This window comes from Synchiropus splendidus, chromosome 2, assembly GCF_027744825.2.
Source record: "Synchiropus splendidus isolate RoL2022-P1 chromosome 2, RoL_Sspl_1.0, whole genome shotgun sequence".
Lineage (NCBI taxonomy): Eukaryota > Metazoa > Chordata > Actinopteri > Syngnathiformes > Callionymidae > Synchiropus > Synchiropus splendidus.
Window position 1 is genome coordinate 28,042,870 of NC_071335.1, and position 117,310 is coordinate 28,160,179.

The window sequence follows — 117,310 nt, forward strand, 5'->3', positions numbered from 1 at the left end:
AACATCAACCTGTCTTTATGTGCACTATGTGCATAACCTCTGTTAAAAAAAGAGCATTTTGCATTTTATATTTTACATTTCATATTAAATGTTGGTTGTTTACTGAGCATGTTTAGTAACAAACAAAATTTATTTGTGGGATTTACAAAGTTTTTTCTGATTCTGATAGTAAGTTGTAACCTGAATACATGCTAATGTAACATATAATCTAACATGGCTGTCAAAATTATCTGATCTTATCATCATAATTTATTAGCAAAATCTTAGTTCTTCTGTATTAAAAGTACGAAGCAAAGAGTGGACAATGTCAGCAATAATATATATATATATATATATATATATATATATATATATATATATATATATATATATATATATATATATATATATATATATATATACCTGCTCCATGCCAAACTATCAGAGTCAAATCATTAAAATACACTTGACAATTCTGAAACTTGCTGCTGCCACAGACGCCGTTATTCTAAAACGATGATGAATCTCACTTCCAATGGAGAAATTTCCAGCCGTCTATCGCTGTCCAACACAAATACATCAACTGAGGCGGGCGCCGCTGTATAATTTCCAGCAAAGAATTCTTATCATGAGTGTTTCGGAGATTCGCACCAAGAATTTAAAATAAGGGGGAAACACACCCCTGAGGGAAATTAATCTGATGATGCATAAGGAACATTTCACTTAGCTCCAACATTTCCAGATTCCCTCCCTGGTCATTGAGAAGGCTACACTGAAACGGACAGGAACTCAGTGATTCCACATCCAGAAAATGTCCCTGGAAGCTCAGAAAAAAGTAACCTAGCACAGTTATAAAAGCTGGAATAGAAGTTGGTAGTTGGAAGTTATTGGTCATCACTGTGGAGAACCATGGCCTCAGAACTACATTTGCAGAGGCCTGTCACAGACACTTCACACTTTGGTTGGAATATAATCCCAAATGGTGAGTCTATCTGACCAAGAACTACTGTGCAGATTTATTGTATTATACTGCCATGAAAGTTAACAATACCCCAAGTACAGAATGTTTCAACATTTTCTTTGCAAACTTTGTGAAAATGTGCATAAATAAAATGTAACTTTATGACAGTTTCCATTTGTTATTTGCGATTATTGACGAGAGAGTGCGCCATAAGATGACGTCATCAGAAAGCATCTCTTTGCCACAGAACAAACGTCACGCTCGGCTGTTCGACCAGTCGACTGCAGAAAAGTTTTAGATTATTCATTCTCCACAAACATATCTCACTTTATCATCCACCACCATTTTTTGGACCACAATGTATATGTTCAACGTGGTATCCAGTCGAGTCGTCATTTATCCGCAAAACCTGTTTCTATAGCAAAACATCACAATGTTCTTTTATTGACAAACTGACAAATCCACCACTTTTTCAATTCCTATTGTTTCCATTCATTTATTTTCAATATTAATGAAAACTGGAATAAGAATAGGTGGATGGAACTTCATTGGCGTCCAGTTACATCCATTGGTAACGTCACCTGAAGGAGGATTTTTAAGTTGGAAAGTCAAAGAATCCAGACCAATCCAGAATAGCTTCCGCGAACGTAGATAGGAAGGAGAAGTTTTGAATCAATGACAAACACATTCTGCAAAATTGTGTTTCCTCTTCATCTGGCAGGGATTTTAGTTGCAAGCGAAGCACAAATGTATCAAGAAGCTGCTTACACCCACACAAGGGACGCGTGAAAATAGCTTTCATCTACCTCACTATCTTCTTCCCACTTCTGAGGTAACTGGAACGCAGCAATAATCTACCAGCCAACCCCAGAATGTGCTTCACAGTCAAGGGCCTGGTGACCTGCCGCTCATGCTAGCAAGAGCATTAGGACAACTACGGCATTCTGTTTTTGCTTCCGATGGAACCAGCGGTCATTTAGCATCTCATTTCTTTTCTTTTCTTAAGTTTGGCTATTGAAATTATAACCCTCCCAGCCACTTTTTGGTAAACTTGCAAACAAACATGCAGTTTGACATTGTATACCAGCGATAGGAAGCTTCGTCCCTTAGAGAGAAAAAGCAAAGAAAACAGGAGGAAATAAAGATAAATGACCCAGTTGAAGACAGGAAGTACGAAGGGTTGCCGCTGAAAAAGTGAAACTTATAATGAGAGGTGCCAGAGAAAGATTGGGAATGCGAAAATAACGATAGAGCGAAGGAACATAAGAGCGAAAGAAAGAGCAAGACACAGTGAGGTTTGATTCCCGAAGGGGTGGTGAATTCCTTTTTCTTTCGCTCTGTGTTTTTCATGCTTCTCTCACTCCCAGGTCTACACAGCTGTTTCAGAGCCGGGGGCTTCTCTCTCCAGAGCCCAGATGAAAGAGCCGCCCAGAGCGGCCCTGCAGGTACTTCTGGTAAAGCCATTTCTCTTGCTGTCCACTGCCCAGCGCATGAAATGAAAAAGGCAGAAAGGGAAAGAGCAGGGGAGAGGAGGGAGGGTAGAAGGGCGAGTAGGGAGAAGAGGAGGCTTCGACCAGACCATTTGGTAAAAGACAAAGTCAAAGAAGAGAAACATACCTGAACTCACCCTGCACTGACCCCGCTCGTACCCCCCAGCCTCCGTACCAGGAATGATGTCTGCTTTTATTGACTTTGTTAAAGCGTTTTCAATGCTACTTCCTATGTGTTTACAAGACAGTAAATCACAGTCCATTCTGGGTGGGGGGTTACAGGTTGCAATCCAGAGGCCAAGAAACTGCACAGTAAGGAAGAAAACATCAGTGGAGCCCAGGCACGACATCCTAGCAGGCATCCGTGAGGTAACGCGCACATGGAGCTGATGTCTTCATTTGATTCTGTCCGAACAAGATGAGATTAGCAAGTTACAACTCTGTTTCTCGAATTAAGAGGCGACCCCAAAAAAAGGACTAGCAAACCAGAACTACAGCTGGTGTCATCACACAAGAGTTTTATTAAACAACAGTAGTGAAAAAAACACTTTCACTTTACAGTTCATCAGCATTTTGGAGGTGTCACTCAAGGTTTGTCCTTTTGTCCAGTCAGAAGCTCGGGCCATTTAATGGACTTGAACGCCAAATGTGGCAATTTTCTCCGGCCACTGCACACACTTGTAAACCACCACACAAACACACACAGCGACCAAATTGCTGTGTGACTACGACATAGCCACACGACCGGCATTCCTCGCGGCTGGGGATTACCTCACTGCCATGGCACAGCACAGGACTGTTAAGCACTTTCCAGCTCTTCAGAGTGATGAGGTCAATGTTTGAGCCTTCTCAACACAACGTTAAGTGACGATAAAATGAATGCACAGCTATTTGTTTGCCCACCGTGGATTCATTATGGAGAAAGAATATGGCTGGTTGTGTCGCACAAGCCTTTTTGTTGACAGGATATCGCCGTCACTCTTGGGTTGACTGAGAGACGAGTAGGCAACCGGTCAAAACGCCCAAGTGGCTCCTCAGTATGGAGGAGCAGGAATCCTCACCTTATTTTCAAGGGAGAGCCCAAACACTGGCTGTCCTCACGCTTAAAACGTCACGTTGACGGATGTCAAGGTTTTAGGTCATGATGCTCCCCCGGACGCGAGGAGGGAGGAGGGGACGGAGTTGAAAAGCCTATTGCATCAATGTGCTAAACTGACTTCTGCATCAACACTGGCCGCCAAAGTCTGTCAATATGACACCAATGTGCTGCATTTTATATCTGGAGTTCTGTTCTTCCGGTCACCACTCAACGCTTCACTAAGTCGGCCTTCAGCATGCAATGCTAGTGTTTCACCACTAGGCAATGACCTTTGAAGTGTTCAGGCGTATTAATCCCAAAGTCCTAGCGTTGTGCTTGAGTGTGTTTGCTTTGTGTTGTGATTTCATACGGGACAACAGCTGAGCCCGACTTTTTTATTATGCAAACTAGGGTTCTGACTCAATCAATCTCAGGCAGAGACTTCTTCCAGTTTCAATTGCTATTCCTGTGCCTCATACACCGCGTAACTACAGGAATTAAGCAACTTTATTATAGTCATAGTGAAGCAAAACACACCAAGTGTCACCCAGAACACCAGAAGTATTACCCTGCATTATTCTGCTAGTGAGTCGAGAGAGTTGCAATGACATGGTGGATGTGCTGTTCATGCCCAGCACAGGAGTTCAGTGAGTAGAGTTCAAGTCAAGCTGTCGACACTCTCAATGTGTCTTTGTCAAAATGGTCACCCAACGACCTTGACCTTGACGTCATATCCAGTCACCACCGTTCATCATGTTTGGTTTAACTCATCCCTCCATTCATTGATAGGGAGAAACTGAGTACTTTCCTCAGGCCAAATGGACGATATTTTTGTAATGTTGAGCATACATTACCGACAACTTCTCTATAGGAATAATAGACACCGCTTGTATTGGTTTATATCCTTTTAATTTGGGCCCAAAGTGTTTTCCACTTTTCTTTGTCTGCTGATAATTCAAAACATACAGAGACATGGCGGAAAATGAAATTCAATTTCAATTGAGTGGTAAGATGTCACATCCATCTGCAGCTTAATATGAAATGGGACATTTCACCTTAAGCACCAAATGGCCAAACCTATCCGGATTGCTAATATATGGCCTGATATTTAAGGGAACCACCTGCCGTTGTTGAATCATGGATGTGTTTTGGCTTTTCTCTCCAATATCTCCATAACAGAGGCAGGCTCTCTCACTCCAGATCCAGGTGAGTTATGCTGGTGTGTTTTACAAAGTGCATAATTACAACAGGTGGTTGTAAACCATCAGGCTTTTAAAAAAGCCGCAGCGGTTTGGACGTTGGTGCAACCAGATGAGAATCTCAACATCCCACATTTCTTTCCACTCCAACACATTCTCTGTTTCTCTCCATCTTCCTCGGCAGCTGTTTTTTTTTTCTTCTCGTCCTCGGTGGTGTCTACCTTTCCACTCGCTCAACCTTATACTCCAGTGTGTATTTTTATGTCTCGTATTAGTTTGGAGAAACAATACCTTTCACTGAATAGTAGTCTGTTCAGGGGACTTCTCAGACATTCAGTCACCTCTTTTCTAAGAATAACTGATGTGCACCGGTGCCAAAAAGTTCCTCTCGCATTTTTTTCCTCACTGACACTCCCACATTTTGAGCTTTGTATTATTTAACAAACTCTCCACTAAATGGGAAAAGCAGTAGAAGAGGGATCAGTGGTAAATCTGGGTCTGTGTCAACTCAGCTCAAAGGCATTAAGAAGCCTGCGTAGCGGCTCTCAAGAGAATCTCGGGAGCAAAGCAGCAGACAGTTAGGTATGCAGAAAATATTGAATAAAAAATGATGCCTCTTCTATATGTTCGCTGCAGAACCTTTGATGTACAGTCTGGAGAACTTTAGCCGGACAGGTCGCCGTTGAAAAAACAGGTCTGATTTGTTTACACGTGTGTCCAGAGGGTAAAAGGTTGCAAGTGACAGTTGACTCAATTGTTTTGAATTAAAAGCTCAGATACATTTCACTCCTTAATGTGACTTAATGACAGGCTTATATTTGTGACAAACGATAATTGCTTTTTTATGTTTGTCATTACCGTTCACCCCAAGAATGGTCAGGGCAGAAGGCTTCAACTTCAGATTTGTGTAGAAGTCACTGCTTTTGTTGAACAGTGGGTCTACTCTGAGTCTGTCCTGGATGACGGAGCTTCTTGCCCAACCCCAAAGGTAGAGTCTTCTGCAGAGTGAGTTCATATTGTGGTTTCAAAAGGGGGGGAGGTGACCCCAAGTGGCTCCAAATTGTCCATAGGTGTCTGTCTGTAAATGGCTTGTGATGGACTGACATGAATGAATGATTAATTCTGTGAAATCACTAGATGTTGAAGGGTAAATAGATACAAAGTGAAGAAAATAAAAGGTCAGAGTGCCACAAAAATAAGGTCACTTTTACACAGCAACTGTGCCAGTCCGCCTAGTGAAACTCCAGCCACCTTCATGGCCTCGGTCTGATTTTGATGCAGTGACTATGGTCATTGAGTGGCAGCGTATTTTTTAGGAAAGTCACTAAAGAACATGCACCTCCAAAGCAGAAACTTCATTTATGTTCACAGCAACATAAACAATAGTGTCCTGTTTAGACTGACTTGGGATTGGGACATTTGCTGCAGGTTTAACTCGTGTAAAAGCTACTTCAGTCTAACATCCAGTTGAAAGTTTTCTAACCTTAAATATTTCCTATGCATTTCCAAGACTCCCAGAACTCAATTTCAGTGTCAACCTCAGCTTCAAGCGACCCTTGTGTGCGGCTGTAAAAACTAGCGTTCAACACCAACTTTAATTATCATGCATGTGGATTTTTTTTTACATGGGTGTGTCCATTGCTTTACAGGGGTCAAAATATAAGAGAACAAAGTGTTGAATTGTTCCAGGTGGCAATGTGACTTGTACAATGTCCCACTGGAACTAATAAGGCAGGTCCATTTTCACCCTCTAAATCCCCCGCATTGGTTAAAATGACTGATTTACAGCTAAGACAGACTCAACACACTTTATTATAGAAATATTATATTATATTTTACTTTTCTACAGCCATACAATGTGAAAAGTCTAATGGTTTCCCAGAGAAGAGCGGTCTGCGTTTATGAAGCCTCTGCGGTCCATGAAAAAAAAAGAGTCAGTCATGGCTTGTTAGCAGAGTAATCCTATTTGAGGCTTGGAATAAAGCAAACCTACACAGTAGATTAACACTTCCATGATGATTTAAAGCGGTTTTACAAAGGGTTCTGGGAATGTGTTCAGCAGGTGGTGTCAGTGGGGCTCAATATTTTAAAGGTGTGAAAAGAGTGACAAGCGAACTCACCACCACTGTGGAGGACCTGGAGAAGTACTGTGACATGCTCAGGCGCATCAGGAGATGCAATCAAATACGAGACTTTCTAGACAGTTTTGTGCCTCTTTTTCAAATGATCTACCACTACTGAGGGTTGTTTTCACACCGGGAGTCAAACAGGTTTGGTTAACAACAGGGGAACCAATGTTCCAAAAAGAAGAAGCATCTTTTACCTCATGGAACAAATTGAATGAAAGGAAAACTAACTTCAGAAATATGTGTTGCATGCATCTTCAAAATGATTGTATTTTGCGAGCATTTTAAGGTGGTGGTGATGAGAAAGGTAAGTTGGTGGGAACTCAATGAATCAGTCGCTGGTGACAAGAAGGATAATGTAGCTATGTTCGATGGGAGTAGATGTATGTGACGGGCAGCGACTTGGCTGTACATGATGATGATAGTTAATTGCAAGAGTTGGTGGTGACTAGATGGAAGAGTACAGAGTTGGTGGCTGTCAGATGAAGTGGTGCCCTGACGACTGAGCAATGGTGATGAGAACAAGTCGGTGGGTGGATGAATGAGTTGGTGGAGACTAGTTGAACTAGTGTTGTAGTACTCCAGATTGATCTCAGACCGGTCTCAAGACCACTTTTATGGTGTGGTCTAGGTCTCAACCGCCAAATGTCTCGGTCTTGTCTTGGTCTCAATACTCTCCAATACTCTGTGGTCTTGACTACTAACTTGAACAAGAGAGGTGATCAGACGGAAGACTTGATGTGACAAGAAGATATATGCAGTTAACAACAAATGAAGAGCTAACAGAAATAAACACTGCAAGAACGAAGCCAGGAGGAGTAAAAAAAAAGAAGTTGTGGATTCAAGACAAGTAATCTTTTAAAAATATTTAGTTTTTTTTTTCACATTTGTGTATTCATATTATGTATTCATTCTAAGATACGTAGCGCTATACTCATAACCCAATAATCCAGTTAAGTAAGTTCCTTTACTTGTGTGTGAGTCATGGTCTGAAAGTAGCTTTTACACAAAAATGAACCAGGAATGTAATGTTGAATATGTCGCGCCATCTCAAATGCAAGTCCCACAGTTCTTGACGGCTTCAGACTCCACAAATAGAAACCTTGATTTTAACTCTGCAAATTCTAACAAAGTCCATCTTCACCCTCAGATGCTTATCTTGATCTTCGGATGAATAAAACTTCTGCGTTCCAGGATCTGCAAACGCATGTGACACTTTTATATGTGTGTTAAAGTGCGTTGCGATGAGAGTTAACATACCAGAAGCAGCTGCAGATACGTTCAGGGTACCACACTCCACTTTTTAGGTAGTTCGGGCCACATCTCAATGTGGGTGCTTTTGGTGTGCATTTGTCGACTCCAGGCATCTGCAGCCTTCACCTGTGATAGAGACCATTCAGACTGATGACTGAGAAATGAGAACGAGATTTTCCCATGCTACGTTGAAAACATGTTTCATTTGAAAAACTATATAGTTTCATATATGTTTTCATACATACTATATGAAAAACTATATTTTGGTACAACACAAAGGAGAAAACACACGGTCACAGGAACTAAGTGGATAAGGGGACCAAATCAGAAGTTACAAATTGTGGTCACTGTAGCCACCGAGCAAGAAATGTAGGAGACTCAAAAGTATCTCATTTTAAGAGGAATTGTTGTTATTATTATGTGATGTGCTACAGCAAAAATATAAAAAATAAGAGTGATCCGAGACACGACTTGTGTTTAATAGCAAATTCAGAGTCGGACAGTACCTGTACCTAGAACGTCAGTACAGAATAGGGCTGGAAGAAAATACTGATACATGATACATGCTCAAATGTCATGATACTTGATTGCATGATATTTTGCAATACTTGATAATATGATACGGTCTTGATATTTTAAGTTGGCCATATCAATATTTAATACATAGATACTTGCATATGCTGCTACATTTGTGACATGTTTGAGAAACATTTTCTTTCTGTACACTGGAGTTATTTTGTTGATAAAGGGAGCTGTTCTTTCCTCAGTCTAACTGGGTTCATAACAATAAACTTGTTTAATATTGTCCTACATCGTCTGATTTTTCCCCTTTAAAATGACTTCTCTTGTTAACAAATATTAGAATGTATTGCTTATCTTACAGTATTGCCATATATTGCATCGGAGTACGTATTGTATCGTAAGATACCTGGCAATACACAGCCCTAGGTCATTGGCTTCCGCGTATCATTCTCCTTGTCCGTTCTCTGTGTTTTTTTCAGATCTCTTAGTTTTTAGAGTTATTGTAGCTTCAATTCTTTGTTTGCTTCTGATCTCCGCGTGTTTCCTGTTTCCTCCGATTTTAGTTTTGTCCCTCGGGAGTTCGTTTTTTTGTATTGTATTTTCAGACTCCTTGCTCGTGATCTCCCGGTTCGGTGACGCTTTTGGTTGGACTTATTTCCATTTTTGTGTACATCTCCGCTTTCTGTTTGGATTCTTTGACCTTTGTGTGATTATTGTGAATTCTTTGTCAAAATGAAATACTGTTCTTTGCTACTCTGATCTCCTGTGAGTCTTATTCATCACGACATTCGGGTCCCACTCCACTCGAAACATTACACATTAGGCTTTTTGAAGGCATACATTGTATTGTTGCCCAAATTATGATGCAAATATTAATATTATTGTACACCCGACAACACTGACTCCAGTTCACATTCTGCTGTCTTGGTAGATTTTGAATACTCCTCAGGCAAGTTGCTTATCATTTCAGCATATCAGACCACTTTGTATCCACGTGCCATCATTGTGCATGGTCTGGCTCCAAAGTGTTTTGTGTAGACGTATTACTCTGTATCAAGTTTGTCCTCTTGAGGACAGGGAAACTTTCCAACTTATCCTCACTCCCATGGTATAATATATAGAAGTTGGGAAAGTGGACTTTTGCTTCCTGCGCTGGCCACTAACGCATCAACGTGCAACACTGAAAGCTGCCTTTGATGTCAGCATAGGGAGCTTCTGTACGTCTCCTTGCACCTCGCACCTGCCCACCATGGCTATGTAGGATGCATAAGTCCAATTTCCCAGCATCAATATGTAACACCATGGGAGTGAAGATGTATGGCAACCGAAGGAAGCATTATACGAGGGTTATTGAAGTTGCTGGAAAGGCATAATAATGACAGAAAATGAAAGGCCATTCCTTGAAGGATGGAATAAAACAGTGACAATAAGAGCTATTAACTTATAAAAGAACTTTCAAACAATGTCTGGTGTTTGACAGGCATTCAGCACCCTTACCCCCGCCCTCCCCACCCGGGTCTCCACTGTTGTTTTATGGCAGCCAGAGTTCAAAGTATTGCATGTTACAACCATCATCTTTCTCCTCCTATCAAGCCAACGTGTAACAGTCATGTTCCCCTGAAAGCAACCCCACCGCTTTGTTGTCATAAAGAATAATTACAATATAATTGCATGATGTATGAAAGCTCGCAGCGAGCGTATAACACACCAGGCGCACTATGACACACTTTAGAAAAGTCAAGCCAACATTGTGAGAAGCTCGAGAAGAATGATTGTGAGCGAGAGAGCGTTTGTCTATGAGACCGAGGCTTAAGATGTGATGTGAAAACCATTCTGTGTCATGTGTTCACATGGAATTCATATTACTTACATGTGTAGAATGAAAAAAAAGCACATCAAGGTCGGTCCTCAGAGACCACCAAACAACTTAGAACCTGCATTCGGGGAATAGGTTAATGTAACTGTAGATTTTCTTAAGTACATGCCATTTTTCCATGTGCTGCTGATAGAAAACCAAGCGTGAGTTAAACGCAGGATTCTTTGACAATACAATTTGATCACTGCAAAAAAATAGAAGCGACTACTTCAAATAAACAATGTTTTAATCTTTGGGGTAGAAAAGCAGTTTTTTTGGTTCGCTTCATTATCATGTTCAGCCACCACCTTTTCTGTTTTCTGTTCAGTACAGTGAAGGATCTCACAGGTTTTCATACGTCAAGGGTTCTTATCCGAAGTACAGACATCAGTTGAGCCATTAACAGTTGTTCTGGTCATCACAATGCCATCTCCTAAACCAGGATACCCACCGCAACTGTGTGCCCAAGGCTCATGTCCATGCACACACTAACAGATAATGTGACATTGCACCGCCTCGATGCAAGTAAACTGGAACAGCCCGCCCATAAAAATGAACCTGATGGGTCCAGTTGTGCAGAGACAAATGTGACGTGGTGAATCGGAAACAAAATGTCCCTCATATTCCACTCACCAATAGTTACAGTTGAACCCAGAAATCAAATGGAGCCTCTCCAGTTAAGAATGCCTGAATTGCTTTCTTTAAAGATAGACGTTTGTATCTGGTAGTATTACCTTCAGCTGTCTGACCTAGTTCTAAAGGTCTACATATCCAGCCACAATCTTCACACAATAGGTAGCAGGAATTTTGTTCCACTCCTGCAGACAGAACTGGTGTAACTGAGCCAAGTTTGAAGACTGCCTTGTTCATACACACCTCATTCAGTTCTGCCCACTCATTTTCAATGGGGTTGTGTTTTTGTGACGGTCGCTCCAAAATACTGTAGCCAGATTGTTGGTATGCTTGGGTCATTGTCCATTTGGAAGACCCATTTGTGCCCGAGGTTTACCTCCCTGGCTGACGGATTGAGTTGTTGCTGCAAAAATTCCAGATTGTGTTCATTCCTCAAGAGGTCATTCACATGAAGAAATCAGAAAAAGAACATGATATGCCCCTTTGTAGCTTCTGCCCATTTGTCCTCCTCGTGTAACAAAGGTCGTAGCAGCCAAAGAGTCCAATTTTAGTTTCCTCAGACCACAGGAGACGTCTCCAACAACACAAAGGTCTTTGTCCCAGTGCACATTTCTGAACGTTTCTGGAGGAGTGACTTCTTCCTGGCAAAGTGGCCTTCCAACCCATGTTGGTACAGGACTTGTTTCACAGTGGACAATGACACTGTCTTCACAGCTTCAGCCAGCATCTTCATCAAGCCTTCTGCTTTTGTCAGTCAGTTGGACACTCACATCATCTCACAGACCCCCTCTGCCTCCTCAGCAGTATGATGGCTCCGCATTCCCATGGTGTTTGAACTGGTCTGCTATTGTCAGGACAGATGAATGAGGCAACTTTTGCAAGAACTCTCACCAAAGAATGAGCCAGACTGATTTACAGTAGGTCAACAATTATCCAATGACATCTTTGTGAAATAACTGCAATGTTACACCAAATAGCGGTGTGTTGCAGCTGTGCCTTAAATACACCGATGCGCTGAACGCACTGAACCCAAATGCTCTCACTGAACTTATCAGTTCCTACGCTATGATGATGTTAATGTCTGGGCTTACCCAAATTGTTATGTGTAAAGATTTGGAACGCAAATATTGGGCCGTTGTTAGTGTTGGCTTTGGCAGACATTTGCTGTAGGATTGTTTCAATGACCCTCTGCAACATCACAATATGTATTTCCATCTATTTATTTTTCACCTAGATCAATCCTAGCGTCTTGGAATATTGTTGTAACATAATGAAAGAATGTCCTGCCACTTAGCAAATAGCTATAAGACAAACTGACGTACAAAGATAGACGGCCGAATAGATAGATAGATAGACAGACAGACAGACAGATAGACAGATAGATAGATAGATAGATAGATAGATAGATAGATAGATAGATAGATAGATAGATAGATAGATAGATAGATAGATAGATAGATAGATAGATAGATAACTGGATGTTATTTTGTTTTGATAGTTTTTTAGTCTTTCACATTGCCAGCTGCAAGAAAATAAAAATAAAGATTATTTGTATGCTTTCTTTCCTTTCTTTTTTGCTGACTGCAGTCACTGAAATTTCTTCGGAATTTAATTTTTTCTTTGATGACTGTGCACCTTCGCCACTGGGTGTCACTAAGATATCGATACCTATCAATATAGAGCTTGCAATGATCACCAAATTCATCCGGGAAAACAACAGTTTCTGTTGAGTTCTTCATTTAAGGATATGGATCAAACTGACTGCAAAATTAAGCAAGCATAAATTCTTATAATTTTAAGGGAAATTAATTTCTATTGATTCAAAATCAAAACAAAATGCACACAGAATTCACTGTGATAAAACAACTTTTTTCGCACAGAAAATAGCTATCATTAAGAGTCAATTACATCCATATCTAGGTGGGTGGGCGTTACACGTCCAAAACCTATTTAAATATAATATTTAAATAGCAATAATTGGACTAAGTTCTGGAGCATGAAAACCCGACCAAAATGTACGTCCATTTGCTACATTTCACTCCTCAAAAGTCTTTAGGCAAAGTGCTTTAACAAATGTTGCATTTGAAACTAGCTCCGCCTGCTGAGGATGTTAACTTTCCCGCAAGTTCATTTAAATGTAGGAGTCAAATGCCGAATGCGACCGCAAGAAACACACGTGAGGGAGGAAGATGCGCCACTGAAAACTGCACCGCGGAGGGGATTCAGCAACTTGCAGGCGAAACGACATTGAATTTGGGACATTTTTTAAACTCCATGCAAACGGTGATCGCGAGCGTCCGCGTGTGTCATAAAGCAAACAGCTCTCGTTTAGAAGCGTCTTTGATGGAATTCTCCGGTCAGGGCTGCAGGACTTTCACTTTGGATCGCGCCTCCAAAACTTCTGGACTTGTCATCACTTTGAAGGATTCTTTTACCTGCAGCTCCACTTTTGGAACCTCTCGCTTGTCACAAGTGCGTTTGCGAGGACCAGGATACGTCAGAAGTGAAACCATCCAAAGGAATTTTTAATTTCGCGGAGATTCCAGCGCACACAGTGGAGTATTCATGCATCAATATTTGAATTATTACAAGATGAGGCTGAGAACATCGAGGTTTGGTTGTCTGTAAGTAAGACGGATTGACAAGAGAACGCCCGCTTCTGCTCGCTATTAATCTGATATTTCATTTCCCATCTAGGTTACTTCAGTTCACAGCGCTTTGCTTTTACGCAGAGGTAAATATCTTTGTTTCACAGTCAACTTCAAGAAACAATTAAAGCTTAACCCTTGCGTCTGGACATTTCAAATTGGCTGCGGTAACGGTGGGAACACTTTATTATAAACGCAATGGCATTTTGGCAACAATTCAAACATCTTGAAAAGGAGTACGTCTGAAAGGTGATGGTAAAAACATGTGTGCACAGGCACGGAGGGAGAAAGTCAAGAGGTGAAGCTTGGGGGCGGTGGTGTCTTTAACTGCGAAACAAAATTAATAAAAATTCATTGTATATATTTTATTTGACGGCCGAGGCCCCCTGTGACGTTAGCTTAGCCACCAGGACAATAGCTAGCTTCAATTTGCCTGAAAAAATATGGCGTCATTAACAGTACATTTTTTGCCCTACTGTTAACAGGGTTCCGTGCAGCCTCCACCTAACTTTAAACACCATGTTACCGAGCAGAGCCGGCTGTCGGACCGCATGAGCCGCCGCTTGACCAGGACCTACCAGTTGTACAGTAGAACCAGCGGCAAACACGTCCAGGTCCTGTCCAACAAGCGGGTCAACGCCAACGGCGAGGACGGAGCAATGCACGGTACTGTCACCACTGTCGTCATAGTCGTATGAATGTCATGACTTGGAAGTGTATAGCTATATCAAATTTTTAAAAAGAAATTACTAATTATGATCAACAAATCTGCTCTTAAAGATTTCCACTAAGTTGAGTAAATGTCTTCAGATTTTGTTATTATAAACTGTGCTTCTCTTTGTTCCTATTGTTAACTCTGACTGTCAAATACTTTCTGACATTACGTTTATTATTCATTTCATGTGTAAAAATGAATAGGATGAATAGTTATAAACAGGTGGTTATCAACCATGCACTCTTAAAAAGTATTGCTGTCATTACTAGAGGCAATATGGCATATTTAATAATGTTATTTAATTGAGACATTAAAGGCACTGTTCACATGACAATGTACATGTATTTATCTAGGGTTTGTACAGTACTTTTGTACCTATATAAATGAGATTTTAACACCAGTTGATGAAGACTAAAACAAAATTATTGCATAGTTGTCTTGAAGTGTGTTGATGAGTAAGGCAGAAAAGACATTTCTAACACACATATTCACTAAAAACTAACTATACATATCATGAACAACAATTGTAATTAATTTATATATATATTCATATTATTATATTTATATTTTTTATAAGCAGAAAAGGTTTTGCATTTATATGATAGTTTTTTAACAGTTTGAACGCACACAAATCTGGTTTTGTCATCTGTGTTTGTCTGACCTGTCCAGGGTGAGCTTGTATTCATGCCAGCTGGGTTCCAGCAAACCCTCCCACTCCCTGGGCTTGCTAACAATATGCAAAGCCCAACATAATGGTAAAACAGTTAGAGCTTTAAGAAACTTGAAGTCACTTCTCACATGCAATACATCAGTAGGAGGATGAGAGATGACGTGTTACTAATGCCATTGATGTTAAACTGAAGTGTCACTTCCTGACCTTTCTCTCAAAGTTTTGACTCACAACTTTTAGGTGACTTGTCAGTGGAATACCAAGACCTCCACACAAAAACTGTAAAATATGAAATGCATTATCCTCGAGAACATGGGATAGTGTTAGTGTAATGGTGCGTGGGCGTTGTAGAGCAGCGAGTGGAGGAATAATACCAGAGCCAGGATAAATGGTATTAATTATAAACACAGTCAATGACTTGTGTCACCGTATTTCATCAAATTTATTCCTTCCGCTTGGTGTCTAATCTGCAACGTTGTTCTGTTAGACTTGAAAAATATTGTCTTCAACCTGGAACCGTGACACAGAGGATTTGAGATCCATCTTTCCACTGCAGAATTCATTTGAGCTCCTTTGTGCTCTGTGTGCCGTGGCCGAAACATTGGCGATATTTACTAGTTGATTTTCAGTCTGTGGCGCCAACGGAACATAGATTTGCGTTCCTACTCTAGACAGTCTAAAAAGACATTAAACAATCAATAGTGTTTCATTTAAATTTTCTGTGCTGTCTATGTAAAATTCTACCCTTAAAAATCGATGGATTTCGGTAATTAATAAGTATAATTGAAGAGACTTGGAGAGGTTAGGAATTTCAGTATTACTTGACACGTGAAAGTTATTCCAGTAACAAAAGGAACGAAACCAAAGCACCCAAGTTAAGACACCAACTAGGATGTAGACAAACACTGCAATGATAAATCAGTCAAAAGACATTTAGCGCCTAGTAAAGCTGCGCTTTTACTTTGGAGGAATTTTAACATTTCTTTTTCTGTACTTTTATTGAAGTAAATGATCTGAATAGTTTTTCCATCACCGTCCGTGTGACTCAATTTACAAGGCGAGGTAAAGTAAGGCATCCTCACTTTATACCCTTTCCATTCCCAGCCTCGCCTTTGTGCTCTTTTGTCTTTCAAATTTCTCTCCACACACTCTGGCTACACTTACCTACTAAGTGGGTGTCAGTCTTGTCAGTGTCCCAAATCTGACCGCTGCGCCGCGCTTGTGGCTGCGGCGCTGACCGCAGTATTGTCGCTCTCCTTTATCATCCGTCTGCACCGCATCCCGGCACATTCACACAATTTCGCTAACAATCATGAGGCCAGAGATCCAAGCTCTTTTTGCACTTTCATGGTTGAAGGTTTCCTGATTGTAAAAATTAAAAATAAAATAAATGAATGTGAAGAAAGGCGATAGCTAAGACATTGGCTCTTGGATCAAACTAATTGTTTTGTTTGTGTTTTTGTGTGCAGCGAAACTGGAGGTGGAGACCGACTCTTTTGGGAGTCGGGTCAGGATCAGGGGGGTGAAGACGGGATATTACATATGTATGAACAAGAGAGGGAAGCTGATTGGAAAGGTAACGTTTCTGTCTAAATATCTTGAGTTACAGCAAGACGTCTCATATCGAATAGCCTTCAGAAACCAATAGAAACCAATAGATGAAATATTTCCCACTTTCAAAGATCATTTAAAACAGTCGATTAGTGTGTTACAACTTTCGACAAAAAGCTGTGTTTTTGCCGCACTTATCATGAGCTTCAGTGATTTAGCATGTAGCGCTATGTAAGCATTGTCTGATGGCATGTTGCGGAGCGATATATATGTCACGTCCACAGTGTGGGAATGCGTCTGAAAGTTTCAAAAGCTTCAATAATTCAACCCCTTTTTTGTGTTTAGAGGAAAGGACGAGGGAAAGACTGCATCTTCACAGAGATTGTTTTGGAAAACAACTATACGGCGCTCCAGAATGCTAAGTACGAAGGCTGGTACATGGCGTTCACACGGAAGGGCCGTCCAAGAAAGGCTTCCAAGACCAAGCAGCACCAGCGAGAGGCCCACTTCATGAAGCGGCTACCCAGGGGACACTTGCTCAGTGAGAGGAGGCCGTTTGACGTCCTCCCTCTGCCTGTGCACCCTGTAGGTAAGCGGACTAAACCTTCCCATCAGCAGCGCTCAGGGGGCCGCTGAGGCCTGCAGACACTCCTGAAGAACTGTGGACAGATCTGCTCAGAGGAACCACTACCAGAGACGTTGCAAAACTACACAGACTGTTTGCCACTTTCCTCTGATGAAATAGTGCATGTTAACGTTAATCTCCTTATTTCCAAGTCTGGCAGCAGACCTTAGGTGTTGTGTATTAAATCAGGGAAACAACTTATCGTCTGTATTCACGTGGACTTTTCCAACGTTTGCCGGCCCAATGGAGCAAAATGTTCAAAACTAGAGGTACAATGAAGATTGACATGGCAGCTACCTGTGGATTCCTTTTTTTGGGGGTAAAACTTTTTCTGAGGAACCTTTAACCCGTTGTTTTCTACATATATGAATATATTTTTATGTAAAAAATGTAAATGAGGTGAAATGATGGAAATATTTATTGTAGAGTGTATATTAAAACCACTAAAGACTCACTAGAGCTTGGCTTTTCTATTGTGGGGCTGTTTTGGGAACATTGATAGTTGCCCCCCAAAAGTTGGGAGACCCAGATAACTGAGAGGCAATATCTGTGACTGGCTTCTGAATTCAATGTGCTCAGCAAGTGAGACTTGGGCTTGAATGGCTGGAGCTATGCGTTAAAAGCGATGAGGTCAGCCCACCATTTTGGCCTAAACAAAGGTTACCACCATGTAGTTGCATTTCTCACGATCGCACACCGTAACCCTCTGATCAAATGGGCTCTTTGTGGAACCTCATATAAAAGGGCATGTTATACAATAGTGGGTTCGAATAATAACACGAGGAGGGGTCAGTTATCAAAAAGAAGCCAGTCACTCAGGGAGGGTTCGGGGTGCAGAGGGGGGGGGAGCAGAAAAAGCATAGACAAAATGTGGCATCGACTGAAAGAAGGGGAATGGCTGGGAAGAGGCATTCGGTAGTGAAAGAAAGGCAAAAAAGAAACTCTCTTCCCAGGAGCAGTTGAGCATGACCGTCAGAGGCCAAACGACAGGGGAGGAAGAAGACCCCTAACAAGAACCCGGCGGCTCTCTCTATGCATGGGCTGGATGTCCAATTTGTTAGTCCCTGTTTTCTCGGACTGAAGTCATTTTGACAGCGGTTGCAAAGCTGAAGACTGCAGTGAATATGTTGAATTTTATTTCCACTGTAAATGTTTTAATGCAGCGGGGTCGTCGTCAAAAACATTAGCCAAGTCAAAACATATAATGCTTGTCTTGCATGTTTATTTCGCAGTTGGAGTAGACTAGTACAACCACCACCTAGTCCATAGCTTAACAATAACTAAAGGCTTTTGATATTAGTTTTGAATCGTGAAGTTTCCCAGAGGATCAGAGGCCAAAACAATTTGCTGCAGCAGAGTACCAAATGGTGATGGAGGTGTTGAGAGTGTACTGCACCATCAACATCAGTAGCAGATGAAACCTTCTTAGATGCAAAGTAACATAACAACCACAGGAGCAGCCTCTTAAATAGCCACAAACACAAGCCAAGATAAAGGAAATTTGCAAAATATTTGGTCACAATTTGTTTAAAAATACACAAGGTGTTGATTTTACTTTGGACATTAATGGGTCAGTAGCAGGGGCGCCAACTTTGTTTCTGTCAGTGGGAGCTCAAAACATTGACATTGCGAGGGGCGGGGGGTTCACTTGGCTAAAAATGTGTGGGGAATGGGAAGTGTGACGTGACAAGCACACAGAAAGACACGGACACTTCAGCAGCGACCGGCATGAGTGCTCAGCAATCTGGATCCCCGAAGCACTCACCAATGGTCACTAGATCCTCAATGTAGCCTTGACCTGGACGCTACATTGATATAACATGTAGCATAAACGGAAATCTGGTTCTACAAGTAATTTCACACCTGATTTACGTGAAATGGCCGTCCATCCTTGAGTGATGTATAGACCCATTTACAGTCAAAGGCATCAAAAGATAGGCATGCACACGTGGTCTGGCAGTTGCCTGGTCGGGTTGTCAGAACCGGTATTCAAACAATCATTTATGCTCAACGGGCCTGGGATCCTTTTTTCATCTGTCAGTGCGACTTTTGCTGATAAAATTTTCTCCATGTTACGTAGCCTTTACGCATCTTGAGAAAACAACATCACTGTCCCATATTTCCACTGCAAAAACAAGCAGACATGTCTATTGAATTTTACTGAGCCATTCATAGCGTGACGTCACAAACAAGCCCATACATATTTTTTCGCGCCACATTAATTCACATGGTTCATCTTTTTGTGGAGCTAAACAGCTCATATAATTGCTAACCTTCAATGAAATAGGCCTTTAACCTTAATTTAAAAATGCTGCATGAAACTACATTATGACATTAGCAGAAGGCGGTGGCACTTACACTTACATTGTTTATATCTCAATTTATTTAAAAAAAACAAAACATAAAAACAAGTTTGAAAAACAATGGAAATTGATTGAAGAATGAAGAAGAATGAAGATATGGCGTTTTTAAAAGGTTTTGTATTTTAGAATTATGGTTATTTCAGACCTTGTGTCTTTCAGATAATCAGATAATGCGCATCTTGTTGTATTATTCACATGAATGCCAGAAAATATTAAAGTTTCAGCAGAATAAACTGAGGTCACATAATCTTCTAACCTATATGTACTTTTTTATTTTTTTATTTTTTAGACCTTTGTCCATTACATTGGAACAGAATGCCAGTTAGCAGCTTTCAGGGTGGCCCTGCTACATGCAAAGAACATGAAGGTATTCAGTTTAACACGAATAGGATGTTCTGGTAACTGTGACCCTGGAACGAACAGGGGCAGGCCATTGCGTGTTTTGAGTGTTTTACAAGGCCATCAGTGAAAGGAGGGTGGGCAGTTTATATGACCCCCGTCAAAACTGCAGCCTAGAGAGAGACACAACATGTGAGAGAAGAAAAATAGTCTTGTTAAATCAGTTACCGGCAAGCCTTTAATAAAGTTTCGAGGTAAAACAGAAGATTAGTAATAAATAAATGAAAGCATGGCTGACCATTTGATGCTTGTAAGACACTGAACTTACTGTTCAAACCTCCCTTTTTATGTATGAGAGTGAAGATTAGAAGAGTGGAGTATAAATGACTACTTTATAGATTCATTTGCAGATTCATTCGTTGTGATGATCTGTATTCCTCCCCGATGTTTGAATCTAAACCAAGACACTGAAGCGGTCAAAGAAGATCACTTAATCAGTGTCATTATGAATACACAATTACTTTATTTCAACATACACAGTCAAGCACATGGTCTCAGAATTATAATAAATTTCCCCATCGGACTCCATCAGGAAATAAGACGGTAATATATTGTCTAAGCAGAAGAGCTGCTGGTTCGAGTTTTCCATGGATCATGTGGCGAAATTTGAAATACTAGCTGTTGAAGTGTTTCTTTAGTTCCTGGCATGTTTCCTGGGGTCACGTGAACAACAAGCAACAAGCTCTATTTTTCATTCAGCTGATGGAAAAAAAAACTGTTGTTTTGTTTTATTGGTTTTCCTAGAACATCATTATTCGATTTCACTGAGTTTTGCAGTCGACATCCCCCTCACCGGTCCCCTTCAGTTTCTTGATCTCCCGCAGCAGCTCCTGCTCCAGACCCAAGATCTCTTTGGGCTTCTTGTACTGGACCAGAGATAAGTCGTATAATTACTTTAACATGCCAGATCCTGTTTTGCTAGCTTATTCTACTTGGCAATCACCAAGGCTTTTTGGAAGTAATATGAAAACAATCAAAAGTTTTGTTCAACTGTTCAAATCCCTATTATTATAACACACAGGTGAGACATAATATTATGACCACCTGATACATATGATGTGCAAGAAAAGAAGCAAACACCACTGGTAATGTAACAGGAATCACAATGGCAATAATACTTTGGTGCTCAAATTCCGATGTTTCAGACTTCATCAAACTGTTTCCACCATGTTGTTTTATGTTGCGCTGGGTTATTATACTTACACTGACAATCAACGTGTTGTTGGCGTGACTGAAGTTTAAGGACGAACTTTCCAATGGCAGCTGATTCCGATCCAAATCAGGAATGGAGAACTTTTTGTAATACCTGCCAAAGAATGGAAACATCAGATGCGGCGCTGGCGGTGTTGTACAGTGCCATCTATAGGAAAACTTGGGAACTACTCTGAGCAGACATTTTTTTAAATGAAATTAAAAAAAGGAAAATAATCACTTTTTATTTGAGGTTCTGATGATGATGCATCTCTCTGATGATGATGCTGTCACACTGAAAACATCCTTAGGGTATGGAAGGTTCCGGATTCTCCATTGAAAACTGTTCTTTGTGTCTTTACGGGTAAACACAGGCTGCAGGACGAGAATGCATTCAACTACAAATTCAGACTGGATAAGAAGTAGACGTTGTGAAGCATGATGTCAAGACTACATACGTTGGAAGAGTTCTCCTTTATGATCTCCTCTTCTGGAGAAGCCTGCAAGCTCGGACCAGGATCTCCAACTTCCACCTGCCATTGACCTTGCGACCCGAGCGCACTCTTATGTCTCCATTTCCGAACTGAAATGCATAACCCATTGTGTTAATACTCCATTTTCCTATTAGTTGGGGAGGAGAAATAAACAGCTGCTCACCAATAAGTTCATCTGTTTTCAAATCATATTCTTCTGCCATTTCTTTTCCATCAGAGAACAGATAGTGAATCTTCCTTTTGCCTTGAATACAGATTTACAGACAATGTAGGAGGGAATATATTACATTGGGAATCAAAAGTGCGATTGGACACTTTGGAAAACAATAGTCAAACAATAAACACGAAAAAACTAAATTCATATTATTTATGAAATTGACTTTTTTTTTTTTTTGCTTTAACAGTTTTCAAAGAACTAAAAGTTGAATTAATACATCACCTGCATTTGCTTAATAAACTCGTTTAACAGCGAATTACAGAGGCACATTTCAAAACACAACACAAAACGTGAGTAGTTTAATAAGAAGCACTGCATGTGTGCTTAAATGCTAAGGATTTTCAGTTGTAAAAAAAATCCTAAAAGGAAAACCTGTATTCGGTTTGGCTCACCTACACCAGTTGTTAACATGTGTCGCTAACATGTTACCACGTGTTTAGTTCACAGTGGAGACTCCTAGGCATTTATAAACACGAGATCCTATACATTACTATTATTCACATCCACACACGGCTGCACTACTCACCGTCGTGAACTAAAGCAGTTTTCTTTGACGACTTCAGGACATCGACCCAGCTTTCAACAGCCATGTTTGTTCTGCGGAACGAGGTGCTTCCGGCTACAAACCGTTACCATAGCAGCGGACGTCTACGCTCGTAAATGATTTTTTTTAAATCATTTTTATTCTATTTTATTTTTTCTAATAATATTATTGCCTTGTGTTATAAATAAATAAATAAATAAAAATGGTTTGACTAAAGAAAAAAACAATACCGGAAGTGCAACATTTGATTCGCAACGTTTGCACGTTTGGTTCCGCCTGTGTCGGGGTAAGGGTCCAAACTTTAAATATGAAAGGGGTGTATTATTTCGTGTTTGGATAGATTATGAATCTGTTATAGCGGGGTAGTCTTCGATATGGCATTTATGTATTTTGTCAAATACAAAAATAGCGACGCGAAATGTAAAGTAATCTAGTGTTAGCCGAAGCTAAGTAGTTAGCAACACCAAATGTAAACGTTTCCGATATAAAAATCGTGAATGTATTGCTGGCGAACATTGCATGACAATTTACAGTTATTCCTCATTCCTTTCCAGCGCAGCTTGGTGTTACTTGACATAAGGCTGTTAATCTATATTTAGTTTACAATCTTAAGAGAGAAATGGCGAATCTGTGGAACTGAAAGACAATATTGTCGAGAATTTGGATACATTGGGAATACAAATTCAGGCTGAACATGTTCAAAATCTCATAAATATATACGATTTAAATGTTAATTCTGATTCTGCTATTATTAGATTAGACTAGATTAGAGTACATTCAATGTGTTCTTAATATTTGGGTCCACTAAATGTGGACATGGTATTCTCTTTATAACATCATGGAGTAGGAAGTAGAAAGTGTTTCATTGATTTGGAGTGCCACCTTAATAGTGAGAATTTTATTTTATTCAGATTTTTTAACCACTTTTAACTATTAATGTGATTTAGGCCACTGGCTCCGTCGGGGAACACTAAGAATGGAACCTTGCCGTGGTATTATGAAAGCTTTCCCTAAAGTTAAAAGGGTCAAAGCTTTGCAGGGGAATGGTGCACCACCAGTGAAGAAGAAGCTTGGTGACTGTGATGCCACAGGCAGGTTATCTTTCCCTTTTCATGTTTAACATTTTAACTGTATTATTGAATTCTTACCTACCTTATTTTTAATCCTTGACAGGAGACATCTTCAATGATGTCAACATCTTCATCCTGCCTGCCGGAATCGGAAGTGCCCGATGTCAAATCTTCCAAAGGCAAATTCAGCAGAATGGTGGTCAAATCGAAAGTTCATTGTGTCCTGGCGTCACTCATGTTGTTGTTGATGACACCATGGACTGTGAAAGGGCTCTTCGCCTGCTGAAGGTGGATCGTATGCCCTCTGGAGTCCAACTGGTGAAATGCAGTTGGCTCAGTTCCTGCATCAGCGAGAAACATCTACTTGATGTTGACAGTCACAGTCTTCTAGTGAAGAGGTGGATGCATTTCCTTATTATTCTGTTTTATTGTCTCATATTTTATCATTAGTAACGTTTCATCGTGCTGACCAAATAGTTTTGTTATTCTATTATAGCTATTATAGCTATTATAGTAATAGCTTTCTGACTTCCCCATCAGAGATCTTGATACACCAAGTGAAAACATCAAGGAACCCCTGGAGAAGAAAACGGTCACTGAAAATAACCTAGTGAGCCATCAGAGCAAGCAGCAGGAGCTTCCAGAGGTTTCTGTGGTAGGTTCTGCAAAAGTTTATGACCAAGCTCTATCAAGAAACATCTTCCATTTCAGACTCTTCCAGAAAGCAAAGACGAAGCACATAGAGAAGATGATGGGGTCTCCAACAGTGACCTTGAAGCTCTTATCTCTGGTCTCCACCCCAAAGAAGAGACCCCCGGTCCAAGCCTAGATCCTGGTCTGGAATCTGGTGCTAGTCATCAGGGTCTGTCAGGAAAGTGGGTGTGTGCCCAGTCCTCTCACACCAAAGCAAATAACCACAATAAACACCTGACGGACAAACTGGAGCAACTGGCCAAGGCGTATACACACCAGGGCGACAGGTGGAGGGCACTGGGATACTCCAAAGCTGTTAATGCACTGAAGAGCTATCACAAACCTGTGACGTCCTATCAGGTTAGTCCATGGAATCACACGTTCCACCACCTCCACTTTTTATTGAGGTGACATTTATTTTCTTTTTTAAACAAAAATACTATAGTAGCCCACTTCAGCATCACTAGACCTTTTTCTCATATTGTGCCTGCTGAACCGGATTCAGGAGGCTTGCCAGATTCCTGGCATTGGAAAACGTATGGCGGACAAAATTGATGAGATCATGGAGAGTGGTCACCTGCGGAAGTTGGACAACATTGGAGAAGCTGTGCCTGTTTTGGAGCTCTTTACTAATATCTGGGGAGCGGGGGCTAAGACGGCACAAGCCTGGTACCAACAGGTGAGAGATGGTTTAGGGCCTCTTTAAGGTAACTGATGCTTCTAAAAGTAGTCTTCTGTCAATGTGTTTCTTTTGGCTGTTTCATATTTTAAATTGAGGAGCGGAAAACCTCAGACTTAATATGTTGTCTCCAAGGGATTTCGTACTCTGGAGGATATCCGCACCAAAGCCCACCTGACCAGCACCCAAAAAATTGGACTCAAGCACTACGATGACTTCCTGGACAGAATGCCAAGAGAAGAAGCTGCTGCCATTGAGAAAGTGGTAAAGCATCGCAAACTTATTCATCACTAGATTCCGCATGCTAATCCAAATGTCAGTTTCTGTCTGTCGGATTCAATTTCTCAACTTCCCGAAGATATCTTTAAACAAAGTTTCATGTCTCACCTTAAAAAATTTGGAAGACAACTGGATGGAAATGTGTTTTCCTTTTCCTTTTCTGCTTTGTGATGCAAAGACCAGACCTGGTCCGCTCTGGAGGAGCTTCCCACGGCAGAAAAAATATTTTGGGTTTGCATCTCCATGAGTGAGCCAGCGCTCTGTTCACTCCACAGCACTCAGGAGGACAATGTTTTCCATATAGCGTTACTTGAATTTTCATTTTTCTTTGCAAGTTCACTAGGGAGAGAGTCATTGTTGTGTTGATGACTAAAGCATGTGTGTTTCTTATGATATGATGCTGTAGCACAGGCTTCTGGTGTTTGGCTGATAGTTGGATGAAAGTCCCATCCATGTGGAGACTTGAGAATTTTCAGTCACTGGATCTGCAACTTTTTGAAGTGGTTAAAAAATGCTAACTATATGCTTGGTTGAACATTGGTAATGTGACCATTTACAAATGGAGCAATGTAAATGACCTGATTTAACATTTTATTTAGCATCTACCTCTTGTTTTATTTAAGGTCAAACATGTAGATATTCTGTGGTACATACTGCATGTCAAGTCTATTACCTGGAGAGGCACTTGCCATGCGCTGCTTATGTTTTAAGTACTTGTTAATGTGGCTATTGTTTATCGTTGTCATCACCAGGCTTATTTCTCAGCTGGAATGACAGTAAATCATCTCTCATACTTCTAGTTGTCTTTCGTACCGACGTCACAGGATGTTCACCTTGCCGAAAACCAACTTCCGAACGCTTGGTTTTATAGTGTGCGCGTGATTTTTAAAATAGTTAATCTAAGCATCGTTGTTTGATGTCATCATAAATGGTCGCCTACAAGTGGATCTGGTACTTACACTGGATCACAAAGTAAATTCATTTAAAAATGCCACTTCTTTTCCTGCAGCATTTTGAACACGATGATGTCAGTGCTGTCTCGCCTCTTTACAACAACATCAGGCGACAGAGTAGTAAGGCCAACACAAGTTCACTATTTTATTTTATTTTATTTTATTTATGACAACGCTTTATTCCAAGGCACTTTCCTAGTAGGTGGGATCCCCTCTGACCATGGCAATAAAGTTGATGCTGATTCTGATTTGTTGCTAGAGCATTACATTGCCATCTACTGGCCTGGCATGTATATTACATAGTACTTCATTTTTAGGTGGATTTGTCTGGGCACCTGAAACTGCTCTATTTTTGCATAGCAACTTTCTTTTAAAAACCAGCTGGGGAAACTGCATCCTGTTTTTGTGTCAGTCTCTAGCCATACATCACAGAAGCTCCCACTACTGCCTCATGTTCCTCAACTGAGTCAGAGATTAAAATGCATGACAATATTTGGATAACAAATTGAAGTCACACGTCCTTCCTTTGTTTATCCATGTGTTTGGGATAGTTGTGTTGAAACTAAGCTAGTCCTTATCTCACTAGATATCTGTTGTCTTGCAGGTGAGGGATGCTGCTCTGTGTGTGGACCCTGGCCTGGTGGCTATAGCCTGCGGCTCTTACCGTCGTGGGAAGGCAACATGTGGAGACGTTGATGTGCTGATCACCCACCCGGACAGAGTTTCACACAAAGGGGTTTTCGGCAAAGTGCTGCAGATTCTCCATGACAATGGTGTGCATTGCCATCAACTAAGCCGAGGATGGTCCCAACGTATGTATACTTAAATGTGGTTTTAATCCATTACCTAGGTTTCTTGACCGATGATCTGGTAAGCCACGAGGAGAACGGGGATCAGAAGAAGTACATGGGTGTGTGTCGACTCCCTGGCGTGGACCGCCGTCATCGCAGGCTGGACATCATCGTGGTGCCGTACAACGAATTCGCCTGTGCTCTCATGTACTTCACTGGATCAGCACACTTCAATAGATCCATGAGAGCGCTTGCAAAGACAAAAAGCATGAGCTTGTCTGAGCATTCGCTGAACCAGAGCGTGGTGAGGCAAGGAACCACCAAGGTCTATGCCGGGACTCCACTTCACACCGCGACAGAGAAGGATGTCTTTAACCTCTTAGGTATCCCTTTCAGGGAGCCGAGTGAACGCGATTGGTGACGCTTTGCTGCTTTTTTATTTTATATATGGTTGATACATCCAAATTTTCTATTTTTTTAGGAATGTGAGCCTCAATTCAACGTACGCTGCTACTTAGATTCAAGGACAAATGTCTATAGCAGAACAATTGTTTTTATCAAGAAGGCTTCATCGATCATGTTCTCAATAGATTCAAGGTCATTCGGGGTAGGATGATGCCATTTTAGTTTACTTTACAGAGTGAATGTAAACTCCTCATCACTTCACTACACAGCTTTTACCTCTTTTAAGCAGCACGCATGTTGATAGTTTATCAACACAACAATCCTGACAACGCATGTACTCAACTTAAAAATAATAATCAATAAATAATAAATATCTGGGCCTGTTGTGTGTTCTTGGTATTATCAGTCTTATGATACCATCAAATACAGTTGGTGTTGGAAAATTTAAAACATTTTATTTACGTTTTTGGAACTGGTGCCGTGGTTTGTGTTGTCGCCTCACTGTGAGAACGCTGTGGTTTCGAATCCAGGCTCCAGACACGATGAGAGCTTCAAATAAAATCCAAGTGAATTTGTTTTATTTTCTGTAGAGGCTTTTTTTAAATGTGTTATTGAAGTCTCACACGTGTTTTACACGTGTGTGCTGTTTAAAACTTGACCCTGAATACCATCAAAATAACACAAAAATATTGCAAACATTAGTGGACAATATAAAGCTTTATAATCTCTGTCACAAGAAATCAACGTCAGGATATAGAGGAAAGGGTGGCGTCCAATGTTGCGAGCAATTTACAGGACTGAAAATAGTTCACTTCAAGAGACCCTGGAAAGCTGGGCGTTGACACTGAGCTGAGGAATATCACTGACAGCATGAAACATGAATGAAAATGAGTTGTAAATGGATGAGATACGAGTGAGACGGCAGAATCTCCATCACCATTAGCCTGTTAAAGGAAACTATTTTGCAGAATAGTGTATGTAATATTGTCCTGAAAAATGTTTGTCGACTCTCGATGTATCACAAACATTTACTCACTTGTGCTGTTTGAAGATATAAAGAAACCGACGAATCGTGGGTCCGGACCTCGACAGCATGTGCTGCGAAGTAGCACGCGGGACAGACGCACTGATCGGTGATTGGTCCGCGTCCTCCCAGCTGCTGCCGGCTGCCCAATCGCAAGGCAGTCCGCGACACCAGTGACGAACCTCGCTGCTGTACGCTCTTCACGTTCCGCACATGGATCGAGTCGACATGTCCACGCCACACCCTGTTGACAGAGCGAAGGAGCGGCTTGTGTAACAGCTGTATGACCCGGTAGAAGCAGCAGCAGCAGCAGCATCGAGCCTCTTGACATGTCCAGCGCGCCGAGGAGGCGGCGCATGCGGCGGCCTCCCTGTGCCGAGGGGCTCGCTGAAGAAACACCCGGGCACAAGTTGTACCCACAGAGCTGTTGACTTCCTCGACTGCGTCAGTGACTGTTTAAGGAATGAGAAACGAGGCTTCGCTTCTCGTCATGGGGTTGTTTTTGCACGCCGTGGGTTCGACTCCCACTGCGACCACCGCGGACACGGTAAGAATGTTATCAACAAAGCTAACGAGTTTCCCGGCTAACTTAGCAGCAAACTCCGCGGCCGCGTATCTAGGAGGTATATTTGTGACTGAAATGCATTTGGGTCGCTTTAAAATGTCCATGTTTTGTTTGGCATTCGCTTTCAAAGTCGAGGTCCAGGGAGTAGAGACCTGACGGAGCTTGTTGTTGAAGCTACGTGACCTAGCTCCCGGGAAGTGGTTCCGTAGGCCCCTCGCGCTGCTCTGCTAAGCTCTTTCATGCACTTCTCACACAGTCATCCGACCGTGGTCCGTCACGTAAACACAACGTCTACATAAATAAACTAACCGAATATAACGGCTAGAATATTGACAGTTGTGAAAAAAAAGATTGTTTGCTTGAACATAGAATCCTCTAGTAGTGAAAAGAAATGGTTGGATTTCAGTGTATACACCGTGACTTGACTAGAAGAAATCATACAGATGCCTCTTCTCTCCCACTGACCGTTACTAAAGTACATAAATGAACTTTTCTCCCCAACAGGAGGCAATGCATGAAATAGTTTATTTATGCACAGAATTAATTGTAGTTTGTATTTTTCCCACTGTTGGTTTTATATTATTATTATTATTAAACCTCCATTTATGTGGACCAAGTTAAAATTTATTGAACTTATCCTTATTCCAGTTCATTTTGGGCAAATGAAATTCTATTCTAAACATCAACATAGTGATGTAGTGATTATTGCAGCCTTGCTGGGTTCTAATCCTGTCTGATCGGTTGTTGTGTTCTTTATGTACCATGGTACCCCATCACTAGGGGAGTCACTTTCACTTTGCAAAACATCCTCAAGTTTTTTTCCCCACCATCTTGTTTTAAACTTTTCCCACTGTACTGGCCACTTAAATTACAATTGGGGTGGACTTATTTACTCCATGGCCACACACCTGTTATGATTTGTCATGAGGTTACTCTTTGTGAGGATCAAACCCATGTCCTCTCTGTGTGACGTAACGAAAAGTGATGAGACTTGTTCACCCTTGTATCACAGTGGCCATATACCTGAACATCCTGCAAACATTAACTTATTAATATTATATTAGTCAAAGATTGTCTTGCCACTGCAGTGGGAAGTAAACTAATCATAAGAACACAAACTCTCCTGTCTAAAAACATACTGATACTTTAATACAATATGTATACATGCTATCTTTTTTTTAAGTCCACCTTCAAGTGAATAAAAATTTCTAAATTCGTCCTTTTAAAATCTGTGGAAACAAGATATTTTTGCCGCCTTAAAAAAACCCAAACTACAAAAGCGAACACATAATAAAAAATATAAATTCATATGAGTCTTTTGTTTGACCCTATGCAAACTATTTAAGGTGAAATTATTGATTTATTTGGAACGTTGGATTCTAAGATTGTTGCTTTCGGTGGCTGTTTTTGACTACAACAACAATAGCGTGCAGACCGCCTGTGAAACAACTCACTTTTCTGCACAATTTCCTTTCCCAGACTCACAGTGTGTAAATGCATTAATTACACTTTTATTTCTGTACTGCAGAGTTTATGTTTTCATTCTGCATGTTTGGGTTCTGCTTTCAGGATTGTTGCCATCTGTACTTAGGTGAAGCCCGGGCAAGAGCTTGGGTGGAGGTTTCATTGTGAGAGTTGCAATGCTGTTGCATTTGAGTGGGTGAAACACTTATCTGTGATGGGTCTTTTCTTCACTTTATTACTTGAACAATCAACAAGAACATCATCTAATCTTCATAGCCTCCCTCTGTGGACTAAAGCTGTGTCCATCTGAATGAACCTATGAATCTGATGACTGCTCATGGATGTTAAGCCACAGCTTCCGGGTTTGTGTTTTTGTTCTTAACTGTTGAAAGCTTGGTCAGCCATTTCTTATCAGAGTTGCATCATAAATCTGCAACACTTTGTTTTGTCACATGTCGTCTTCTGTACCACAGAGAGACTCGGTGGACTCAGAAACGTGCTTCTTCGACTTAACATTGTCCGAAAGTGCAGTCAGTCCTGGTGAAAGACGCTAAGTATGCAATGATTCTGGGTACTGCTGAAAAGGTTGAGTCAAATGAAATGAGATGAGGTTGAGATATGATGATATACACACATCAAGAGTGACTCCTGTGACCTTGGTCACTGTGAAGGAGCACCTTTGTTATTACCTTTAGAAGGATTAAAGAAAAGGGTCAACAAGGTTGTGGAAATCTCATGCGACCTCTCGATCATCATCATGAATCCACTCTGATCGTAAATGAAGAACCACTTACTTTCACACACAGTGCCCCATAGTCATCAGCACCTTCTGATGAGGTCGACTCTTTTCAACAGCTTCTCATTTTTTCTCCTGGTCTTTTTCTGCATGAGCGGTGGATTCTTGGGCGGAAACCCGACTGCCAGTAATGTATATTGGTTTTGCATGAGAGAGTGGAATTTCTCTGCTGCTGCCTCTCTGAATGGTGGATGGAGTTAATCCGGTCGTGGGCAGGTTATTTGCAAAGTCACTTCTGGCAACTTTCCTGGCTAGAATAAGTGTTTGGGGGATTTTATTAGCCAAATTTCTCCACAGAGCAAGTTGCTTCATAGCGCTGGCATTATTCCAGCATACTTTTGTGTTCGTGAAAATGGTAGTGTAAAAGTTGGTGTGTATTGTGTTGCGAAAGCATGCTTGTCTTAGGTCAGCAGCTGAATTCGTAATTTAGTAGGAAACAAAACGGAACATCTCATGTCAGACTTGGATGTCAGCTGCAGGATGTTTAACCCACTTTAAAAGATAAGCGTGGAGGAATTTGATAGTGTTTGCAGCTTGTTATATTTGGATTTGTTCATTCAGCTGTGGCTGACAGTCACACAATGTCTCCATCGATGAAATTACATTCAAATCTGAAATGTCAGGCAGTGACTGACAGACAAGGCAAAGGAGAAATCTCTGTGAACATTGATGTTTGTTGATGATGTAGTGATTTGTAGTGAGAGTAAGGAACATGTGGAGGTAATACTGGAGAGACCGAGAGAGGAGTGATGTCAGAGTTGGAGTGATAGTGACAGGGAGGCTTTTTTAGACAATAAGGGTCTCCGCCAGGCTGTCTTGAAACTCCGCGATCAGTCTCTTCATATGTCCAACCAAACGCACAATCATGAGTTCCATGAGCAACAGACTCCCTATTCTTGAGGGATTTTTCTGTTAAAAACGCGCAGATAACCACCACATTCATGTCCCCCACCATGATGTCTTATACGTTTTCTGCTTGCTTCGATGCTTCCACCTCATTTTAATACATTTGATCACGTGATGTCACTTTATTCTGAGGGCATGGCGGCTTTCTTTTGTCGCGGAAACCCTCGGTAGTGAGACCTGACATGCCATTGGGAGTGAGGAGATCACAGGTGCAGCTCATGTGGAGAAGTTTGGACGCAAAGGAGGACGGACATGTGCTGAGGAGAGTCAGTGGGCATAATGAACAAGGAATTTTGTATGTGGATGACACCTGGCAAAAGGAGAAGAGGAAGACAACCAGTGAAGTGAGGAGAGTTGTCACCATGGAAGATGATAAATATAGGTGGAGGAGGAGGACTACAACCATGATGGGAAATGCTGAAAAGTTAATGTGAACAATAAATCCTTTTTGTATCTATATTGGGATAAGAACATTCAAGATATAGATATATTAACAATATCCAGGGCTCACACTCAGATTTTTTTTCCTGCCGTAAGGGGTGTCCATCCCTTACCATCCTCCATTACAGTCTACCTCCAAAGGCAGGGTCCTCCTGAAGAGTCCTACTCAAGTGGTGTTAAGGGAGGGCTGGGCGAGTGACACTTCACGACATGTTGACATTAACAGCTGGAAAAAAAATCCGTGTTGGGGGCGCCCTACGCTGCTAAAATGCTGGGGAGTACCCTGCTATCTATTACCTTGCTTGTAAAGCTACATCAGTGGCAAACGTTATCCCTTCAATGTGTAGGTATAACCTGCTTGCCGTGGACTGACAGCTCCAGCCATCCAATGGCAAACAACTATAACAGCCCACTGCATGGATGAGTTCAGAAACATGCCCAACAGAGCAGCCAGTCAAAAACACAGGTTTTACATTTGAGGCAAACCTTCCTATCGAACCCAAATCAAAGGAGAAGTTAGGTCAAATGTAAACAACTCCTTCTTGCTGGATCCACGTCACAGATGCTGGCACGATAATATTGTGAATTCATGTTGTTTGTTTCAAGTCTTATTTTTAACACCAGTACAGGCAATGCAAAATATTTGTTTTTAATACATTGTTTGCACTTAAATCATCTTAACCTGGCTTTTACGGTCTGGTTTGAAACCAATGCTGACTTTAAATCTTGACAAAAGAGCTGTTGAGGTTCAATTCCCTGCCGTGCAGTTCCATTGCCCCCCTATCTGAGTTACACTTGATGTCAGAATTGTGTTGTTTTGCTTTGTTACGTGCCTCTTACACACCTTGTTCTTCCTGCCTGGAGCTCGCCGGCTGGAATTTTCCGTAAAGCAATCCATGTTCACAGTTTGGGTCATGGTGGGTGCTGGTGGGAGGGTCCAGTAGGCAAAGAGGGAGTGAGAACATTTGAGAGCGCTTTGACTCTTTGCTGTCTGAAGTTATTACACATGGAGTGGAGGTACTAATCTCGGATTGTGTGGAGCCCGGATCATCATGCCTTTCATTCTCGGACCTTCTCTGGTAATTTACTGAGAGAAATCTGACAAATCCATGCGTGCAGTTCTGCTGGCTAATCTCATCTGCGGGGAAGTAATTGACATCATCCTAGCCAGACGATTACAGCTCTCTTATCTTGATCATTACGTGCTGTCCCGACACAGCTCAACCTAATAATAGAATAACATGCAGAACACATGCTGGTAGAAGGGCTCAACATGCCTGTGTCAGGGCAATTGTTGAGGACAAGAGTTGATTCTTTTCCACCACGTTTGCAGCTGACAGTTGGAGATGGATTAGATATTGTGCAAAAAGTGCCCAGTTGTTCTGATCTGGCAGACATTTGCGTCTGATATGATCCTCGCAGACTGATGAAATTCAAGCAGCTTACAAGCATGGCTGGTTAGCACTTGTTTACTCCACATTCATTACTAAATATAAGTGCCTGCAACTGGGTGCTTGAGATTGGGTTATTATTTTTAAAGTTCAAGAGCACGTGAATATGTCCAGACCTGATTATGTCGTGCCGTGTGTGTGAAAATCCTGTCAGAGCAGCACATTTTTGGGTAAACATGTCAGCGTTGTGTAACAAGAGTCTTAAATCAGAGGTCATTTTTTTGAGATTTTAAAAGTTATTGAAGCCAAAACTGCCTTGTCAACGATGAGCCATAACTTTATTATCCTCTGGTAAGTTGATCGCTAAATCTTTGGGATGTCTGGTGGCTGCAATATGTCATTTGTGGTTGACCAAGAATAAGTGGCAAACCAGCGGCAGGCGGATGAGAGCCTTAAAGAAGCAGATGCTGGTTGTGGTCCGAACTTACAAGTGGCAGATAATGTTCCTGGTGTAGAGTTTTCTTGGCAGATTTGTTGTTGTAGCATCACTTCAGAGTCTGAACTGGACCAAGGAGCTGGTGCTGTGGCAATTCGGGCCCATCTAACCTCCATTTGAAACGTCTGGACAAACACCAATTGGTGACCAGTTTGAGTCAACCACGCTGTGAGACCTCAGAGGTCAGACCTCATGCTGGTAGCTGTCCACTTTTCTTCTTTTAATCGCTACTGGCTGATGCATTTTTGGTGGTGGAATGATGAAAAGCTTGTTTATTTTTGGTCGGTGATGTACTGATGTTTTCACTGCTGGAGGACCATGAGTATCTTGAAATTCTTCTTCAAAATGTAGCAAACATCTGCGTGCATCACGTGTCTAAACCCCAATTTGGGCCTGGGTTAACATTTTGCTTGGCAGTTGAAATACCAGTTGGAAGTCTCGACTATGGCTCTGTTTTATTCAAAGGGGCCACAGTGTCCGGTGCACAGGCCTCAATAAGAACATCTGTAAAGTGTCCAAAAGTCAAGGAACTCCTTGACTTGCTTCAAATTACTCATGACTGATAATGCATTGTGCTAAAGTGCCCTTACCACAACATTCAGATATTCTTGGACAAGTTGTCTCTGTCTATCATCTGTGGTTCTCTGTTTACACATCGCAATCTCCTCGTTTCTAATGAAATGACCTGAAAAAGCCGTACTGTTAAACAGCAGAAAATCCACTTCAAGTTTCGGTGATGAAAAGGTGTTTGAGTGTAACAGCGTTCAAATGTTTGTCTTGCAGAATCTGAAACAGTGCGAAGGAGTCAACAACCAGAGTTACATCTGTGAGTCTGGACACTGCTGCGGGGAGTCTCAGTGCTGCAGCTACTACTATGAACTGTGGTGTAAGTTCTGCCTCCTCCTTCCTGCTTTTGTTGGAACCACCAGCCTCACGACAGAGAGCACACATCCGCTATTGGCTTCATTTAACTCAGTCAATTGTGTTATTGAAATAACACAAACGGTGCAAGTGTGTAGCCTCTGCTATTTAAGATTTGAGCGAACCTGCACGGTGAGATGATCGCTAATCATTTCATCTGCATGTGTGTACAGAGAAGACCTGCCACTCACCTCCAAATGACTCCGGTTGCACGACAAGGAAACACACCTGTTTTGCTTCTCTTGTTATTGTTGCTATTTACTTATGTTTACTGTGACTACCCTTGCTTCCTTTAATGGATATGTTTTTGTTTTTAATTCATCGCTGTCTTGTTATCAGAATCACACCCCACTTAGAGGTTGCTTTGACTTGTAAAGCCATTCATAATGAACTCCACTTCTGACCCGCATACAGAGACGACCCAGTTGGAGAATTCAGTGCGAAGCCAAACAATGTGACCCAGAAAGCTCAGTTTACTTAAGTTGATTGCCTAGTAGTCTCCATTTTCTAACCACAGAATCGCAGCGCTATCATCTCCCACCTCTGACAGGCCAGCGGTGTGTGTGTGTGGGATTTTACTGTGATATCAGGCTGCTTGCATTTGAGTGTGCCGTGCTGAAATGTGTCTCACTTATAAGTAATGCTGGGACCAAAATGTGCCTTTCAATATCCCATATGACTTGGTATTTGTCATATAAAAGTTCATAGTTGTTTACAGCAGAACCAGTAGAATGTTTATTTAACAATATAAATGTCATAAAGAAAGTAGTAACTTTTCCAGGCAGGTATTTCAATAAACTCAACGTCATTTCAAATTTGTGCAAATAACTTTTTGTGGTGTGCTCTATTATATTCACCAAAATTGAAAATACAGTTATAGAATCAGGATTAAAATAAAATACACATTGTGAGTAAACCTTGCTGTAGGAGTTGTACACTAGTTCCAAGTTGAACATGATGAATGAAATGATATGATTGATGCCTCTTGCTCATGCTGTGACCCTCTTGCATTTGTGTGACCAGAGGCAGCACAGATTCCAACTCACTCATATCTCCCTTCTCCATCATACAGCCGCGACTGGCATGGTGTCTAGAGATCAACAGATGTGTTGTTTTATTAGCCCATACCAATGCAGATTATTAGTACTCAAGTAGGCTGATGAGCGACATTTGGAGTCGTGAAGAAGTGAAGATATTGGTTCCAAAATTGTAATTATTGCTTGTAGCTTGTTGGGGAAAAAAAAGTTAGATTTTACTGTGAAGAGTCCAAGGCTCAGCAGCATCTCGTACTGTATAAAGTAAAAGTAAACTTAAAATGGCTCCATGAAAATGTAAAATGTAAAACTTAGCATAAAACTTTTAGCATAGCTGAAATGACTTATCTTCGTAACAAGTTTTTTTTAAAAAGTGCTGGAATTTTTTAGACTCAGACTTGTTGGAAGTGTTATACTCTCTGTCCATATGTAAACACTAAGGACAGACAGGTGTCCTGACTGAGGTAATGATGCTAATGGCTAACGTGACGTTTCTCTTCAAAGCTTTATTTACAAGCTCTGTTTTTCCTCTCCCTCACTCTAGGGTTTTGGCTGGTGTGGGCGATCATCTTCATTCTGAGTTGCTGCTGCGTGTGTCATCATCGCCGAACCAAACACCGCCTGCAGCAACAACAACGTCAGCATGAGATCAACCTCATTGCTTACCGCGAAGCTCACAACTACCCATCCCTGCCCTTCTATTTCAGTAAGACTTCCAAGTCGTCATTCAAAAGCTCATGCTTGTATCCTTGATCATCAAAGCCATCATCAAAATGAATGGATCAAACGTTAGATTTCTGAATGCAAATTAAGTGGCAGGATAAGAACCCCTGACTTAGATGCCATGATGCGGTTCATTTGACACAACCATAGCCTTGAAATCCAAATAAACCAAGCAGCCAGTGCATATCTGGCTTTTAATTCTCTCTTTTCTCACTAGGATTTTTGCCAAACTACCTCCTGCCTGACTATGAAGAAGTTGTCAACAGACCACCCACTCCTCCCCCTCCATACAGTGCCTTACACAGTGGCCCGACCACTGTGGTCACAGGTCCACTTGCTCCCGAGCAGTCGGAGCGACCCTGTACGGTCATCCAACCCACCGCAATGCCGCCAAGTGCTGATGTCTGTTTGTACGGCAGACACAGTCCAGTAGATTCACAGCCACCACCTGGGGACTTCATATCTGCCAACAAGCCCCTGCATGCAACACAAGACGCCGCTGTGATCCTCAGCTCAGAGGGACTGAATAGTGAAGGGCTCGCCAACCGCCAGAAAGAGTGTGATGGTCCAGAAGACCCTGGCAAGGATGCTCTTCTTGGGAACCTGTCAGATGGAAGTGCTGACGACAAAGAGCGGCAGCACAGCGGAAGGATGCGGCGATTTACCGGGGACTCTGGGATCGAGGTGTGTGTTTGCGGCTCGCAAGGAAGCAGCGGGTGTAGCAGCGCCACCAGCAGTGGCCAGGAAGGGAAGCCGTCGCGGGAGGCGGACACCCTGCTGGGACGGGAGGATGAGAAGGGAGACTTCTGCGACAGTTGCGGTCACCGTTCGTCCTACTGTGTGGAAGAGGAGCCCCGAACAGGCTGCCCGGAGAGGCGGGCTGCACATGGACCCTCCCAAGCATCTCACCGGAGCAGCACTCCAGTCTGCCTCCTCCTCCATACTATCAGCGAGCAGGAGGCGCCACAACACGGCACCAGCACTGAGCCACAGGGTTGAAGCACCCTCTGTGGAAAAGCTACTCCACACAGAGCAGGGAAACCCAAGAGTTTTAAATTACAATCCTTTGTGTAGACGTCAAATGTGAACTTTATGTCAGCAAAGGGGAGAGAAATCAGGCTTTCTCTCTGAAACTGTTGCCTTAATCTGTGTATTCTAGGTGATATGTGGACAGCAGGAGCGCTTCATCAGCCTTAGTAAAGCTCTGACACACTGCGAGGCAGCGCAGAATTCCCGACGTCTCATGCCACGCATCTTCAAGATCAACCATTTGATCGCTGTGATGGCGGGAGGGGAAGTTTACCTTGGATTATCTCAACCGTTGTGTGTTCAGTGGAGAAAGGACACCAAGTTCTGAACATTTTGGAGCATGAACAGTGCGAGGGTGTGAGTGAGTGGCTGTGTTTATCAACACTCTTGGTCCCTGCTAAAGCAAGTCAGTCCATGAGTGCACAATGTTTAACTTTAAAATTAAGAAAACCAAGTTTTTTGTTACGGTTTCTTATGCAGCACTTCACTTTTGTCTTAATGTATTCTCATGCCCAGCAGAAAACCTGAGGCAGGTGAAACGCACTACCGAGCCTGAAGCTATAGAGAGATTAAAATCATTCTGGACAACCTCAGACCTCACCATGGGAGATGATCTTCATCATCATCGACAGCCATTGTCAGTATGAAACATGCTGCCTTTACACTCTTTGTAAGATTTTCATGTTAGAAGCCAAAGGTTGTTTAACAAGCTCTTTTAAGTTTCATTGTTACTAACACTGACTGACCCTGTAGCAAAAACCTGGCATGCAAACCTTTTGGAGCATGAAGACTGGTTCCAAAAGACGAGACAAAATGCTCAAAGGTTAATGTTTCATCAAGTTGAGCTACAGTAGCGTGTCTTTTGGACCGAAGGACAACTCTTGCACAACACAATGAACCACTACATACCAAAAAAGCTGCAGAGGGAGATGCAATATTAGGCAGGTGGTCATCATGTTAAGCCTAAGTAGCCACTCGCACCTTAATCGTAACTTAGTCAAAAGTCATTGTTGCTTAACTTGTGAAAGTTAAAGTCAAAAGCACTGATATTTGATTCGATGAAGTCGATGCTTATCATGAAGGGCATGACAACATTAGCTTCAGGGTACAGTTTGCCAAAGCACAAATGTGACACTAGTCAACAGTGACTCGTCCCTGAATATTCTTTAATATTTCTTCAAGCCCACAAATCGACTTGTAAAATGTAATCTTGCAACAAGCCTGAAGATTGACAAGTGCTTTATATGTGTGTGTGTGTGTGTGTGCTGCTACTTTCTGAGGGAGATGATTAGATTGGTACATTCATATCAAACAAACCACTTTATATTTTCATAGCGTGTCTTAAAGCCAAATAGTTGCCTATATCATTTCAGGAAATCAGTAGCTTTACCAGGTTTTCTCTGATTGTGGGTATTGTTTTGGTCATCGTAAAGAAATGATGTCCAGTGATGGTCTTATTCTTGATTTATATGAAGGTACATTTGACTTACTAACTCTGTATATCGGATGTTAACCAGATCAGGGGCATTCTGCCAAAGATTCTTTTACTTACATGCGTTTGTGGTGTTTTTTTTTTTTTTTTTTTCCGAACTGGGAATGTTATAACTGTAATATCAAACTACCAAAATAGCTGAACATCAATAAAGAAATTCAATTTCATTTGTGTGATGGTGATGTTTGTGTGTCTATCAGTAAATAAATTGAAGATTACGCTCCTGTTTCATAAGACTGACAGTACGAGAGATCTAATTTAATGATGGAAATAACAGATTTATTGCGTATAAACTTATTTCATAGGGGACTTTTTTCAGTGCAACAATTCTACTTTCTTAGCCAAATATTCCATCATTCAAGTGTAGGAAGGGCGTGGCTTTATGTCATTTCATCAGTTCCGTCAGGAACATGTAGACAGCAATTCGAAGGAAAAAAATCTCAAGACTGTAAATTCTCTCTAAATGAGAAGTAATGGAACGTGAATTGCTCTATTGATGCTCGTGCCGTCGCTAACAATGGACGCTAAATGCCAGTACCTACCGTTCTGATGTATGTAATGCACTGTGTAAGCAGCAGAGGGCGCTGTAAGCGGACACCACTGTCAGTCAGTCGTGTTGTGACCAGAACCGCTGCACAGTCACTTCCTCAGTCCAGCCCGGAGGACTTTGCTTCTCTCTAGAACCATGTCTGCTGCACGCAGGTAGGAAATGCTCTTACATGTTCCTTAAATAACGCTTAATTTTGTGTATAAACCATGTTCGACGCGTGTCGGTTCGCTGACACATCGATACCGTAACTTGTAAACTAATGTAAATTCAACCCTAATAAAGTATTTCGTTGATCTCACTCAATATCAGAACCGAACAGGTTGTTGTCGCTGTCTAAGCAAGCTAACTGTTAGCTAACTGTAGCTTAGCATTTGCTTCATAATTTGATTAACAACGTTTTTTCCCCGCTTAAGATTCGAGGATACTGCGATCCATGTGGACGTCAAGGCAAGTAAACACGGTGTTTTCATCCTTGGCGACCTATACTTACTTCCACTTGTCATCTCGCTGACCAATGTGCAGGACTATTATGGGAAGAAGCTGCAGAAGCAGACAGACTTGAAGAGCAACGCGTGTTTGGCTCCATCTCAGCCCACTCCCACCCACGTCCTGAAGGCCCTGAAGAAGGTGCATGCTGACGTCACAGACAGGTGCGGAGGTGACTTCCTATCTCTTCTTAGTTACAAGTTAACCCCAGTGTTGGACAGCAGTCATAGGTCAGCGGAGATTCTCCTGCTTGATGGAGACACGTGAAGAGATAAATAGTTACATGTAACACAGTCCATTCCCCTATCTCAGGTACTATGGCTGCGGCCTGGTGGTCCCCGAGTGTTTGGAGGGCTGCAGCATTCTGGACCTTGGCAGTGGAAGTGGAAGGGACTGCTACATGCTGAGTCAGCTCGTGGGCCAGTCCGGTCACGTGACTGGCATCGATATGACTGAAGAGCAGGTATTATTGCACTGACTAGTCCGGGTGTTTTGAAATTCGGGACCAAGTCTTTCCTTCCTAGTTTTCCTTATACTTCTTATAGAGCTATTTGAAAAGTACAGTGTAACTAGGGCTGCAATTCACTATTATTTTGATAGTCGACTAGTCACTGACTAACTCCTCCATTAGTCGTGTCGTCATCAAATAAACCGACTTGAAGGGTCCAAATGAATCCAGTTTATTTAAAGTATTCAGTGCCTCACAGGCACACATGCAAGTAAAAAACAGACCTGTCCTTCTTGCTCTTCAACAGGTACCAAAGATAAAGGTTTTGTAAAAACCCAGTTTAACATAAGAATAATAACATTGTTGTAACTTAATTCCACTTGTTGAGGATACTGGACTACACACTTTTACCATACAAGTAGGGGACTAAAGCAAACTGACACCATAACATAGACATTTTGATTTATTTTTGAGTTATTGGCGTGAGATCTTGTTTGTTGGTGATAACATGATCACAGCTTGCATCACTCTGACAAATCTTTTAAGCCTTGTAAGTCATCTTCTTACCCAGATCCGTCAGATACTTTTCTTCATAAATCTTAAGATCCTAACAAACATATATGTATCGTGTCTTGTTTCTTAATGCTCTGTTGCCTTAAGAAAAACTGATTTCTGTTGCAGCTGGCCGTGGCCCGGGCACATATTGACCACCACATGAAGGAGTTTGGATTCAAGAACCCCAACGTCTCCTTTGTCCAGGGCTACATCGAGGCCCTGTCTGAGGCTGGACTGCAAAAGAACTCCTTTGATATCATCATGTAAGATCTTGATCTCAGATTTTTTATGCCTGTCGAGTCGACATTCTTTAAGTGTACTGTGTTTCTGGTGCCGCTCAGCTCCAACTGTGTGGTGAATCTCTCTCCTGACAAAAAGCGAGTCTTGGCTGAAGCCTACAATGTCCTCAAGGTACCTATGAAGTGCGCTTCATCACGTCTGGTGCAAACAGTAACGCTCAGTGTTTGTTTAGGATGGAGGGGAGTTCTATTTCAGTGACGTCTACAGCAGCGACAGGCTGACTGAGGTCATCAAGCAGCACAAAGTCCTCTGGGGTGCGTTAGGATAATATCCTGTGGCAATAAAAGTCCAGACAGTAAACGCAAACGACAAAAGTCGCTTAGCAGGCGGGTCATGTCTCCAGGTGAGTGTCTTGGTGGCGCCCTGTGGTGGCAGGATCTGGTGCGGCTCGCAGAGGAAGTGGGCTTCGCTCCCCCCAGGATGGTCACCGCCAGCGTCATCACGGTTGACAACAAGGAGCTGCAAGACGTTCTTGGTGAAACACACTTAAATATGTGGTGACACTGATCAAAGGGCGCGTAGGTCTTAAATATTTTGAGTGTTCTGAAGTGGATGAAAAAGTGTTGGCAGAAAATATGGCTGTAAGATTTTAATGTAATGTCAAACTACAAGCAGAAGAGGAATCATGTACTTCCACGGTGGAGGTCCTTGCAGCAACAGTTTGAAAATGATGTCAGTGTAGCTATTAAAAATATGACATGTAATGCATTCACCATGTATTTTGAAGTGAAAGAAAATATGTTGTAATTGATTAAGTCAAGACCTCGTCATCAAAAAAGTGTTAAAAGCACAGATATATTTGAGTTATTCCGTACACTAGTTCATTTAATTATTTCCCAAGTGAAGAACATCTTAAACGACAGGAAAATACATGAAGCCATTACCTGTGTTTATGCTGCCCTCATGAGGTCTGCGCGGAACTACAAAAGCAATTGATGGTAAAAAGATAGTCAACTAGGCCCTTTCTGTCTTGTATCATGTTTCTTTTCCACATTCATGCAACTAAGAAATTCACCATTTCTAATTGTTATGATATATTGACAATAGTTAAAAAGTATATAAAATGCAGTAATGTATAATCATATAACATGTTAACCATATTAGCATTTTCCTGTTTTATCCATATTTTATATTATTAAGCTAAAAATCAGGTTAAATAAAAGACTAATTTTCCTCTCTCCCGTCTTTGATGGCCCCTTGCAGCCGACATAGCTGATAGCTCCTGAAGAAGAAATGTGTTAATACTGTCCAGTTTTTATTTTAAAGTAGAGCTTGCTCACTAAATTAAGAAAAAAAAACAATAGACATTTTAAATAGTACTTGGCCACACTGAGCGTGCTTAAACCAGTGCTTTACTATTCTGGGTGTGAGATTTCTGTCGATTTGTCCTGTGTCCTGTGTTGGACAGCACAACCAAAAGTCCTGTGCAGTTTATATAGGCATATTTGTGTGATTTCATTTGTAGCGTTGAGGAGACTTAAAATTACCTGTGGTTGAACTAGAAGTTGCTGCGTCAACTTACTTGAACTACTTTTGGGTTGTATAGGAATCAAAAAGACCTACTGTGACAACATGAGGACGACTTAGTTTGTTGTGGTTCTCCCAACTACGATGGCTACTGTGGAAGCAGCAGACGCGTCATGCTGTCTGTCCTTCTGTTTCAGGTGACTACAAGTTTGTGTCCGTTACTTACCGTCTTTTCAAGACCCCAAAAGGAAGTCCTGAGCCACGGCAGGTCATGTACAACGGCAACATCACCGGGGTGGAGGGCGCGTTCCATTTTGACTCCCAGTACACCTTCAAGGTCTGAAGCAAGATCAGCACATGGGCATCCCCTGCAGTTCTTCTACAGTGGGGTTTATGTTTCAGATGAATGAAGTCGTGGAGGTGGACGGTGAGGTGGCTTCCATCCTGAGCCATTCCAGATTCGCTGGGGAGTTCACTTTCCAGCCACAGGGAGGGACCAGCGGTCCGTGCGTGGTCAGACCCCAGGTCAGTGTCAAGATTGGTTTGTGCACGAGAGGTCAGCGTGTTTGTGGTATCTGAGGCGACACACCCAGAGAGGCCCACTGTTTCTCTGATCACACACACATATGCACACATCCGCGAGCGGAGAGGTCAAGCAGCTGTCTCAGAGTCATAACCAGACTGTGGACCCACGCTGGGGAACCTTGAACAGGAAGGAATGTTCTCTGCTGTCAGAGGAATGCCACCTTATCAACTTGCAATGAAGAGTTTTACATCTCCTCTGAGATCTTGTTCTCACTTCCCCATCCTTGAATCACAAATCACGCCTCCTTCACTGACAAGACTGCTGAATATATTCATCTTAAGAATGCTGATAAAATTTGAGGTAGAAAGCAGAGCTATCTACCTGATGGTTCAACCTTTGGACTGCGGCGCTGACTGACAGCAGATACATCAGAAGGAGATACCCCTGTAATCTGCGTAGCTGGACGTGATAATGAAAATATTAAGCCTTTGGTTCAGTATTTTTATGGCACTGCTACTGTCGAACAAAGGAGATAACACAGAAAAACCTGGGGTTGTAAAGTAGTTAAAGAGCTCCAGAATGTCTCTGATTCAGCTAATTGTCGTTTTTGACTTTTTTTTTTTTTACAATGGTTTTAAAGAAATAAAACCATTACTTTTATTACAGCCCGCCGTTGTGGATCCCTTCCAATTGGTCCTGCAGCGGGGCGAGAAAGGTTCAGCCGCTGGGGGGTGCTGCAGCGCCAAGTCTGCGACCTGCTGCAAGTAACAGGACAGAACTCTCAGAAAACATGAGTCATGCTACCTAAGTTGTGCTTGGTTTCTGACAAATCAGTCACAACAAAAACAATAAATACATAAATCTCTCTGTTCTTTTGCTGTAATCTGTGTAAGGTTGCTTCTCAAATTACCTAAAAATGAAATGTTTGATGACTAGATGGAGTCTTCAAAAGATGCTTTACAAAATTCAGCTTTTGTTTTATTCAGCAATGCTGTGTAAAAAAAAGTTACTTCTTGATCAATTATTTTGTAGATGTATTTCTACTTTTAAATAAACTCATTTAAAGTTGTCATTTGTCAAACTTTAACCAGTGTTTGTCCAAGTTAGTCCACAGTGGCTCTTTAGTGAAACAAATGAGAGAATATTATACAATGATACAACAGCACCTTCATTTGATATGAGCCCCTTCCTGCATAAGTATCTAGCCACTATAGAGTCTGAGAGATGAGATGAGATAGAGACTGAGATGTCCATGTATTGTGGTTCAGTGGGCATAAAGTTTACGCCAACAGTCCTTTGAACCAACCATCTTGCAATAGATGTTTCATCATTCACGATCGAAATGAAAAATGAAATCATTTCAAGGTTGACAAATACTCATATAGGCATAGCTGGACTAGCTTTGACATCATTTTGGGATTGTAAAGGAGGAAATCTACATATCATGATCACTAAGCTTGGTGTCATGAAATAAGACCGCAAACAGCATTTCCAGAGGTTAACTAGTAGAAAAGGTCAGCATGGTGGTTAGATTCATCCAGCCTTAGTTTTACCACTCCTTTGAAGCTATTCGATCTATTATTTGAATTATGTGACATTGCCCGTGCCTTTATTTGTCTTTTGTATCTTTCTGAGTGACTGTGTCTTTGGTTGTTTTGTTTACCTACATGACTTATATTTGTTATCGAAGAATCATTCACGCGAGTGAGGCACTGCAGTGTGTCTCGTCCAAGTGGAGGTGAGTTCGGTGCTCAAATGATTCTATAACATCCTTTTTCTGAGCCAAACAACGTTTAACAAGTTTGACATCATGTCGCTAACAGTAACAAATATATATCTATATATATTTTTGTTTTCCTAATGTCTTAGATGAGATGGCAAGACAAATGTGACTCAGGGAAGCTATGAATATATGTTAAAATGCTCAACAATAAACAATGCATCGTGACACCAATAGTACAAATAGTTCACTATTTTGTAAAAACATTTAAAAACATTTTGATGCAACTGAAAAAAATAGACTGTGAACAGAAGAACACAAGAGGAGAACCACTAATGTTGCCCAGAGGAAGCCAAATTAACTGTTGTGTTGCTACATTACTGTTATTCTTCATCAGTTAATGTGTTGAGGAATGTGGACCGCATTTGTGACCAATCTTCTAGTTGTCAGTAATTCGTCAAAAACACGTTCCAGTCATCATAAAAAAAATCATAAAAAATTAAAAAAGTTTATCCTCGCCTTAAAATGATATTTGCCATTATAACTTGTTGCATTTGATGGGGGAAAATTATTGTTTTTTTTACGATTTTTAATTATATTAAAAACACAGTTTAATGCTTTGTTAAATGTTACTTAAGCAATGGGTGTCCAGCTGTTATCGCCTGCAGTTTGATATACGTTTCCAAAAGTCACGAGTAAAGTCCTGTCTCTCTTAACATGAGGTGCACTTGTTTTGGATTGTGATAGGCTAAGGAGCTTGAGCGATCCCCGCCCTCCGAGCACTGGAGACTTGTAATTGGCCAGCGCCCTCGTCAGTCTCCCGAACATCAGAGAAGGCACGAGTTGGCCCTTAAGCCTGCGCTCGCGAGTCATCAGTGTCGGACACGTAGTGGGGGAGAGAGAGCAGGTCCCGATGCACAAGTCGCGGCAACCGTCGGCGGAGATGAAGCCGGACTCCGACTGGCTCTGATTCTTACAAGCGCTTCTCTCACAGGAGGTCGGTTGCCAGCGGTTATCAATATGGCAGAGCCCTTATCCCGAGCACCCACCGCTGCAAAAATGGCGTCACTGGACCGGGTCCGAGCTCTGGCGATGCTTTTCTTAACTGTCACTTGCTGCTGCGTGGCCCCGGCAAGTGGCAAGGAGAGCTCCGAGGAGACCGTCATCATTGGACTGCGACTGGAGGACACGGACGACGTGTCCTACATGGATAGGGGCTACCTGCGGGTGAGCGAGCGCTCTCGGGTTAAATTAAGGGTGTACGGGCAGAACATCAACAACGAGACGTGGTCCAAGATCGCCTTCACCGAGCACGAGCGGAGTCGGGCGCTGGGGAGCCTTGACAGCTCCTCGGGGGACAACCAGAGCCAGGAGGAGTCGCCTGGCTTGCATCCCTGTGGTATTCGGACTTCGGATATTATCATATTCCCCAACATCAGCTTGAACCGAAAGACGTCTGGAATAGTGGAAATCGAGGTCAAGCCCCTGCGGAAGACGGAGCGGAGCAAAGCGTATTACCTCTGCATCGCCACCTCTGCACCGGCTGCGGCCGGGCTGCACGACCCCTGGACGGAGAACACCTGGATCTACCACGACGGGGAGGACACCCAGGTGATCGTGGTGGAGGAGAAGAAGTTTCTGCTGCCTTTCTGGCTGCAGGTCATATTCATTTCCATGCTGCTGTGCTTGTCAGGCATGTTCAGTGGTTTGAACCTGGGGCTGATGGCTCTGGACCCCATGGAGCTTCAGATAGTCCAGAACTGCGGCACCGAGAGGGAGAAAAACTATGCCAAGAAGATTGAACCCGTCAGGAGTCAAGGGAATTACTTACTTTGTTCGCTCTTACTGGGAAATGTTTTGGTGAATACCACGCTGACCATCCTGCTGGATGACATTGCAGGTTCTGGCCTGATCGCTGTGGTCATGTCCACCATTGGAATAGTGATTTTTGGGGAAATTGTTCCTCAGGCCATCTGCTCCAGACATGGCCTGGCTGTAGGTGCCAACACTATATTCCTGACAAAGTTCTTCATGCTGCTCACCTTCCCGGCCTCCTACCCGGTGAGCAAGCTGCTGGACTACCTGCTGGGCCAAGAGATCGGAACCGTCTATAACAGGGAAAAGCTGCTGGAGATGCTGCGGGTCACGGATCCTTACAACGACCTGGTGAAGGAAGAGCTGAATATCATCCAGGGAGCGCTGGAGCTCAGGACTAAGACAGTGGAGGACGTGATGACCCCCCTGAGGGATTGCTTCATGATACCCGGGGATGCCACGTTGGACTTCAACACCATGTCAGAGATCATGAAGAGCGGCTACACCCGCATCCCAGTCTTCCAGGGGGAGAGGTCCAACATCGTCGACCTGCTTTTTGTCAAGGACCTGGCTTTTGTGGACCCGGACGATTGTACGCCACTCAAAACCATCACTAAGTTTTACAGCCACCCTCTTCACTTTGTCTTCAATGACACCAAGCTGGATGCCATGCTGGAGGAGTTTAAGAAAGGTGAGTACATCTCAGAGAAGCGCTTGAAAGAGGAAGTCATTGTCATTTAGCTATGTCTATTCTGAGTTTGCACACAACTCCCTCTTAACTGTTTTGATCAGTAGTTAAGTAGTATCAGTAGTTTTGTAAATATCTCAGATCTACAGTACATAGCACCTTAATGTAGACCTAAATGGGAATTTCATACTTTTTAATATGTATTTTTTGCTTGTAAAACTGTCAGTTAAATATCATAAAGTACCTACCTTATTCATAGAGTAGTGTATGGATCTTGTAATACTATAAATAGCATTTCCTGAATTGTAAAATGTCATCAACTAGAGTAAAACTGTTAATATTTAATTTCATATTTGATAGGAATAAATGCTATTTGTACCCCAAGCAAAGTGGATGAAAGTGAGCTATATTAATAGCTCAAATGAATAGAAACAATTCTAAATAATCAGAAAGGGAAGTGAAAAGCTAGAGCTGTATGAATGATGTCATATTTATACAAACTTTTATTGATGAAGATCATCACAACTACAGTTGAGAAGCAGAGTAAAAATATATCACCGCTTGTTTGTCCTGATTTTTTTTTTCTTGTTTAAATGTGTCAGATCATCAAAGAGATTAAAATCGAATTCAAAGGTCACACCACTATAATCTTTAAGATCTTTTTTGCTATCAATGGGGAAATTATAGTCAAAACCTTCATGGCTCTGAGCGAAAAAAAGGGTTTTCCCCATGTTAAAACTGTAGTGTATCACACTTCTGTGATACCCTCACAACCCCACCTGGTCCCGATTCACTGTCACCACTGTTCTCAATTGAGAAATCACTGAATTAAGACCAACCTGACAGAATGAAGTTGATCAGAAGAGCCTTAAAAGCTTGACATAACGCAGAGATCCGAAGAAATTCAGGAGCAAATGACAAAGAAAGTTGATAAGATCTAGCAGTTCGATAAGGTTACCAGCCATTTCTAAATCTTTGGGAGTGCTGTGAGCTCCAGTGGAAGCCTCAAATAGAGAAAGTGTGGAACAGTGGTTAACCTTACCAAGAGTGGCTGGATGACTCCTTCAGGTGGTCATAAAAGCAACGTAAAATGAACTGCAACCCTCACCGAAAAGAATAGTATGGGAAACAAGAATTTCAGAAACAAGAACGTCTGGCCATCTGTTGGTTGACCTCAAAATGAAGTGAACTTGGGTTCTGCTAACTGGACAAAGAAACAAAACACACCAAAGATTCCTCCTCCTGTAAACCACCCATTACTAGCCATCACAAGCGTTTGACTGCAGTTGCAATGGGTGGCCCAACCAGTTATCAGGTCCAGGGGCCAATCTCTTTATTCACACAGGCCCATGTTGGTTTGGATTTAGCTTCCTTTCAAAGTTGAATACCATTGCATTTTATGTTTATTTGTGTCCTATTTTTCAATTGGTTTGGTGATCTGAAACATTGAAGTGTGACAAACATCCGAAGAAATAGGAAACTGGCAGACAGAAATGTGGTATCTTGCACCATGAACATGGAGAGAAATTAGAGAACAGCATCTACTTGTTGAGATCAGTTCAAATAAGTTCAAAATAGGCTCCTCCTTTCACAGTTTCCATTGTAAACAAGTCCACGTATAACAAACAAAAAACCATGAAAACATGGTAATGTTCCATTCCAGGGCCATGTTTATTGTGACGCCGGAGCAGACACAACTTCTCAATGGCAGTTAAACGCTATTCACGCTGTGTGTGATACATGGTACTATTCACTGATTCATACACTGTTTTGCATTGAGATACATGTGCAGTATTTACATCCTCCTACTTTAGCCAGCCGTCTATAACGCCATATTAAGGTAGCACAGGCTCTGCATGCATCCTCTTCCACTACTTCCTGAGCACCTGTTGCTCACGAATATATCGAGCCTGTTGAAGTTTCAGGCAGAGACGATGTTTTGATTGGCCTCTTCAACACCTGCCTCACTTCCTTAGTAGAGGAAGAAGTGTTATCTCTCTCCATCGCTTCCATTGCTTGTTAATGTTCACACCGTTTCTCTCTTTCTTCCTGCTTTCCTCCCCCTTTTTCTTACCTTGTCTTTCTTTCATTCAGCCCTTTCTCCCCCCCCACCCACTCTCTGATTTATGAATGCATAGGACATGTGGGAATGGTGCTACGGCAGTGCTGAGGTTATCAGGTGGGGGCATCTTGTTCGAAAACCTGCTTAAATCCCTCTCTACTTTTAATGTTCTCTCCTCTAAGTGATGGTGGTGATAACTCCTTTTGTCCAGCGCTGGAATGCAGTCATGTGGATAATGAATAACACTCTCTAACACCCTCATGTGTTGTGTGTGTATGCGCATGATGTTTACCTCACTGCCCAGTTTACCTGCAGTTTTGCATAACCCTCCACCCCTTCACCGTCGCTTCTGAGTGAGCCGTTCCTGTGGTTGTTTGCTCGTGGAAATCACTCCACGTCCAAATCATGTCAATATGACTGGTCAAATACGTGATTGATCTGTGGCACGCTGATCGTAATATTCAAATCACTATAAGGAGATTAGCTGGTGGGAAAACAGAACAAATGATTGAGCTCCATTACCAGGAATAAGGGGTAGCACTCCATGCCAAATTGACATTGCATAATCGACTAGATGGGAGGGAATGGGACGGGGGGTGTTGTTAGTACATGCGCTAGCAGCAGGACGCCATTCAACGCTCATTTTCCGACTTGTTTTGCTGCATTACAGTCTAGATAGTGTGATACAATGACTGCTTCAACTTCCCTGTTTGGACAACATGTTGATTCTTCACACAAAAACTAAGCATCATCTGTCGACTGGCATCTTGATATTGCTTGACTTGCTTCTTTAATTGAGCAACAGGTATCCGTTACGTTGTCGCTTCCAAAATAGGCACAGCCATCAATATCTATTGCAGTTTGAAGACCTGTTTTTTAGGCGCCTCTGAATGCTATTGTAGCCAATCACTGCACAGGATTGTGCTTTTTGTTGTGTGTCACACATAGTGTCGGGAGTTTCAGTTAAATGTAAGCGATTGTGGCACCCCCTCACATCTGAGAGCCGCCATGCTAGAACAATGATCTCTCTTAAATCTCACACGGTCAAATGTATTAAGTGAAAATGAAAGTGAAAAACAAGCGCACAGCGCATCAGGGAAGCGGTCATGATCATGGTGGTTTCTCTGTACATTTTTAACCGAAAAATCTCAGAAGAAACTCCATAATAACTAAGTGACAGGAACATGTTCACCACTCACGGAACTGAGGAGACAGACTGGGTGAGGACAACTATAGATCGAACAGAGATTTACTTCTCATGATGAAAAACTCGTGTTTTTGTTTTTTTGCTGGGGCCAGGAGGGGGTAAAAATCCTGGCGGAAATGCTGGTGTGTCACATCAACAAATTATTAAATCGAAGTTTCAAGATTTATTTTTCGGATTTCGAACGGAAATCCAGAACTTGCACGCCCCTGAAAAAACCCGGAAAAAACATAACGTGCACGGACCGATCAGCTGACCGACGACGCGCTTTGTTATTGACTGGACCGTGGTAGAGTGTCACAGGGGAAGTGCTCGCTCTCGACACCTCCGAGGCTGGAGCGCACACTCCAGGATTTGATGTCCTGTTGTGGGCTGGAGCTGGGGCAGGGATGAGGCGAGTCTGGGACAGAGCGTGACTTGGTTTATGACTTTATCACAGCCAAACTGCACAGAAGCGCACATTTAGAGCTGGACACGCACTGGGCACCTCTTCACTTCTGGAGAGACGTCACTCACTCGGCAACCACTCCCACATGCAGCGGCCACACACATAGAGGAACAGTGCACCTGCAGCAGACACTCTACATTCACTCCTGCAAAAGCCTATTTTAAGGCTTGGAAGGCATTATTTCTTTTCACATTAATTGTAATGAGAAAAATTGATTCAGATTTCGAACAAATCTCTTCTCGAACGGCCGTCTGGAACGACTTGTGGTCGAGAACCGAGGTACCACTGCATATACATAGTTGGTGTAATCGTGCGGTCCCAAAAACTGTCCCTCAAATTTTTTGGTGTTTTTTACAGCTTAGCTTAACCTGCTGTTGTTCTAGTCAAAAACAAAAGTGCTCAACTAGCATATAGCTATTTATACTCCCTCTGTCAAGATCACACAACTCAACCGGACACATTGATCTTCGACCCTTGCATATAGCAAAAAAGCAAAGCAGCTCCCTGATTCATAGCCGCTGCATCAGAGGTCACCTTTTCCTGTGTCGTGGCTGAATCAGAAATCAGAGTCTGCGTCTGGCTGTGAGCCAGAGGGAATTCGCCCTCAGCTTCTCTTTGGAAGTCATAAGCGACTGTTGTAGAAAAGGCTGAAGGGTCAAAGTTTCCTGTTAATCTGGCTCTGTTCACAGCACACACTCAGTTCAAAGTGCTTTGTATTGTAAGTCAGTGTTAATTAATTTGATGCCGCTTGTGGAGCTGCACAGTCGCCTGAGGTTGGCTCCAATAAAAGAAAGACTATTTCATGTTCTAATTCAGCAGCTTGGGGTCCTTGTGTTGGACCTGCACTTCCTTTAAATATTGGCCTTTGCATCGCTTATGATGTTGTTTAGTATATTCATTTTAAGTTTAAAACTGAATCTGAAAAACCGGAAAAGAAAGGTGATCTCTGCATTTATGTGTAATAAGGATTTTATAAGGCAACAAGGCATACTTCAAGTGTATAGTGTATTTTAAACTCATCCAGAATATTAAAGAATCTGAGCTGGAAATACCTCAGTTTTGGACTTGTTGGGTGGAAGACAGTTTTCTTTCAATTCTCTCTCTGGAGGAATTAAGTTACATTTCTCATGCTAACTCTGTCATGTGCGTCTTACGATTAATTCATGTCATTATAGTTTTATGAATTCTTTTTCAATTTGGTTTCCGTCACCGTCCCAATTTGGCGTGAATTTAGAGGATATTCACTGAGAACTATTGCTGTACATAATAGATGAACCTCATGGCTATAATGAACAATGCTAATGTTTAAAAAAAAAATCAGGCCCCTTTTCTAAAATGTATGGAAACGTATGTAAATGGAATGAAAACACTAGTTTGGACACACTTTTTGCCTCAATGTTTTGTTACTTTGTACTTCTGTGTATTTAGTAGATGCATACTGAAGACACTGCACACTCTGTTATCAGGATACTTGCTCAGTGAGCCTCATGATGCGGTCGATGAAAGTGCTATTATTGAAGCGGCAGTCCTTGTGTGTGATGGTTTTTCAGGGACACTGTCAAATTCTCTGGACTGACTGGTCTTTACTGTGTAAAGTTGTGATGGTTTGACAAACTTGTTTGATCAAAGTTAGTGTCCGATCATGTCCCTGTGTGTTGCACTTCATACGTCTCACTATAGGAGCTGGTTTCAGAAAGCATCCTGTACCTGTTGTTTAATGTTACAATAGCCCCTGGTCGGACAGATTCAGACTTTCCAACCTTTCTTTCTGGAAATGTTTGACCTCTTGCCTAATTGCTGTGTGCCTCTGATTGCACAGATTATCCAGTGGGTGCTTGTCAAACTCCAGTTGTACCAGCTAATGAGTTTGTGCTATTTGGGAACAACTCAAGTCGCTGAGTCAGACCCAGGAATCCAGCCGCCCCTCTGACCTTATGTGTGATATTCCAGAAAGTGAAGGCAACACAACCAGTAATGGTGCATGGGGCTCAGATCCGGTTATGCACTGGAATTCTCAGCCAACACGCGTAGATCTTGGCCTCAGGGGAGGGCAGGTTACTCGCTTAACTCGAACCCTGGATGGTACATGGAGACTGGTCACAGCAGGAGGAAGGAAATCCCAACACAAAAATCTCTTTCTTGATGCTTGTATGTTGATTTTTGTTACTTGGCTCCATGTTAGTTTGATAAATCCTGTTTGTTTCTGGAATCAGAACACACGTGTATGCTGGGCAACCTGGGAACCTAATTTGGGAAATAAAAAAAGCAAGGTTTTTCCAATTGTGTTCAGGCGCAATAGTGCAAAACAGAGTCTCAGAGTTTTTTGCTGTGCCTTTCTAAGTGTAATGTTATAATAATGTAATGTTATTCTTTAGTCTAAGTTCATTTGTATTACTTCATTTTTTCTTCTCTTTAATGTTAACAGGGATACAATGCAGAGGTTACTTATTATTATTTTATAGACAAATACTAGTATTTACAGAGGAGGCGGAGAGTTGATGGGCGCGAAATGTTTACTTCTTCCTGGGGGGGCAATAGAAATTGATTGAAAAGCCCTGGTTTAGCGAGTGGAGTAAGTAAACAAATCTTTGGTCTAGAACCATCACATTTAACCTTTTCTCATATGTGTTATTCAACTGGCGGTAATGTGTCATTGTTTGAAGAGTAATGGAAGAGTTAGACAGGAAGGGTCTGTAATGCAATATATTTATTTATTGTTACATTTAACTTAGCTTGACTTCACTTCATTCACAATGGTTCATAGAAACAGTTTGGGCCTTCCAACTCCAGTTGAAATGTTCCTGTCGGCACTCCTGCAGAAGCAAAGAAACAAAAGCTCATCTTTAATAAATCGACGTTGATATCCACAAACAACAATCTTCATAAAAATAGATATGATGAAATCAGCCTGGAGTGTTTCCAGGTTGTTGAAGAAAACAAGTGCCAATGTGGAGGCGGCTCCTCTTCTCAAGCTGAATGTGTTTGGTCAGATTGTTGGGAGAAGGCTCCTGGTATTTGCTAAGTAGATTTTTGTTAATAATATCAATGGATGTGTGTCATTCTTATCTGCAATGATAATAATATATCCCTGTGTATATACAAATCCAGTCAGTCCCACGACTCCTCTGTGAAGCACCTGATTGCATGTGTTGTTATTTGTAAATTTGATGTGGGCTCAGTGTGTATGGTGAAGGTTGTATAAGGCCCTGGAGATGTTTTCTATACGACCAGTGGGGGTGGACGTTTCTGTTCTCGGAAGTAATTCAGGCGATCCCTTTAGCCTTCACTCTGCTGTCCATGTAGGCTAAGAGTGCTTTTGTTTAGTATAGAATTTGCTCTGTCTAAGGGTCTTAAAGGCCAAGTTAAAGTTGCAAATCAGGTGTTGAATCAAAAGCTTTGTCTGTATTCCTAACTATGTTCATTCCTTATCTGTGGCCAGCAAGTCTGGGTTAACTAGAGCAAGATCAATATTACAAACTGCAGTATCAATTTTCCTGACTCTGTGGGTGTATATTGTGCTTCAGTTGAACTTTTCTAGCTGTAGGAACAAGTTAAATTCCTATTTAAAGTTCCTGTCACTGACCATGACTCTTAAACTACATAAGTCCCCAGTGAGTAGACATTCATGTTGTGTCGATTGCCATACGTTTGAATCAAATGGCATCACACAGTGCTACAGAGCTGATCTCCTCTGCGCTTGCCGTAAAGACGCCTGAACCAGTTCCCTGATTCGAACAATATAGGCCAATCTATGCTTAATTCAGATTCAACGCTCTCACGCTCCTTGCAACTTTGTTGTTCGGTTCTATATCACTTCAATTTCTCTGCCTCTGCTTTTCCATGTCTGAACAAGAATGAAGCCTGCCGGAGGTTCAATGACTCCTCATTCATTGGAGCATTGAATTTATGTTTGCACATGGTACATTGTACAGTGAGAAGAGTTCACAAAAGCTCAGGGCAACTTGGGAGGCTTGGATGCTCATATTTTATCATTTGAAAACTCAAGTGCACAAGGTGACGCATCATCTGCACTGTAAAATAATAACCATTAATTGTGTTTTTTTAGCCTACCTTGGTCAATAATAGAGAACTGAATATTATGGTTAGTTTGTGGAATACACATTCAATAATAATAAATAATTTACTAATGACTTGCTTATTTATGGTTATTACTTGGTAATTATGGTGTGAACTTTCAGCGACTATTCTGGGGTAAACTCTTGTCAGTCTTTACAAGACATTAATCAACACTTTGTAATTATTAATTATTGGCTAATATGCTGCAAATATACTTATGAATAAGTAGTTTATTTAGGGTAATAAATGTTTCCTAATTTAAAGTGTGACCCATGTTATTGATCTGTAATATTGTGATGCAACTGCTGGTGTATACCAAAAATCTGACACTTGTTGTTAATCATAACACTTGAATCTATAAGCTTGTGTTATTGAATAGAGATCAATTAACAATTAATCTTCAATTGTTTCGGCTAAATTACAACTGTGTTATACACAATATAAAACAGCCAATAAAGTGTGTATAGTTAGTATAAAGACAAGTTTGTTTTGTTCTGGTTTATGTTGCTGTAGTCTATGAGTCTAACGGTGATTTCACCCATTGGTTCTGCCTCTTGTGAACCACTCGAATATGCTGACTACAGCAATATAAAAAAATGGATGAAACGAAAACAAAAAAAAAACAACTTTTCATTGGGTCTGGTTCATTGCGTACTAATTGTCATCCATTGAAAATGAGTCATCCTATGAAAAAGCTTAGCTTTTCAAGATGAGAAAAATATGTTTTTACAACGTAAAAAAAAATTAAGAACATATATTTCTACCAAAGGGTGTTAGTGTGACAGCCTGCTGACTCAGCAGTAGATTGGCGGCGGGCCATAAAGACACTTACCAGGGTGAGTGATGGAACAAATGTAATGCTTGCTGCCTCTGTATCAGTCCTATGCACAGTTTATTACAGATTCAATTTTACTGTGAAATGCCCCTATGATCCTGAGAACAAAAGCAATGAAAATGGATTTTCTTCATTTTCCTGCTCACCTCTCTCCACTCTATTGAGTGGACCCGAGGTGAAAACAAAACCCCTCCATGGTTGTGGGGTCAATGGAAGTAGTGTGATGAACAGAGCTTGTGAAATGACTTGAAGATCCACCTTTTCTGGAGCGAATGTCAAAACTTGCCAAAGTGCACTTCAAGCTTCGAATCAATGTTCCTATATATCCATGGGAGCCAGAAATTGATTTCCCAAGCTTGTCAGCTATCACTCCTCTGGGACGGCGTATAGATGCGTGTGCCTGTGCAGGCCAGCAGCTCAGTGGCATATGGACAGAGGAGAGGTCAATAACACCGTTCTGAAGCGTCGAGCGGATGTGTGAGGCTGGTGTGTTGTCGATATGGTTCCAAAAATGTCCCACATTTCTAGTTATTCAATTTATACTGAGACAAGTTTAATTTTCATTGATTTTAGTAGTTTACATGTTAAAAATGGCATAACATTTTCTCTTTACTTTAGAGGAAGGGTTTCAGCACTGTAAGTTTAGCAGTAAGATCAATACAAATTGAGGCATCAGCGAAGTGACTTATGAGCCATTGATAAGTATGTCAGCTTATTCTGTTTGACGTACAAAAACTTAAAAATTGGTTAAGTCTAGGGCTGCAACTAACGATTATTTTCGTTGTCAACTTATCTATTTTTAATTTCTGTTTCACTTAAAGTTGCTTAAATCATCTCACTGTGATACTCAGACACCATACATTGTTAAAGAAGTATATTAAAATAATGACACACAATCCTGGAACATGTATTAACCCTGTGAAGCATGAAGCATAAAACAGTTGACAGACAGCTCCAGTCTTTATTGGTCCTTGAGAAGAATTTAATCATCACTATACGCATATGTATCCCATATAAAATATCTGATCAACACCCACATAAAAAGGTCTTATTTGAATAATAATCTAAAACGATGTGTTCAGTGGAGCTCCCTAGTTCAGTGCTGGTTATTATTAGGAGGAGAGACACTGAGGACACTTCACTACATCCTCGGAACACTCTTTCACCATTCTACCATGGTGTCGAAGGGGTTTGCTCATCCTTGAGACGGTTTATCTTCGCAAACAAAACGAAGCCACACTTCTGAACACTGCGACCCGCTCGAACTCCTGTGGCTGAGGCGGTCAGTCGGAGGTGGTGACGCGGAGCCTGGGGCTATGACAGTGAGTTGGAGTCGGACCTCAGTCAGGAAGGAACAGAAATGAACGTATCTGAATGATTCCAGAGAATGTGATATTTTCTCACTGATTCTGAATATCAGCCAGTCATCGATGCCCATCCTGCGGCCTGTGTGTGTTTACAGCAACACGGCGCATCGACGCACAGATTTTGACGTTATCGATGACATCAACTAATCATTCCAGCCCTAGTTAAGTCTACGTTTATGCTCTGAAGTAACTTCCTCCTCATTTAAATATGAATTATGACCTTCAGAAAATAAAACATACATTGTTTTTAGCGACATTTGGCTTGATTCATCCGAACCAGGTCCAACTGAAGTGTAATGCGAGGCAAACAGAGTAACATGAGGGCCTCTGGTCAAATCAGATGTTTGGACCCGCGATTGTTGTGTGAAGCTGTTTGCCATTCATTTGGCCTACATTCTTCAGATTCTGGTACAACTAGGAGTAGAACTTAAGACCTGATTAGTCCAATGGTGGAGGAGTAAGAATCAAGGTGCAGAGCCCCCTCAAAGCCAGTCTGATCTGGCTTTATGACATTTCTCCATGACACATTTCCCAAACCACCCGTCGTCCCCGGAAGACGAACATTGCAGAAGTGACAGGGAGACAGTCTTCCGTCCAAACAAGCGTTTAACTTGCTACTTTCTATATTTGGAAGAGTTGCAACATGCTTCCCTCTCCTAATTCGCCCCACTTGGCAGGCTAGTGAGAACCCAATAACCACAACACAGAATGTGTTTATGTCTAAAAGGCTCTTGTTGTGAAGAGAATTATATAACTTTCACAGGAAGACTTTCCACCAAAACCTCTTTATCTCTGATTTCCTCCTGCGCAGCGCGAACAAAACATTTTTGTGGGTTAAGGGATATGTCTGTTGCGATAGGTGTGACAACAGGTCTTGTATGATGCATGTGAGTTGGAGGAAAGTTGACTGCTGTGGTCTTTTATCTAAATCCTGGCATGAACTCTCAGTGGCATTACCTCACACCACCTCATAACAATCCTTGTGATGAATGGAGTCGCATAAAAACATGTTTTGTTGCGTCGTCAGAGTTGCTAGATAATCATGAAAATAGATGTCGACTAGCATACGACTGAGAAATAACTAGGGATGTGTGATATGGATATATATCTGGATATAGTTTATATTTCACGATATTCTGACTACATTCTTAGTTACTTTTTTTATTACGTTTTTGTCATGAAGTGACTTTTCCTTTTTACAATATTTTATTATAATAATAATATTTTTTTTACAAAAGCTGAACTCATGTCCTCATGCATACATAAATGTACACATTTAAGATCATTAATATATGAACTACGGTTCAGGTATGTTTGGCATGTGTCCAAAAATAATTTGAATAATATCATTTTTGAGACATTTTCAAGAAGTTTGTTGTTGAAGTGATTTGCTTCATGTTACCAACGTTGACCCACGTCTTGGCACAGAATCATAGAGTGACTCATGAAGCCCGAAGCCATGTTTCTTGCACATAGTTTGGTCTTGTTGTTATTGTGTGAGGTCACGCTTCATCATGTGAGTATGTTGTGCAGGCTGTTTGGTTTCTTTTACTCTCTGTTTGTCCATATTAGCAGCTACTCTTTTACTGTATATGCAGATAAATATGAATTGTGAAATTCCAATATTGTCAAAAGCATGTTGATAATATCATTTTAGATGCTAGAAATTGTTCGCTGGTGTGATTGAAAAGAAATATAAGATAGTGATCGGCTGTGACATTTATACAAAGTAACCTCAACCTCTTACTGTGTTAATGACAACGAGATTGATTCTCGAACAACATTTCTTGAATATTTAAGGCAGTTATGTGTTCATGTGCATTTTTTTTGGCTGATATTGATTGTGGATTGTTTTTGCTTTTTGTTCACAACTGAGTCTACTTACATCCATTAACTTTACAAACCGTTTAAATAACAAAAATACTGAACAAAACTTTATTAATAACATTCAATACAATTGTTTAATGTAAAGTAAATAACTTTTTTTCACGTTTCAATGAACAATGAATAGGTCGAACCTACAATGCAAACTTTAAACGGTTAAATAGCGGAATGTTGCCTTTTAATCTGACAGACCGCTCCTCTTGTCATCGACGGAATGAGTATCGGGGTCCAGGTGCGCTGTATGCTGCTGAAAGTTCCGGTCTTCCACAACAGAACCCGACCACTCATCCACAACAATAAAACTCCATTCGCTTTGGTTTTGTCTGTAGCCCGCTCAGGTTAGCTTTTGCTTGGCTAGCTTCCTGCTAGCTCTCGAATTTGGTGCAGATTGCAATTTGGTCTTGTCATGTCAACAATACATTTGACCAACCTGACATGAATATTGTGGATGAGTGTCATCAATCATATGGCCAACACTAATGGTGCATTCAGAGTGATAAACACCGTAACAAAGCTGGGTTTGGTGCCAGCACATGTTGCCAGGATCTGTTGCCATGCGCAGCCAAGGACATCTGTTATTACACAATCACAACCTGTTTCCCAAAACAGAGGCCACTCTGAGTTGTTCTCATCCTCAGCATTTATTTAATCTTCCTCACGGCACTCCTCATGTCATGAATCGGTCGGAATTTTGACGAATTTTGTCGAAATGTTTCCAGTATCCCGACCACCCCAGAGTCTAGTGTGTAAATGTGCTGTCAGACCACTGTGTGAGGTGAAGATGGATATTTAAAATTACTCACTTACCGAAGCTTATATTTCATGTAATCATCAGTCATATTTATGGAGACTAAAAAGGGCATCACAACTTGAAATCTAACACAACCGCTCCTAGTTGTAGAGTGACTTGGCTGTATTGTAACTTTTAACTCCACTCCTGCCCTGAAGAAGTCCAGTAACTTTGGTACAGGTCTGTGAGCCACTTGCTTGTGCAGCAAGTCCCATCCCCCCCTCCTCCCACATTCCCTCTCTCCCTCTTCTCTCCATATTGTCCTCTTGCCCGTTTCTCTCAGTGTTATAAATTACAAACGACACAAACCTCCAGGCCTAGTGCCATGCTGTGGATTCCTTCCAAGCTGGACTGCAGAGTGCCAAGAGGCTTGCTTCATTGATAACACCAGGCACACTGTCCGTCCCTCTATTCACGGGGAAGAGGAAAAGGCTCAGACGGGCCCTTCACAGGCCCGAGAGACACCAGCACTCTTTGCAATCAGCTGATGGAGCCTTCATTTTCTTGAAAATCCGACAGAAGTCTGGGAGCGATTGTAGTTCAGTTGCACAAAAGACCACACAAAGGTCAGTTAATGTCTTATCCAGAAACTATTGTCTGAATATGTTCTAATTGATCAAGGTTGAAAAAGAAATGGCTCCACAAATCTGCTGAATGTCTAAAAATGATTTGGCTGGACTTAACTTACAACTAAAAAATATTTTATTTAATTGAACAGTTTGCTCTCCAGACAACAGGGAACCTTTGTAAGTGCAGGAGTTCCTGGTCCACTGATCCCACTGATGCACAAGACACGTGGCAGCTAGGATGATAACAACAACAACAAACATGGAGGAATCCCTGAACAAAAGCAAACAAAAGCATCTGTTTGCTTTTGTTCAGGGATGTTTTTCACTACACAATGGCCAGGGTTTCCACTACTCTGAATGGACTTGAAATTCTTATAACATTGAAATTCTTATACAAATATTTTCAAGACATTAAAAGAACTTTAGTTTAAATAAGGTGATATAAAAACTTGAATATAGCCACCATCGTGATTTATTGTGCCTCTGTCAAACTGATACAAAATAAACACTATTTTGTTGTCTAAATGTATGTGTGGGTCCATCATTTGATTCAGTAATATACCAAATTCATTCAAATTGAAAAATGTGGCTTCTTGTGGCAAATATTCCATTTATTTTATTTAGTCGAATCCCGATCCGAAGTTTTTTTTCTACATCTATCGTTGGCCCAGTCAACAGCTCCTTATAGCTATTTCTTACGAGCCTAAGTCAGGATTTTAAATGAATATACATCACCTTTATTGATTTTGTGGGTCTTGAAGTGGGCATTCAAGTATCTCCTCAATGATCCAATGACAAACACTGACCCACAGTTGTACAATCAAAGCTGCACTGTCCCTATTATTGTTGTGGCCCGTCCGACTATCCCACTAGTTTTCATATGTATTTCCACTTAAATCTATTTTCTTATTGGAAATATTTGTAGACTTTTTGAAGTGGCTGATTCAATGCACCAACCATAACTGTCAATCACACTGTGGCCTTCAAGGTGAGAACCCATTTTTTGGTAGCATAAAATGTCTCCGCTGTAAGTGAGATTTTTAAAAATATTCATTTCTTCCATTCCTTGACTTACAAGTGTCTATCATTTGTGGTTTGAACATGAAGGACTTGAAGTGTCCATTCAAGGGTTTGCAGTCACATTTCATAGGAATCTCCTTCCAGGTTTTCATTGTGTTGTTTGTTCTAGAGTAAAATGCTCTCATTTAGTTTTGGTCCAGTCTGTTGTCATCTGCTAGTGAAGGATGGGATTGCTCCAAATTTAGCTTTATCTGTGTCTGTATTGCTTGGTAATTAGGGTGCACTAGTAAATAACTTAAGTTTCATTGGTGCTGATTTAAACAGTTTTTCTTTAGCTGTCACTTTGCCTCAGAAAAATTCAAAAATCTCTTGACACCTCTGACTTTTGTCTTCACACTGCTCACATTCCTTTGCCGCCTTTCAAAGCAGCAACATTGTCATCTGATTTCCTGAGTTTGGCTTCCAGGTTGCTAGAGGCTGTCCTGGATTTGGTTTGTCAGTTTTTCATGGGTTGTCTATATTTTGGACTTTTTGGACATAGACAGACACAAAATTACACATGCAGCCGTTTAGTTTTGCCTGTCTAGACTGAACATGTTTTTTTGGACAGTGTGCGCAAACCCTGTGTTGCCTTACACTGAGGATCGTGTTGCTGCGAGGCTTTCATACTAACCTCCCCAGCACCATGCTGCCCACTTAGTTATTCATGAACGCTTGAAGATGAATATGCTTCACACTGTTAAAGGAGAGAGCACATAGTGTTTTTGATCATACTTACACATGGAGTCACACATGATAGGAGGACACTGAAAACACTAGGTTAAAAGTAGCTACACAGTTGAAATGGGTTAAAGATAGCCGTGAAACCACTTATTCTTTGGTTGGGGTCGTAGGTTATCCCAGCTACATAGGGTGAGGAAGTGGACACTCTGCTGGGTCTCTGAAATGGGGGATGATTAGTAAGAGTTGGAGTGGGTTGAGGGTGCAGACGGAGGGCATCTCCTTAACAGTCTACCTTAAAAAGCGGAGTCCACCTTGACACCTTGCGAGTCACACTTCAATTCATATTGGCAAGATTTGATCTGGTGTTTCACCTCCTATGGTAGGAAAATCCCAATGTATGGAGCCCATCTGCTGCTAAAAAACTGGGGAGAACCCTGTCCTGGACAGGCCACCAGTGCATCATGGGCCACATCTAGACAGACGACCCCACACTCTCACCAGTGGATATATATAATAGTATCTCTCTGAGTCACTTGACTTGTGAAATTGGTTTGTTCAGTACATATATGGTCATGCAAGGATCAGTAATGTTTTTTTTTACCAAAACTTTTTGATGCGATTCCTGTGACATCGTAGACTTCACATACAAGTGATGCGTCTAATGCTAAATTCGTCTCACTCATGTTTTAACGTCTAAATCCACAAATATCTTTTTTTGGCTCCAGACTCTGACATTTATTTGGAGACAATCTAATATGAGAGTATCAGGTGAGAGTTGTCATGTCTTTTACAGTGGTACATTTATTGACATATTGGAGCCATTAAAAATAACAAATAGTGTTCAGACTCCTTGTGAGCGATTTAGGGAGCCCTGTTAAAGAAGCGTGTATTTGTCCTGGAGATGTTTCACTAGATGAATGCTGGGGATGTATTTCAGGCTTAGCTGGACGGGTCTGCCTTTTCCCCACTTACGTGTCACCCAGCAGCAGGGGGGGCACTGCTAGTAGAGTTCCACAAGGGGCTGCTGCAGCTGACCCCAGTGATCCAAACACTTGGCCACAGCTGACCCTACAGTTGGAATTACTATATAGTCCTGGTTCATTACTAGGCCCCTGTAATTGTTTTTTGATGGTTTGTCTGTTAGCCTTTATACATGTGTTTCTGAAAACAAGATACCTAAGTCGGCATCTTAAAAAACATACTCATAAAACAATTTGTTGTGAGGATTTAACTAACTGGATTGTTAAAGCAAGTGCTCATGTATGTGTTCATGAGATCATCGGTCTTCACTATAAATAGCCTGTTGCTGCTCTTGTTCAATGTTTTTGACTGTGTTGAAGACACTATGATCAATGTTTAAGTAGCTCTGTCTGGATGGGGACCTGCTTGGCTCCTAAAGGCTACAAAGGTGCTATTCCACATTGCTGTATTATCCATAATAGTCCACTTCAGATTAGAAAGAGTTTGTCCTCCGCCCTCCTCTCCCCAATTCAAGATCAGCCTCCCTGAACTCGGGACACCTTTCCAGGTCACCTCCCATTCAATGCTGTGGTACGACACCACTTATGTGCTGATGCAACTTTTTTGCTCCGCCTACCTTCATCAATTCACAAAATTCAGTGCTAGGTTTTCATTCTGTGTATACAAATAAATTACATCGTGATTGAGGCATGCAGACATAGTGGTAAATGAGTCACACGCAATTGCCATCTTGTGACATTTCTGAATGTAGTAGTAGTAGAAGTCTATTTCAATCCCACATCAAACATACAACTCTTCCATCTAAACTTGATCTGTGGGATTGGAAAGGAGCAGAGAGGTATTAAACCTAAACAAACACCAGCCACAACAATTTGTTCACGTTTTTTTAGAGTAGGCGAGAAGAGCAGGTTCATGTTAGTGAAGGAATTATTTTGATTCTAACCAAGTTGCTGCAGAAGTGACACAGGATGAATTGTCTGATGGTGAAGAATCAGACACAGATGGCTCCAAAGCACTGAACTGTATGTAAATGTAAAAAATCTCAAGATGAAATTGAAGTGGATGTTGTAGGCTCTTAAGAAGGGTCGACAGTACAAAACATATAATGTATATCCCGAGGCACATAGTCTTTTCTGGGCGAGTTTTTCTCCGCTGTTTTGACAGGTTGCTATCATCGCTTGCCATTTGTTTATGTTTGAGAACCGTGGGCATTTGTAGTCGGTTTCAGATCCTGACTTTCAGGCCAAAAGATTCCTTCAGAGCGCTGAAATATGAAACAGGATAATTCTGTCCAACGCATGGCAGAAGCAGACTCTCAACTGCACTGACGCCCCTCACAGAGCTGCGACTCTACTTCCTCGCAACTTCCCGCTCTCATTAATGTTAGCCAGTCCATTAAGCAGCCTGGCTTTTAGAGAAACCACTCCTGTGAATGAAAGAAAGATTCTTCAGGTGGCGGCTCCACGGCAGAAATGTGAAGCAGCAGAATGGGCCCAGCTTTTACCAGAGATGAGATGGGTAGTTTCCGCCAACATTTGAGTCCCTTTTAAACCTTTCTATTCAAGAGGGGGCCAGAGGGGAGCATGTCTAAAACTTGACATCTGTATTTACATTGTAATTCTCATAAAGTATTCAAATCAACAGATAATCACAGGTTGCATGAAACGTTCTGATACTATATATTTAAAAATAATTCCAAGTCTTCTCTCAGCGGGATATTGTTGCCGTCTGAAACTCAGATTTCTTGTCATGCATCACGCATTCTAGCCTGGCTGTTTGCTGTGTTTGAAAGCTGGAGAACACTTAAGAAAAAAATGTTATTGTCACTGTCATTGTTTAAAACAAGCACTGTATTATTCACTTTTATGATTTTTTTTGAGATCTTAGCCCCCCAAATTACAGCTGTCTACTCCAAGCTGCTGGTGGATGGCTCACTTCTACTGTAAAGAAATTTGTATAATGTCATTCTTCAGCTTGTTCCAGATTTGTGCCCATGATTTACTGTATTAAAACATACAGCAGAACTTTACATTTACCATTTTATTTACTGCTACTCAGCTGATCTTACCCATCATTGCTTTTGCTATTTGAACTGAATAGAAATATGAGTGCTACCTTGCTCTGCGCAGCACTCCTTGAACATGGTTATTATAGTCACTACAAAATGCATGTTTTGTCTGTCAGATGTGGATTTATGTAAGTATTTGCTGCGCTCAATAATAGCTCTTCTCTCTCTCGTGGATTCTTTCATCGTGGATTTTGGACACGGTTGCATATTCATCCTGAAACTGGTGCCAAGTAAACACATTTGTTTTCCAACATACCTGTAAGGCCCATTAAATCCGTCAGTGCTTTTGTTCAGATTTTAAAAGATTTGAAGCGAGGATTTACATTTTTCAATATTGACTTTATATGTTGCCATCGTGTATGAATGAAAGTATGAAATGGGTGAAAGTATGAATTTCAAGGAAATTAGAAATGCTAAATCTAAATTGAGATGTGTTTTCACCTTGCATCCTAATAAGATGATTCAAAGGAAAAATGTTTCCAAAGTGCCTGATTTATGAGTCATATTTCTTGCGTGGGGTTCACCATTCAGCAGCTGTAGCACTCATAACAAAGCAGCACCTGACCACAGGCCCATTCATCTATCCCCACTGGTTTCCCATTGATGCCTCTCCTTATGACTGAGGCTCAAGGAATCTCCACCCGGGGGACTTTTCAACAACAAACGCAACCAGCTACGACAGCAAGCTGCTTCTCTCATTGAATAACAATGTCCTTCCAGCAGTGGATGTGTGTGTGTGTGCGAACGTGTGCGTGTGTAGCTGCTCTCACTTTGTGCCTGTGTGAGTGAGCCTTCATCTGTGGCCAGTAGCAGCAGAGTTTTGTGCTAATCAAAGTGTTCCGACGCGTCAAAGCAATAACTAGATATTTCATTATGACCACTCAGTTGAGCTTCTCTATATCTATGTTACAGAGTAACAACAAAACAAGCTCAGCTTTCTTATGAAAATATTGTAAAATAGATGGCAAACTACATACCGTTGTGTTTAAATTGAATTAAATGAATTTTACTTTTTTAATGTATATTTGCTAAGACTACAATTTAAGTTCACATGGTGTGCAAGAGGAACACAAGGTTATACAGTGTACATTTATTTAATTTATTGCTTGTTGCTAGTTTGACATGGCTGTTATAAACAAACAAAAATGAACATGACGTTATATTGCATCAGAGCTCATGTAGCAAGTTACTTACCTGAGGTATGACGTCTTTTTTCATTCATTCCTGTATTTTATTTGCTAACTTGCTAACTTCTAGATGTAAATAGGGCATAGTTGTTGCCGTACCATTAACTGTCATTTGAGAAGTTACCCAGACACCCAGATATTTTGCTTTGCGTGAGCGAATTGTGTGGGTTAACTGAGGTCTATTTTGGCACTGCCCTTACCTGGAAGAGTCTTTAGATGTCCATCATTCGTTCTGCAGCCATCAATCCTGCAGATGTGTAAAGGAAAGACATGTGAGTCAAAGAAGACCCGAGCACAGTTGGAACTTTTTAAAAAGTGTAGAGGACCTAGCACTGAGACTTGTGGGACCCCAATGTAAAGGGATTTTGGATGAGATGCAGGCCCTCTCCATCTTTACCGGGTGTGCTTGACTGTTAAAGGTAAGATGTTATCAAGCCAGATGTTGAAGGGTTGAGATCCACATCTGGTGCTCACAGTGTCAGACACATCGGAGGGATCTTGGCGGATAGATTTGCTGCTCTGGCAGTAAGAAGCTCCTCAGTTACGGCGAGAGAACTTAGCCGTGCCAAGCAGAATTTGCAGTTGCAGCAATATTGTAGATGATATTCAACCTTCTGCTTCTTAGAAGATCAATAAAAATACTTTAGCTTGCTCCAAGGTCTGTCCAAATGAATAAAATCAACTAAGTCAGTATTTCAACTTCGTTTTTAGGTGATTTTTTTTAAGTTAATGTTGGATGCTTTATTTTATGTGGCTGGTATGACAATTTAAGTGAATGTCATTCAGCAACTCTGCTGTATCTTGTTGCCCTAGAATTTTTTTAAATCACCTAATCTACTTCTGCAATAATAATTTAATGTGTCCTATATGTCTGTTGACGTTATTTATTCAGTTTGATGCTCCCTGAAAATAAATAGGATAGAATAAAAGGATTTCACGTTGCCTTTGATGTTGCCGTGTCTCGACAAGATCATTTCTAAGTCCATGCTATCATTGGAATCTGGAAGCACAGCTGATGTTGATGTGAGTGGCCATGAACTCTTGACTTCATTTCCATGACATAAACAAGGAGCTGTGGCGGGATCGGCCTGTGGCCTGGATGTTCAGCTGCAGTAAAGATGAGGGACGTTACTCTTGGTTTGTAATATCACATGCTGCATATCATCATATGATATTAACAGAAATTAATGAAACTCTTTAGTTATTCTGCAACAGCAGTTTGAGAGATTATCAAGTGTTTCATTGACTTCCTGCTGTGGTGCTGGATCTCTTATATTTGCCTTTCTTGTAGATCTGAGCTATCGCAGCAAATGCTACGGCTACAGGGCAGGTCTGTTTACATGGAGACAGTGGCCACTAATATCACAATGAGTGTTCAGATTTTTGAATTCTGGGGTTCCAGTTCTGTGGTTATCAAGACATTTTTTTCAGAATAAATGCATTTTCCTTATGGATTTATCTGTTGACTTGGGTTTGTTTAATGATAGGGAAATCTTTTAACATCTCACCGAGCCACGATTCGATTCCAAATCAGTTTTTGAATTAAAAAGCATTCTGATCAAACATAATCTGCTTAGCAAGACAAAATGCCAAAAAAACAACTTCAACATGTATCTGTGCTCATATGGAATTGTGGCAACTGTTACAATAAAGCTATATCACATACTGCTGATGTAACAACAATGAAAGTGCCTCTTTATTAAAAACACAAAAACGCTACTTTTTAAATCCTGAGAAAATTGCCTTAACTGGCGACCGTTCCTTTTGGCTTTTGGTAAACCTTTGTTGTGTTGCAGAAGGGCTTGGTCTTCATTTTGCAAGGCTTACACACTGTTCACGTTGTCCAGCTCAGTGTTTCCTGGCATCCAGTAAAACCAGAAATGATGCTATAGTTTAGCCTTTTGTGGAGCTGGTAGGATCCCGGCCATCTTTGTTTTGGTATTTTCCATCTCTGCGTCCAGAACGGACGCTGTGTGTAGCTACAAAAAGGTGGACAGATTTTTCAATTTTGTAAATCATTGTAAATAACAATCACGTTTCTTATGTGAAATGATTTTTGGTGTTCGATTGTTGAATTCAGGGTTGGGTCTCTAGTCTATGACCCTCAATCATGAAGCGGGAATGATGATAATCCCACAAATATGTTTATATTAGCTTTTTTTTTAACCCTCTGTGAAGAACCTTTGTCTTGGCCATGAGCTTGGGTCTCTCATGGTTTCTGCCTCTGGGACTCACAAACTTTCATGCAGTTGTAATGTTACATGAAAGCCAAGGTAATAAATACTGTGGACAAGAGGCAACTTTTATCTCAATGTGTTTTAAGTCACAGCAGTCTACAGCCAAACTGCTCTTGTGCTTCTCAAAACAGCCCACTTTTGCAGTTCTTATTAGGAGATGATCTATTTTTATCAGACACGCTTCCTGTTGCATTGAAAAAAAAACATTTGCCATATTAATAGCACCATCGTTGTTGCACATGTTGACGGAAAAATAGGTCAAACTGGTTGGAAAATAATGCACTTTTTAATAGGAGGTAGACATTGGAAAAAAGGGATCCAACGTTTTCCCATCCCTCCAATGTCATTCTGTATGTCACCGCTCAAATATTTGGGAAAAATGTGGTGGGGGCAAAACTGTAACAGGGACAGTGATGACCGTCTAGAACAGATATTGACTCCATCCCATCCCCCGAAGACTCCCACACCAAGTTTCTGAGCCGTACATGGCTATTAATAGATTGAAATTACACTATGGAAAATTATGACAAAACTGCATTCCATAAATACTCTGGGAATGTTTGCGCCGTTTAGTCTCTGAAGGCTGGAGTAGAAGTTCTCAGGGAGGGTGATGAATCTTAGTTTGGGTGGAGGCATGACTTGTCTTCACATCCGTTTTCTGACACAAGCCCTGCTACTGTATATGGTTATATAAAATGCATCAGTTAAATATCCGTACTTAAAAAAGCTGTAGCCAGAGAATGCAACATGTATCATTAAATTATAGAACCATTCATTGTTTTGCACTATATGGTGCATTTATCAGCTTTCAAGCATGCACATTAGGCCTTGGTTGACCATAAGCATGTGCCCATTTTTGGACCACTTTCGATGAATGTCGGTCAAGAGTAGCCCATTAAAAATAGCGTTTTGAAGACACGACGGTCCGTCCCCTCAGCTGAGTTGATTTTTGTTTTTAGAAGTCAAGATAAACAAAAACCAGAAGCATTTCAATGAACACAGCTCTCAACTCTTGGCCCAGGAAACACATACTTCCTTAATAGATGAAATTGAAAGTGAATTGACCCCTGACCCCAATGTGTGCAGTGAGCCTGTGTGCTGGAGTACCCAGCGTGCATTCAGCATGAGTCCAGCACGACAGTCCCAGATGTCAGGCAGCAGTGGTGGCTTTATAGGGCCCCAGACAACTTCTTCTTCACAGAGACACGCTCTCATCAGGGCTCGCTGCCAAGATCCAGGCCTTGGAAGGGCCTCCACCTCCATGTCCCGCCGTTTTCAATCCCAGTCATCTTGTTCATTGGTAGTGGTGATATTGGCCCTAGTTATTGAACCAGTAATAAAACCTTGATTCATTCAGCATTGAGAGAGGTGAATGGGCTTTAAAAGAAACAAATGTTTTGGTAGTAAACTGAAGTAGTAGTGGAAGAAATAGTATCATTAGTTCATGGATGTGTTAAATGAGGACAACCTCTGATGCGAAATGAAGAAAGAGACAGTTATTTATCAATAGTTTTGCTGTGGAAATAATAGTAGAAGCCGGAAGATAGTATACATAATATGTCTTATTTTGCTGTTGCTGTTGTTGCCATTGTGTGTTGTTGATGTAGTTGTAAATTGCTGGATTAGTGTGCGCAATATAGTAACTGTCTACTTTAACATCTTGTCGACTAGTTGGTATATGATGTGTTGTTTGAAACGTTACATTTTAATTGCACAAAATGTGGTTTGAAAGTTATGTTATGTTATGATGCAAATGTTGCATCTCACTTTAGTCTTCGCTGGGTCGACCATGAAATGTTCCCATGCTTTCAATGTTTTGGGTCACGATGGTACGATGGAGTCTCAGCCATTTGTCCTGCCAAATGGCAACTAATTTGGTTGTTGATTATAATCGACAATGATGTTTAGTCGCATAGTAATGTCCCAATAAAGTTAGGAAAACTTTGTAGATGAGTATACAGAACTATCTATAGATCTATATCTAATATAGAAAAATGTATAGTCCAAGATTAATCTGATGCAGGGACAGGCGTTTTCAATGCCTTCAGACTGAGTGACATCTTCTTACTCTCACTACAGAGTCTGATGGGACTTGAATGAGCAGATTTAGAATAAATATTATTTTTCCTCCGTGGCTACTGAATAACTTGTCACACTTTGTTGAGGTGACCTGTGCAGCCTCTGTTAAAGCCATTACAACAGGTCATCTGTAATAGGTAACCCCGGTAATCTAGTCAAACAACTGGAGCTGTTACTTTGAGTGTGTGTTAACAAGTCAACCCGTGTTTGAGCTCGGACGTTATCAGCAGGCTTACATGTGTGACAAGCAGAGATCGCCACAAATACTCTCATCCATTCAGAGATGTTGTCGAGCTGTCATCATTGACATGTCTTTTCAGTGTGGAAGACTGAGCAGCTGGCGCCTCTCTGTCTCTCAGATGCTGGAGTAGAGGATCTTGAACATCAGTTTTAGAGGGATGGGTGCAGGCTTCGTCTGACTCTGAAAGTATCGAACATTATCAGAGTACATTAGGAATCAGGAGACCGTAACCATTGAACTCCCAAAACTTTGGTAAGTCAGAGTTAACTGTGACACAATAACTGCTTTAGTTTTAGCTGCAACATAAGGTCAGCTGGACTGAACAGCAAGAGCGAGATAGTTCTGAGATGATGGGTCGGTTATGTCATGTTCATCTACTGGTGTGTGACTGAAAGCTGCCACCTTTAGTCGTCTATAATTTGTGTCATAGAACTGTGAAAGCTGAGTTTTCAAAGGCCTCAAAATGGCGCTGTCTGCAGTATATTCTTTAGATTTGAACAACTATTTCAATGAAAACCTCATATCTTAGAACACTGTTTCATGAAACCTCATCAATCCATCACTACTTGGCTAGTATTCATGGTCACAAAGTTTCAGGTAACTACCATTTCTGTGCATCCATGGACGCTGCTTTATTCCTACATCCATATAAGAACTTTATCAGGTGGATGATGTGCGGAGGATCCAAATAGATCTCAGTGAGACCTGTCTTGATAGACTCTAAAACAAGTGTACTTTTCATGATTTTCACTTTGGGGTCTCTCTCAATCTCTTGGCTCCAGAAGATGGTTTAGTGCTGTAATTAAAGAATTACCAGCACCAGGGGAGCTGCTCTCTTTAGTTAGCAGCTCCATTCGGAGCAAGAAGAGCGGTGATGTCCTCTCATAAGACCCACTGTGGTGACATGACAGTTGTAGGCAGCTCATGATCTGCGCTGTGGCCAAGAAGAGCTCCTCCACTGTCCAGCATGTAACAAGTTTGAGGTTAAGAAACTTGCCAATCCGTCTTCTTATTACAACATAGCACATCTGACAAACTGGTTTCCATCGTTCTGTCTCAGATGTATTGAAGTCACAACATCCATTTTCAGCTGTGTTGTTTCAGCGTTGAAAACCAAACAGGCACTGAAAAATGTTGGCACCTGAATTTTCGAAAGTCTCAATCTCAACATCAACCAGTGACATTTGCAGTGCTGCATTCAGCGGTCCTCTACTCTCCACACCCCCGATCCTAGAGTTGTCACCGTGCTAAATTTTCAAACTCTATATTGGAAAGAAAAGACTTACTCGGTACCATTTTTGATACACAGTCATAGAAAATGACTAATACTTAAAAAGTCACATTCGGATTTTTATTTATATTAAGACAGAACCACAGATCAATAAGATAAATACATTAAATAAAATAATGAGAAAATGTAGAGAACAAACAGAAAATAATAATGTTTTCACTTGGTACGAATAAATGCCAATTTAGTCACAAGTTCTAAGTACTTGATCCTCACAGATGAACTCAGCCACAGCTTTATTTCCAATAGCTTCAGGAGAGCTGGGATACAAGCCTTTCTTTACTCATGTGGAAGTACAGAACCAAAAACCAAAATCGGCTTCTAAGCCAACCATCTTCTTTCCAAAACATTTTTGTGTTGTTGCATTGTTAAAAGAGCTGAGCTAGAGGGCAGATCTCCATCTTCTGTTCTGTTTCTGTTTCTCCATGCGCAACTTTGGGTGCTTGATGTTGATCTATTTACTTGGGGGCTTGGCGTCTCTGATGAATCTCTGATGAAAGAATTCATACATACTGTTCCTGACACAAATTAACTTCAAAAAAGATCGGTCAACCCTTGCTAAATATTGAGTCACGTTAATATCCATTATGAAATTGTCTTTACTGTTACACTTCTTGTGGCCTGTCGAAACCATGAATAGAAAATTCAGTGTGTCTCCTTTCTCTTCATCATGTACGGCAGAAACCAATTCTAACAAAGTGCGGAGCGGAGTGACTGCGCGCTCAAGGACTTTCGAGGTCTGATGACTTTAACCATTGACGCTGCATTTGTGTTTGCCCAAGTTAATGTCAACACTCAGTGATGAGGCAATGCTCCCAATCATTCACTGACACAGTCAACATTGTCTCAAGTGCCTCTTCTGCCATCTAGGAACGTTTCTCTTCTTCTACATCTTCATGAATGGAAAACAAAGAATTCACTTTTTTATTAGATTTTTTTTTTCCGCATGGGATGACTCACATTTTATATTCAAAATTACAGTTATTTGACAAATTGAAGAAGTCCAACGATCATTCATCGCTGTGTGAGTAAAGTTGCTATGTTCTGTCTTATGGAGACACACATTCAAAGACACTTCATGAACCAAAAGCATAGCTGCACAACAATAAATAATCAGTGATTTAGATGTATGTAACTCATATGTAATATCAGTGTGAGATTTTTTTTATTGTCAGTGAAGGTACATTGGTTGATGAGGCAGCCAGCCCCAAGTGGATGCGGCCTATTTTGTCTGTTGGTAAAAATATCCAGTAGAAACAACGGTATCTCTTCACAGAAAATATCTCTTTTCTTTCTTGAATTCACCTGATAAGTCAGAATTAAGTGAGTAAACACTTCCAAGTGTCACTTGTGCATACAGTGCATGTGGGAGTGCTGCTGTAGAAGTATCCGCCTGCCGTCAGTGGGCTGCAGTGCAATAAACAGTGTCGGTGGTCAGGCAGACGTCTGTCCCTCCGCACTTTGCTGCAGCAAAGCAGCCAACAAGCGCTGAGGCTGCACCTGAATACGGGGTGAGTCAGTGATGAAGCTGTTCTCCTCCACTCTTGCTCGAACACTGCGGTGCACGCACACACACACGTGCAGCCACACTTGACACCCTCCATTATTTACACCTTGGTGTCTCTGCATGCAAACAGCCCATTCTAAGACAATCTGATCACCCGGCAAAGGCTTCGCCTGCGCGGCTCCTTCCCCCTGCTCGGTGAGAATGTTGCCGGGGCTGAATGGAAACTTCATTTTGTGGGGACTAATATTAGCCTGGGTCTCTGGAAAATTCCTTTTAAATGATCACAAGCTGAGAAAAGGCGAAGAATTTGTTTAGCGTTTTGCGTGACAGTATTCTCCGCATACATGGCAGTTTGTGTCTTTTTCATATAGTACACTGGAGGGTCCTGGGAACACAGATGTGAGCCAGGGAGGGGGCCTGGAGGGGTTCGGGTGATGAAACTCTGGACTGTGTGACTGTATGTTGACTGTCACTGTTAACACTCTGACGATGGCCGGATCCTCTGCCGTCGCCTGCTGTGTCTTACACAAGTGTGAACTTCACATTCAGGCACATCTGAGTCACTTCACGTCTCAGAAGTGAAAACAGAAGAGCACCGCTTGCTGGGTCATGTGCATGACTTTTGCGTCTGCTTTCTTTCGCCAGGTAAATCCCACCTGGCCATAGTGCAGAGGGTGAACAACGAGGGCGAGGGAGACCCCTTCTACGAGGTTCTGGGGATCGTCACCCTGGAGGATGTTATTGAGGAGATCATCAAGTCAGAGATCCTGGATGAGACAGACTTGTACAGTAAGTGGAGTTCTACAATTCTGACCATGTAAAGATCATGTAATTCTAATGCTACACGGACCTTGACTCCTACTACTTTGTTCTAAATGGTCAACCCGGACCTGTTTGAAATGCTGTTGGAAGCAAGATGCAACCGATATTTTTAGTTTAGTATTGGATTATGACCTTTAATATAAGCGGCGGTATTGGTTTGAGAGTTCCAAAATGATCTGAACATGAAATACATGATGAATGTTTGGGCCTGCAAGGGGCGCTATTGTGCTATTTATTTTTCTATCTAACGATCAAATCTCACTTACCAATATAACAGCTTGGAAACAAGGTCACAAAAATGTTTGTAATTCCAACGTTATAACAAGTTAAAAGATTGCAAAATGGCCGCCTCGCTTGAAACTTTTTGTTTACATTCAAGGACGACAATGTACAAGGTCATCAAAGAACTATAGACGTGGGCGACAAACCAGTTTCCACTGATGCCATCAGCCACCCCCTTCAAAAGTGAACTTCACCGCATGTTCCTCTCGCTCACAGACTCAAACTTACTTCTTTATCTTTCAAGGCAATACTTAGCTAGCTAAAGTTGTTAGTTAGCTAAAGTTGCTAGTGGCACACTTTACAGTGTCATCGATCCCATGAGCCCTTGCAAGTTACATGAACAAGCTGTTGTGATGTCTTGACTCCTCCACGAAGCAAAGGGTGGAACATAACATGCCGTGTTGGCTTCTATTTAAAACTAAATGACTCAGAAGTGCTAAGGTAATGTGTCATCTTGCTGACACAATAGATAACTCACCAAACATGGTGGAGAAGCATAGATCCCCTTTAAGAGAACTGTTATACATTGCAAGTTTTATATTATTAATGATTTAATTATTCGTGCTAAAAGCACAAATATTCTGTGCCGTCACAGATAGTAACACACAGTAGATATGATTTATATAATATACACAACTATAGGGCATTTAAACTGACTTTCTTGGTAGTGCTTGACTTGGCGTGAAAATGCTCTGACATCGTAAGTAACTCGGCTCCTAGCTTAAATACTATCTAGGGATCACACACAGCCTTCAAAATCTGTATACAACTATCAGAAGATCTCATTCAAGTGTGACCTAAAGTTGGGTTGCACCACGCAAGTTTGAACAGACTTGGTGGTCACGGTCACTTTCCAGTGTCTTTAAAGGACTAATTTGGAATATTTTGCTTTAAATTTGCACTAAGTAAAAGGTGAAAAGAGTTTCTCTTCCTGCTTTTGAGGTAAGTGCAGTGGGCTCCGGTTGTGAGACACTTGAGTTGCGGGAGAGTCGCCTGTTTATTTGTTGTGCCTCTACATATGGCTGGGAGCAATGATAAGAATGTGCTAAGCTAACAACGTAGCCCCCTATAGCTCACCCCTTATTCTGAGAACGGACCTGCAGCTATGTTTCTGGAACTCTTTGGGTAACTCAAGTTTAGTCCCCCGCTAACCTGAGCCGACAGCGGCTGTGGAAGGAGGTGGATTTGACCCCTCCGCTGCCGCCGGACACTTTCTCAAGACGACCTTTCCTTTTCCTTCCTCAGCTGACAACAAGACCAAGAAGAAAATCACCCATCGGGAGAGGAAGCAGGATTTCTCGGCCTTCAAGCTGACTGACAATGAAATGAAGGTTAAAATATCACCTCAGCTTCTGCTGGCTACCCTGCGTTTCCTAGCAACAGGCAAGTGGGTTGTGTTGCTGCTTGACTTCCCTCGGTGTGTGTCTTTAGCTCCTCGCTGTGCATGTGTGCGTACATGTGGTATCAAGTCTTAAAAGTTTTTTGTGCTGGTGGGTGTCGAGCCGAGCCAGTATGTTGTGTGGTTGTGAGCCAGAGTGTGGGTATGTGTGCACGTGGGTTGAGAGTGTGCCGACTGCGGAGACAGCTTGTGCCCAAAAACACGCACATGAATCTTTTCATGTTATGATCCTCACTTGCAGCTTTAAAAACAACACAGCGCTCGCTCGCTCGGTGACATCACTCGCGGCATTTTTGGCAGACGAGCCGGTTCTCACACAAGTCACTGTGCTTAGTGTAAAATGTGAAATATTTCATCCACTTTCCCTGGGGAAACCGACGTTGTAGCAGGCAGTGGGGAATGTTCAGCAGATGATGATGGATGCTGCAGAACTGTGACCGACCTAGCAAGCCTTGACTTGGTCGTCTGTGATGGCTGATGAAGAGCACCTTCTCATGGAGACTCATCAGAACATCAGCTAGGTTCTAGTTCACTGGTGACTGCCTTTGAAGAGTTTCTTGATGTTAGCAGATCTCCTACGCAATACGCGATATTGCTCTTCCTTGCCAGAAGAAGTTGTGTCTCACCTTACTTAACATCCATTTATCATGAAATTATCGACACCCATAGGAAGTTTCAGCTCCTCTGAGAAGTGAAACAGCTGTCAACATGGTGTGTGTCATGGCAGCATGAGGTCAGTCATGGTAGCCACCTTAATGACAAAAACCTTCATGCTAACCAAAGAAAATCAACAACCCCAACACACTTTTTCACGAGTAAATGGAGATGCAGGATTCAGTTCTGCTACTTGGGAAACATTTACAGTAGCAAAAGACTATATTTATCAGGCAGGTTGTTTGAGATGCGTATGGCGATGAACGCGTTGTCATTCCACCGGTAAGTTGCATGAATAGATTAAGTCTGGGTGAAAAGCTATGTATCTCTGGTGCGTAATTGTCTGTGAGGAAGTTGTTTTTGTTTTTCCCATGATGCCTTTTATGTCAGTCACTACAGTGTTAGACGGCTGTATCTGTGACAGATCCACTGGTGGTTTTACAAGGTAAAATGATGATCATGGTGAGCCCAGTCTTATAAGTTAATTTCATCACAATAGTGTGAGTTTTTATGCTGAATTTTTTTACATAAATGAGTACATAAGCATAATACATAATACATGATCTTTTCTTCTGACAATAGTTTAAAATTAAACCCTTGTTGTGTTGTTCAAATCTTCCTTTAGTTGCATTTAGAACAGAATAAAAGTGAGATTAATTCATGATTCATTACAAGCCAACGGCTGAACAAGATGAAAAGTCTATTGACAGTCTTCTTAGATGCACCTGAGAGCACCGTTCCTCTCCTCCATCACTTCCTTTTTCACTTGGCTGTGATGATGGAGTCTTCTTATCTGCCATCATAAGGACGACAAAAGACTCTGTTGACTCAATGCCAGGGATCCCAGATCAGAGTTCAAGGTTCTCTGCAGGGTGGTTGTGTGTTGAAGTGCGTCAGTAAAGATGGACGACTTCAAACTCAAAGTGCCTGTCGTGTTTCTCTCTGTCTTATTTGCCTGCCTTGGTGTCCCTGCAGAGGTGGACCCTTTCTCACCCGTGCAAATGTCTGAAAAGATTCTGCTGCGCTTGCTGAAGCACCCCAACGTGATCCAGGAGATGAAGTACGACGAGAAGAACAAGCGAGCAGCGGAGCACTACCTCTTCCACAGGAACAAGCCTGTGGATTATTTCATCCTCGTCCTGCAGGTTTGTGGTCGCCCCGATATTTGGGTTCACGATGAGCAGAGGGTTCACAATGGCGTGTCCCAAGCTTGCTAGCTAATCGCTCCCAAGTGGGGAGGCTCCTAAGTCAAGCTATCACCGTGCTAATGCACAGTAGCAGAGGGTGATCTGCTGTTTTTATTCAGGGTGTTTTCTGTGTGTGGTGCGACAGGGGCAGGTGGAGGTGGAGGCTGGAAAAGAGGGGATGAAGTTTCAAGCAGGACCTTTTTCCTTCTACGGGACGATGGCTCTGACCACATCTCCAGGTGAGAGGCTGGAACATCAGCTTTTATTGACAAACATTAGACTTTAGCGGTTCAGACTATCTGAGACAAGTGTACGCCCCGCCCCTTCCCCGGCTCCTCACAAATAACTTGTCAGCAACAGTCTATCAAAATCAATGTCTCCTGCTGTATCGTTGTATTGTGGTGATACACAGTGATCAATGCTGCCATGTGCATTTATTTTAAAGCTCATTTTAATTATGTTTATTTGCAAAACTAAAACTAAAAACAAGTTTCTCCAGGTATGTGCACTGACTTAGGAATGATACTAGTGGCGTGTTGAAACAACCTTTATTCAGTTTACTGTCCAGATTGACGTGAGTTTGATGTCAGCCAACACACAAGCATCAATTTTCCTTGACTGCGGTGACGTCAGGAGAGTGCGTCCTCGCTCTCCATTCATAAACTGCAGCGGTTTCATCCTGGGCGGCCAGGATCTGAGAGACACCTACTGGTCAAACTTAGAAACCTGCCATGCTGTGGGAACTTCATACCTTCTGATCAGGGCATCTTTTGATGTTTCACTTTTATTATTATTATTATTATTTTTAATAATGCCTTTTAATAAACTTTCTTTCAGAACTAGAATAGATATTTTCTCTGGCTGTTTTCAGTAAATCATGTTTTGTTAAGTTAAATTAAGTTCAATTTGTTTCAAGTGCTATATACTCCAGATTATTTTTTTGTAATTTTGTTTCTACTCCAGAATTGCATTCATTTTATTTCTTTCCATAAACATTAAATATGCAGTTCATCTGTGGGAAATTACTTTTATATTCATTTTATTTTTATTTTATAATCCATTGGATTCATAATTGTCCCCCTTTTATTCTTGACATTAATTGTTTGTAAGTCTTTTTCCTGTCCTGGTGCTTTTTTGTATTGGATTTATTTTTCTTTTTTCTATTTTTTTTCTTTCCTTATTTTATTTGTTTGTGTAAAGGCAGTCTAATCCAATCGAAAAGTTTCTCTCCCCCTTTTTCTACTTTTCCAAATGTTTCCTCAGATTTATTTTTAGTTATTTACTGTGTCACAGTTATTTATTTCAGAAAAAAAGTGTGTTTATTAAAAAACTAGGAAATATCATGGGGGAAATTGCCATAAGTTTCTTATTTTACATTTAATGAACAGAATTATAATTATTTCTTATTGTTGTATTATCTAGAAAGTTTTGGTGAGACAGAAACGTGGCCCTATCCTACGTATTGTGCTGGAGTGTTGCTGCAGTTTATGATCAAATGAGGCTCTGTGCTTGGAGTAATAGCTCACTGTCTCATTTACATGTCAGTGTGATTGGTGTCTCACTTCTTCCTTCTCCTTTTCATGTCCTGAAGTGCCTCTGTCGCTGTCCCGCACCTTCGTGGTCAGTCGAACTGAATCCCTCGCAGGGTCTCCAGGTACCGTGGTCTTTCAATATCTCCAAACATCATTGTGCAAGAGCCGTGTCGCTGTGCCAGTGTGAGAATGGGTCTGAATGCACCGTGCGAGTGTAAAAGTGAGAAACAGTGTGGGACTGTAACACACTCATCTTCCGAGCCATTCCTCAAGTGGCTGAATGGTGCTGGAGACTGGAGGCCCCTAAGCTCCGCCCCCCCTCGCCTCTCACCTCTGACCCTCCGCCTACATAAACAAGACCTACAGCTACAGCCCCCTGCTGGACGCCACGTTGCGCACATACACACACACGCAGGCACGTTCTCATGTTCCCACACATGTACGAGGAGATCACTCGCTCGCCACATAACGCGAAGCCATGAACACAAACACAAGCACACGCACGCTCGCCTTCTCCTGTTTTCTCATCCACGTCGCGACAAGCTGTGCACACATTAGTCCGACGCGGACGCGAAATGTGAGCGTTCCTGTCACACACGGCGCATTTTTTTTTTAGAAAGTGGAGTACTAATCTGTGGGGGTTCACATGGGCCACTCAGACACACACACACACACACGTACGCGCTCATATTCCGACATCAGATTACATACATTCCAGCCAGTGTAGTAGCATTAGCGTCGGTCAAGCCGTTTCCACGATTTCACTAGGCTTCCTTAAGAAGTGGAAAACATAATCTGCCTTTAATTAAAAGAGAGAAAAACATCAGTTCAACACTGGGGACTCCCGAAACTTCAAGAGATTTACTGACCATATTTCCATGCGGCGTCACAGAGAAAATCAGACTGCCGCGCTTATTTCAGACGCTCCACTCCCGGTGCTGCTGAGCAAACGCGCTACGGTACGGCGCGTAAGGCAATTCGACCTCCTCAAGGGGGCGACAGACTGGGCTTCCTCAGAGCAGTACTTGGAGGCTCGACTCTGCTCAAGATGCACACAAGTGCTCCATGTCATTTTGTCCCAACAAGTCATACACAACTCAAACTAGGAAGTGCTGAACCTGTGCTGCACCTTAGCCTGCAAACAAAGCCTCCTGATTGGCCCTCCTGCACCGTACACTGCTCTGATTCGACGAGCTTTCCATCGCTGCAGAAGGTCTCAAATGTGACTCATTGGAGTCAAATTTCTTCCCAGAAGTAACTTATTTTCTATCGATTATGGTGGTTTTCCACATCCTTGCTAAAGGCTGGAAAGTCTTTAACTCGAACTGGAATCTTCGTCCTATTTCATCTTCATGTTTATTACACAGTGAAAAAACATTTTGTTGGACTTGTTTATTTTCGTCATGATATTGATGTTCAAGTGTAATCGTAACCACTTCCCTCTGTTCCTTTGTTCCATCACACTCCACAGTTCATAACTACTGTTTAATGTATTATAATATATAGCATCAGTTGGTCTTTTTCACTCATCTTTGATTAAGCGATTGCTCAGTCGTTGCCATGCCAACACATACAGGTAGTGTCTTTTTTTTCTGGGGTGAATTGACGCTGTTTCTCCGCTTGGATTATAGCACCTCCCCGTGGACATTTGTTGTCATTGCAATGTCGTGTGACGCGCATTTCCCATTAGAGGTTGACTCAGCAAGTCTCCTCCACCTCAACCCGACTTGATCCTCCTCTCTCGTCACACCATCTATGACCCTCACTGACTGTCCTCCTCTGCTTCCCTGGCCTCCCGAACTTTGTCTCCTCCGCGTCTCCCTCATTGACACCAGGGAACAGCTTGGGAATTGTTCCCAACTGTTCTGTTGTCCAAAGTTACGTCGAGTGTATGAAGTGTACTGTGGTTTCCTCTGGCAGAGAACAAGTCTCCTCCACGACCGTTTGGACTCAACCACTCGGACTCTCTGAACCGCAGCGACCGGATCGACGCCATCACGCCGACTCTGGGCAGCAGCAACAACCAGCTCAACTCCTTCCTGCAGATCTACGTGCCAGACTACTCGGTCCGGGCGCGCTCAGACCTGCAGTTCATCAAGGTGAGTCTTGGGCTGGGCGGGGCTGCTAGGAAGAGTCCCTGCCGTGACAGAGGGAGACGGGGGTCTGTGGCCTGTTGCCAACATGGCCGCTCACAGACTGACAAATAGACCACTGTGTAGTTGTGTCGAGCTAAGAAGCTATTGACTCCGTCTTGTCTACAAAACATCAAATTGTGAAAAAAAAAGGGTTCGTCTACACACTCCGGTTTCCTCCCCCAACCAAAAACATACAGGGGTGACGTAGCAGTCCGTAGCAGTGAGTCTGTCTGTGTGACCTGGTGACCTTTCCAGGGTGTCCCTCACCACTCACTGTAGTGATGTTTTCCCCTGGTTTTCTTCTTCATAAATCTTTCATTTCACTTCCCTTTTGCTCAGAACTTGCAAAGAATTCATTTATTTTCAAAACTTTAACCCCATATTTGACTGTTTGAACCCAAAAAATTGCACTCTATGGGCTCAAATATTCCGTATTATTGTGTATTTGTTTTATTTCAACTGAGATAAATTACTGTAAACTGGTTTCTGTATTTACTGAATTTTTTGCTGATGATTCTTTGTATTTATATTAATTCTTCTTATTTTTAAAATAATCTTCATATTCTTTACTATTATTTTGGACAACTGCTTAAAATAATAATGATAATAATAATCCCTAAATTTTTCCCGCAAATTTAATTTGTTAAATTGTTTGTGGAGATTTTAACAGAAAATTATATTTTTAATTATTCGTAACAAAAAATGTTCTTTATAAGCTATTGTTTATATTATGTATTTATATATTTTATATATAAATATATGTATATGTGTATTTTTTATTTAATATTATATATATTCTATATTATATTTTAATAACTTATTTATTTATTCAGTTATTTTAAGTTGCTCACTTCTTAAAATGTAAAAATGTATTTGAATACTTCATAGAGAAGAAGTGGGCTCAAAATCTAAGAACCTGCCCAAATGGGGAGAACGCCACCTGGTTATCAAGTTAAAAGCTGAGAGAACGTGCCGTGCCTGACCTTGACCTTTGACCCCTGCCCCTTAGGTCACGCGGCAGCAGTACCAGAACGCGGTGATGGCGTCGCGGATGGACAAGACGCCACAGTCCACCGACAGCGAGTTCACCAAGATCGAGCTCACCCTGACCGAACTCCAGGACGCGGTGGACACGGCCGCCGTGAGCGCCGCCGCCCTCCACACCAGCAGCACGCCCACCGTCACCGTGGCCATGGCCAACGAGACCTGCCACCTGCTCAACCAGCAGCAGAACTGTGTGGGTCTCAGTCGGAGCAACCACAGCGACGGGCCCATCTAGCGTCCCCAGCTGGGCGCGGTGGAGACCCACCGCCTTCACCCTGTCTCGCAGACATACCACGCTCGTGTAGTTGGAGATGAGGGAAGCGCGGAGGCAGGCGGAGCCAAGGTCAGTGCCCCCCATCAGCGAGTCAATACACCCTTTCATAAAGGGGAGGATACGTGCTGGAGCGCCCCCTCCTGGACGCTCTCCGGCTCCCGGCTCAACACAGGCTGCGCCCGACGGAGCTTCTCAATGGGACAATCTGACACTTTACTGGGCGGTGACTCGGACTCGGAGGACTGGAGCGCATGAAGACCACCCCCTCTCCCCTCCTCCCCTCCCAGACGTACACATTCACACGACTGCAAGCATCTCCTCCTCAGGCCAAAGACCTTGGTCCCCCTGTTGTTACACTGGACGCTCACTCATGTTCTCACTTCGCTCCAACCTGTGCAACTTTCAGGGAAACTCATTGGACTACGATCCGGTCGGCGAGGACTCCAACCCAAACGTCACAGACTCTGCACCAAAAACCGCATCGAAAGAAACCGCATCACCACGAACCAAGAATGTTTCCTGTATTTATTTATTTTATAATATTGTATGTATATACATATATATATAAATATATATATATATGTACGCGTGGAGACGTGGCACGAGTGGCATGGGAGCGTGCCGCGGCCGCCGCCGCCACATCAGCAAGGACATGCTACATATATGTAGAGCTACTGGTGTACATGAGCAGGTGGAGGTTTTACAGAAACACTATGTATATTTTTACTACGATCCTACATCGGGCCGACGGTAGACCTTTATCTTTTTCACCTTTAAAAAAAAAAGAAGAAAAAAAAAAATCACACGATTGCCTTTACGAGAAATCACCTTAATTATTTTTAACAAAGTGCAATGAACCACACTTTATTTAAGAGATGATTATGACATTTAAAAAAAAATCACGTTATTGTAAATTGACAGAGATATTTGTTTGTTTGTGTATTTGTTTTGATTTGGAAAATGCAATGCTGCACCCCAAACTAAATCGCCAGCTACCCCCCTCCCCCCTCTCGCCACACGTGTCTTCTTCATCACCTGGTCGCCGAGGGAGACGCTCGAGGAAAGTGCCGACTCAGCATCTGTACACACGCAGTACAGTTGTCCGTCTCCTGCTCTGTTTGTTCGTTGTTAGTTTTAATCGAACTTGATAATTGCACAGTATTAATGACCTCATCTAAAATGTTGAGCATCAACGTCACAAAAAGCAACCTCGACATTAAACATGTCCATGAATGATACGACTGTGTGTGAGAGAGAGTCTGGAGCTGAAACATGCTGCACATTCAACAACTTCACATACATGTTTAGACTGTGAAGTTCAACTGACCTATATATATATATATATATATATATATATATATATATATATATATATATATATATATATATATATATATTGGGTTTTTTTTTTTTACCAAAAAAAGTATTTGACTTGGAAAAGAAACGACAAGGACATTATGAAAAACTATCTTTATTCTACATTGCTGCGTCATTTCTCCCGGAACAGGATCATCTCTGGACACCGTCACAACACTGCTCGGAGGAACATAGACTGATATGCATAAAACGTTAGGAAATAAAAAAAAAAGTGACTAAGATTCTGATCGTTTGACCGACAGGCAACGGTGGTTCGGAATAAAGATTATTAAAAGAGGAAAATAGGAGAGGAAAGTTAAGCTCTGGCGACACCTTCTGTAAACCCCGTGAACGACACAGAAAACCGAACATTTGATTCACATTCTCTCGTCCATCGTCGACTCTCTTGTCACAAGAGGCTTCTGAGAGTCGGATTTGGTGTTTGTAAAAAAAAAAGTAGTTTCAAGTCTGAACGCACTTTGCCGCTCATCCGGATGTTTCAGCTGAAACTGACCTTTTTAAATTACAGGAAAGGTTCTCACCCTGGTGAGAAGAACGAGTCTTTCACATCAACAGTCTCGAGTCTTTGATATGACTCATCGACCTTTTCACTCGACCTGTGTTTTGTCTCTCATCATTTTGACTCACTTAGTGAAACAATCCCTTCTGCTTAACATGAATAGTCACTCATTCGTCGAACAAAGTGAAAGCAAAACTTAAAAAAAAGTAATATTCATTGTAAAAAAGAGATTCAAAATGATGAGAACATAAAAGTAAAGTGAATCTATAAGAAAATCATTCAAAGACATGTAAAGAGAGGTAAACGTTTGGGTCACGAGTGAAAGAATTGTAATTTGAAATATTGAGCTGCGGCTTGGTTTCTGGAACCAGCACGAACCGTTTGAAAGAACGTTTTCGCCGAACAGCAACACGCAGACTTTCCCGTCCGACTTGCATCCGGAGGCCCACAGAGCAGGAAAAATAATCTGACTACAAAAATACAGCAGTCGGCGAGACTGGCCGCTGCCCGGCGCTCACCTCACCTCGGAGTATTTACAGAAGCACCACTTCAGTGTTGTCATGGCGACTGAGACCATCCCAGTGCTTTGCTTGTTGTTGCCTGGCAACGGAAAATCCACAATCTCAAGAACTTGAAACACAAATCAACCCAAACAGTGAACGTTGATCCCTCGCTGCCTCACGAACGGGAAGGAATTAGTTGGTGTGGATTATAATCTGAAGCGACCGAATCACTTTAAAGGAAAGGGAAGTCAAATCGATGGACAGCATCTCAACGTTCACAGTCTGACACTGGTCCTCTCTACTCCCCAGTGTGTGTGTGTGTGTGTGCTCGCAGTGTCAAACACACACACACTGGAGAGTCTTTTCCTCACAGAGATTATCATCCAGCTCTGACTTGGAAACACAGTGAGGGGTGAAGACAGGCTTCGCTCCCTTTGTAATGTGCGGTTTACTCCTCCTCCTCCTCCTCTTCCTCCTCCTCCTCGTCGTCGTCCTCGTCGTGGCAGTGCGTGATCTCCTGTGGAGTCTGGGGGAACATGTTGGGGGCTTTGCCCTCGCTCTCAGAGCGGGTCAGCTTGTTGCGTTTGCACTCCTCCTCCTTGCAGTCGATGGAGATGGAGCGGTTCCGCGTGGCCAGCGGCGACTCCAGGTCGATGTCCACGTGCGCGTGCTCCACCGTCGACTCGTGAGGCATCTGCAGAGCAAAACAGCCTCTGGTCAGCAGGGGGCGACATGGAGCCACTTTTAATTCACGAGGAAACGATGCGCTTCTGAGAGTTGGCCAATGTGTTCGGCTGGATGTTGAAGTGGAACCTTCCAGAACAAAAGGGACAGGCTCTCTGCTCACCAGGACGTGCGCCGCTCTGAAGAGGTAGCTGAAGGGGTAGTAGAGCAGGTTGATGAAGGAGGCGGCGTACAGGTCGGCGTATCGCATCACCTGCGAGGCGAACAGCGTCTGCCTGGACCCGCTGCGGAACAGACTTCCCATCATGCCGTAGCACATGTCCATGTCGTGAGTCACTTTCTGGGAACGAGAAGGAGAAGGTGATGCCACGGCGAGGCCACGGAGCCTTCGCCACCAGGACTCGTACAAACTCCTTTTTTTTTTCACTTCAGTGTTGACACTCAAAAGCGCTTTGTCAATAAAGTTTTATTATCGTTCGTATCAAAAACCATCCTAAGGAAGACGCCAACAGACGGAGGAGTGGTCCCATCTAACTGGGATGGGTCGGAAGGGCAATGGTGCCGGGGTGACCTTTGACCTCATCGTACAGCCACATTCTCAAGCTACTTTCTTCACAGTCCTTTCATTATTGACTTGTTTGCCTGTGAATAATCTGGTTTAGTTCACTTCCTCCGGTGGCTCCACTGACCGCACTGTACCTTGACTCTTTTCTGGATTGTGCTGATGTCGGGTCTTTCGTTGCTGCTGCTGTCCAGATGTCTGAGGACGAGAGAGAAGGAGACGATAAGCACTGGGGAGAGAGTGGGAGGAGAGGTCGGGGGGCGACAACTTGCCAGGCAGCGTCAGGTTATAAAAAGCATGAGTTATCAGGCAACCTCCAGACTTCGACCCCCTGTTCTCACCTCCACACCCAGAGCCACGCGTGAGTGGGGTTATAAAACAGGACAATGGACTCACTTGTACTGTTCGGCCAGGAAGATGTCCAGGCCCTGGAGTTCCTCAAACAGAGCTGTAAAAGAAGATATGAGCTGTCAAAGATTGGGGCGGGGCCGGGGGGCGTGTGAGCGCGGGGCAGTGCCTCACAGCTCTTATCGGTCCACACATGCAGCTCCTGCGCCAGCTCAGGGATCACCAGGAAGGTCCGCCAGCCCTGCCGCTTCTTGGACTTGAGGATGTCGCCGAAGATGTGGTCCCCGATGTAGACAATGTCTTTCCCTTTGGCCCCCAGCAGGTCGCACACGATGTCGGAGGAACCTGCGGAGCAAAACGTGTGGCTGCTGATGGCATCCAGAGACGGAGCAAGCAAACAAACGTAGGGGACTATAGTGTATTTGGAGGGGGATTTTAAGACAATACAATACAATTCAATGAATAACTTCACTTCCAGGTCTAAACATTGCTCATGGTAAAATGCAAAGGTGTCCAAGTCCAATGCACCAACATTTGAATTTTGTTTTTGAGTTTTATACAAGTTATTATTTTACATTTAACATGGTTTTGTCCATTAGAGATGTGAAACTGCCAAGTCTAACAGTTCCGGTGAATCACATCCTCCTTTCTAAATCCTGGTCCCTACGTTAACTCTCGCATGGCCTCCTCAGTCTGAGAGGATTCCACTGAACACTCACCTCCAGAGTAGACGATGCCATGCTGCAGAGGTCCAGTGTACGTTCCAATTTTCAGGCGTCCTGTTGTCTGAGAAAAAAAGAAGGGAGTGTTTCTTAAATGTTTGTATCAACAGCATCCAGGTCGCATCACAACATAAAGGAACATGACAATTATAAGAGAAAAGCCGTGAAAAAACTAAAGTCTATAGACTTTACTGCCTTCATCCAGTTGGAAGCAACATGCTTCTTAATTTTTGTGTCGTGTTTTGGTTTTCATGTGCTTTTATTTTGTTTTCCTGTGAGTTGTTTCTGTTTCCTCTGTGCTAGTTCACAGCAGTGCAGATGGAACCCATCCGCAGATCTAGCTCCGCTGATTTCTGCACCCTGGTTCCAGTCTGCGCTGCCAGATGGTTGCTCCGCGACCTCCAGTAAAGATCCCCTGAAAACTAATTCTTTCACGTTTCTTTATATTGTTCAATTGTGCGTGCCTTTTCTGCTGCTTCCTAGGTTTCTTCCTGGTTTATTTTCTGTCAGTTTCTAGCAGCGTTTGTGCTTCGTGTTAGAGTTTTTCTGCTCAGGTTTTGTTTTCTCTTGTTGGCTTTTCTTCCTCGCGTGCGTGTTTGAGTCTTCCAACACCAAGTGTTTTTCGTTGTTTGGGCCTTGTGAGTTTTGGTTATTTAGGCTTCATTGTAATTCGCCTCTTTTCTGTTTCAGGTTTTTCCCTGTCCTTGAGTGTTTCCCTCGTTCTGCGTTTGGTGGCGATGTCTTTAGTTCCTTGTTTCCTGTCTTGTGTATTAAACATTGTTAAGTTTAACCTTGTTGCTTTGAGCCTTCTGTGAGTCAGCTACAATCTTAGCCCTTGGGTCTGTTCTCCTGAGCCACCATGACATTTAGAGCCATATAAAGATCTCTTTCCAGAACTCACACCGCAAAAACCTTTGGCCGAATTCAAGGTACAAACACTACTATCTTAATATCAGAGTAATGTTCAGCCTAAGCATTCAGATTATGTTGTTTGAAGGCAAAACAGGTTCATACAAGCAGTCTCTGAACATATATGGCATGGAACCGTGATCAACAACACTCAATTCAAGATGGAAGCACTTGAAATGAGGCTCAGAATGAAGTCCATGGTTGGAAATGAAATAGGTGTTTAGGGGAAACACCATGGCAAAAAGAGACATTGTAACTTGTTTTGGTGGTGAAGTCTTTAAATGACTTGACTTTAGAGATTAAACCACTGACTCTAAACTGTTCAGTAGAAAAATCTGAATCTGAAGAAGGTGAATAATCTCATTTCAAATCTTGCTACATCCAGAGGAAATTTGAGCTGCAGCAGACAAAGCTGTCACAGAAGTTGATAGCTGACATTACGGCCCTTTCATCCAAGCCTGAGACAATGACAGTTGTGGAGTGCAGCTATCTCTCACCATCGGGATCATCGTCGCTTTATTGGGCCGCCTCAGCTGCCGTGCACATTCCTGTGACTCACCGTGTCCACTTGTCTGAGCACCGTGCCCTCCCCAAAGAACACAGGCTTCCGGGCGTCCACCAGGATCAGATCGAAGTAAGACTTCCAAGGCCGGTGGGAGGTTCCTGGCTGCCGGGACGACCATGACACGCGCATGAGCATGACAGAGGACAGACAGGAGACAGACCTACTGAAACGAAGGGGGAACTTACCTTGGGGCCGTGAGGGAAGTCAAACAAGTAGGTCATGATTTTCTGAGAGAAGAAACCACAAAGATCGTGTGACAAGCAGCGGTAACTAACAAGACAGACAAGGGAGAACCGATACTAACATCCGTGTACTGGTAGTCGCTGTTGGTTGCCAGGAAAACTTTGGCAACTTCATTCATGCGACTGAGGAGAAGAGGCAGCTTCCCCTGGAAGCAGGGAGAAAGGAAGACTTTCAGATGGGCCATTGAGAGAGCGGAGCTGCGTGTGTGTTTACGGGGAGAGTGTTTCCTCCGCGCTGAATACTAACAACGTACATCTTTCACCACATACTTCTCCAAGTTCTCCACTGTTTTCTCCTTCAGCGTGCCCTGAAATGGAGCACAAGAAAGGTAGGTTGTTTTCACAGTCATACAGTTTGGTCAGCTGAACTCTGAGGGCCTTACTTTTCTCTGAAATGTTGTAAATATTAGCATTGATATGATTATTTATCATGACAGTAATGAAAACTACGGCGACTATAATGATCAACACCAAGACCTGTAGAAGACTGGAATGATCGCATCTTCTCCTCTTTCATACTGCGCCTGCGGCTCTCATACTTGAACTTGCTCTCACCTTAAGAACCTGACAGGTTCTCCCACAATTCTAGAGTCTCACCCTCATTCTATATATAGACCTCAAAGACGAAAGGTTTACTTCACACGTGGAAGGGATTGGAGTTCCAGAGGAGCAGCTTCTACACAGCAAGCGTGTCCTGAAACGCCCAGTGGAGGCTCTTATCATTGTAGACACACCATGTTTGGCTTTGAGTTGAGCAAACACAGCAGCTTCATTAAAGAACAACAAATTACCAGCATTATTTCTCCTCAGTTTCCAGGACAAGCCTGAACAGCGGAATGCAGCTTCTGACAAGAGCCTGGCTGATGGACCTGGAGCTCATTTTCACTTCGTAACAAGCTGTTTTTCATGAGGTGTGTGACATCACATCCAACGCAGAAGTCGACTCCCACGTGCACTGACCTTAAAGTGGACCCAGTCCACTGCGTCGCGCACATCCTGGAACATGCTTTTGAAGGACATGAAGAGGTCCCCGTCCTTAAAGCCGGTGTCACAGCTGGTGGGGGAGGGAGGGGGGACACAAGTGTTACCGAAACTTCACAGAACATCATGAAAAACATTGCCTATGTTTTTTTACTTTTAATAGGGGCGGCCTCCCTGGGTGGAGGGGGGCAGCATTCTCCCCTGAAGGAACAACAACCAGGCTTGAGAGGACAGCAACTCTGAAGTCTACAGTGTTTTGGAGGTGGTCCCGCGGACGCACTTCCATTACAGTCGACGTTCAATGGTGATTTATCACCACGATTAGAGGAGATCACAAACTATTTCAGAGAAGAGCTATTTGTTTAAGCTTGTTGTTTGGTTTGACATCAGTGAACTGCTATCAGCAGGCGCCCGGTCCCCCTTACACTGCAGTGCTTTCTGCTGACCCAGATTCTGAGGCCGTGCTGAGCCCAGTTGCACAACAGCCACTATCGCACACAGCTGCTTACCTTGTGTATCTGTCACAGTTGGAGAAGAAATCCACCAGGCAGGCGAAGAGGTAGGTTTCTGCACCGGGAGAAACAACAGCAAGAACATGTTATCCAGCGTATATACTATTATGGAGCATATATCTGAGGATTTTATTACAGGAGGCACTTTCGATTCACAGTATTTTCTTAAAAACGATAATGAATCGCTACTTCACTTTGCATCATTTTGAATTATTCTTCTCAATAATTCTAAAATTCCTTCTCAGTTCAATCTAGTCCAACAGTAAAACTGCCATTTTGAGTGGAGGCTGTGTGACGGGATTTTACCTGGCAGGTTGAAGAGTGTGTTGAGGATATAAAAGCGCTCTGTATCATCCCTCTGGATGAATTTGTTTGGGTACCGTTCCCGGATCTCTGGGCTGAAAAAAGCAGAAAGCAGAATCAGAGGTCCTTTCACGCTCATTTGTGGTCACCTTGAAATCAGACCCCAGTACAAGGGTTCTATTCATAAAATATTACTTATATAGAACAGACAATAGCATGTGTCGCTCCCTGCTGAATTTAAAGGGATACAGAAGGTTGTGGTGGCACCCGTTGTTATGATCGGCCAGAAGTTCAGCCCACTGCTCACCACAGAACTCAACAGTATTATCACTTTTAAGGCCAGATTCACTAACCACTTCTGTGTACTAGAAACATGTCTGCCCATAAGTATAAGCAACCTATGAAGAGAGCAGAGAGGTGCAAAATAATAGGTTTACATCATTGTTACAGTGACGCTGTACAGTGTTAAGCTGTCTTCTAATTTCAATGTCATTTGGTGGAGACAACTCCGTCTGGAAATCGTGGTAGCAGTCCGGGAATCCTGGCCTGTTGAATTATTCCAGAGCAAGAATGGAGTAAAACATTGAAATAAAATCACATAGCAGCTGAAGGCATTTTATATATGACACATTCTATATGTCGCTGTTAAACGATGCCATTTTACTGTCCTTTGTCCTAACACAGAAGTCAAACTTGGATGGTATCATGCCCCAGTGTCGAGGCATACAAACTCTGATTTGAATGGGCTTTAACATTAAAATATTTACAATAATAATAAATAACAATAGATATATAAATACAATATGAAACATACAATATTAATAAATATGATAATAATGAATATATTTTTTTATAAACAGTATTTTTTAATGTGTGTGTATTCACCCACATAGTTTAAGTCCACCATCAACTCTAATTTAGTTCACACAAACAGAGATCGGAGTAAATCTGCCGAGTAACATCCATCAACATAGCGACCATGTTAAAGCCAACTGACCAACTGAGCTTGTTGTTGCGTATCAGAGGACATTTAAGCTTAAGAAAGTAAAGATAAAAATAGAATGTGACGATGAGTATCATGATGGAACACAGGTGCGAGTGAGGCACAACGGTTTATTGACAACAAAAGCTGGTTGCAGAAGACATTATGATTTTTACCGTTTAATTCTCCATGGATTAATTGGAGTAATTTCAGATAGATTTATTTTTTGTGAATAAAAGAACAGACTTTGGATTCACGGCTACCTTTTATTTCCTGACTTCCTTAACCCACCCGCAGGAGCGGCATGGAAAATGGCCTTGTGCCACCACACAAATGTCATGTATTCATCAGTTTCGGAAATGACGACTGGTTCACAATCACCCCCGTCAGCACAGCTGTGAAGCGCGGCTGGGTGGCATTTCCTCTTCTAGAGATCGATCAGGGCATGCTTTATTTAAAAATGATGTTGCAGTCAATAGCCTGAAGGACTGTGCCACGAATGTAGTGGAGTTTGTTTGGTAATGGTGGTAGTTATTAGTGTGCCAGCTTCACTGAAGAGAAGATACACGTGTATATAAACTAAAAAGGCTCTGAAAAAACAGGCGTGTGGGGGTTGATAGACAAATATTAAGAAGTGTTCAAAACTCACCCTCGAACAAAATGGAATCCATGGACACAGACCAGAATATTTCCATAAGCATCCACCTTCAACAGGTTTCCATATATGGTGTCAAAGACAAGACCCCTGAAACAGATCAAACCAGCCTATCAAACATCTACTGAACACTGAGCTGGTGCTTGGAAAATGAAGTGGCAATTCAAATCAAAACAATATGAGATAAGAACGTATCATCACACAAGTGTGAGAGGCGTGATGGTTCTGACCTGGTGGGAAACGCTGGGTCGTAGACGAAGCTGAGCAGCTCTTGAGGGTAACCGATGGACACAAGCCGTTCCACTGTGAGTTCAAAGCCCAGGGACTCGTACTCTGGTGACTTGTACACTGTAACGGACACAATGAAGCTAGTGGTTCAACGCCTTGGTTGTATTAAATAAAACAAAATAAAGTAGAAAAGGATTCAAGATTAAGATTGCAAGATACTGTGTGGAGTAAGCAGAAAGCAAAGAAAAAAAGAAAGCAAAAATGCTGCAATTGCACCATAATAAATCAAAATTATTATGAATTATTTATCAACTAATTTGATGATGTCAGAAAAGAGCCATTGAAAACATGGATAAAAGTTAATCATTTCATATCTTCCAGTTGTGGCAGGAAAAGAGAAGAGCCGAATTGTTGCCCATTATAACTTAAGATACATTTCCTCTTAGTGACTGATCACTAAGAAACGATTAAAACACTGCCACACACTCCTAATAAAAACAAACATGCAGATTTAAAATAGAAACATGATAAGAATGTGGAAATAACTTAACATAAGTGGCACTGTCTCTACACCTCTGAACATCCACAGCCACTGAAACCTCTCTTCCTTTGCTTCCTGCTGACAACCTTTGTCCAAGGTTTAGAGCTGATGCCTAATCCTTAAACTTGTGTGTTCATAACCAATAAATCACAAGCAGTCTCCAGTCCGTGTCATCAGTCGACCAAACAAAGTATACAACCTGGCCGTGATAAAAGTGCAGTCGGTGTGTCTTAGGTAAACATGCAATCCAACATGGCCGTTTATTGGAATGTGCAGGCCAAAAGGTGACATTTCATTTTGCTAGAGGGACGCGCCCCAGAGGAGGAGTTGGCATGTTGTTTTCCGCCGTCTGAATTTGATTCTTGCTCAGCGGCAGCAGCCTGGCTGTGTTACGACTGGAGTCGACCATTAAGACGGCATCGTCCGAGTCCCTCAGAGAGCACCTCCGCAGAGAACTCATGTTACATAACATGTCCGCAAAAGACATTGTCTCCTTGATAACAAGTGCAAGCCCCTTCACACCCGTCCGCTGTGCCTCTCCTTCCGAAGGCCCGGCAAGGACGACAGCGCCGGGCGCACAAATCCTCAGAGCTACCACTCGGGGTGTCAAAATGACAAATCACTCAACTTTCAACGGCAGCTCTAACAAGTTGGTCTGACTCACGCAAGCTGACCCTTGTCCCTGCCAGGACCGCATATTTCACCACAGGCCAAAACCAAGCCTGAAAATAAAGTCGCAGATTGTGGTGAGGCACACGAACGTTCGGTTGAGGATTTATAATGTTATCTGACACGGGGGAAAGAATACGTCAGATGATATATACAGAGTGAAGACTATGCTTGTGCTGTTTTGTCATCGCTCCCACAAGAGGGTGGGAGGCTGCCTCGAGGCAACCCCTCTTGCTTCAGGAAGCTGACTACTGCTACTTGTAACTTGGACTTTACACCGCTTTCTCAAGCCCACCTTGATCCTAACGGTAACCACACAAACACGTCTCATGTAGATGGACACCAGAACCTGATTTGGCACTGCTCAAACAAGTCATTTCAATTGTGTACAAAATACGGCACCAAAGCAAGTCAGAGTTTTATGCTTGGTTTAGATTAAAGGGGATGAGACAACCACACTGCACAGCCTGCAGCAGAGCAGCTGAGTGAAAGATGAAATCCAAAAACACGCATCAGAAATGAAGGACAGCCATCACATTTGTTTTCCTCCATGTTGTTCTCTCTTTCACTTCCACCATTGATCCTACCACTGCAACGGCTAACCATCTTCAAGAGAATCAACAAGCTCAGAAGTTTGTCTGGGAGTGCAACATTTATGAGTCAAGGCTTTTCCGGTCCAGTCGGATGACAGGACACAGGAGCAGACAGGGGAATTACATCACTGCTGTCTCAGTCCCTGAGAGATTCAGGAGAAAGAGTTTGACTAAAGTGGTTTCAACATTACTTTGAAGCTTTAAAACAGTAATGGAGTGGGGGACTTCTCTTCCCCGAACCACTTCAGTTCAGTCTGAGCGGCAAGTTCTGTTCAGTCACTCTTCTACACTATCAGTGTGGAAAATGTTGCTCCTGGAGTTGAAGTACCTTTCTGATCATGGAATTACATCTGTGAGACGCTCATTAAAAACGTATCATCTACAGTAACCTCAGCATGAGTTACTTGGTATGGTTGCATTAATGCACCATATGTATTTTAGAACACTATTTAAAATATGGTTGGAACACATGAGGTATGGGCAGGACAATTTGTCAAGTCGATATGAGTCGCTTCAGCACAAAATATCACTGCTTCCTATCCTAATTCAGAATAAATGCTCACAAAGTACTGTATAAAATGGTAGACTGAAGACACATTGATTGTTCACTCAATGGTTATTTTTAAACAACTATAAATGATCATTTTCTTTTGGAAAACAAGTCATAATTAGAAGTAGAAAGACGTGACCCCGATGTATGCCTTTCACAAGTCATCCTAGCCTCAGTATCAGATGTTGGATGCGTCGACAGTGGGACGTGGGGCTATTAGCTGCACTATTTTTAGTTGAAAGCAACACATTGGAAAGTTGACAAATCATCTGTGTATAAAAAAATCAACATGTCTGTCAAACGGGTAGTTGTGTTTGGAATGTTGTTGACCTCAAAAGCGTGCGTCTGGCCTTCAGCGCGTTTCATATGTCTCACAGGAGTAATTCGTAGACGTGTACTTCAGTTCGCGACCCGACTTGTGCAGCCGATACCTTATATCCCTTGTTAGATTATTGTCAGATGCTCCCTCAGATCCATTACTGAGACGTGTGTACAGAGTCAATACGAGTCGAACAGGTCACCTCCAGCACACATGTAACATCCACCGTCACCCAAGATGAACAACAATTCACCTCAGAGCAACAGATGGAAATCACATACCACATTCTCTTACTACAAAATGATAATTTACGTCAAACATTTGTGTGAAAAAGAGGCCTCATTCACTTGGTTCTATCTTTGGGTCAGTTGCAGAACTCTAACAATTGTGTGTGTAACGCTGCTGCAATCTCTTTTCAGTGGCCTGTGGTCAAACAAGAAAAAAGGCACTGACTCAGTTCTGCCATTACAATGAATTGGGAAACACAAAAACACACTTGAGACACACTCTCTAAACAGTGGAAAGGGCAACCACAAAGAAGGTGGTATAACCATGACTAGACGTCAGGGAATGAACAAAAACAAAGTTGCATCATCAAATCCAGTCCCCCAGGTGATGAAAATTGGCTTCCAAAACTGGAAAAAAAAACAGGTTGCATCATGAAGTTACCCCGGAAACAAGGGTGATAAGGATTGAGAGAAAGCAGAAGAAAGACGTTACAACATTAACACGTCAGCGTTTTCTAAACACAACCTTTGTGGATATATAAAATAAAATGTTGTCATTGTTCAAGGAATTCTGGCCTTTGCTATGGATGTCTAAGGGCCGGTAGAGTTATTTCCAAATGTCAATGAAACGTGAAAATGTTTTAATAACTGGCAGTTTTATTGATGGAGACATTGAGATTAGGGCTGTCAATAGATTACATTTTTAATCTCAATAAACTGCATTAAAGATGGGTTGAGTTAAATTAATTCTTTTTGTATCTGTTTTAAATGTAATTTAAAGGCCATGAATGCTAACCATGTTACACTCTCAACATGTTTTTGACCCTTTTCAGGGCCTCTGAGGTTGTTCTACAGAATGTTCTCAACAGTATCTGTTATGTTGGGTTGTTGGAGAAAACAAACGAGGAAAGCATTGTGTCGATAAAGGCGTCATTTAAGTTACATTTGGAACAGATACAAAATGAGTCATTAATTTGCCATGAGTGACCAGTAAACTCAGATTCAGTGAGATTGAGGGTAATCTATTCACAGCATGAATAGAGATTCAACATTTTTATACAACAATTACTACAATATGTATTATCTTATATAAAAAATATATTTATATACTACGGCATAGGATGATTTGAATCTGTTTGGTATAACACTGTGCATAAACTAATGTTCAGAAAGCATAAAAAACAGAAGATTAACTCTATTATTTAGATGACTTTTAGACATTCTGCTGTAGTAATAAGTCTAATTTCACAATTTATTAATTTCCTTCTGGTTCCATCATCCAGCTCGGTTGGTGGGTCACAGAGGTCAATCCCCTCAGTCGAGAGGAAAGTATGTACTGACATATATGAACAATTTATCGCATCACAGAATGACTGAGCACAGCTTATGATTTATATGGGCGCAGCATGTATATGGAATGTTTTGACCAGTTTGTGCAGACCTCAGGTGTGCAGGCTTTTGTTCCACAAGCTGGGAGTAGCGACACCAAAACACCTGGTTTGCTGGTGACCCCGACACACAGAGTAAACCTGCCTCCGATGACCAGAGGGGTCGAGAGTCATCAAATGAACTCGACACCAGCGAAAAGGAAGTACACTAAAGTGGGTGTGTAGTGCAGCTACACTTCGTTCACTTTGTTCTTTTCAGCCCCTCTGCATTGTTCTGGAACTAGCTACAACACCTCACACAAAGATGGCATTGATCCAGTCTGCTGCATTATAGCGGCAGCCATTCTTTGACATCACCAGCTCCCTGGATGTGTCAGATGTTTTTCCTGCGCTCAGAACTTAAATCCATTCCAGCGATACATGATAGCCATGGTTTTTGCAAACATTAACACTTGGTTATGAGCGGCCATAAAGAGTCATGTCAACAGCTGAGCGTTCATAAAATCTTCTGCAGACTGAGCAGGGATTGGACTGCCGGTCCAGAGAGGGACTACCAGTGATCCCCGCTCTCTTAGGAGCGGCCACCAGTGGGCACAACAAACAAACGTGACCTGCTTGTCAAAGTCAGGGACTTATTTATAGAGACACAGACACTGAAGCTGATTCAGAGAACAAAGTTGCAGGACGATTCTAGTCTATTGAAGGGAGCTATTTCACACATTCCGTCATCCAAGTGTTATACAGAGCTTGATTTGTCTCTGGCCTTGACCCAAAACATATTTTTGTGAGGAACAAGCTCCAGTCATCACCGGTGGGAAGGTTGGCATTTAAACCTCAATAAAAGTATGGAGTACATACTCTACACAAAACAAAAACACTGTTTTATCTGCGATATTATTACCATTACAAACCAGTCATTTTGGTCATGTTTTGAACCCCGCGACTTTATCAATGTTGCCGCTGCTATATGGATTTTTTTTTTTCAGGCAAGCAAACCACATGTCGCCAAGATACTGAGCCTCGTCCGATCAGTATAAATGAAATCATAGGCGTTTTATTTGCATTTAAAGCGCTCAATGTAATGTTTTCTCTCTAGTGCCGGTCGGCCACATCTCCCATGTTCCCGCAGCTCCGCCTCCACAAGTCGTAGCTGCTGCTCAGAGCTCCAGTCTCAGCTGACAAGTGGCCGGTAATACGCAGCAACGAAAACAGCAAATAAATAATGTCTTTCCTATGATGTGATTGGCAGCATGATTTGGGGTCAGAACGTCGCCAAGTTTGTTTGCATTATTTATCAGTCTCAAAAGCTGGTCCCCGTTTTCAAAACTGGTTCACGTATCCTCATGCATTTTTAAGCCTGTGCACAGAAATCACTGACCTTTCTTATATGCGCTCTATAGTCCGGAAACACAGTTAATATTATATATGAATGAATAATATTCTTTAAAACTAATGTCTCCATACACTGTGTTGCATTTCAGCTTTTTATGGTTCTTTTGAGTGAACTGCTCACCTGCCAAAGTGTAATCCATGTCGAAGCCAAAACACTTGATCTTCTCCATGGCCAGGCTTCTGTTGACGAATACTCTAGAAGACAGGAGTGTGGAACAGGGATTAGGTGTATTTTTGGAGGGTTCTGGGTTTAGATAAAGGGCTGTAGCAATAGTTGGTGCCATGTAAATGTAGTACTGCAATGACACAACAACATTGGACAACTTTGAGTGTAAGAAAACATAGATACAGTAAAATATTGCTATATCTGCAATATTGGATAGACATTTTAAGTGCACTATATCGATATTTAACTATTTCAGTGTCCCCATTCAGGGACACTGCCGTCACCATCTTGATGGTGACAAGACAACATTACAGCCATTTCAGTGAGAAAAAATATGGAAGGAGTGCTAGGGCATTCAAAGACACAAGACTTGTGCAACAGCTCCTGAAAGAAAACAGAACAGCATAGAACTTTCCATTTAGATTCTTACACTGAATTCACCGTGCATACATGACAGGCTATTAACCAGCTTTTAGTCATGATAGTGGATTGTTAAATTACTCCACCATGTGTACACATCCTATATTTCAGGCAAGAATTACTCCTACAAACAACTGTCGCTCATTGGCACCTATGGAGCAGCTAGTAACAACAGCTATGTAATAGTTTTTTTCAGCTGTAATTTATATTTACAAGTGAGTACTTTGAGTTCAACAGGATCACGTTTGTCAACTACTGCGCAGAACAGCACAAGCAGGAGCAACAGCACTGTTTACACACGTGAACAGATGATGGCGTCTGTAACTTCCCAGTTTGGGGTTACTAAAGGAAAAAAATATATAGTTATATATGTTGATCAGAAAGATGATCCTTTCAACTTTATTCTTTTTAAACCTGCTAAATTAAACTGTTTTCAAAGGAGGTGTTAAGACACACTCTGTTGATGAGTATTAATACACGCGAAGCTGCATTTATCTGATCACTGTTTTTTATCTGCTGTTGCAAGTAGTTCAGTGCCACTTCCTGTTAGGTCTGATGGATATATGATAGACAAATATGATATTTGATGCTTTAAACATGTGGACACATTGGAAACAGCAGCATGAAACTGAAAACAGGATACAGCTGTGCAGTAATAGGTTACGCAACAAAATAAGGACATTATTTGGCTTTATATTGAACCCAACAGTCCAGAAAAACAGCCTCTCTTCAGCCTGATTCTGAAAATTCCAGGAAACAGCCTCACTGTCAAGACTTGCTTTTCGGGTGCTAATTAGATGGTAAGATAGTCCTGAGCTGGCTGACCCCCCAATGACAAAGCACACGGTGCAACAGACCTGCTCCGCTTATCTATGGCATCTTTGGCAAAAGTTGCCTGAAATGACATGTAGGTCAGGGAAAGGAGGCCACTGGGTCAACAAGTACAATAGCTGAAATTGTTAATGCATGGTTGCACTATATTTTAGGTTTGACTGAAAGGCAGCCAGTAGAAGGAAAGGTAGGATGAATTCACAGCAAGATGGATTGGAAGACTTCAGTATTCAGTTAGGAAACATCATGTTGCAGTGAATTATTTTAACTGGAGAGGGGAAGTCCTCCTCTGCACGTTTCAGCTACATGTTGCGGGACCTGTCTCTAGCAGCTCCCAACAGAGGGATCCCAAGATGATCCCCAGCAAGAGTCGATGTATTATCTGCATTCTTTCCAGAGGTGTCAGAGAGCCTAACAGACACTCATGCGAGATGACTGAGACAACGAAACCCTTTTCCTGCAAACTATTATTTTATCATGTTACATCAAAACCATTCAAGAAGAGAGAGGTTTTTCATTCGAATTGTATTGCAATGTGCGGCGCCACCATGGAAATTATATTCTGTACAGTTAACAGAGGCCACTGAATTTCAAGAAAGTTTACACGGTTGAATCAAATTTTCATATCAGAATTTTCCCTCCTGCCAACAACACTGTCGAGATGAACCATCAAAAGTATTTATTATGATCGGAATTAAACTTCCAAGCAGCATCTTTCCAACTAAAACAATCAGCAACCTGAACACAAAAGCATTTATCATCAATGTCTGCCGCCAAATACCTTGCTGCGGGTCCATGGTGAACGAGCTGCCATTTAGACCTCTGTTCAGACGGGTGTCGATGCATTCTGTGCGAGATTACCCCTCAGATTGGCCCAACCTTGTTCTGACCTGCACTGGCAGCTGTGTCCCACAAACAAATCCCCCCACTACACTGCCACACGCCCCCCTCCTCTCTTGGCCTTCTTGTCATTCAGAAAATTTCTCAATTGTTGCAAGAAAAAGATCATGACAATTCCGCATCTTTCTCTGTTGTTTCTGGGGTTGTTTTTCCTGAAATCTCATGTCAGTCATGGTCAGTTTTGGGTGGACAAACTCAAAGACATCTAGAATGATGATGTGTGGCAGAAACGTCAAGGTAATTCACTTGATGTTAACGTCCGAAAAATAAATTTGTTGTCTAATATATCATAACACTTAACCAGCAAATGGTCACATCTTTTCATATTGAAGGTCTTTCACTATCGTATAAGTGAAGTACTCACATGTTGCTGCTTTCATTACTAGACTATGATCAAAGGACTGATTAAAGGCATCAGTGACCTTACCTGACCTTGCACATCAAAAGTAAACTCACGAATGACTAAACATCCTGTCGGTCGATGACAACACAATGATTCCAAATGTTCTTCCATGGCATTAATGACAGCTTAAGTCAATGCTTTGTCCCACATATGAACATGATCCCAATGAAGAAATTGACCTTGGAACTTGGTCATTTGTACCAGAGCTTGGTGATACAACTGTTGAGTGGCAGGAACATCACAGAGGGTGTTGAGGTGTGCGTGTGTTTGCAGTTTGGGAGGACGACTTATCTAATGTGTGTGCGACAGCTAAATGACCCCCGTTAACACGTCATGTTATGCAATGGAGTCGAACAACAGCCGTTCACACCAGTGACACGCCAAGTTAAACATTGACTAGAAACACATTCTGGCATGGAGAAGAAAACCGGGCTGGTACTGCTCATGAAACATGAGAATTTGAGCATCAAAACAAACTGTAAGAACAAATTAACAAGTTTGAGGGATCAGCATCTTGTTTATCTAGATACGCAAGCAGCGCATGAACATTCTTGAATCGAAGCAGAACCATTGAAGTGTAAAATGGGATTGCTGCATCGCCCAAAGCACTTGTTTTTAAAGCTTGAAAAAATACACCATGTTATGTACGTAACAAGCAATACCTGAATTTCAGCAAGCAACAGCGGGGGATGGAAGACTGGCGCAGACCTCAGCATTGACTTCAGCCAGTCAATGTTCACTCAACACAACCCGCATAGGAATGAGCCACTTTGTTGTCACTATAACTAATGACACTTGTTCTGCATGAATGGATTGTAAATGATAATGTAATTACATTAGACTGCATGTTGATGACATCAACTGTGTAGTTTCTCCTAGTAACATCAGATGTTACCATTTCTATGCAAACAAAGGAAGTCCTCCCACGCAAACTAGTAGGCGATCATTTAAAAAAGTAGAAAACCACAAACGGTCGGCGATGAATCACACTTTCTGCAGCTTCCACATGGTTGGCTGCTGGTGACATCTGCACTTAGCCATGGTTGAATGTTATTGGTTAAAATTCAACTGAAATTTTCACTTGAATGAAATACCAACACGTTACCAAGAATTTGAAAACAGGATCTTGAAAATTATTATTTAACTGCATCATGACAAGACCATGACATTCATCATGATTCAAATACCACTGATGAAGCACACACAGCAGTCACAAAAAAGTAAAAAAAAAACTTATCTAAAAGTAGTTAAAACTTATCTCTAAAAATCTCCCACAATGGTAAAAAACTACATCAGCACATGAGCATCACTGTTGTGTGAGAAATATACTTTTACTCCAACTGGAAAGGCAGAGAAAAACACAAGAGATCAAAGCCATATCACTTTTTAAGTTTAGTATTAGAGCAAAACTGGTTGTGCTGTTCCATTTAATTGCATCAAGTTATTTACACCCATCCCTGTTTACTTTGCAGCCCTGAGCCAATCAGAGGGCATTGTTTGCCATCTACTATGTAGGTGGGCTGCATCCTTCATTGTCCAGAACGGCTGAGTAATACAATCACATCCTCTCTTGTTGTTCTTCAGTCCTGGGGTTGAACCCAGTCTGTGCTGCTTGTTTACTGCTTGCTTACCGATGATATGGCTCTCTCCTGTATTTTTTCATGGCAAGTCCATCCATGTTGGCAGGCAAGTCTGCATAGTTCTGTAGTCTGTCGCTCCATGATGTCGTCATCCTTCAAGTCTATTAATATCTGAAAAGAAAGACAGGTCTGATCAGAGCACATACTATGCAAATCTAAGATTTCTTTGAAAAACGGTAGTCACATGATAATAGATCGGTAACAAGCTTTCATGTCAAGCAGTTAAACATTGTCAGTAGCTGATCGGAGCTGTTCCTGAGAGCTGCAGGATGTTGTCACCTCTCACATCTAGTGTTGGGGATGAGAGGACTCAATGAATAGGTCGATTTTTAAACTATTAAAATCTCACTGTCTTTGGAAGGACAGCGAAGAGAGATGTTAAATCATCGTCTGCTCAGTATGAGAAAGAGTCTTGTTTGAAGTGAAATTCTTGTTCATTTATGGCCCTGTGGTATGCAACCCGTGCTTATGGCTGAGGCTGTTTTCCTACTGTCCCTGGAGAGAGCAAGCAGAGCAAACACAGAGGTCAACTTTCTTCAGAGAGAAGCCAACACACAGACATGGGACTTCACTGCTGCTTAGGGAATACTTCACATCAACTACATTCTTATATTAGATATTAGAAATGAAATATTGTTCCCATAATTCCGTACACAACACACACTATAACTGGCGAGTTATACGCTTCTTACACACTTATTACAACTTCTAAGTTTAGATTCAGCAGAATGAGGAAAAAGGGCTTGAAAGTATTGGCAGAAGTGGCTGCAACATATTATTTAAAGTCTTTCAGAAGCAAAAACATGCTCCATGGTATAGTTGGTATTTCAGTGAAGTTCTTCATCTATAAACGTGGTCAGCACGCTGATATTGCGTACTTGCTGTTGACTCTGATTCATGTAAATAACTATTGTAATGATAGTTAAGATGTTCTCACACGGTGTGAATGGGTTTCCTAACTTTGACTAAGGCTTGCGCTTTGAATGTCGCTGGAGCAGCTTGACGTCTGAGCAGAACAAAAGCAGGGGGAAACAAATCAAGACTGAACGTCGCTGGAGGGGCTCAGGCTGTGGTCGGCTGCGGGGACGGTGGCTGTCGTGCCATCACCGCAACTATTCTTAGGAATGTGACGGATGTGGAACTAAAATGAACGGTTAACATGTCAAGCGCCCGTCAATTGTCAGAAGAGATGCTAACCTTAGCGACACAAGTCTCGTCGCAAGCCAAGATTAATGGTAAACTCCTGCGTGCTAAGCTAGCGCTGCGTTCGCCTGTGCTTTCCTATGTGAATGAATAAGCGGTTAACGACTGCACGGTGAAGGTTTCGCAGCCTCTGAGGGGAACGTGTCTTTATCTGGGAGCAGATTCGATACTCACCTCACCGAGTACTTGCACAAAGACAGTTGTCGGTCGGACTGAGCATGCGCTTGGAGCAGTGGCTGGGCAGCGAGGGTGTATAGATATTGAAGCAGAAAGCAGCAGAGAAAGTGCGTTTACAGTAAGACAGCAGACAGAAGTCCTGCTCGGGCTGACGTCCTCCAAGTCTGAGCCACTGCAGCCAGCTGCTGTTGTGAGAGCTTCCAGTGGGCGGGGCATAAGCCTGTCTGTCAACAGTGGGGGCGGTGCGGGGGATAAATCCCGCCCACAGGGGGTTGTTTATGTGCAGCATAAAAAAAACGAGGGGGAAATACAGGAAAACTAGAACAAAACAAATCATACTGTTCATACATGTGCTGTCAATGGCATTGATATGTGCAATATTTTTGCATCTTGATACACACAACTAGTTGTTATCGTGTTATTAGATGAGCAGCATATAACAAGCTTTATCCTGAGACAGAATCCCACTGTCTTTAACATAGTCATCATAGCGCGGACACAAGTAGGGATGACTCTATACCACTTTTTCACATCCAATACCGATACTGCAACCTTGAGTATCGGTGGACACCGATCTGAAACCTTCCACTGTGTTGGCTTTATTAAAACAAAGTACAGTGGTACCTCGTTCTCGACCACAATCCGTTCCAGGCGGCCGTTATAGAAGGGAATTGTTCGAAATCTGAATCGATTTATCCCATTACAATTAGTGGAAAAAGAAATAATGCGTTCCAAGCCTTAAAATAGGCTTTTGTAGGAGTGAATGTAGAGTGTCTGCTGCAGGTGCGCTGTTCCTCTATGTGTGTGGCCGCTGCATGTGGGAGGGGTTGCCGAGTGAGTGACGTCTCTCCAGAAGTGAAGAGGTGCCCGGTGCGTGTCCAGCTCTGAATGTGCGCTTCTGTGCAGTTTGGCTGTGACAAAGTCATAAACCAAGTCACGCTCTGTCCCAGACTCGCCTCATCCCTGTCCCAGCTCCAGCCCACAACAGGACATCAAACCCTGGAGTGGTGTGGAGAGCGAGCACCTCCCCTGTGACACTCTACCACGGTCCAGTGTGGAGACAGGAAAGGTTTTACACCTCAATATGAAGAAAAAACAGTCAGTCAATGTAGCTAACGGGACACGTCTACATACAGAGGCTGCGTTATACATAACAACAAAGCGTGTCGTGGGTCAGCTGATCGGTCCGTGCACGTTTTTTTCCAGCTTTTTATCGGGGACGTTCGAGTTCTGGATTTTTGTTTGAAATCCAAAGCAAAAAAATCTTGAAATTTTTGTTTGAACTACGATTTGTTTGAATTCCGGGATGTTCGAAAGCCGAGGTACCACTGTATACATAATAGTGCCACATGTGACAAATATTGAAATAATTTTAAAAAATACGAGGCGATACAACTTGTTTGCTTGATGGAACAAAAAATCTTTCTTTTTGTTTTTAGAAGATTGTGAACCCTGAAAAGTTATGTACTGACTTTTCGGTTTTAAGGAAATTCTGTATATGTTTGAGTGTGCGGAATGCATCATAACATGCTATCAAAAATAAGTCATTATATTCAGGAATACACAGTTTGCTGTGGATTACTCTTTGAGGGGCACTACAAAATATGCCCATTTATTCAGCACAGCAGTTCAGACACATAAGGCATGATGTGCTTGGTGAAGCTCTCATTGCATTACAACTAAAAATGTCTTAGCAGTGAGGTTATGTAAAAGATAAACATGGAGCTCAAATCAAAGGTGGTGGAGATACTTTTCAAATGTACCACTTCATTCAACTTCACTCATGCTAAACAACTAAACAACCAAGAACAGAACAAACTGAACTTGCGCGTGTCAAATCAGCATAGAATAGTGTCCCCATAGAATACAAATATTTACTCAGCGGCGGTCAGAGTGAGTCTATGTTTATGCTATCAACTTTGCTCAAACACATGGCCTTCAGTGTCCCATAAAGAATATTGAGCAATATTGATAAAACAGTTGCACAGCCAGGAAATTACAGAGACTGTCCTGAATGTAAAGACACAAGAGTTGAATGGCAAAAATGTCTCTTGATGCAGAATCCTCTGGCATTAACATTTACAAGCACAAACATTCTTCATTTGAATTATTGTATTCATTCATTCCATCAGAATTGCTGTCGGACTGAGGCCACCGCCACTGGAAACATGAAGGAGACCGACACCTTGGACAGGCCACCTGTCGTCTCTTCCAGTACGTCACATACAGACACACGCTTCACATCCACAAACAATTCAAAAACAGTATTTATAATACAGTAAATAATACAATATTTACTGTACAATATTACAATTCACAACAAAGGCGTAAAGCCACACTTTTTTTCTCTAATATATTTTTTGTACAATAGAACCACCATCAAATCTCCAAATATTTCGATTTGTCAGTGAAGTCACACATCCTTGCAGTGCACCAATTATGACGCGAGAGAGCAGCAAAGATCAGTTAATGGGAAACTGCAAGGCGTAAACTCCGTCACATTTCTCTCTCAGCAGCAGAAGTTTTATTTTTGAATGAATGAAAATGAAAGAAAATAAATAAATAAAAAGAAATAACATTATAACACTGAGGAAAACTGAACGATAAAAGTTCTGTTTGATGAAAATGCATTTTGCATTTGACATGCGCTCGTCATTAAAAAGGGTTTGGGTCTTTATCCATAAGTACTTTTTTATCAGCTGGCAATGATAAAGTGATAAGGGGCGCTCTATTTTCTGTGCAACTCTCTCTCTCTCTCTCTCTCTCTCTCTCTCTCACACACACACACACACACACACACACACACACACACACACACACACACACACACACACACACACAACACGCACGCACACACACCGGAGCAGTGACGCATCTGGATCAGTAATTGGTGTTGGGCTGGTGCTGCTATATAAAGCGGACGCGCCCATCCCTCTTCTCCTTCTCCGGAACAGGCAACATGAGCTACGGATCTGAAGTCTTCTCCTCCTCCTCCTACAGGAGGATCTTCGGGGAATCTCCCCGCTATGCCTCCTCTCCCTCCCGCCCATCAATGGGCGCCTCGTCACGCATGTCGTACAGGTCCTCTTCGGCGTCGCGCACCGGCTCCGCGGCGCTGGGCTACAGCAGAAAGTCCGGCCGCTCTTTTGCTCCGATGCCCCTGGACACCATCGACCTGGCCCAGAGCAGCGTCGTCAACAATGAGTTCAAGATCATCCGCACCAACGAGAAGGAGCAGATGCAGGGTCTCAACGACCGCTTCGCCATGTTCATTGAGAAAGTGCGCAACTTGGAGCAGCACAACAAAGTGCTGGAGACGGAGTTGGTGGCGCTGCGGCAGCGCCAGGCCGAACCTTCCCGCCTGGCGGACCTGTACCAGCAGGAGATCCGAGAACTACGATCCCAGCTGGATGAGCTGAACGGAGAGAAGTCCCAGCTGTTGATCGAGAGGGACAATATCGAAGACGACCTGCAGAAACTCAGGGGAAAGTATGAGGAGGAGTTCCGAGCCAGGGAGGAGGCGGAGGCCGCCCTCAAGGCTTTCAAGAAGGACGTGGATGACGCCACCATGGTTCGCCTGGACCTGGAGAAGAAAGTGGAATCTCTCCTCGACGAGATCAACTTCCTCAGGAAGGTCCACGACGAGGAGGTGGCCGAACTGTCAGACATGATCCAGGCGGCTCAGGTGTCCGTGGAGATGGAGGTTTCCAAGCCGGACCTGACCTCCGCCCTCAAGGAGATTCGAGGTCAATACGAGTCCATGGCGTCAAAGAACCTCCAGTCTGCCGAGGAGTGGTACAAGACCAAGTTCGCCGATCTCTCCGAGCAGGCAACCCGTGGCAACGAAGCCATCCGAGCCAGCAGGGAGGAGGTCAACGAGTTCAGGAGGCAACTGCAGTCCAGAACCATCGAGATCGAGAGTTTGAGGGGAACCAACGAGTCTCTCGAGAAGCAGCTTAGGGAGATGGAGGAAAGGCACAGTGTGGAGATCGGAAACTACCAGGTAAATCCCGTTCTATTCTCTTTTTTATCTTCATAAGAAGCCAGCCAAATCGACGAGGGCGCAGATGGTTCTGTCCATGGTACTGAAAGTCTCTCGGGAGACTTCAACCAGGCGTCGCAGCTGACAACGCCCACAGTCCTCGCCATAGAGACACGACTGACTAAAGCCGTTGGAGATTTACCCGGAAAATATATCGAAAAACATAAACGCGGTTTGTTTTCAGTACGTTGCTTAGTTTTACAACTAAAATACAAATGAGAAAAGACGATCATTTCCCTCTGATCACTTTGTTTACGAGGCCACGGTGTTCCTCAAAGCAGCCAGCTATTTTTATAATACAAAAAGGAACTTGTGGGTGAGCTTTACATCATAAATATGATGCACAACATATTGAGCATTTTGAAATTAATTATTTAAAAATGAATTTCTGAAAATATTTGAAGCAAAAACTGAAATTATATTTAATAAAATAATCTCTGGTGCAGTAATGCTAAGATGTTTCGTCACAATGGTGCTCTATTGTGTGCCTCCTTTTTATTATAGGCTCACCTTTGTCCATGTTGGCCACGGAAGACAAAGGCGCACACACAAGCAGCGTGAATGTGTTGTGTTGTGTGTGTGTGTGTGTGTGTGCAGCCATCCACATCTGGATAAATCGCTTCTGAGAATGTCATGGAGAGTCTCCTGTCATGGGCTGCCCTGACAATCCCAGCACTGCTTCTTTCTGTCCCAGCAAGCTAAAGCAATCAATGAATAAAGAAAACGAAGTAACAATATTGGGGTTCTCCAATTTATGTCAGTAGAGAGTAAGATAATCAAATTGTGATCATAAACTGGTTTCAAAATATGGCTGATCATTGACCATAAATGGTCCTTTGATATTACCATGTACTAGCCCTGAGCTTTTGAGTCTCCCCACATTTTGCATTCCTGGTTGGCCATGAGTTGCAAACTAAGCATTTTATGAGTGAGCCAAACAGCCACCCAGCCAGACTTCGGACTGTGGGAGGAAACCTGAGTGTGTGGCAGACACAGACCAACAAACTAATACGCTGAAAAATAAAAATAAAAATAAAAATAAAAATAAAAATGTTCTCATGTCTGTTTCTTCAGGAGAGCATGGGGGATTTGGAGAACGATCTGAGGGCCACCAAGAGTGAGATGGCCCGTCACCTGAGGGAGTACCAGGACCTGCTGAATGTGAAGATGGCACTGGATATTGAGATTGCAGCATACAGGTGAGACTTCCTTCCATCCGTGCACATCAGGGTGCCGTCTACATTATTATTGGACAGTTTTAAAGCTCTTATCTCCATATAGGAAGCTGCTGGAAGGCGAGGAGACCCGCATCGGAACAGGGATGACCTACACCAGCCCAGCCATCAGCAGTGGCCCGAGCTACAACTACCAGACCCGTGTCTACACCAGCTCTGGCAAGAGCTCCAAAAAGGAAGGCAAGGATGAAGACCAGCAGGCGAGCAAGGTCACGGCCAAGGTCTCGCAACGTGAAGTGTACGAGGAGACCATCGTCACCACCAAGAAGGTGGAGAAGCAGCCGGAAGGCAATGAGAATCAGAAAAACTAGAATCCTATTTAAAACCCTGCTCCTGACCAGCCAGAATCTCTCTAGTCTCTTACGTTTAAAAAAACAAATCTCAGCCATTACTATACTCACATTGTGGATTTAAAAATCATTGTAGCGTTTGAAAGTTCAAGTGGTCGTGAGTGTCGTAGAACAAGAGTAATAGGTTTGACCTTACCTGCTTGGTTCCTTGGTTAGATACTACTTTGGTAAATCCTTCCACCTCTTGATACCTATACTCTCCAGACTAGGATGTGTACCGGTCTGAGATGGTTCCTTTTGACGCCCACAAGTGACTAAAGTAAAGGACGTGGCGCTGGGGTCACCAACATTAAAAAAATGAACAGAAGAACATCTTATGTTGAAGAAGAATAGTGCGACAACGAGGAGACCGCTGTCAGTCAAAAACCAAAATGGGAGTAAGAAATGAAATTATGGGTCAAAGTAGTAAGATGCTGTGTTGTTGGTGACCTTCGCTCCTGAGGTTTGTTGACACGTTTATTTAGTCCCCCTCCTCAGATAAACATTAAAGGAAAAGCATTAAAGAACAAACATAGGTGCCAATGTATGTTTTGCCCAAAGGTTCTCAGCTCATGTTCTAACACTGCGTTCGGGAAGTCAGTAAACCTGACAATAACGTTTGTGAACCATAATCTGTTCTGCCTTCATGAACGTACATTAAGTATGACGTTAACATTTTAAAGGCTAATTTCAGTACTTGATGCAGGGCAACTGCCAAAAAACCAACACAGCCAAAAAAAAAAGTTTTAGAACGTTGGGGTTTAAAAGCAGTCTTTGAACGCAGGTTAGAATATGAAGCCGAGGACTGAGGGTGAGGTTTCAATGTAAAAACTGGAGGTTGATTTGCTGCCATACAAATGGCGCCTATGGAAACATTCACTTCACCAGTGTCCTCTTTCTTCACCGTCACACATCTGAGCACTTACGTAGCACCTGTTCCTGAGCCCTGTCAGGGGTTTACCTGGTCTCACTTTGGTCTAGCTGCTTCTATATAACAAGCTGTGAGTTTCAATCCATGCATTCCAGCGTGTGTTACCGTATGCACTTGAAGACAAGAATTCACTTCGACTGTCAAAGCTCGGATCATGAAGGTTTCAGAGATAAAGCACACACGGAGCACACAACTGCGGGCAGGATACATCACTGTTCAACAAGTCTTACTGGACTCCATAATAACCTTTATTAAGCAGCACTTTTGGATTTATTGGATTTTGCACAACAGGTGTGACATTTTTACAGTGCAAGATAAGGAATAAATTGAGGAAAAGCTAAACAAGCATTACACACGTTGAGTCGAGGCCAATTTTTGGCTATGTTCTTTGAAATGTTGAATTTAAATGTCACACTCACATGAATTTCTAAAACACCATTGCTCATCTGGGAAACTATGACTGTGATGCAGCTTTCATGTGGAGTGTTTTCAAGCACAACAGCACTCAACCCAGAGAATTTTGTTCACCAACCTGCGGTCACTTGCCTGCCAAACCAGAGCAACCTCTCTTGCTAACTGTGGCCATGACTGGATGGAAATACTGTTATCGTTTGAACTCACCTCCAGAAATCACATGTTTATACAGATCCTCACTGCACCAGTGTGCACTGCTGACCAACTGTTTGACTCTCCTGCTGCTCATCTTGATCATCCATCCACTGCTCAACGGTACCACAAAAAAGGAGGTTGTGTCTGACTTTTGCATACTAGGCTGTTGTGGAATTACATGAGGCTTGATGCGTGCTGCTTCAGTGTGTGTGTGTGTGCGTGTGTGTGTGTGTGAGTGGTCTTACGCACAACTGTCACAACTAGACTTTAGGATGGGCAACGGTGGTGACAAATATCTCAATCACAATACGGGACGCTCTCATGTCCTCCACTGTATGCCAAAGGAGTTTTCATCCATCAATTCACGACTGCAACACTGCCAGACTTTAGCACCAAAGCATTCAACTCTAGCCGTAGAACAAAACCTGTAGGATGCAAACTGCCTTAAAACACCAGCTGCATTAACTTGGCCATGTGTGTGACGTGTGTGATTCTATTCAGTGAAGTGTTTTAGCATCTCTTTAGGAGAGTTTCGTAGAGCAGCCATTTTGAAAAAGATGTTTTGCGATTGATTGTAGATGCTATGCCACTATGTTATGACTGCATATGTATTGCTGTTTGACACCATATCAATAAAGACTTTAACAAAGACATCATGCTGTCGCTGCCTGTGCTTCACGTTGGCACTGATCTGTGAGAGTAAAGTACGGTATTGGAATGAAGACGGCGAGGTCAATGGCTCAAGCTGGACACAAACTCACTGAAGCTGTCTGTAAAAAAAGTACTAATGTTAAGTCAGCTGCTATTTTTTAAAATACATAAAATCCTAAAAATAATCTTGGCGGCACACAATTTTGAATTTATAAAACCTGATAGCTCTGGCGAAAACAAAACCTCAATTCGACAAAACAGACGGGTATTTTGAAACTTTGAAAAAAATAGCTTTCATCATGTATATGTTTCTCTATGAGTCACACTGCATTAGCTATATACAGTATATCACTGTATATCCCTGCAAGGGGCGCTCTTAGAACTCATTGTATGCTGATGACTGACCTCCGCAATGAGAGGCCGAGGTGAGACAGCGATATCTGCCATGTCAAACAAACAATCCCATTTGTTGTAGTAGTAGAGTAGTAGATGGAATAATATGTGATGATCAAGCAGAGCTTATGTATAAAGCCACTGTCAACTCTTCCAATGTGCTGACAGTCAAGTGACATGCTGTAAACACTGTCTTTGTAAAACTCACCAGACGATAGATAGATAGATAGATAGATAGATAGATAGATAGATTGTTTTTTTGTTTCTGCCACAGATCCAATTATTGATCTTTTTTTCTGCTTTTCAGTCCTAGACCTCCACAGGCCTGGACCTTGACACCCAAAGCCCAAGGGGTCATAAGTGATTAGCTCATCTCTACAGCCCACTGTAAAACGGGCCAGCCATGATGTGGTGTGGAGGTTCTTCAAAGATTTATAACCCCGCAGTGCTGCGCCACCAGAAGATCCCTCCAGTGCCTCCATAAAAGCCATGTTATGAAACAGCCCCTCCTCTACAGCGTCGAACTTGAAGAGTAATTTAACTTTCTATTTTAATCCTCGGCCAAACTGCCCTGTCATCCCAGGCTGCGTGTAAAAGAATTAGGAGTAACTAGTGGGATTAAAGATGTAGATGGCCATGCGGGCCAAAATGCTACAAGATATCAACAAACAAACAAAATATCATTGTTTGTAATAGCGATGAGGAAAGTTGAAGTTGAGTGTTAAGCACTTAGGCGAGGCATAAAATGAAATACATTCATATGTTTCGTCACCATGCAACTGAGTTGAGAACTGATTCAATCCTGAGAAAGCTGCACGCAATTATCAAGTCACACGAGTGCAACATGTTTCAGTGGGAGCGCTGCATCACAGCCTGGGTAAACCTCTCTCTCATTTGCAACCCTGTCAAGATGGAGGAGGCTGTGTGCAGCCAGAGGAATGTTTGATGTTCTGTCTGTTGATAATAACGACCCGCATGGTGCCGTGCTGCAGCTGAAAATGAGACTCCAGAGCCGCAGATCTATATTTTACCTGTGTGGCAGCCTGCGCAGGTCAAAGCCATTTCTCTTCGCTGAACTGGCCTGACAACATCGGTGCACAGGAACACACGCAGAGGTGGGTCGCAGTGTTTCTAGCTGAACAATAACAACAGGACGACCCATCCAAACAAGAAAAGAAGTATTATACTGCACTTTAAAGTTATCTGCAATAGCAAACAGTTATTGACAGAAGCAATTCACATACATTTTCTTCATTAAGTCATGAAGTAACTTTGGTGGTTGGATAATTGATGCATTTTTGTTGTTTTTTTTAATACTTGTTTGAACCCATTTTCTTGTGTGTAAACTGTGTCAGTGCTTCTGATGATTTTATATTTACATTTTTTACATTTGCCTTAATAAATGGCACTTGAGAAATAGTTTTAAAATATTTTTCCTGCTACGTTAGACATTTATATCCACAAAAAGATACAGGTTGTGATTGAATACATCCAGAAAAAATATGGGTGTCACTTGATGATGTCACGCTAGGCATGGTCGGATTTACTTGACTCTCGTGGTGTAACAGTGTAGTTAATGCATTGAGCTGAGCTCCACAGACTGTAGTAGACCTATAGTAGACCTGTAGTAGCCTCTCCCTGGAGTACCCATGATAAATTGTTCAGCAATTCTCATTTTACAAGCAGTCAGAAAGTATTGTTCTTCTTCTGATCAGAGGGGAGAAGATCTTGAGCATCTTCTCTACTGTCACACTTGTCTCCATGTGTCCAGTCTGGCCTCCATAACTTCCATGTCCTTCAGATATGTTTACTTCTATTTATATACTTTGTCTTCCTTTTATTCTTGCATTTTCCGTTTAGGGTTCCCACCTAAGCATACCTTGATCATCCTCCCTAGTCACACCTATTCCTCCATTGAGTTATGAAGGACTCAACTATTGAGTCCTTCATAACTCAATAGTTGTCCTCCTTTTCTTCTCCTTTTACCTCATATTTTCAGGTCTTAACAAAGCTTCTGGGGTTTCCATTGGGTGTCACCAGAAAGCACAGGGACAGAAGAAGGAGACAGCACATCCAAACCAAGTGAGGGGGGTCGTTCTCCGATGGTTTGCATACAAGGAGACAATAGATGGACATTTTGGACAAAGCTTAATGTCGGTGGATGCACCAAGTATAAGAGAAGACCAACCAATGAGGTTCAGGATTACGGACACTAAGGACAAGAAGAGGCCCAGTTTGATTAGGGAGGATGTCCAAGACAGGTTAAGATGACGGAGAGTGACTGGCTGCAGCAACTTTAAACAAGAAGAATCTCTGTCTTCTTGTGTTATTGCCACTCCCTCGTGAGGAAACTGTATCTAATTGATTTCCCAAATGGCCAGTAGCCTGCTCCCTTGGCTGTGAGGAGGCAATAAAAGGGCGCCTTTACACCTTGTCTTTTAACCTTGCTGGAAGTAAACAGTGGTAAAGAAGAGATACTGTGGACATGCTTTTCCATGATCCGACTTTTGATTGTCTAGTCTTCACAGGTCTCTGGTTACTGTCTTCCACAGTGAGCTGTTTTTCATTTGCTTTCTTGTTCACAGGTGTTACTTTTTCATTCTTGTTCAACCTACATTTTATAGAGCTTGTTATGAGATGTATGAATGAATTAGTCATGTCCATCAGGTGTCAGGTGCTTTTTAAGTCAAATGTCAAACTACAGATTATGCAAACTGGACAGACTTGTGTTCTCAAAATGAAGACTTTTAAGACACAACAACCTTTTCCGTGAATTGCCTGTGAAAACAACGGCCATTATTTACGTTTACATTTCTCTATTTCCTTTGAATCATTCAACAGAAACAGTCTGTGATCATCCACAATATTCATTCTATTTATTTATTATTATATTTATGAATTTATACCTGAGTGTTTTAGTCTCTACAATGTCATGAACCGGACGATGAGTACAGTAGTTGTGCCTTTAAGCAATGTGTTAGACTGTCAGGTGCCGTTGCCTTGGATTCCACTGCTGACATCATCTGGCAGCCCCAGGGAACAAGTGCTCTCGCAGAGAAACCATGTCACAGGATGAAACAGCATGTTGACTGCAGGTTTTCCCAAGTACAGCAGCCAGACACGTCCTTCTTCGTTTATAGTGATATCTCATGTACATTTACATCATCAATCACAAGTGTCTCACTGCTTTCTTTTTTTTTTTTTAATAACAGACCAGCGCAGCAGATGCTGCGGACGTGGCGACTCGAGGGAGATCCCTTATGAAAGATGAGAGCCAAGATGGTCCTTGACCTCCACCCGTCGCCCTCTGGGGAGGGATGGAGTACTATTGTGTCTTGTTCAACCAGGGAAAGGCCACAATTTCATTAGCATCCTTTTGAGCTAATGAGGGAAACGGTTGGCATGGAAACTATCATTTAAGATATCAGTAATGCAGAGGGATTTGATTTAGAGAGAAGGGATTTTTTAATTACCCTGAGATTTACATTTTAAACAGCATTTTACTCATCTCA

At 42.2% G+C, this 117,310-nt stretch overlaps 8 protein-coding genes and 1 long non-coding RNA gene across 13 annotated transcripts; 6 read left to right on the top strand and 3 right to left on the bottom strand.

Moving 5' to 3' along the window:
• Positions 1-13,166: 13,166 nt before the first annotated feature.
• Positions 13,167-17,768, top strand: LOC128754004 (fibroblast growth factor 8b-like). Its single transcript, XM_053856277.1, has 5 exons — positions 13,167-13,721; positions 13,795-13,831; positions 14,231-14,411; positions 16,600-16,706; positions 17,027-17,768. Exons 1-5 carry the CDS (start codon positions 13,663-13,665, stop codon positions 17,315-17,317), a joined length of 675 nt encoding a protein of 224 aa, XP_053712252.1. The 5' UTR covers positions 13,167-13,662; the 3' UTR covers positions 17,318-17,768.
• A 2,005-nt stretch (positions 17,769-19,773) lies between these two features.
• LOC128754949 (protein DPCD-like) lies at positions 19,774-23,833 on the bottom strand. Of its 2 annotated transcripts, none has more exons than XM_053857971.1 (6): positions 23,667-23,833; positions 21,917-21,997; positions 21,718-21,842; positions 21,501-21,634; positions 21,272-21,374; positions 19,774-20,934 (listed from the first exon to the last, which is right to left on the bottom strand). In XM_053857971.1, the coding sequence occupies exons 2-6, from the start codon at positions 21,954-21,956 to the stop codon at positions 20,830-20,832; spliced, it is 507 nt and encodes a 168-aa protein (XP_053713946.1). In that variant the 5' UTR covers positions 21,957-21,997; positions 23,667-23,833; the 3' UTR covers positions 19,774-20,829. The 2 variants fall into 2 exon arrangements, with proteins under 2 accessions (XP_053713946.1, XP_053713945.1); XM_053857970.1 differs by lacking the exon at positions 23,667-23,833 and adding an exon at positions 22,497-22,573.
• Positions 22,777-27,911, top strand: LOC128754948 (DNA polymerase lambda-like). Of its 2 annotated transcripts, XM_053857967.1 has the most exons (9): positions 22,777-22,800; positions 23,462-23,605; positions 23,688-23,982; positions 24,125-24,239; positions 24,296-24,637; positions 24,783-24,956; positions 25,092-25,220; positions 26,793-26,961; positions 27,039-27,908. In XM_053857967.1, exons 2-9 carry the CDS (start codon positions 23,491-23,493, stop codon positions 27,398-27,400), a joined length of 1,701 nt encoding a protein of 566 aa, XP_053713942.1. In that variant the 5' UTR covers positions 22,777-22,800; positions 23,462-23,490; the 3' UTR covers positions 27,401-27,908. The 2 variants fall into 2 exon arrangements, with proteins under 2 accessions (XP_053713942.1, XP_053713943.1); XM_053857968.1 differs by lacking the exon at positions 24,783-24,956 and having other exon boundaries at positions 27,039-27,911.
• Positions 27,912-28,626: 715 nt separating this feature from the next.
• On the top strand, positions 28,627-39,826 carry LOC128754041 (WW domain binding protein 1-like). The gene is made up of 4 exons (XM_053856356.1): positions 28,627-28,955; positions 35,251-35,353; positions 36,967-37,128; positions 37,363-39,826. The coding sequence occupies exons 1-4, from the start codon at positions 28,872-28,874 to the stop codon at positions 38,142-38,144; spliced, it is 1,131 nt and encodes a 376-aa protein (XP_053712331.1). The 5' UTR covers positions 28,627-28,871; the 3' UTR covers positions 38,145-39,826.
• Positions 39,827-40,262: 436 nt separating this feature from the next.
• LOC128754291 (arsenite methyltransferase-like) lies at positions 40,263-45,034 on the top strand. Its single transcript, XM_053856800.1, has 11 exons — positions 40,263-40,368; positions 40,630-40,663; positions 40,739-40,866; positions 41,015-41,165; positions 41,832-41,968; positions 42,047-42,116; positions 42,178-42,259; positions 42,349-42,480; positions 43,670-43,809; positions 43,875-43,997; positions 44,665-45,034. Exons 1-11 carry the CDS (start codon positions 40,352-40,354, stop codon positions 44,764-44,766), a joined length of 1,116 nt encoding a protein of 371 aa, XP_053712775.1. The 5' UTR covers positions 40,263-40,351; the 3' UTR covers positions 44,767-45,034.
• A 1,555-nt stretch (positions 45,035-46,589) lies between these two features.
• LOC128754876 (metal transporter CNNM2-like) lies at positions 46,590-85,383 on the top strand. Of its 2 annotated transcripts, none has more exons than XM_053857828.1 (8): positions 46,590-48,224; positions 75,434-75,577; positions 77,138-77,275; positions 78,921-79,090; positions 79,278-79,371; positions 79,442-79,481; positions 82,562-82,763; positions 83,809-85,383. In XM_053857828.1, the coding sequence occupies exons 1-8, from the start codon at positions 46,739-46,741 to the stop codon at positions 84,076-84,078; spliced, it is 2,544 nt and encodes an 847-aa protein (XP_053713803.1). In that variant the 5' UTR covers positions 46,590-46,738; the 3' UTR covers positions 84,079-85,383. The 2 variants fall into 2 exon arrangements, with proteins under 2 accessions (XP_053713803.1, XP_053713802.1); XM_053857827.1 differs by lacking the exon at positions 79,442-79,481 and adding an exon at positions 80,724-80,786 and having other exon boundaries at positions 82,585-82,763.
• On the bottom strand, positions 67,655-68,289 carry LOC128754877 (uncharacterized). The gene is made up of 3 exons (XR_008413986.1): positions 67,911-68,289; positions 67,763-67,846; positions 67,655-67,683 (listed from the first exon to the last, which is right to left on the bottom strand). It is a non-coding gene; the product is annotated as an uncharacterized LOC128754877 (long non-coding RNA).
• A 209-nt stretch (positions 85,384-85,592) lies between the features above and the next one.
• On the bottom strand, positions 85,593-105,772 carry LOC128754604 (cytosolic purine 5'-nucleotidase). 2 transcript variants are annotated; one of them, XM_053857331.1, is made up of 18 exons: positions 105,606-105,772; positions 104,220-104,339; positions 99,990-100,063; positions 94,192-94,309; positions 93,956-94,051; positions 92,328-92,419; positions 92,019-92,076; positions 91,489-91,582; positions 90,783-90,836; positions 90,591-90,674; positions 90,472-90,513; positions 90,281-90,388; positions 88,810-88,876; positions 88,265-88,435; positions 88,139-88,190; positions 87,880-87,940; positions 87,344-87,520; positions 85,593-87,190 (listed from the first exon to the last, which is right to left on the bottom strand). In XM_053857331.1, exons 2-18 carry the CDS (start codon positions 104,318-104,320, stop codon positions 86,945-86,947), a joined length of 1,695 nt encoding a protein of 564 aa, XP_053713306.1. In that variant the 5' UTR covers positions 104,321-104,339; positions 105,606-105,772; the 3' UTR covers positions 85,593-86,944. The 2 variants fall into 2 exon arrangements, with proteins under 2 accessions (XP_053713306.1, XP_053713307.1); XM_053857332.1 differs by lacking the exons at positions 92,328-92,419; positions 93,956-94,051; positions 94,192-94,309; ... (1 more) ...; positions 104,220-104,339; positions 105,606-105,772 and adding an exon at positions 91,664-91,710 and having other exon boundaries at positions 92,019-92,078.
• A 2,754-nt stretch (positions 105,773-108,526) lies between these two features.
• LOC128754696 (alpha-internexin-like) lies at positions 108,527-113,407 on the top strand. The gene is made up of 3 exons (XM_053857500.1): positions 108,527-109,611; positions 110,725-110,849; positions 110,932-113,407. The coding sequence occupies exons 1-3, from the start codon at positions 108,568-108,570 to the stop codon at positions 111,194-111,196; spliced, it is 1,434 nt and encodes a 477-aa protein (XP_053713475.1). The 5' UTR covers positions 108,527-108,567; the 3' UTR covers positions 111,197-113,407.
• The last annotated feature ends 3,903 nt before the right edge of the window (positions 113,408-117,310 follow it).

Excerpts from the sequence above, each read along its gene's own strand:
- LOC128754041 (XM_053856356.1), top strand. The coding sequence starts at position 28,872 with ATGAGAAACGAGGCTTCGCTTCTCGTCATGGGGTTGTTTTTGCACGCC. Across the intron at positions 28,956-35,250 it reads CTGCGACCACCGCGGACACG|AATCTGAAACAGTGCGAAGG; the intron begins GTAAGAATGTTA and ends TTTGTCTTGCAG. Across the intron at positions 35,354-36,966 it reads CTACTACTATGAACTGTGGT|GGTTTTGGCTGGTGTGGGCG; the intron begins GTAAGTTCTGCC and ends CCCTCACTCTAG.
- LOC128754948 (XM_053857967.1), top strand. The coding sequence starts at position 23,491 with ATGGAACCTTGCCGTGGTATTATGAAAGCTTTCCCTAAAGTTAAAAGG. Across the intron at positions 23,983-24,124 it reads CACAGTCTTCTAGTGAAGAG|AGATCTTGATACACCAAGTG; the intron begins GTGGATGCATTT and ends CTTCCCCATCAG. Across the intron at positions 24,638-24,782 it reads AACCTGTGACGTCCTATCAG|GAGGCTTGCCAGATTCCTGG; the intron begins GTTAGTCCATGG and ends AACCGGATTCAG.
- LOC128754004 (XM_053856277.1), top strand. The coding sequence starts at position 13,663 with ATGCATCAATATTTGAATTATTACAAGATGAGGCTGAGAACATCGAGG. Across the intron at positions 13,722-13,794 it reads ACATCGAGGTTTGGTTGTCT|GTTACTTCAGTTCACAGCGC; the intron begins GTAAGTAAGACG and ends TTTCCCATCTAG. Across the intron at positions 13,832-14,230 it reads CGCTTTGCTTTTACGCAGAG|GGTTCCGTGCAGCCTCCACC; the intron begins GTAAATATCTTT and ends TACTGTTAACAG.
- LOC128754949 (XM_053857970.1), bottom strand. The coding sequence starts at position 22,560 with ATGGCTGTTGAAAGCTGGGTCGATGTCCTGAAGTCGTCAAAGAAAACT. Across the intron at positions 21,635-21,717 it reads TAAAGGAGAACTCTTCCAAC|CCTGTGTTTACCCGTAAAGA; the intron begins GTATGTAGTCTT and ends CTCGTCCTGCAG. Across the intron at positions 21,375-21,500 it reads ATCAGAACCTCAAATAAAAA|GTATTACAAAAAGTTCTCCA; the intron begins GTGATTATTTTC and ends ATTCTTTGGCAG.
- LOC128754291 (XM_053856800.1), top strand. Across the intron at positions 40,664-40,738 it reads CGATCCATGTGGACGTCAAG|GACTATTATGGGAAGAAGCT; the intron begins GCAAGTAAACAC and ends ACCAATGTGCAG. Across the intron at positions 42,260-42,348 it reads GCAGCACAAAGTCCTCTGGG|GTGAGTGTCTTGGTGGCGCC; the intron begins GTGCGTTAGGAT and ends TCATGTCTCCAG.
- LOC128754696 (XM_053857500.1), top strand. The coding sequence starts at position 108,568 with ATGAGCTACGGATCTGAAGTCTTCTCCTCCTCCTCCTACAGGAGGATC. Across the intron at positions 109,612-110,724 it reads TGGAGATCGGAAACTACCAG|GAGAGCATGGGGGATTTGGA; the intron begins GTAAATCCCGTT and ends CTGTTTCTTCAG. Across the intron at positions 110,850-110,931 it reads ATTGAGATTGCAGCATACAG|GAAGCTGCTGGAAGGCGAGG; the intron begins GTGAGACTTCCT and ends ATCTCCATATAG.
- LOC128754604 (XM_053857331.1), bottom strand. The coding sequence starts at position 104,320 with ATGACGACATCATGGAGCGACAGACTACAGAACTATGCAGACTTGCCT. Across the intron at positions 90,837-91,488 it reads TGGACTGGGTCCACTTTAAG|GGCACGCTGAAGGAGAAAAC; the intron begins GTCAGTGCACGT and ends GCTCCATTTCAG. Across the intron at positions 88,877-90,280 it reads TGCTCAGACAAGTGGACACG|ACAACAGGACGCCTGAAAAT; the intron begins GTGAGTCACAGG and ends TTTTTTTCTCAG.
- LOC128754876 (XM_053857828.1), top strand. The coding sequence starts at position 46,739 with ATGGCAGAGCCCTTATCCCGAGCACCCACCGCTGCAAAAATGGCGTCA. Across the intron at positions 48,225-75,433 it reads GCTGGAGGAGTTTAAGAAAG|GTAAATCCCACCTGGCCATA; the intron begins GTGAGTACATCT and ends TTCTTTCGCCAG. Across the intron at positions 79,482-82,561 it reads CGGCTCCTCACAAATAACTT|TGTACTGTGGTTTCCTCTGG; the intron begins GTCAGCAACAGT and ends GAGTGTATGAAG.